Below are 144,179 nucleotides of genomic sequence, written 5' to 3' on the forward strand. Positions count from 1 at the left end.
AAGGTTAACCTAAACAATTCAGGTGAAATCAAATAGCTAGAAAGTAAAAAGAAAGGTTAACCTAAACAATTCAGGTGAAATCAAATAGCTAGAAAGTAAAAAGAAAGGTTAACCTAAACAATTCAGGTGAAATCAAATAGCTAGAAATTAAAAAGAAAGGTTAACCTAAACAATTCAGGTGAAATCAAATAGCTAGAAATTAAAAAGTAAGGCTAACCTAAACCTCTTAATCACCTCTTATTAACCTCTTAGCAACCTCTTAAACAGTTATGTGTCATATAAATATCGTATTATTCGAATATTCATTATGTAAATGTCTTATCATTTGAACCTAGTAGATTTCGTTCATGACCAAAATGTGATGAAATATGTTTTAAAAATTACACTGGAAAATACATATTTTGTTGCATTTACACAAATACTTGATTAAGCCTAGCTCTGATGCGGATATTTCAAATCTGAAATTAGTTCTGCAACTAAAACATCAGAATTTTTTAAATTACGTTTTTAGTCAAATTTTTGTCGAATAGTACAAGTTTAAAAATGTTATGTATAACAGGGGTTCACATAAATGTTGTGACAAACTTACAGAGGAGGCATTGGTACATCATTGGAATTAAAATGGCATAGGAACCCATGTCCTGAAATGTCATCATATGCAGCCAGGGCTCTTTCCCAATTATGACCTGTTTAAAAGCACACGAAGAAACAGTTAGTTCCAAGTTAAGTATAGTTCTAAGTAAATCTATACATATATTTCTCTTACACGGCGACAAAAAAAGCCTCATTACAACTCCTCGAATGGCAACGAAAGAAAATTGACCAATGATTGCTGCTAAAAATGTCACATGCCAAATCTAGCTGAGGTGGCTCAACATATAGCGCTTTTAAGAACGGAAACTGAAATAACCAGACAACATCATCTGCGGCAATCTCATACTATTAAGCTAGGCAGAAGTGAGTAGTCTTTGTTGATAGACCTCTATTTTAGTATTTCGTCGAAAGCGCTTTTTTTCACAAATTTATATATTACGAATTTATTTGACGATTTTTGATTTATATCACGAATTTATTTGTTTTATTATTGTTATTAGTTATTCATTGAAAAATGAGTCTCAGTCGTGCTGCTACGCTTTAAGATTTTATACGCTTTAAGATACTATAGCACATTTCTAATAGGTTTAACGAATTACATGTCATTTATGTCACTAGTATCGTATATTCTGATATTATTTAAAGCTTAGGTCTCATGACGATTGCTGTAGTTTTCACTGCATGTACCATCGGCATTTTTAACGAAAAACACGTCACAATTTGATATCCAGAATTAGAATTTTCCAAATTAGATGTCATTTGGAAACTCAGAAAAGAAAAAAATGAGAAATGTATATTTAAAAGAAACAAAGCGACTTCTATTCTTCTTGGAACTACAGCCCGGAGCAAGCCACTACGGTGTCCTAGAGTTTTTTTCTTCGAAGTCATCGGATGCATGACTTGTAATAGCAATACTTGATCACTAACAGCAAAGTAATTTTAAAACAAAAAATTCGAGAAATAAAATAATTCTTAAAAAAAGAAGTAAAATTATGTTAGATTATACTGAACCTAAGAAACTAACAGTCTGAATTGTCCAGTTTAATGATTAAATAAACATTGAATTAATAAATAAATGGTAATAAATATTGAACAAATAATCCGAAGCAACTAAAGAGGAAATATATACTCGGTTAAAAACCTCTTTGGCTTTAAAAAAATAGAAAGATGGCATAGAAGTGTCCAACGCTCAAAAAAAAAAAAAGAAACCTATTCTCCAGAATATCCAGACGTGAATGAGAAAAGCAGTGATTTGAATCATGAAATATATTGCCTTCTAAAAATGGAAAAATAAAGGTAAAAAACAAAACTAGAAAAAACCACGGTTGCCGAGAGTGAAACGAAAAATAAATAAAAATGATAAATTAAAACTAGTAAAACAGCTGCTACCAAGAGAGGCAAGTTAGGGCAGAATGCATTTTGATGCGCTATTAACAGGTGACGACGATTACACGCTCTTGACAAGGGAAGAAGCATTCATGTGAATGAAACAAGATTTCAGGCAACCAAGATAAGCTGATGTGACAGGGGTGGAAATAATTTTGGCACTCTCGAAATTGAATTTATGCTCAAGATTCCAACGATGAGCATAATAGATATCGCATTCTTGATAACGAATATATCTATCGTGTTCCTTAAGTTCAAATTTTAAAGCACGTTTGGTTTGTCCAATGTAGCCAAGGCCTCCCAAACAAGATATGTGATAAATGCCCTAGCTATTTTCGATGCTGATAGGATCTTAAAGAGACTATTATTTATTTTTTTGACGCTCCTGAAAATGTCTTTAGAACCAAAATGGGAGAAGATATTCGTAATTTTGCATCAAACGGGAGAGAAAAACGGGATATTGCTGTTTCTAATGGCACTTGCCAACCAGCAAGCCTGCTTGGTGAAATCAAGCGTATTTAGGGCAAGAGATGCATTTCTTGTTTTTCAGTGGCTCCATCTATGGCTAAGAATACGAATTCAACCACACATACGTCACAGCTTGTTTATAGGGCGAACCCATTCATTCACCCAGAGATCGTAATTTTGACTTGAACCAGAGAACGACCAATCTCCAATCCAGTACCCCCCAGAGGCATGATTTGTTTTGGGAACATGGAGGACTTTCCATACCACTATTAAATTTTTTTTCAAATCACGAACAATGATTAGAATGAAATTTCTAAGCCTAACTCACGAAGAAAGTATTCACAAAAGGAAACTGCGAAAAATTCTGATATATATTCTCTGGTAAAAATTTTTTTTTATAAAACACAAACTGGTTTATTACTGAATATATAATTTTAATTGCATTCAAATATTTTTATTAAGTTTTATTGTTTTTTAATTCTAATTCCATGTAAATAATAAACCTGTCACAGCGAGTGATAAATGAAATTTCTTTGGGTAGTTCTTAACTGCACAAGCATAACCATTTTTATTTCATAAATAATTAATATAAAGTAATACCGATTTACAATGTTAAATTTTGGTAACTTCATTTTTAACACTGATTTCAACAACTAAACAATGATTTAATTGTTGTTATACATTTCAGTCGCCTTGCAATTTGTAATAGAAAATTTACTTTTAAAATAAGTTTTTAGAATTATAAATGAACAATCTATTCACAGATTTTCTTTGTTTATCGGAAGGAATAACATTGGTTCGAGTCAAAGAGTAAAATCTTATCTAAACAATACTATTATACATCTTCTTAGCAATACATTATACTCTTAGTATAATGGAATGCTAAGAAAATAATAGTATATTTTATAGTATATCATATTATGCGAAAGTTAAAGCAGAGTAAACAAATATTTGTTACATGATTTTGCTTCAACATTTTTCTTTAATGTGCCGAATTTGTATCAGTGAGAATTTAAAGGTAGGTAGGTATTTTATTTACGTAACACTAGAGCTGCACAATGGGCTATTGGCGACGGTCTGGGAAACATCCCTGAGGATGATCCGAAGATATGCCATCGCAATTTTGATCCTCTGCAGAGGGGATAGATCCCCTGCTTTGGCAGCCAAACGGCCTGCGAGAAGTCGAGCACTTTATGGTAGAACAGTTTAACGAGGACCGATAGCGTGCACCCTCGGTCCCTACGCAGGCTGTTCAAAAAGGTCACCCACTCGCAACCAGTGATGCTTAACTTCGGTGTTCTACTGGAAACCATGTCTTCACGATCAGTCCAGTGCGGGACGAGAATTTAAAGAAGATAAAACTTATTTTTAATCATAAAGTGAAAAATCTTTTAATTAAATATTCTTCCGAGATACTATCTGTATTTATCATAAGAAATTAATATTAGTAAATACCCATAGTGTTGCTGTTGTTGTTCATTTACATCGCACTGGAGCTGCACAATGGGCTATTGGCGACGGTCTGGGAAACATCCCTGAGGATGATCCGAAGACATGCCATCACAATTTTGATCCTCTGCAGAGGGGATGGCACCCCCGCTTCGGTAGCCCGACGACCTGTACGCGAAGTCGAGCACTTTACGGTAGCACAGTTTAACGAGGACCAATACCGCACACCCTCGGTTCCCACGCAGACTGGTCCAAGTGGTCACCCATCCGCACACTGATCGCAGTCAGTGATGCTTGACTTCGGTGATCTGATGGGAACCGTGTCTTAACAACCACTGCGGGATATACCCATAGTGTGAAATTGTATTTAAATGATTTATAAAAGTATTCAAAGAATTACAACGAATTGAAAATACAGTGATGAAAAATCTATTATGTGACGTCATAAAACGTGCAGCGAAATCGATGGGTACAACACAACCTAATCCTTTCTTGGAAATAACACAACCTTATGTATCTTCTCACCTTGCTTTGATATTGAGTCAAAACTCTTTCTTGAAATGAATGACAAACTATAAAATTTCAAGGGATAATGCGAATGTTATTTATTGGTACTTATTTTGAAAATTTGCACTAACTACTTTTTTTGGACGTCAATATTTTTTACTAGAATCATTCATGCACTTTGGAGTTGAGTTGTAAATTTTTCTAAATAGAACAATCGCTTTCCCAAATATTAAGTAAAAATGTGCGTGGTATAATTTAGAAATTAATTGCCCAGAGAGAGTCGTATAAAGGCGTCGATTAAATAACAAATCACGAAATTCAACACATCATAATGTTCTCGTTAATATTCTCAATAATCCAGTCATAAATATTATCTGTTGTATAAATTAGATAGTACTTAAGCCTAATCTCCGTTGTACGAATGGACATTTTTTTTACGACAATATGTTCGTGTAGCTATAAAATTCGAAATGAGTAATTGAATACGACTTTTCGAAGGTGTAGATTAGTTCGATATTCGACTTGTTTAATCAGACTAGGATTTAACAGTTCCAATTAGGCTAGCATTAAATATGCTTAGATCTTTAATCTTTTTAGTTTTTGTATTGAACTGCAAGAAAATGCAGGCTATAGTACTCGCTCTTATTTTCGGGGTTTTGTTTTCTGAAACTAAAGGTAAGCATAAACAGTTGTATTTTGTAATTATTTGCAGATGGCATATGCTTTAAAGGATAAGATTATTTACCAACTTTCAAATTATTTCTTTTCTTATTATTTTCATTGCATAACTTTTTGAACGACATAAAATAATGTGACTGGTTAACACGAGGCAAAACCTTATGACCATGTGAGAGCAATCCCGAAGATTAAGTCACCGATTTCTTAGAAAACCAAAGATTCTTCTTACTTTCACTTAGAGTAACTTAATTTAAAAAAAGTCGAATATTTTATTTTTTTGCATACTCTACACTTTCACCTGTCAACACTTTTCCAGTCAACGAACTGCGTTCCGTGACTGGACGTTTAGGGTAGAGAGACTTCTTGATCGCGAAATGCAAATTCTCAGTCTCCCAAATTCGCCAAATTTGATTATTGACGAACCCATCTAAATAAAAGTGGGCTTCGTCGTTAAACTAAACAATATCCACATCAAATTTCTGTTCGTCAATTCTATCGACAATACTTTTAGCGAAACGCAACCTCTGTTTCATGGCGATGGGGCTTAATGGCTGATGTGCTTGAATTTTGTATGGGAAGAGATGCGTGTCTTATTACAAGAATTTGTCGCAGGGTCTTCCGGTTGATTCCCACCTGTTGAGCAGGTCGTTTGAGCAATTTTCTTGGTCTGGGGCTTGTCCTCTCAATGTTTTCAGGCACTTTAACACTTTTTTGCGGATCGAAATTACAACACTGTCATCGCAAACACTTCCAGTTCTCTCAAACTAGCGAATCAAATTCTTGATTGTTAGGACACTTGGACCGGTTGTCTTCAGCTTGCAATCGGACGCAAACTTCTTTTGAGCCGCAATAGGCTGATATTGATGGCATAGTAGGCCTTCACAAGCGATATACTTCTAGCACGCTGCACGTGACATTTTCACTTGCAAATGGCTGACAACAAAAAGTTGTACTTACTAATTCCCATCCTGCGCTGTGGCCAGCCACGAAATTTGAACTTCATCACGCAAACCATTCAGAAATTATGACGGTTTTATTTCATATAGTTATTATTATTGTCATTTATTTCATTATAGTTCTTTATTTCAATAACTGTCCCCCTGTTTGTAAGTTAGTATTACTTCTTATAGGGACTACATAAATGTTTCTTCGATAAAGTATCAAAATATCAAATCAAAAATGTTTGCTCTGTTTATGGTAGAATTTATCATAGCACAGAATTAAAGGATATAATTAGATGTGAATAAAAATATGACACAGATACTTAATTAGAAATTGTAGAGTGTCTACTTTTCAAATGCACAGCCTAACCGTTTCCTTTTAGTTATGCTAGAGAGCTCTTATTTAAGTACACTGAAAAGAAACTTTGAAAAAAGTACTGCAATGATGTTATGGGATCGTTGTTAATTATTATTCGTTCATGGTACCCCATAAACTGTAGATTCTATTCACTTCAATTATCAATTAAATTGTCACTTGTTTTAACATGGAAGTACTTTTTACCACAATTGATGAATGATTTGAAAAAGCAATTAAAGAAATAGGATGGTATTTTTATAATAACAGCAATATGCTGCAACAATGTTGTTATGCATTCTGAAAACAACATGATCCTGTTATTCAGCAGGAATGGGTTGTTCTTACAGACGGCAGAGCCATCTGTTGATGAAGTTTACAACTAATTTTTAAATTTGGCGAGAAACATCCTTTACATCCTTTGCTCCTGGATGGTTTCTCAGCTCGATTTTCTTTCATCTTTGTTTAATTGATTTTTCGAAACATCGACCATATTTTGGATTTAGTTTTAGTTTATTCACTAAAAAGATATTTCGCATAATTTTTTAATATTGGGCAGTGTTATTATAATGTACGTTATAAATTGCGTTTCAAGAATATATTTTCTATTATTTTTTTAGGCCAAGATTTTTCTGGAAATTTCAGACAAAGTAATGGAGGTTTTGGTGGTGGTTATAATGATAATTTTGGTGGATCTGGCACCATGGGCGGAACATCTGGCTCGATTGGATACGGAGGAAACATGAAAGGAGGTTAGACTCTTTTTATGCAGTTTTAGAATATTTTAAAGAAGAATAATGGGGATGAATACAAAAAAAAACTATTTTTAAATATATATTATTTTATTTTAAAATATAGAACGTTATGCTTAAATATATAGCGTTTTATTGTGCTCATTTTTGATTTCACCACACTGCCAATGTTACAGGCCGCCAAAATTTGTGCGTCGTTGGGTTTGTGGTGGGGAGGAAGGACGATGAGTATGTGTCCAATTCAATATTTCAGACAAACAGGAAAAATTTTCATCATTTAAATTCATCAAAGATAAAAACAAAAAGAAAATTAATCTTTTTCCAGATGTTTAGTAGATTTAGGATTTTTTTTTCTTTTCTTATTACTATGAGTGAAATTTAGAGAACTGAAAGAAGGGGGCAAAAAAAAATCTGACAGTTATTTCACCATCGAATGGAAATTGACTAACTTCTTTTGAATTATAAAATATTTTATAACATATCTCTTAGTTTGCGTATTGTATTTTTTTATGCTCTTTTACAATGTCAAGTCGTTAGTTTGATCTGAACAAAAAAATTTGAACTTTCTAATGTGGCAGTTCCCAACGTCTATTGTCCTATCACCCCTTTTACATGTTGACTCTCAATTATTCAATTAACACCTCATATACCAACTATATATACACTCAATAGCCAAAACATTATGACCACCTCTACATTTTGCAATGAACTCTCCCGGATGACGTGGAAGGCACGAGATCAGGTGGAAGTGGTATTTAACTGTTGCTGGAGAGTTTTAAGACTCATTATTTCACTTAATTATGTGTGTGATGGGAAAGGCTGCGGATCTAGGCGACTTTGATCGAGGGCAGATTGTAATGGCTCGAAGGCTCGGAACAAGTATTTCCGAAACTGCACGACTCGTGGGTTGTTCGCGATCTACAGTTGTTAGTACTTATGCAAAGCGGACGAATGACGGTGAAACCAGCAGTAGACGACATGTTGGACGTCCACACGCTATCAAAAAAAAAGGTCGTCGGAGATTGTCTCGCTTGGTGAAGCAAAACCGGAGCCAGGCAGTGGCTCAGCTGACAGCCCAATACAATGCAGGGTCAAGTAGAATAGTATCAGAGCACACTGTTCAGCGGACACTGTTTGATATAGGGCTACGCAGCAAACGTCCCACTCGTGTGCCTTTGCTGACCAAGCGTCATCACCAACTACTCCTGCGCTGAGCCCGGGAACATCGTAACTGGTCCATGGATCAGTGGGAGAGAGTTGCCTGGTCAGATGAATCACGGTTTGTCACTCATCATGCCGATGGCCGTGTCAAGATATGCCGTCTTCCAGGCGAACAGTTGCTCCCTAAATGTACAATAGGTCATACACAGACCGGTGGTGGCGGTATTATGCTTTGGGGAACGTTCTCTTGGGTGTCTCTGGGCCATCCTTATGCAGTAAGAATATTGAAAAAATGATGTTTTTTCCCAGCTTTGTGTGATAAAACACAATTTTTTGGGAAGATAATTTCTTGGTTTGTTTTCCAAGAACTTTAGTGGCCAAAGAAGCAGATCAACTTCCAAAATGAATTGGTGACAAGCAAAAATATGTGGGCTTAAACTTCGTACAATTTTTGATTATTACCCTGTAATATTTATTCTGTTTTTATAACAGAGATACAATAATTGTCTAGTATTGCTCTTTAATTTTATTAAAACATTTGTCATACAATGTTTTAAATATATCACAACAAATTTCAGATAAACTTTATTACTTGGAAGAAAAAAAAGCATATTTATTATATTCTTGATTTTGCAGGTCGCAAATTTGGAGGCGCGGGGGGAATGTCCCGTGCTGGAAGAATAAGTGCTTCGTGCTTCAAAATTAATTCGTCACATTCATATTACAATTTTGTTTGAACTATAAAAACAGTCCATGATAGTATTTTAAAATTGCAATATTTGATGTTTAAATAATTGTTTTCTTACCTTTTTTTAAGGTCCTGCGTTTGGTGGAAATGGACAAGTGTCTGGTAGTTCTGGAAGTAAGTAAACAAAAGCGATTAGAGTGTTATTACAAAGTTATTCATTTTTATTTTAGATTTCTAGAAAAAAAATTACAAATTGTCTAACAGTATTCAATACTTCTGACTGGTTTTTATAGGTTCTATTTTTGGAGGGATGGGTAGAATGTCTAATGCTGGTGGAAGTAAGAACGTGATATTTCATAATTAATTTGTTGTTATTATAATTATTATATATGTTAATTAATAAGCTCACCGGTCAAAGTACTAGTCTAGAAAAATCCGTTGCTGCTGTTTTTAATGATACTTCGATAAGCCAAGCTCACCAGCTATTGACCTTTAGCGAAATAAGTCAGGGAGAGGCGCCTTTCGTTTGCCAAAACCACCGCAAGGGTGAAATAGCTCAGAATCCCACGGATTGATCTCAGCATCACTTATTCTTGAGGTCACTTCCTCTATTTAGTCATAGATATGAAGGGAAAAGATTTTTTTCCAGATCCCTGTATTCTTGCTACTGTGCTCAGCGACCGATCACTGGACATTCGATTCCACAGATTTTACGAGCACGTATATCACATGTTTTAGGTGGGTTAGGTGGTTTAGGTTTTAAGTTGAGGATCCTCCGGAGCGGAGTCCGATTCTCTAGCCCTGAACTACCACAGCCCAAAAAAATGTATGAAAAGCTCATTTAACACAGTTTATTACTCCTCCTTTGGACTTAATAACGTCTGAATTTGGTTAAGAAATAAGTTCATAGGGGTACATCACACCCATTTAAAGCCACTTGCACAGTATTTAATTGAGAAAAAACCTCGAAGTTTTGGGGATGCTGATTTCAACGCTTTACCCACTGTTCAAACATGTCACACGATGTTCATAAAGCAGAAGAATAGGGATCTGTTGCCATAATGAGAAATAGGAATATCAATAGCAGACTCATCATGAAGATGCCTGGAAAAACAATACCCGATCATTCAGAATGTCAAAATAGATAGGCTGGTTCACGTTGAAGGTTACCTCAGTGAGCGGAAAGAACTTATAATAAGAAAAAATAACCCCAAACATCACAAACTCTTCACCATAAAATTATGCTTTTCGTGATTATCTAATGACACTATTTTTGTTTGGTGAGCTTATATTTAATTAAGTCACAAACACATCTAATAATAGTATTTAAGGCTTAGAGCATTTTATGTTTTATTTTGTTTAAGGTTCTTCATTGGGAGGAGTAGGTGGAATGTTTGGAAGTAAGTATCCTAAAGTTTTTCGGATTGTAACATCCGATTACCATGTTGCCACTGCGCTAAATTAAAAATTGTCATTATTAAATATTTTTTCACATTTTTTTAGATCCTGGCTTTAGAGGGATGAGTGGAATATCTAATGATGGTGGGAGTAAGTATTAGATTAATATTTCATATTGTTACGATAATGTTTTTTTAATCGAAAAAAAATCTGTAATATAAATTTAAGCTAACACTAACACTGAAGCTAATTAACATTTGAAGTTTAAGTTAATTTTTTTTTAATCCATATATATATATGTAAAACACCTACACGAAAAAAGAGGTACTACTTATTTGTTTTAAAATGCAAACTGCAACATTTCTTATTGTTAACCAACACTTTAGTTTTAAAAAGCACCATACTAAGACTTCAGATTCAAATTTTTATGTTATTACCATCTTGCGGTATTGAATTATCGTTTCTCCTTAAAATGAATCCCAATAATGAGATACTTGTACAACTACTTTTTTCCTATTAACCAAAATGGAACCATCCTTTTTTTAAAGGGCACTAAGCACAAATGGGTTAAGACAAAGTTATACCAAGGAAAAAAGTTTTTAAACGCAAATTACTTTTCACTTCCATGAGTAATTTAAAATTTGAAGTAGAGAAAAAGTGAGTTCAGGCAAGCCTAGAGTAAGCCCTTAAGTTCCAGTAGCTGAAAAAAAAATTCAAAATATCGAAATACACACAAATCATTGTTAGAAAACTTCCCCATTGCGCAATAATTCGTTTTGATTTTGATATTATGAAAATAAATTTGGCGGAACGCCTTTTGGAAGTTAAGTTAATATCATTTCCTTACATTCTGTTTTCTATCGCTGTTCATCTATACTCCAGTCAGCGACTTTACACTTACATTTTTAAACTATATTTTATAGGTTCTGCGCTAAGAGGTTTTGGCGGAATGTCTGGTGGAAGTAAGTTTCTATGTTTTCCTTATATTCTATGTCTGTTTATCAATGTTCTAACGAGCAACTTTTCTGTTTTCCAATTTCATTTTATAGGTTCTGGATTAGGGAGTTTTGGTGGAATGTCCGGTGGAAGTAAGTTTTTATGTTTTCCTTATATTCTTTTTTCTATGTCTGTTTATCAACGTTCTAACGAGCAACTTTTCACTTCTATTTTCCAATTTCATTTTATAGGTTCAGCATTAGGAATTTTTGGCGGAATGTCTGGCGGAAGTAAGATTCTATGTTTTCCTTATATTCTACGTCTGTTTATCAATGTTCTAACGAGCAACTTTTCTGTTTTCCAATTTCATTTTATAGGTCCTGCATTAGGGAGTTTTGGTGGAATGTCCGGTGGAAGTGGAAGTAAGTTTTTATGTTTTCCTTATATTCTTTTTTCTATGTTTATCAACGTTCTAACGAGCAACTTTTCACTTTTATTTTCCAATTTCATTTTATAGGTTCAGCAATAGGAAGTTTTGGCGGAATGTCTGGTGGAAGTAAGATTCTATGTTTTCCTTATATTCTACGTCTGTTTATCAATGTTCTAACGAGCAACTTTTCTGTTTTCCAATTTCATTTTATAGGTCCTGCATTAGGGAGTTTTGGTGGAATGTCCGGTGGAAGCGGAAGTAAGTTTTTATGTTTTCCTTATATTCTTTTTTCTATGTCTGTTTATCAATGTTCTAACGAGCAACTTTTCACTTCTATTTTCCAATTTCATTTTATAGGTTCAGCATTAGGGAGTTTTGGCGGAATGCCTGGTGGAAGTAAGTTTCTATGTTTTCCTTATATTCTATGTCTGTTTATCAATGTTCTAAGGAGCAACTTTTCTATTTTCCAATTTCATTTTATAGGTTCTGCATTAGGGAGTTTTGGCGGAATGCCTGGTGGAAGTAAGTTTCTATGTTTTCCTTATATTCTATGTCTGTTTATCAATGTTCTAAGGAGCAACTTTTCTATTTTCCAATTTCATTTTATAGGTTCAGCATTAGGGAGTTTTGGCGGAATGCCTGGTGGAAGTAAGTTTCTATGTTTTCCTTATATTCTATGTCTGTTTATCAATGTTCTAAGGAGCAACTTTTCTATTTTCCAATTTCATTTTATAGGTTCTGCATTAGGGAGTTTTGGCGGAATGCCTGGTGGAAGTGGAAGTTAGTGTCTATGCTTTCCTTACATTCTTTTTTCTATGTTTGTTTATCAACATTCTAACGAGCAACTTTTCACTTCTATTTTCCAATTTCATTTTATAGGTTCTGCATTATGGAGTTTTGGTAAAATGCCTGGTGGAAGTGGAAGTTAGTGTCTATGCTTTCCTTATATCCTTTTTTTTTATGTCTGTTTATCAACGCTCTAACGAGCAACTTTTCACTTCTATTTTCCAATTTCATTTTATAGGTTCTGCATTAGGGAGTTTTGGCGGAATGTCTGGTGGAAGTGGAAGTAAGTTTATACATTTTCCTTATATTTTACTCTGAATCTCTGTTTATCTATATTTTGAAGAACAACTTTACATTAACATTTATCAACGTTATGTTATAGGTTCTGCATTAAGCAGTTTTGGTAGAATGCCTAGTGGAAGTGGTAGTAAGTTTATACAATTTCCTTATATTTTATTCTCTATCTCTATACATCTATATTTTAACGAAAAACTTTTTATATTTTCCAACTTCATTTTATAGATTCTGCGTTAGGAAGTTTTGGCGGAATGTCAGGTGGAAGCAGAAGTTTGTTTATACGTTTCCTCACATTATATTCTCTATCTCTGTATATCTATATTTTAACGAACAACTTTACACTAATCTTTACTCACTTTATTTTATAGATTCCGCATTAGGAAGTTTTGGTGGAATGTCTGGTGGAAGTGGAAGTAAGTTACTGCGACTTCATAATATTCTATTCTCAATAGATGTTTATCAATATTTTAGACCGCAATTTTACGCTTACATTTTCAACTTAATTTTATAGGTTCTGCATTAGGAAGTTTTGGTGGAATGCCTGGTGGAAGTGGAAGTAAGTTTTTATGTTTTCCTTACATTCTTTTTTCGATGTTTGTTTATCAACGTTCTAACGAGCAACTTCTCACTTCTATTTTCCAATTTCATTTTATAGGTTCTGCATTAGGGAGTTTTGGCGGAATGCCTGGTGGAAGTGGAAGTAAGTTTTTATGTTTTCCTTATATTCTTTTTTCTATGTCTATTTATCAACGTTCTAACAAGCAACTTTTCACTTTTATTTTCCAATTTCATTTTATAGGTTCTGCATTAGGGAGTTTTGGCGGAATGCCTGGTGGAAGTGGAAGTAAGTTTTTATGTTTTTCTTATATTCTTTTTTCTATGTCTGTTTATCAACGTTCTAACGAGCAACTTTTCACTTTTATTTACCAATTTCATTTTATAGGTCCTGCATTAAGGAGTTTTGGCGGAATGTCTGGTGGAAGCGGAAGTAAGTCATACGTTTTCGTTTTATTCTCTAACTATGTTTATCAATGTTCTAAGGGGAAACTTTTCATTCATATTTTCCGATTTCATTTCATAGGCTCGGCATTCGGCAGTTTTGGAGGAATGTCGGGTGGAAGCGGAAGCAAGTTATACGTTTTCTTTTTATTTTATTCTCTAACTCTCTTGATGAATGTTCTAACGAGAAACTTTTCACTTATATTTTATTTCATTTTATAGGTTCTGGATTAGGCAGTTTCGGCGGAAGTGGAAGTAAGTTTATACGTGTTCTTATATTATTCTATTCCCTATTTCTGTTTATCAATGTTCTAGTGAGCAATTTTTGTGCTTATATTTTCCAACTTCATTTCATAGGTTCTGCATTCGGAAGTTTTGGGGGAATGCCTGATGGTATTGGAAGTAAGTTTATGAGTTTTCCTTACATTCTATTCCTTATCCCTATTTATCTATGTTCTAACGTGCAATTTTAATAATATGACTTTTTTAAAATTTAATTTCTCGGAAATTATTCGATCGATTTCGCTCAAATTTTGTATTTTGCCATGTAAAATTGCATTCGTTAAAAGGATGTAAAAATTTTATATCTTGCAACTAAACCTTTGTTCGACTATTATAAAATTTAAAAAAATTAATATTTACTAAAAGTTATTTTTTTCTGCATGAAATTATCCTTGGATAGATGAATTTTTTTATTATCTGCAAAAGTTTTTCAATTCGCTTAAAAAATTCTCAAGATATGGCGAAATACGCAAAAAGTAAAATTAACATTCAGGGGTCCAAACTCACGAGCACTCTCTTGATATACTATTGGGACCATATTTCCCAGATTGTGCTATCCCCTATATCTAGAGGGTTAAAACTCTGAATCTGTCGGAAAAAAAGCCAGGTTTATTCAGAGAAAGCACGTTTTTGTGTCTAATTTCGCAGCTTAAAATATCTTTTGAACTATTTCATTAATATATTTGAAGTGTGCTCCTAAAACCTTTAAGTCTTAAAAGGTGAAGATTTGATCATTAGATCAGAAGTTATTCAGGATTGTCCGTTTTATATTTAATCTATCACGATTTGTAGGTCCTGCATCAGGAAGGTTTGGTGGAATATCTGGCGGAAGTAGAGGTAAGTTCTTAATATAATATATGCTTTAACTTTATTAAATTTAATTTTATATCTTTTCTTATTTATCATCAAGCAAAACTTTTTACTTATACTATACTTATTAACATTCACCAAATTGATTTTATAGATTCTGCATCAGGAGATGCTAGTAGAAGTAAGTTCGATAAATAAAATGCTTGTTTCGTTTTATTTAATTTTCCATATCCGTTTTTTAACAATCTAATTTTAAATTTTTTGTTGGTAAAATATTCGATTTACGTTTTTTAACTTGATTTTATGTGTTCTTCTTTAGGAGGTAATGGTGGAATGCCTAGTGGAAGTAAGTTTTTTTTTATGATTGGCCAGTTTTCGTTGTATTTATTTTATCTCCATTTATTAATGTCTTAAAGAGCAATTTAAAAACATTCTGTTGACAGTATCAGATTAAAGTTTCCCAACTTGATTTTTTAGATTCTGCATTTGAAGGTTTCGGTGGAATGTCGAGTGGAAGTAAGTTTCATAATTGAAAAGTTTGTCTTCGTTACATTTAATTTTTTAAATTTTATTTCTGTTTATCAATGTTTGAACGAATAGCTTTAAACTTTTTGCTGATAGGGTAAACTAACCAGTGAAGGAACAATTAAGCTTCGCTTGCCATTTAAAAAATTATATTAATTTCAAAATTCGTAATTTTAGTTAAATGACAGTGTCAACATATTTGTTACTAATTGCAAATTATGTAAAATAATTGTAGAGAACTTACATAATATTGTTTTAAAGTTTTGGAGGTTCAAATAACAAGTAGTAAGAAGACTAAGTGAAGGAACAGTTCTTACCAGTGAATGAACACCCAGTAAAGGAACACTTAATTTTGGTTATCTTTTAAAGTTCTTTATGAATTTATAAGCCATACAAATATTTAAAAACAAGCCTATTCTATATAACATATAAATGCTAGGAAAATTTTAATTTTTCTCTGTAATCAGGAATTAAAAATTAAAGTGTTAACATATTAGTTCATAATATGTTGACAAATAGAATAAAATAGAAGTTCATAATATGATATGGCTGTTTTTATATATTTAAAGCCGTTGCCGAGAGGTAGGATGAAAACAGGTCTTAGGCAGGGGTAAAGGACATCAATATTTATTTAACCATTATTGGTAAAAGAACGATCATCCAAGTTACACAGAACCGAAGTGCTTCTGAATAAAATTTAGGGAAAATCTTGCAAAATAGACCCCGATGATATGGTACATGTATGCCTCATGGAAAAAGAGAAACCTGAGTAATTACAAAAATTGTTCCATTAAATAGGTCGAGGGAATAATGTGGTCCTCACAATTTGTAAAGGTAAAACTATAATATATTAATTCATGCTTACTGGAAACCAAAAATAGATCAAAGGGCAGGATGTAAATAATAAAGTGTGAGAAAGCGTTTTATGACTATTTACATTTTATTTAATTCTTTTTATTTATTTATTTCAATAATATTCTACAGAATAACGTCAAAACTTTTTACACGGAATATAAATATTTAATTTTTATCATTGTTGCCCAAAACAATCTACTTAAATTTTTCAGTTCTTCATATTCTGTTGAATCTTTTTACTCAGAATATAAATATGAAATTTTTTCATCGATGTTATAGATCCAGTATCAGGAGGAACTAATGGAATGCCTGGTGTAAGTAAGTAGTGAAATTTTATGACTATTTCAGTTTTATTTAATTCATTAATTTGTTTATATCTTAATATTCTATATAATATGCGTTGAAACTTTTTTACTCAGAATATAAATATTTAATTATTTAAACGATGTTATAGATTCTGCATCAGGAGGAATTAATGGAATGTCTGATGGAAGTAAGTAATGAAATTTTATCCCTATTTTCGATTTGCTTAATTCATTTATTTGTTTATTTCTTGTATTCTATAGAATAATGTTTGAAATTTCTACGTAGAATACGTATTTTATATTTTACATGCTGTTACAGATCCTGCAACAGGAGGAATTAACGGAATGTCTGGTGGAAGTAATGATTATTCTTGTAATATTTTTTTATCTGATGTTCTGATAATATTTTATGGTACTATTTTTTCTTTTCCTTCTAGGTTCTACATTAGGAAATATTGGCGAAATGTCTGATTCAAATGGAAGTAAGGGCATAATATTTTTTTAATGTTCTCGTGAGACAATCTTAGTAGATATTATTTTTACTTGTCACCACACCGGAAAGAGTACTTAAACAAAAAGAATTCAGTTTCCAAGTATTTGAAAGCGTGGGTTTACGTAAAACTGTAATTGATCTTCCTCTCTAAGAGTTTTGAATTTAGAAAAGAAATTTGAAGTAAAGTGAAAAATTATAGATAAAATGAATTTTGGTACAGTTTAAAATCTAATAAATTATATTTCAGCATTTTTTTTTTAAATTCCTTTTTGTTACGTATGCAAAATGTTTGAATATTTGTTGCCATACTATTTTAAAATATATTTAAATGTAGTATTATTGCAACAAATATTTAAACACTTCAAACTAACTTCATTTATGTCTAAAGAAGGATATTCTATTCCTATCTTTTTTTTCTTGAGCCTGCAATTCAAAAGTCTTTCTGACAATTAAAAAAGTTTTTCGATAATATTTTTTTAAATATCAAATGTTTAGATTTTATACTTAACTTGGTGATGTGACTGGCTTCCATGGAAAATACAGTAAGATTTGTCACAATTTTATTTAAATGCATTTACCAATTTGTTTATTTTTTTAAAAAATTTCATAAAAAATATTTCTTTTCAAAGTAAAACCTTATTGCATCAGCTAGTTGTTGACCAAGTGGGTCATGGAAGTTAAGAACCCGCAATTTAAATTGGCGACCAACAACATCATAATGGTAATGTAAAAAATGAATATTTCATTCAAAATAAGCAAAATAATAAATAAATGAAAAATAAATAAATGAATATGGATAAAAAAGATAATAAATGGAAATCACAAAAAATAAATGTTTGCATACTTTAAGACTGGAAAAATATAGTTAAAAATATTAATTTATTGTTGTTAGTAAAAATATTGTAAATTTCTTAATTAATAAATATAATATGATAAAATTTTTGTGCAATAAATAATGTAATAACAATAATTAATTAATAAAATATTGTTAAGTTTTTCAAACATTTAGATTTTATCTTAAATGGATTTGGCAGAACAACTGAGGAACATGCAAGTAACTATACACCTTAATTATTTCCTTACAATTTTACTTTTTTGTTTATTTCCAAAGTGCAAAAGAAAAAGCCTTCAGCATAAACCTTCGTCAAAAAACATTGAGAAACGTTTTTATCCGTTTTAAACGTATTTATACGTTTAATTTCGGCCATTTATTTACAGTAATAAATATTTACAGCAACAGTAGTTACAATGAAAGAATATTTCAAATTTGATGTAAAATAGAATTCTTTTTTCTCTAAATTTATAACTTATTTAATACATTCTATTTATTGTGGATTAAATTATTGCTAAGAAACTTTCTAAATATTTCATTCAGCATTTTTTAAAGTTTTTTGTTGCAGAATTTTAAAAATCTTCATTTCAGATTCAGACTCAAAAGCAGGGTTAGAAGAATTAAACACAAAAGAAAAATCAGTAACAGAGGGAGAAAAATTAAAAGAAACCAGAAAAGAATCAGGAGAAGATTCAATAAATTTCGGAGATAAATCAGAAAACTTAAAGGAAGAACAAAAAGACACAGAGGGAGGTTCAAAAGATTCAGACGGAAAAATTAAAAATTCAGAAGGAGGTTTAAAAGATTCAAAAGGAGATTTAAAAGATTCAGAAGAAGGATTACAAGATTCAAAAGGAGATTTAAAAGATACAGAAGGAGGATTGAAAGATTCTGAAGGAGGATTAAAAGATTCAGAAGGAGGATTAAAAGATTCAAAAGGAGATTTGAAAGATTCAAAAGGAGATTTAAAAGATTCAAAAGGAGATTTAAAAGATTCAGAAGGAGGGTTGAAAGATTCTGAAGGAGAATTAAAAGATTCAGAAAGAGGTTTAAAAGATTCAGAAGGAGGTTCAAAAGATTCAGAAAAGGGATTAAAAGATTCTGAAGGAGGATTAAAAGATTCAGATGGAGGTTTAAAAGATTCAGATGGAGGTTTAAAAGATTCAGATGGAGGTTTGAAAAATTCAGAAGGTGGTTTAAAAGATTCAGAAGGAGGTTTAAAAGATTCTGAAGGGGGATTAAAGGATTCTGAAGGAGGATTAAAGGATTCAGAAGGAGGATTAAAAGATTCAGAAGGGGGATTAAAAGATTCAGTAGGAGATTTAAAAAAATCAGAAGGGGATTTAAAAGATTCAGAAAAAAGAGTAAAAGGGTCAGAAGGCACAGAAGATGGAATAGAAAACTCAAAAAGAGGATTAGAAGAGCCAGGTAAAGGATTAGGAGAGTCAATTAATCAATCTGGAATGGAACAAAAAGCTGGATTAGAAGAACAAAACAGCCCGAAAGGTATGTTTGCTAAGAATTTATTGTATTTTTGATAACATCAAATTTATATTCCTAATTTTAATGTTTAAGTACAATAAAATAGCAGGTTGCTAAAGTCTTTATATAGTATGCGTGTGGGAATCCATTTAATAATTCATTTAATGGATATCGTATTTCGATTGGTACATTGATCTTAATTAAACTATTAAAATTTTTAATCAGGCTGATTATCTTAGTAAGGTAGATTGCAAAGAGACAATTATATTCAAGCAATTATAATCAAGATAATTATATTCAAGACATTATGTTTCGTAAGAACTACTAATACAAATAATTGTTCAATAATAACCATCTCTGACTTATTGATGTTAATAGCACGATGGGAATTTTAGGAAAAAAAAGTGTTAGCTGTTGCTATTTATCAAAAATTTATCCCGTCATGATTTTGACTAGTAGAGAAAACGGCACAAATAATACTGGAATCAAGACAACTCAATCTTACATCACTAGGCCAAATACGCCATTTCTTTATTTATTTAAATTTTGTGTAAATTTAAACACGGAAAAGGATTAAACTATAAAATTAAAAATAGTTTAATCCACACTAATAGAAATACTTCAGCTTTACGAAGTTTAGTTTTAAATTAATCATATTCTTAAAAAAAAGATTATTTTTTTAATTTTAAAGGAATCTTAAATAAACCCTTTTAACATATTCTGCTTGAAAACCTTTCTTATTTTACTGTCCTGAGCTTTATTCTATTCTTACAGAATTGCTTTATATATATATATATATATATATATATATATATATATATATATATATATATATATATATATATATATATATATATATATATATATATATATATATATATATATATATATATATATATATATATATAATATATATATATATATATATTGAAAAGTACAAAATGATAAGAATTAGCGAATTAGCTTACATACAAAATTTGTCAGGACAATTTACGGTCTGCAACATAGTTATGATTCTTACAATTATATTGTAAAGTAGTTACAAACGAAATTATAATTTCATTTCAAAACCTGATACCAATGGCGATGATGTCCCATTTTACCAGAGAAAACATCACCTTTAGGTACAACACTATTTTTATTGTAAACATTTCTAAACATGCATTTATAAGTACTTAATTCCTGTAAGTACTCTTTATACTATTTGTCAACAGCCTAATTGTTTGTTTTAGGACCAGATATCCCAGATACCGGGGCAGAAGATTCCACTATGCCAACAAAAGGAATAAAATCTCTGGGTAATATACGTCAGTCGATGATAATTATACTTTTGTTCAAAGAATATTTCTTAATGCTATTTTTAACCACGCACTTCGCCCTCAATGTTTTTGCGCTTAGCGAATCTTTATTAACACCTTCTGCGCATAGTAAGTTTTGTAGAAATAAGGTATCAAAATTTTGCAAAAATGGTACGTTGTTTCACTTTTTAATTTTTTTAAATTTCTTTTATTGTAAAATTCTGAATACTTCCCACGATAAATTAGCACTACTATTTTTTAATGAGGTAAAACCTCATTCTAAATGGTTAGGATTTTTTAAAACTGTTTTCTATAGCACAAAGTCCACAACTTGAGTTAGCTGTGCTGTAAACACAAAAAAAATTTAAAACATAATAAAAAATTTTATTTACATAATGATGAATTTTTAAAAACTGTTTTTTTTTTTGTTTTGTTTGTTGAGTAGAACAAAAAATGTCAGAAAACATACTAAATATATTAATTCAGATATAAATTATTAAATCATTTTTATTAATTCAATCCTTATTATCAGTTCTACTGTTATTAATTCAATGATTATTTCTTTCATTATTATTTTTGAAATTATCATTAATCACGTTGCCATTATTTATAATGAAGCATTGAAACAAACATCGAACAAATTATTAGAAATTTTATTTTGAAGAGGATCGTTTTGTTTTTATTTGTTTTCATCACGCATTCGACCATGTTCAATAAATTGCCCGTATTAGAGCTTTCTGAGCAGAAAATGGTTCACTCCACTTTGATCGACATCGGCAAGCATACTTCTAAGATTCAATGGTAATTGGCTGCATTGCTGACCCTTCTAAGGTAATTTGCTGCATTGCTGAAGTAAAAAAAAAAATAGTTCCTGGTAGAACTATCCTGTACCTAAACACAATAGTTCCTCGCTTCATCATCGGTAGGACCGTTTCATTCACGTTAATTAGAGTGCCTGTATTGAAAAGAGTGATGACAATATCCAAGAGCGCATGCGCTGCCGTCATATTTTTGTCCAAGGGGGTTGCCAGATGATACACCGAAATTGGCGCCACTCGCTCATTTGGTGTTATTCTGAAGGTTCTGTTATTCTAAGAGTATATACTTAAGTATCAATAATATAAACTTCAAGATTGGAAAGCACATGATATTACAGATTTTTAAGAAACATTGTCTAGCATCTGAAATTGTTAAAAAAATTAACGTCAATGAAAAAAAAAAGACTTAGGAAAAGACTTCAGCTTTTAATAAATGCCTTAAATAAAATATAAAAATTAATAATGATTATGCCATTTATTTCAGAAATAATAATTAATAAAACAAATTATATAATTATTATTATTTATTACTTTTTCAGGAAAAAATTATCGCATATTCATCTGAAAAGGTATTCTTTATTTCAACAAATTGTAAACAAAAATTTTCATAATTAGTTGAAATTTAAAACAAACTAGCATTTTATACAGTTGGTAACGAAAAGTAAACAAATGCTACTTTGTAACGCGCATTGTAACATTGTAACTCGCCAACATGTCAAAGTAATAACGCCACACTCTGCACTTCTGAAGTTTTGATAAAAAGATGCTCAAATCTTAAAATTTATAAGTAATTTAGATAGAAATTATGTGTATTAAAAGTAAATACATTTATTCTTATCTAACCATTAGTTATTTCACCACCTTGTTCTCCTTACAATGAAATAATCATAACTTTATATGCACGCAAGTAAGTGATAATAAGGATAAATTCGAATAACTATCAACTATCCAAATTTTCAGCCATAATTTTGACATTTACTGCAACTGTGAAGTTTCTTATTGAAAAAAAGTAAGTAATGAACTTATTACACGCATTTATTAATACAGAAAAAATTTTTGAGTCAGATAATTTTCACTCCATGTAATTCCAATGGCGAATTTTCTACTCTCGCCTCCGGCGGTAAAGTTTTTCTTTCCACCAATCAGGAATCGTTTCTCCCTTGTCCACACTCTTTTACTCTAGGCACTCTAACGTTAATCACTTCCACTGGTAGGGTCGGGATAAACTGGTTGGTAGGACGTTAGGCCCAAGTTCAAGAAGAGTTAGTTCGGTCCCCGCCAGCCGAAGATGTATAAAAAGATGACTGGTGCACGCTAAATCAGTCGGAGTCACAAAGTCTAAGTTCCCATAACAAATCAATAATTCTGGGGGTACTGGATCGGAGATTGGTCGTGCTTTGGTTCAGATTATAATTACGATCTAGGGATGGATGGATGATGCATGAATGTGTCTTCTCTGTAAAACGGGGTGTGACGTAAGTGTGTGGCAGAAGTCAACTTCTTGACTATGGATAGTGTCACTGAAAAACAAGAAGCGCATTCCTCTTGCCTTAAAACATGCTTCTCAGCATTGACAAGTGGCATAAGACAACAACAACTTCCTTTGGCATTGTGATGGTAGAACAAGCATTAACAGCCCTCATAGCCCTTATATGACACATAACCAAAATTTGGTACAAAGCTACCACTTTAAGCTCAAAATTATTTGTTATGAGATAGAAATAAACAAAAAGACGTAAAGGTTTCTGTTTCTAGATATTCATTATGCTGGTGATCTGAATAATACTCTAAATTAGTTCCTCAGATCAGATTTGACTAATTTGGCAATTTTTGGAGCAAAACGGAAATAAGTCACAGAAACAAGAACTACGGCTCCTAATACGGCTCCAAAGACTAGCAGAAATTTCTCAAGATATTAACTTTATTTAAGCTATCGCTAGATTCCACTTAACTTGAAAAAATGTGTAAAATATAATGTCATCCCATTGTATGTTATCAATTCAACCGTATTAGAATGTTAAATATAAGTTAGTTGTAGAAAAATCTGTATTAGAACGATATTCATTATTCTTATTAGAATAGTGAATATTAGCTCTATAAAAAACCTTATTAACACTATTATGTACAGTGCTAAAAATAGAGGAATATATGATAGGTTCTCAATGAACTCGTATTGCTATGCACAATCAATGGCTGGAAGGTTAAATTTGAAATAAGCTGGTTAATTATGAACAAGAATGGATAATTTTTATGAATAAGAATTATTCACAAAGTTGTTATAATTAAGAGCCTTAAAAATAATTGGACAGTTAAATGGAAAAACATGTTAAATCACATTTTGATAAATTTAAAGAAATCAGTGTTAGGACGCATAGAAATAACTGGAAACTAAGTATCCCCCCCCCCTAAAAAGCAAATTTTTAAGAAGTTGGTAATATGTGTATAATAAATTATTGTTCTTCAATCTAGGAATTTAGTGCTTTCATAAATCATGTTTTTAAGCTAAACTCTCCAGTTAAACTTTAGTTTCTTAGTAAACCTATAAACTTCGGTGTACCTTTTTTTATCCATCCTCTGTATATCTCTTTTCAGGAAAGTGTAGGAAATCAGAGAATATTGGCAACAAAGAGGATGAAGGAAACAGCAATCTCAAAGAAGAAGCTGATGATGGAAACGCTCAAGAGAATTCCGATAAAAGCGATTCTGAACAGCAAGGATTAATAGAACAAGAGCCAAATACTTCGCAGCCACAAGTAAATATGGAAGATTTGCAAAAATGGCTAAGGAGTTTCGGAGCAAATATGAATCAAGAAAATTTTTCGTCGGGACAACCTACGAACATGGAGAATGATAAATTAAAAGGTACTGAAACTACGCCTACGCCACCTACAGATCTAGTACCAAACAATAGGCAAATGGGGAATTTCGGTAACGTGCAATCTACCGGACAAAATAATAGGCAATCAGGAGATTTCAGAAATCAGATGGGCCAGTTTACAAGCAACGTACAAAATAATAGGCAATTAGGAGGTTTCGGAAATCAGATGGGACAGTTTACGAAAATGGCACAAAATAATGGGCAATATAGAAATTTTGCAAATATGGGACAGGTAGGAGTTTTCGGAAATCAGATGAGCAACTTAGCAGGACAAAATAATGGACGATTTGGAAGTTTTGGCAACAATATGAGACAGGCTACAGGCATGGGGCAAAATGATAGACGATTGGAAAGTTTTGGAAACCAGATGGGACAACTTGATGGTTATGGAAGAATGATTCCTCAGGCTGGAGGGCCAATCAGCAACATAAATCAAAGCAACAAAAATTTTGATGCAACGAGTTTTTCAAATACTCAAACAAAAACAACATTGAACGAAAGAGCAGGAGACTCATTGCAAGCGGAAAGCAGCGTGACTGAAAGCAGTATAGCTGAAATAATGAGTAAAGTCAAATCAAGTGGAAAAGACGATGAATGGTTCAACATTTTCGTGAAAGGGTTGGTTAAAGCCGCAAGTGCTGCAGACGCTGCAAAGACTGGAGCTGACAAAAAGAACGAAGATATACCAACAACCACATCTAATCCAACTACAACTTTAAGTCCTTTTGAAGCCTTGATAAGGAAAGCAGATCTTAATGACAGCGATATGGGTGATTCATAAATATTTTATAATGATCGTCAAAAATTCGCCAGTTTCTTTTGTATCCAATTAAATACACTCTGCCACAAAATTTTTAACGAATAAAAATTGCAAAACAATATTTGCTTTTTTTTCAAACATTATTTAAAAACTCATTTATTTGTTGGGTTATTTTCACCATTTACTGATTCATCTTTGTGAATTCTACTAAAAGTATTCATTAAAAGTTGGGGATAATTTGGTTACCAGCCTATATAAAATTCTCACTTTGAGTTTTTAAATTAAATTCCTAAGAATTCTAACAATACATTGTTTTAATAAATATTCCGACTGTCAGACCTACATGCTTTACAAATCTTGAAATTTTATACACGAAAATATATGGTTGATTCATAAATATTTATATGGATGATTCTTAAATATTTTATAACGATGGTCAAAGATTTACCAGCTTTTCTATAATCAATTAAATGGACTCTACCACAAAATTTTTAACAAATAAAATTTCAAAACTATATTTGCCTTTTTTTTACATTATTTAAAAACTTATTTATTTGATGGATTATTTTCACCATGGACGATGTTGAAACCCAATCGTGATTCTGATTGGTTTAGATTTTAGCGTTATTTATAAATGTTCAAAGGTATATGTAATTTCAGAGGTCCGTTAGTTCTACATTGGATACTAGCTGTTTGCTTCTGGTCCTAAATATGACTACAATAAATAAGATAAATCTTAAGTTTCTGTACGATTTGAATAACAATGGAAAAAAAGCAGTGATTGACTGGTGTATGAATGAAGGTTTAATTAGTAATAGATATAAATGTCCTGTTTGCCGGAGTTGTTTTTTTTTCCCTCTTTTCTTTCTGTGCTTACTCCATTAATTTTTGTTTCGATTCAAAATGCAATTTATTGGGTTTATTAATTTTGCTTATATTGGGTTCATTGCAATTTTATAAAGTTTTGGCCGATGTTTTGTTGAAATTTTCCAATGTTTTATTGAAATATCATTATGTTTTGGCCGCTATTCTTGTTACCACAGTGTTCCGCGCAAACAGAAATGGTGCCACATAAGTCGCAAATTTCGCCAAAGGGCACCCTCAAGCAAGTATATTTTTACCCCATTTTATTATAAAACTTTAGAACAACAATCTTTTTACGTTGCCACTCAAAAATATTAATATACACTTTTAACTAATGACATCATAAATAATCGTTTGCATAAAGTTTAGTTCATAATAATCATATATAATCGTTGCATAAATAATCGTTTCGTATTTTTATAGCTTTGCATAACTATATGTGTGCAACAATAAATAAAATGAAGGAAAAAATTAGACCCATAAATTAAAATTTAAGAGAAAGAAAAAGATCCATTAACCAAAAGCGGGCACTTGCAACTCGAGAAGAAGACAATTTCTGATTCACAGACACGTGACCTACGACCTCAGCCAAAGAACTTATACGCTTCGCGTACAAGTTCTTATACAATCTTTGCCTCAGCACTGGCTTATCATTTCTAAGCAAGATGGCTTGTTAAAGTCGAGCTAAGTTTTCCCACTTAAGTTAGAATGTTAGTTAACGTGAAGTTAATTGAATACAAAGCCGTATCGCACATCGAATCTGTCAAAATATTATTCTTTCTCATTTATATCTTTTAACTTAACTTGATTTATTATTTGTTTATGTATTTTTTTGTAACCTTGATATTCATTTTGTTTTGTGCACCTGGAAAGTGGAAACTTCGATGCATAATTAGTTTATTTATATTCTACATGGCTTCGCGCTTGTCTTTGTGTTAAGTAAGAAATGTACAGTGAAATAATTTAAATATTTGAGAAAAAATATAAAATGAGTCACTTACGGGAATTGGTACTGGAAGTTGGCTTACTATAAATAGAATGGAAAGAACAGTTGCTAACGTAAGCAAATGCGATATTTTGATAACCAATCGGGATCGAGATACACATACTACGTCACTTGCAGGTATCCCATTGGAAAGAGCCCCTTAATTAGACATAGTATAGGAGCCTTACCATTGGTGATATCATCGTAGGTATATCATTGCATTTGTCGATTTAGAAGCAATGAAGTTCGACAGACACGTGTGCTGTCGTTTACAGATATCCACTTTAAATAAATCACATGGTTAGTCAAAATCATTTCACTCTATCGAGTTGTAAGTACCCAATAATCAAATTAAAGATATGCGGTTCAAAAGTAAGGAAACTCCCACTACATATTAAAAATTACGATTAATTTACGATCTAGTTTAACCTTTCAATAAATTAAACCTTAATAAATGGAAAACAAACGTTACGATGTTTCGAATACCTGCAACTGATTTCCATTTTGATTTCTGTAAGTAACTTCATAATTATAAGTCTTATTTTATGAAATCATTCTTTAGGACACAAACTGTAATAGTTTGATTTTTCTTTAACTTAAGGGTGGGGTAAAAAAAGACTAGTATGCTGTAGAGGAAATTTAAAATCAAACATGATTAAGAACATCAAAATAACATTAGTTTCCGCTATACAATTTTAAGCCTCCAGGTACTCGATATTTGTAGCATTTGAAATGGTTGGATGAGCTGATCGCCAGAGGGGGCAAGTATAAAATAATTTATATTTCAGAAATGACTGAAACTGTGCCCTCAGGCTAATCTTTCCTTATATTTTGCTAAAAAACAATGTACTTCTGTTTCGAGGGACATTAAAAATTGTCAAGCTATTGGAGGAGCGAATTGTTCTTGTATGAGTTTATGTGGCGAAGAATTAAATAAAAACTATTATTTCTATGGTCCCTCGATACGTATTAGTATCATAAAAAGTATATTGCAATTAAATTCACCAAAAGAATACTACTATACGATATTACTGCAGGACCTTTTAAATTACACACAATAAACTATGTTTAGCTAAACGTATTCGTGTTAAAAAATGTTTTCTAGTTCACATTTTGTTATTATTGCATAGTATTAAGTTGGTAAAAAAATTGAACATAACTGTGTTGAAAGAGTGCTTTTCCGTTTAGTTGAGTATTAGAAAGAAATCGTTACTAACTAAATGTAGTTAACAACTAAATATGGATAATACCTTTAATATAATGTGTTAACTATTTTGAGCGAAATATCTTAGTACGAATTAAATGCAATAAAAATCAAATTGCTGCAAGGAGAAATAAAGAACCGGTTGCTGCAGTGCTGACTGCATCGATTTTTCAGCAATTTTTCTAAACGGATGATTTAAGTGGAAAAATATATACTAGAAAAATTTATACTATAATGTGTAGTTCCGTTAACCGGGCGCAAAGAAACTCAGCAAATTTTTAGTTTTGTTTTTATTTTATTTTATTTAGTTATTATTTTGGGTAGACTATATTTGAGGGTGCCCCTTGATTCTCGCCAAGTTGTGATGGCGGTTGATCGCCAAGCCGGGCGATATTGAAACCCAGTCGTGTTCCCTGATGGGTCGACCTGAACTGCGCAAAATTTTCTACCCCCTTCAATCAGTGATATCAATTATCGAACTCTCCTCCTCACCAAAATTCGTCACGGGAGGGGAAAGAAAGTAGGAAGTACATTTCAAAAAGACTAGTTTAAAAGGGTAGCTACAAAATTGGCTGTTTTTCGCCAAAAGATATTCTTTCTCAATATTCTCTCGTTCCTTTCTTTTTTTCAAAAATTTTTCCGATTGTTACGCAAAGATTTTTTTTCCAAGCACATATAATAAATAAATAAATATTATATATAAAACGCTGAGCTATAAGCGATAAGCAGAGAGCTCGCCGCACTTAACTATACTCAATAAATTGTATTATATTGAGAAATGTTAAATAAATATGTTTAAATGGGCAGAATTGGACGGATTTATATTAAAATCCTCTTTTATGTGGGAATAGCTGATAAGTTTTGGTTTCATTCGTTTAATTGGAAGACATATTAAAAATGTCAACCTCTAAATATTATTTTTCAATTTTGAGGATTTCCCCAAAGTGGGAATCAAATACTGTTTCCACCTATTTACTCTAAAGTAAGTTTACGGTGAAAGTATTTTTAACAGTTTTTCATTGTAAAGCATATATTTTAGAATGTATAAAAATGTGTAATTTTTAATGGTTAAATACTGAGAGTGAAATAATTAAAATGGTATCTTTGCCACATACGATATTACCATTTTATTTAAATTGAAAAAATATTAAAAATAAGAAAAAACTTTTATTAATTTTTATTTATTTTATTTGTATATTATTTATTATAATACAGACATGTAAAAACAAAAATATTTATACGAGAATAATAATACTAGTAAAATGTAAAAACAAACATATTGGCATATTTGCATTCCTGCGTATTCTGACAAAGTTGTTTTTTTTTTATATAACTATTCTTACTTTTTGGGGGGGAAAAAACGAATAAATAATGTTTTAAAAAATATAAAAAATTACAAGATACAGAATGGTATTAAACAATTGTGAAAACTTTATCTTCTTCAAAAAATTAAAATAATTAATATTTACTTAAAAAATATCGATTTTGTTTTCATCAATAAAACCTTAGTTTCTTACTTTAATGTATTTTAACTATTTTTGTTTAAATTTCTTTTCAACTTTAATTTATTTTAACTATTTTTGTTCAAATTTTTCTTTAAATTGTCTTTGTTTTATATGACACTACATTTCAAAAGTCAAAATATCCCATTTTTCCATTTTTAAACTCGGCAATTTTTTCGTTAATAAATAGTTATTTTTTTGTTATTTTTCGAAGTTCACTAGCCTCGGCAGTGTTTATTCTAATGCAGGTATTACTTTGTATTAAATTAAGGTGTTTGACAAAAAGAAAGATGTTAGGGTTTGTTGCTCCAAAAATAAACTAAACCTGCTGTGAAAACTCTCACAAGAATTAGTGGTTCGCCACAGATCAGAAGAGTCAGCTGCCCACATGGAAGGAGGATACGGCGTGTTATCATCTAAGTCGAAGTCGATGTAGTTCTTTGCTAAGTAATTGTGTATGGGGTCCCTCATTTGTTGGTTCAAAAAAACAAAAAAAAAGTGTAAAAATTTAAAAAAAAAAAAAAAACACCAAAAGGAACTACCAGGAAATATTACCTTGTTAATAATTATATGGATTTAACTGCTGGTAGAATTCAGGATGATGCATCAAAATTTTATTTAATTAAACATTGAAAGAAATGTTAGTATTTGAAAGATATTAGATTTATTTTTTAAAAATTTAATAAAAGCATAAGGATTAATTTAAAGTTTACGGATGGGAACTGTCCTCACTTCATGCTATTTGACAGACTCACTCTTCAGCAGCTCTAAAATTTTTCTAAATATCTATAAGTACACTTATTGTATAGGGATTTCTTCTCCTTCTATATCTCTACAGCCCTTTGCGAACCCTAGCTTGTTTCACAATTCTGCTCCACGCAGCCCTCTGTTTTGATTTCTCTTTCCACCTACAGATCTAATATTGTACAAATAATATTTTTTCGACAAATTATATTTTAAAATATAAGTACTTTCTAACTTTTGCAATTTTTTTTATTTCGAAAATGTTAGATCACATCGAATCAGTCTTTAAATTTACATAGCTAATGTTATGCTTTTTACGAGAACTTTACTAACCAGTTCCTTTCCAGTGCCTTTTTAGTGCATTTCTCCTTCCTCTCTTGTGACTCTTTTATGTTAGTTTTGTGATTCATTTGTGTTAATCAGTATTCAAATTTGACAAGACTGTGCAACAAACAAAACTACTTCGATTAATCTATTTTCACTGTCACACGTTACTTTTATAAAACACAGGTGCATAGCACCTGTGTTTTATAAAAGTGAGTTAAAAAGGTAGCAACTGTTTTCAAAATTAGCAGCGTATCGAATCAAGAAAACTTGAAAGTTTTTTTAGTGACTTTACAAAAGTTTCATTTTGAGATAGCAAAAATCCATGCAAAGAATAAAAGATGTGAAGAGAAATGTAGGAAATATTTGATTAAGTTAAGTAAATAGCTTCTCACTGTTTTAGCGGTTACATGATTTAAAAAAAAAAGTACCTAGAAAATTTAAGGTTTATAATCTGTATTTTTGCTCCATTTTGCTACTTTATTTTGTAGAAAATTGAAAACAAAGGAGAGAGAGAAACTTTTCTCCCTCTTATTATTTTTTTCTTTATGTGCATTTGTGAATTTTGGCCACAAAACATATTATTGCCTCACACTAAACTCATGGACACGAACTTTTCAATAGTCAGAGTACAAATTTACTTTGAGAATAATGACTAAATATTTAAATATGCTATTTCCTTAAAGTTATTATTATTAATATTATTTATTTATTTATTATTGTTTTAATTTTTTTTGAAACTTGTATAATATTTTTAAATTGTATATTGTAATTCATATTAAAATCTAATTTGTGACTACGTAAAAAGTTAACAAAAACGTTTGTTTCATTCCAATACAGTTTCTACCATTTCAAAACTAAATGGTAGAAAACATATAATTTATATTTGGATATAAAATATACATTTTGCGCATTCATTCAATTCTTGAATTAGTTCTAAAGAATTAAAGTTTAGCTTTCCGAAAAGCGAATTTAGTAATATTTTGTAATCACAAAATCAATTCTTGTATATTATTTAAAGTTAGAAGTAATTTCTATGTGAGCTCATGATTTCAAAGTGAATCGTCAGTTGAATTCATCAAAATTTTAAAGCAAACATCACGTCATTACTTCGTACAGTTTTGTATTTTAGTATTAAAAGCCTTTTTTTATTTTTGTGCTTTTTCTCAAAATTTTGCTTATTTTACTTAATCTTTTTTTTTCTAAAAGAACTTGTAATAATTTTCTTTTTTTTTTCTTTAACATATCTTTAAGTTAAACGATGTTTACTTAAAAAAAAAAACAGGACTATTACATTTCATGATTTATCTATTCTTCCTTTCATTTTACACTTAAGCTTATCTGTTGTATTTTAAATTAAATTCAACTAAAATTCACAGTTAAAATTTTTACACTTTTTTGTTACATTTTGGTAGGTACTTATTGAGATATTTTCTTCTTTAAAAATGGTTACAGTCAGAATTGCTGAAGACTATTAATACATTCATGATTCATCATATTCATTATTTAAATAAATAATAATAACATTCTGGGAATAATAAAAAGTGAAATTAAGTGAAATATTTTTTTATTTAATCTCGCTTTAAATTAATATTTATTTTTTAAAACTTGTTTCCTTTAAATTTAATACAGTATGACTTACACAAAAATATTTTGCATAATTTATTGGTTAAAAATATTGAGAGTGATTTTTATGAAAGTAAAGGCTTTATTTTGGCGTACTTACGCCCGTAAGTAAACTGAACTTCGCCAGTAAGTAAGGTTACAACAAGTATTCAAAATCCCCCCTGCGCTCCACTTCCCTGAAGTATTGTCCAGGTGTGGAGGAGGTCAAAGGTCATTATTCATATCACACTTTCCCCCTTTAGCGCAGTTTATGCTCGTTCATTCTGATTGGTTTAGATTTCAGCGTTATTTTTAAATGTTCAACGGTATATGTAATTTCAGAGGTCTGTTAGGACTACGTTCTACTTTGGGTACCGGCTGGTTAGTTTACTTTTGAATCTGGTCAATAAGATCGAAGGTATGTGGGCAGTCATAAAAAGGGATTTAAGAAAAAAATGTCACCGCTAGTCCGGTATTACAGACGCCATTTTCGATTCGTATTTCGTCGAATTTATGTGGCGATGGAGGTACACAGATTATATTCATGATAAATTTAGACAGTATCTAACTGTTATTAGATAATTCTGTGCACCTAAATCTGAGAATATTCAAGCTTAATGAAGAAGCGAGTTTTTTTTTCTTCCTTTTCTTTTTGCGCCTACTCCATTAATTTTTGCTTCGATTCAGAATAATTTTTATTGGATTTATTAATTTTACTTATATTGGGTTCATTGCAAGCTTTATCCGATGTTTTATTGAAATATCATTATGTTTTGGCCACCATTCCTGTTACCACGGTGTTCCTCGCAAACAGGAATAGCGCCAAACATAAGTCGCCAATTTCGCCAACGGGCACCCTCAAGTATATTTTTCCCATTATTTTATTTATTTTAGAACACAAAACAACATGGCCATAATCAAAATAAATAAATAAATAAAATAGTTGAATAGCTGATGTAAAAGTACCACAAATGTAAAATACATCAGTTTAAAACTCTGATTTTTAACTTCAAATTTGATCAAAAGTTCTGTGTTTTTTTTGCTGATTTCATTTCGTGTTTAGACACTGAGAAAAGTTCTTGTTCATAAAACCGAAAATATAGTAAATTTATTAATCAATTTTCGTTTTTTTCCCTTTATTCTTCCTGTTTTTTTGCTTCAGCCATAAATAGCACAGAGTATATCATATCGCAATTATCTAATTCACACGATCCATCATATCGTCATTACTCGGTACTTACGTATTAACACCACCGCAGCTACAGATTTGGCGGTTTTTAAGTGCCGCCAATCTACACCAAAAAGTTTTGCGACAAATCATATAAAATAAAACTCTTTATTTAAAATCAAAACACTTTCAAAATTCAAAACACTTTATTTAAAATCAAAGTAGTCAATCGGATTTCGGTGGAAAATGGGTCGATAACATAGATTCAAAACAGTTTTTTTTTAGTCCCACTTGCTGATCACACTGTCTTAAATTACATTTCCAAAACGTACCTTTACCAAAGTAACGTTTCATGTCATGGGAATTGGTGCATTTTCGTTTTTTTGGTAAAATATTTCGCTCCTGAAAAAATAAAATTGCTTCTTGCTCTGTTTTCGGCATATCCCAAAGAAGCATTTTTGTAGCACTAAAAAATGGCGCCAAAAATCAGCAAACAACAAGGCAACAAAGAATCCAAAAGATAACTGTGTGCGAACAACAGGATTGCTCTTTATTGGTGCATTAGCGCAACTTCTGCTGCGTTAGTACGTATGTACCCATTATTCTATTCACATGATTCCTCATATAGTCATTATCTTATCCATATCCGCCATTTTCCATCGTGGAATGTAACTTTATAACGTTAACCACACCTATCAAACGTAAAAATAGGCAAGATCGAAATAAAAACGTAAGATCCACCGTTACTTAAGTACTTACGTACAGGATGATATAAGGCCGGGATAGCCTAGTTGGAAAGGGTGTTGGGCCCATGTCCAATAGGTCATGAGTTCGATCTCCCCCCAGACTCTCCGAGCAGTAAATGGTGACATGTGCAAGTTAAATCTTTTTGGTCACAAAGTCCTTCATGTTCTCATAACAAATCAAACCTCTGGGGTATACTGAATTGGAAATTGGTCGTTCTCTGATTAGGTCAAAATTACGATCGATGGATGAATGAATGGGTCCGCCCTAAGCACGGGTCAAAATTTTGGCCATAGATGGTGCCACTGAAAAACATGCAGGAGCGCACCCCCTTTGACTTTATGGCATATGGTAACAACAGCAGGATGATATGCAAAACTGCGAAATCTCTCGATTCCCAAAAAAGGTATCTGTTTTGATTTAAGCGCTTAAATTCGAACTTGCGAATTCGATTGGGTACTTGCAAGCTATGTCACGTGTTAGTCAGCCAATAAGGATTAAGTTACAGGTACTAAGGCGGTACGTCTAATTCAGAAAACTTTGGTTTAGCTTGAGTGTGCGTTCCATGTAGGTAACATATTGGGTGGTAATAAAAGAGACAAATTATTTAAAACCAAAATCATGTTGAGTACAATTTTAAGGTACTTTATTATTTCGGAGGGGAAAATCTCTAAACTGTTATTGATACCGGTGATACTTTATTAATTGTTGTAATGAGTATTATTGTCATTGTAGGTACCTAATATGCCAATATTGGTAGCTGATAGAAATATTACGTTATTAGATATTTTAAACTCCCGAAAATTATAAGTACCACTTTTAATACTAATATATTTTTAAAAATGAATTCATAGTCAAATAAAATGCTTACCCTAAATTATTCATCAAGTTTCAAAGTATTGTTTAGTAAACGACATACAAAAATGGGCAATATGTATGAAAATTCAAACAATAATCAATTTTATGGTAGGGAGAGAAACGGACATTTTTTACAAATTTAACAACAAAAAAAATTTTTTTTTTATTAAATATAATTTTTAACTAGTGATGTATTTTTAAACAATAATTTAAACGTTTTACTGCATTCTGATTTACACCAGGACTTAAAAATTTTTTTAGTTTTTTTTTCATTATGATTTTTTAAAAAGAGGATTTTGTCCACACTAACGCCATTACACGGAGCTAGTGTGATATCAATTGCAATTGTTAACATTTTCAGGGTAATCTGAATTCACTGAAGAAATCATGGATTATTCGTGTTTACTTAGTATCCATTCACTTGACCATATTGAGTCCCAAGCAAGGAGATACAAAGAGATAAAAGATTCTAGAGATATCAGCCCTGCTGGCAAAATTGAATTCGAGAGAGCGAAAAGTATTTTGTCTGTTGTCAGTCCAAAAACAAATTTATCGCTGTGAGTATCTAACCTTTTTGTTTGTTTGTTGCTTTAACTATTGGATAGAAAAATGATCATTACAATAATATTGACAATGGGGCCGTGACAACGGTATTGAGATTACTTGAAGAACTTAATAGGGAGAGGAAATGTTGAAACGTTCAGTTTTCCAAGATAAAACACAAATACTAAAAAATATTCTTAAAAAATACTAACACATTTTACAAAATATTAACAGGCTGGGATAGCCTGGTCGGTAGGGCACTGGCTCCATGTCCGAGAGTTCGTGGGTTCGAATCCCGCCGGCCGAAGACTTCCCGTGTAGTAAAGTGACTGATGCACGTTAAATCTGTCGAGTCGCAAAAGTCCTCCATGTTCCCATAACAAATCAATACCTCTGGGGGTACTGGATTGGAGATCGATCGTTCTCTGATTAAGGTCAAAATTATGATCTGTGGATGAATGAATGGATTCGCCTTATAAACAGGCGTGACGTATGATGTGGCGAAGTCGAATTCTTGGCCATAGATGGCGCCACTGAAAAACAAGAATCGCACACTCCGCCTTAAATTTGCTCAGTTTCACCAAGCAGGCTTTGCCCGTGTGGCAAGTGGCATTAGAACCAACCAACCAACAAAATATTAACACATTATTTACACCGGAAAAATATTTTCTTTTAATTCGTTAGGTCTAAAGCCGACTTTTACGAAAATCTTTAAAATGTCACTTAAAGTTTTTCTAAAATGCTTTCCATTATTAGAGTTAATCAAAAAAAATTTTTTTAAACAAATTTTAAATTCTATGTTAGTCTGGAGAGAGGGGATATGAACTTTCGAGCGTCACATTAGAGACATTTCACAAAGCACTGCGGTTTCCGTCAGCTCTAACGCTATTTGAGCTTCACAGCGCATGCGCGAAAATTTCCCTATCAATCGCCGGACTAACCAATCAAAATATCGCTAAGAGGATAGAAAATAGGTTTAGTGTTACGGGAAACGCAAGACAAACGAACACTTAGCAAAAGTTATTATTGAAGTAGCTCAGGGACGTAGACGGATCAAGAAAAATGTGGGCCCTACCAAGCATTTTGAAGTTAAATCTGATAAGAATAATCTACTAACGGGAAATTAAAACACTTATCGACCTACAAGCTTTGCTATAGCGTTTTTTTCGATCTAATACTTTCTAAAGAAATTCAGTATTTGGATACTGAGTGACCAGGACCAAGTGACCAGGGACCGATCAAGACAAATTCAGGCCCAAGGCCCACCAAATTTTCCGGGCCCCTTACAAGATATTTTGAAATTAAATTACTGAAGAGTAGTCCTAACAATGAAAAAGAAGCTATTGAACTGCATGATTCAAGAAAAACATCTTAAGAAATTTTGAAAGTAGATAATTGAAGATTATTTTTCTAAGATAAAGTTTACGAATCCGTAAATTAGAGCAAAATATAAAACAACAAAACAATGTTATATCAAGATAAAAATAGTTTGGTGGCCAAAAACAATTGAAATCAGTGATTTTTGCTAAAAATCACTGGAGTTTTTAAATTCCAGTGATTATTCAATTTTTCTTTCTTTCTGAACTTACAGGTATGATCATTTGGGTGACATTTTGCGAAGAGTACTTCGGTTTGGAATCGAAGACGGTGTTGATAATTTGGAAGATATTAGTCGTTCCATCAAAGATGAAAAACGATCACCTGAGACTGAGATCATCGAAGGAATTTTACTCGATGAAAATCTCCAGAAAATGATCGAAGAAAAGAAACTGTTTTATAAAGTAAATTTAAGAACAGTTTTCTATTTTTCTTTTGAGAATATTACTCTTACAGCTATTGTCTGCCAATGATAAAATGTATAGGTAAATTCGATATTCATAGGGGTTTCCAACGCCTTTTCGCTGCGTCACCCAGCTCCTTCCGGATCGCTTCGCTCGTTCGTTAGTACCTAGCGTATTTTAATCTATATTTGTATGCATGCTAGTACTCTTTTTAAAATGGAATTCTAAAAATGTGGACCTACCTGTACTGTGAAATCTTTAATTTACAAACATTTCATTCCAATTGTGTACGCTAAGTTCATATATATTACAATCATACTTGGAAATTGAATTTGGAAAAAATAATTCCTAGAATTTTCCTACTACATTAGTATAAATTTTAGAATTTATAGACAGATAGTTTTACATCCTTTATTCTAAAACTTACTAGTAATGGGTATAAAAACCGAAGAAAAATGTTGTAAAATGGAGAAAAAAAAGCATGGTTACAAAGTAGATAAAAATGGGAATAGTAAAACAGAATTTTTAAAAAAATGAAAAGTAAGTTTGAATCAAAGCGCAATGTATTTCTGACTGATCTCCATTCATAAAACGCATCTCTCAACTACGTAAATTCTTAAGCTTTTTTAAAACTATAATTTATCTCCAAATTATAATATTACCTGCAAAAAATAATAAGCATAATGAAAACAGAAATGAAGAACAGTTTTTTTTTAATTTCATTTATATGACCTGCTCGCTTTTGACTTTTGATTTCTGCCCAACTTATAGCTCAGTTTGTATCAAATTTTTGTTGTCAACATAAAAATGAAAACTTCATTTGTTTTGCGACACTGTACGAACTCGTGTTTTATACAATAAAAGTGTTTCAAACAAATTTAAAAATGTTAATTTGGTGATGTAGTTCACCTATTTTACTACGCTCAAATCGAACATTGAGTTCAAGTTAATTAGAAGGCAATGGCCTTAAAAAAAGAAAATCCCATTTCACATCTGTTAGTAATTCATAGACATAAAATAGACAGACAAACAACGTTTTAAAATGGTTGTAATAATTACTGAGTGCATATTTAGGTACTGGGTTCACAGTAAGCACTAACTTCAATGTCTCGGCGTAGTGCGTCCTCTGCTCAAAAGCAGAACTTACATTTTCAAAAATCTAGTTGAAAGCGCATACGCAGAAGACGTTGGTGCTATCACAATCCCATTTTGGGCGTCGGTTGCATGTGTAAATTTTTATCAAGTGCAATAAAGTCATTTCAATTTATAAAGAACAGCGACAGCATAAATACTAATCTTAATTTAATTCTTAATCAGCTTTCTCCAATTGATGAAAGGAAACCCGCCATTAAGCCTTCAACGATAGTGGATGAAGAGGACATGGATGCATACGAAGAAGAAGACGAATCAGAAGAAAAAGACACGGAAGACGAGGACTTGCCAGACTTGGCTGCATCTCTGCCAGATCTCCACCACAAAATCGGCCGTTTCAGACTCGGCGGCATAGGGCTCAGTGATGAAGAAGTTCATGACCTGAACGTGGCACTCCGAAACTTGGCACAAACTTACAAACTGGAAAAAGTTGAGTTCTGGGGTAAAATGTTTGCCAATCAAGGCAATTACTATATCGCAGAATGTCCTTACCAGAGTAATGTGCCTCGAGAATCTTTCGGTTACGAAGAGAAGAAAGAAGAGCTTGATGATGAAAATTTGAAAGAAGACTCAGTAAGTTTGAGATTCTTTTTCCGGTTCGAATCCGGGCAACGGCTGTTTGGTTCGAATTCCACACCCGGGTCGCACCGACAACAGTGCTGACGTAAAATATCCTCAGTGGTAGACGGATCATGGGTTAGAGTCCCCTTGCCGTCAGGATCACCGTGGGAGGTTTTCCTCACCATGTAACACAAATACGGGTTAGTTCTATCATAAAGTCCTACACGAAGGCGAATTTCTCCTATTACTTCACCCAGGAGTTCCCGTGTCTTCTGGATTGGGTTCAAAATTACAAGGTTACGGTGTTGAACATTGGTAATCGTAAAGTGAAAATTCGGTCGGCTGTTCAACGACGGTTATGAAATATAAAATATTCAGTCTGGTCAATTTGATTCTTTTTTAATGTAGTTAATTTCAAATAACATTGAGGAACAATTTTCTTTCTGTTGCATGAGATTTTTTAAAGAATCTTGGATATTTTCACATCGCTGATTTCAAATATGTTTTCAGTTCCTTTATCCAAGCATTTTAAATTTTAGAAATGACATTTTTTGTCTATTTTATGTCTAAATGTACAAGTTTAGAAACGTTATAAATAACAGGGGATTGCATAAGTGTTGCGACACAATTCTACATCAGGGCTAAAATATTGCATAGTAGCCCAAGCCCGGAAAAGTCGTTTACCTCGCCACGGGCGCTTTCCCTATTATGACCTTTTATACAGGTCATAATAGGAAACTACCCCTAATCAAAACAAAGACATTTCCAAATATGAGTTCCCATGCAATTATAATCCTGATGATGCGCTCTAACTTCCTTGGAACTTTGTCGTACAATTTACTTTAACCTCTGTTATACGTTTGTCGACAAAAAATAGACTAAAAATGTCATTAAAAAATCTGTAGTTTCAGGAGAAAAAACTAATTTCAGGTTTGAAATTCCCACACCAAATTTAGGCGGCATTATTTGTGACAAAGAATTTGTTCCCCTGTGTAATCAACGTATTAAAGTTTTTAGTTTCTGTATTAGATAGATGAAGAGAATTCAGAAAGTGATGATGCAACTGAAGAGGAAAATGTAACTGACGAAGAAGGTAAAAATATTTTCAAAATTATAAAGGTATATTAATTGTAAATAGATACAACATTTTGTCCACGCATTATATAATATCCTTCTCCACGTTTCCTCATATTTTGTGACATAATACATATGTGACATTTTGTACATACCTGCCAACTCTTCCGGATTTTCCGGAAGATTTTATTTTCATATTTAAAGTGGTAGCAATACTCGGGTTATTCCAATTAACTTTTTGAATTATAATGATAATTATAAATGAGTTTGACCACCACTACATATAAATAATTACAATATATATATGAATGCATAATAATACTTGCGCAAGCGAATTTCAACGGGATCAAAATATAAATATATTTTTGAGTCAGATTGTTTTTCGTTTATTGTTTTACAACCACTCTGAAAATCCATTCTCGGACAGAGTGAAAGTTGGCAGGTATGCATAATATACTGGATCCGCGCTAAGCATCCCTCGAGGCGATAAAATTGTAAATTGGCGAAAAGAATTGTGTTTTAGGGAAATCGTTGGCAAATGATTTTTTTCTACAGAAAAGAAAAATATATATTCCCCTCGAATCTGAAAACAAGAAATCAAAAAGAATTGTGTTTTAGTGAAAGCGTTGACAAATAATTTTTTCTACAGAAAAGAAAAATATATATTCCCCTCGAATCTGAAAAAAAGAAATCAAAAAGATTAAAAGGAATTTTTCTGAACAAATCCGGTATTTTTTATTTGATTGTGGTAATTTCCGTCGCCTAAACAGTTAGCATGATACAAACTACCGTAAAATACAGAAAAAGAAAGTCCCTTGACCGATCACGTGATTTCGCGTGAAAAAATTCTTTTCTACCATTTCTAACAATAAAACAGAGTAAGTGGTAGCCAAGATACATATTATACGTACCAAGATACATAATAAATTCTTTCCTACCGTTTCTGCCACTAAAACAGATTAAGTGGCAGCCAAGATACATATTATACATACCAAGATACATAATAAATTCTCTCCAACCGTTTCTGCCACTAAAACAGATTAAGTGGCAGCCAAGATACATATTATACATACCAAGATACATAATAAATTCTGTCCAACCGTTTCTGTCAATAGAACAGATTAAGTGGTAGCCAAGATACATAATAAATTCTTTCCTACCGTTTCTGTCAATAAAACAGACTAACAAGGGAAACTAGGGAAGTGTGACTCGCCAATTTTGAAATAAACTAGTGGGATGTATGCCTTATGAGGAATAATTTTAGGGGGCAAAATTCGCTTCGGCCCATAGAAGGTCCTGTGAGAGATAAAAAATAATTCAATATATAGAAAAATCGGTATTTTATTACTTCAATGCAGACTATTAGTTATTGTAATTGTCTCATACTCCAATTAATTTTGTGGTACTTTCACGTACTATATAATGCATATTTATTGTCAAAATTGATTTAAAAAATTTTAAATATCTGTAGTTTTTCAGAAAAACCTGTTAGGTTAATTTAAAAAAAAAAAATTGACATCAAATTTTTTTAATTTTTTTCTCTAAAAAACTTTCCAAATTCATTGGAGTATGTAATTGCAAATCAATTAATAATTAATTAATAGTTAATTAATTTTCTGATTAATTTATTAATTAGCAAATTAATTAATTATCCAATTAATTACAAATTAATTGGATTATGAGACAATTACAATAACTAATAGTCTGCACTGAAGTAATTAAATACCGATTTTTCTATATATTGAATTATTTTTTATCTCTCACAGGACCTTCTATGGGCCAAAACGAATGTTAATTAATTTATTAATTAGCAAATTAATTAATTATCCAATTAATTACAAATTAATTAGATTATGAGACAATTACAATAACTAATAGTCTGCACTGAAGTAATTAAATACCGATTTTTCTATATATTGAATTATTTTTTATCTCTCACAGGACCTTCTATGGGCCAAAACGAATGTTAATTAATTTATTAATTAGCAAATTAATTAATTATCCAATTAATTACAAATTAATTAGATTATGAGACAATTACAATAACTAATAGTCTGCATTGAAGTAATAAAATACCGATTTTTCTATATATTGAATTATTTTTTATCGCTCACAGGACCTTCTATGGGCCAAAACGAATGTTAATTAATTTATTAATTAGCAAATTAATTAATTATCCAATTAATTACAAATTAATTAGATTATGAGACAATTACAATAACTAACAGTCTGCATTGAAGTAATAAAATACCGATTTTTCTATATATTGAATTATTTTTTATCTCTCACAGGACCTTCTATGGGCCAAAAAGAATGTTAATTAATTTATTAATTAGCAAATTAATTAATTATCCAATTAATTACAAATTAATTGGAGTATGAGACAATTACAATAACTAATAGTCTGCATTGAAGTAATAAAATACCGATTTTTCTATATATTGAATTATTTTTTATTTCTCACAGGACCTTCTATTGGCCGAAACGAATGTTACCCCCTAAAATTATTTCTCATAAGGCATACATCCCACCAGTTTATTTCAAATTTGGCGAGTCACACTTCCTTAGTTTCCCTTGTAAGTGGTAGCCAAGATACATATTATCATCCACATGTTGCGTTAGATTTATTCTTATATTACTGGTCGAAAGAACTTGTCAAAAATCAACCTCAACTTATTTCTTTTCCTTAAAGACGATAAAACATCTTCCTTTTTTTTAATCCTCTCTCCCATTCATTGCTCCTCCCCAACTGCAAAATGACGACTCTTGATTAGAATTTGCATTTTATGAAATAATTCAATTTATAGTCAATTTATATTTTGGTTAGAAAATTTTCATGGGAAAAAATCAATCATAAAAATTAAGATTTGCCTTTGGCTAAGATTTATGAAATTTGGCTAATACTCTTGATATTTGGTTAATAATTTGAGTTCAATTGCTAAGAATTGATTAATCGTTTTCAAACTTGTACATTTTGGGAAAAAATAGACTAAAAATGTAATTAAAAAAAAAAAAAAAAAAACCCTACAATTTTTGGGGCAAAATTAATTTCAGATTTGAAATCCCCATATCCGTCTGAAGCAATATCTAGTATTTGTATTAATGCAACAAAAAAATGTTCTTCCCCAATGCAATCTAGCCAAGGATTTTAGCTGCAATTTCCGAAAATTTTGATCAAATCTTTCGTAGCTCTACATACATTATCTGCAAATTCTAAATACTGTACTGACTTTTGGAAAATAGTTTTCCGTGTTAGTATGCCTGAATCTCGCGTCTCTTTTTCTAAGGCAACATTAAATAGATGGCAAAATAATGCATCTCCCAGTTTAAATCCTTTCTCTCTGTAAAAATGCTTTCATCAATCTTACTACGATAGTTTCTCTGATATTCCCAGCTATTGCTTTGTTTTAGCTTGGCAAGGCAGGCATGACTCATAACCTTACTGGAATAGTTTAGTGAGTATTAGAAAATTACAAGCCAGCTCACATTCTGTTGTTTTTTCTAGAATTTGTCTTATGCCGATTTGATCAATATCTGATCTATAACTTTTATTTCGGTTTTTTCATCGACAAACTTTTTTTCAAATTCTTCTTATTAAATTTTAAATACATTAAAATTTCATTTGCTATTTAAATTTTAGTTACTTCAAAAACTCGTCTAATATTTTTAGCCAAAAAAATTATTTAGCGATAGTACGAAATTCTTAATATGAAATTAGTATTTTAAGATCATAATTTTAATAACATAGATAGATCAAACACACTTGTACAGAAAATTTAGTTTGCAAATGTATATGAATATTTACTGTTTAATTATTGTAAAACGATAACTAAATATATTTAGTTGTTTAGTTTAAAATGTTGTATAATAAGGCAATTTCATGCAATTGCTAAATATAACAAAAGGAAAAAAAATCTTAATTTTATTGTTTTAATTTGCACTTTAAGCATACATTCGAGTAATTTTGGAAAAAATTCATGAATTAGTTTTATAACTAGTTTTTTCAGGGATATTTTTCGAAGGATATCCGAAAATTCGAAAGATACTTCAATGGTTTACATTTGTAATGTCTTTTTTTTTTTTTTTTTAACAATTCTGAATTTTGTCAAATTGATGCGCTTCAACGAATGGATAGTTATGTTCTTAGACGTTAAATAAATTTTTTCTCACATTTTTATCAAATTAATACTTGCTCGCTTTCAAACTTGAGAAATAAGTAATTAAGAACATAAAAATCAATATTTCAACTAAAAGTTTACTTGTTATTCCATTTAAAAAGAAACTGAGACAGAAGAAGAAAAAAAGATACCGCCCATACCAAAACCAAATTTGAAAAAGCAAGCTATTGTACCACCCGAAGAAGATGGAACTGGAATCAATGAATATTTATACTTTGTAACTATCAATAGTAAGTAACGGTACTCTTGATAGTAAGTTACCGATAATAAGTTTATCTCTAAACTTAATTGTAATGAGATGATTTTTCAACTGCAATAACTCCACGTCACTTATAAACTACAGAGAATCTGTGTAATCTTAAGTGACGTCACCTTTTTAAACCATAAAGTGTTGCAAAATATCGCAAGCTTTAAAAATAATCTATTGTAATTTTGGCAGCATTTGGTAATTTACTAATGGGTCATTAAAGCCAAAATCATTGGCCATATGGTCAAAAGATCCTGAACTTCGACAAAGAAGGTCCTTAGTTTCGAAGAATCAAAAGCTTAATGGAAGTAGGACTTAGGGTCTGATTAACGGGAGAGCATTCGGGCAGATGGTCCCCAAATTACATAAGAAAGAGAAGTATTATTATTCCTACATAATTTACGAATATCTTTCTTCCTATATAATTTTCAACATTCTCAGCAACAACTTTTACTCTATCAATTAAATTTTAGTATTTTTTCATAGTTCAGCTAAATTAAATTTCGAATTTCTGAAGTTATTAGGTTGTTTACAATCAGCTGTTGTTTATAAGAGTATCTTTCATATTATGATTAGAAATCATGCATGTTAACTGAAACTTGTCGACTGTTTTAGAAGGCCCCCAAGTGGTTTTGTGTCCAGGACCTGATAAGACCATTTTGTTAAGGAAAAATTATGTGGAAGACAATACGGGTTTAGTTACGGGATTTCAAAGTCTAGCATTACTGCTTTGGAATAAATAAATGATGTAGGGTAAACTAACCAGTGAAGGAACACTTAAGCTTCACTTGCCTTTTAAAAAGTCATATTAATTTCAAAATTCGTTATTTTAGTTAAATGATAGTGTCAACATATTTGTTACTAATTGCAAATTATGTTAAAAAATTGAAGAGAACTTACACAATATTGTTTTAAAGTTTTGGAGGTTCAAATAACAAGTAGTAAGAAGATCAAGTGAAGGAACAACTCTTACCAGTGAATGAACACCCAGTAAAGGAACACTTAATTTTGGTTATTTTTTAATGCTCTTTATGAATTTATAAGCCATACAAATATTTAAAAACAAGCCTATTCTTGAAATTATAACATATAAATACTTAGAAATTTTTTTTTGTAATCATGAATTGAAAATTAAAGTGTCAACATATTAACATATACTGTTCATTCACTGGGAAATCTATGCCTAGTAAAGGAACATGCCTGTTCCCTCACTGGTTAGAAGTTGTTTTTCGAATTTTTAGGATACTTTTGATGCGGAACATCACTAAAGGTACAAGAAAATTAAAGTTTATCTTTTATTTTCATTAACTTAGAAAAAAAAACCAGTAAAGGAACACTTGTTCCTTCACTGGTTTTTCATCGTTTGGTGATCCAGTGAATAAACACCCCTTATCTCAGTACTTTATTACGTTATGATGCTTAAAAAAATTAAGCGTAACTTCAATAACTATATTTTGAATTCTCTTTTTCACAGTGAGAAAAATAAAACCATTACATGCAATTAATTCCACTTCAAACATACAAATACCAACACTCCCCTTATAATTTTATCAAAGAAACAAGGTGTTGCAGAGATAATAACAAATTTAAAAATTTTTCCAGAGAAGTCTATTTGACCAGGTAATCCAAAACATTGCTAGATGACTTCCTATTGATTGACAGTAAGCTATTGTTACCAATCAATCTAAAGAAAAACTTCAAATTCTTAATCAATATATATAAAATGTTCCTTCACTGGTTGGTTTACCCTACATTAATGATAGAAATCTCTGCTATTTAAATATTGTGTCATAGTTATCTTGTAAATTGTGCTAGGAGTATAAATTCTTTTTATTCAGTAACACTGTATTATAGTACATTGTTCGTTGCAAATAAAAAACTTTAAAAAATGTTTTGAAATTTCTGCAGCATTACCATGTTTTGCATTGATAATAACTAATCGCTTACGAATCTTTGCCAATTCCATGAACAGGTCATAAAAGCATAACGGTTAGTAAGCATCATAATAACGTAGTATCATACTGGTCAGCAAGCATCATAATGACGTAACAAGCATAGATTTCGTAACTCCTATGCAATTTTCATAAGTTAAAACTCGATTGTGACCGACATTTTCAGTAAACGATGTACTACAATTTTAGCGAGAAACGAACTTATCGCGAGGGACCAAGATTTCGCCTGTTTGTTGTAACTAAAATCTCTTCTCTTTGAAAAGCTAATAATAGCATTCCCTATTATAATATAAAGTGCCCACTGAATCTTTCAGTTCAGCTTACGCATTGTTAAAATGGTGGTGAGAAAGATACTGTCTGGCAAGCAAGAGATGAATGCTACTATTGATGTTGAAAAGTTCACTCATTTCGCGAAAGTAGTTAGTTTGGTTTGTATTTGGCTAGCTAAAACCAATTGCCAAGCGAAAATTAACAAACCAAAGCAGTATTTTCACCTAAAAATGAATAGAATCAGTTCGTTACTATTGCGATTGTCATAAACAAGCTTAGTATCCGAGGTCTATCTCAGGCTGGTCAGAGGGTACTTAAATTTTTGCCACCAGTGCCATCTAGGGGTAAAACTTTTATATATTTGAACACAGTGTATATTTTTTCAAAGTTCATTGCTTTTCTAATAGCAGTGCAGGGAATGGAGCGTTTTCTTCATTTAATCGTGTTTCAAATATTTGTGTCGAAGTGCGTCAGTCATTTAGTAGACACATTGAAAGTTTATATAAAAGTTTATATATTATAGTAGATAATCATTTGAATAAATGATATTTTGTGAGCGCATTGCACTATGATGTTTCCAAAAAACATTAATCAATATTTAATTGCTGACTAAATTAATTGTAAGTTCTATCAATGTTCAAATAAAACTTTACTTTTCAGTAGTAGGAAAATGGCGCTGTCTTCCTTCATTGCGTCCTCAACATATAACAGCAGCAAAACGAATGAAACGATTTTTCAGTGGGAATCTAGAAAACGAAGTAAATTTGATAATCACGATTTTTATTTTTGTACTTAGTGTTAATTTTCTAAAAATTAATAGGGTATTTTGTTTTTTCACGCTCATCTGTTAATTTTTTTCTTACTTGCTTATTTATTTATCTTATAATTTCAGCACAAAACTTAAGGTATTGCGTGCTCGAAGTAAAGATTTTTAAAAGATGCTACGAACTATGTCTGTCTTAAAGTTAGAAGATATAATTCAACGGAATAATAAAAATATTTACCTAAAGCTGGACCTTAACAGTTTAAAAATTATGACATAAAGTTTGACAGAACAATTATAAAATCTTTCTTATGTTGTTTAACTTCTTTTAATAAATGTTTTCATGAGAATTCATTTTCCTATTAGGAATTTTTATAAACTTAAATAACATTTAATTTCAGAATTACGATTTTATTCAAACATTTCAGAACATAAAAGTATAGTTTTTTGGACAATCAAAAAGAACATTTCTTTACGTAGTTTTTACAAATATTTCAATTTTTTAAAAAGTTCCAAATAATTATTAAAAACTATTAAAAAAAAATTTATGAGTACGAATACACCGTCATGACGTGTTTTTACTTAAAAATATTACTTCTAAATCTGTAGTTCTTTTAATTTTAGTTCAAACTGATAAAATATATTTTTCTTCCTTCGTAGATGGGAGGAGGAATTTGTTTCCCTGGAAAAGAGGCACATTACTTGAGAGCACAGATCGCCAGAATTTCAGCTTCAACAAATATTGCGCCAGCAGACTTTTACACCATCCAAGGTATCTAGTTAAACATGGAGATTTTTTTCATACATATAGCATCACGCACGTTCACATATGCCAGTTTTGCGCAAGGTAGATAGTACAGGGCACTAATCTGATTCCTTACAAAGCTTGTGCATAGTATACGAAAGGGTCACAAAGTCATTCAAGTTTTCATAACAAATCAATACCTAGGGGGCTTCTGATCCAGGAGTTCCCTTGTCTTCTGGATCGGGTTCAAAATTGCAAAGACTACGGAATTGGACAATGGTAGTCGTAAACTCAAATTTGGGTCGACTGCAGGGATGAGAGTAGTTGGAAAGTAAAAAAGAGGAAATTTAAGAATGAATATATATATATATATATGTATACACAAAAATTTGACAAAAAAGTGCAATTTTTAAGCATGTAAACCATGTGATTATAAATCCCGATGATTAATTTTAAAACTTGCATGAATATATTAATAAGAATCACATGCATGATTTTAAATTAAGAGAAAATGAATCCCGAAATGAGGCTATTAGATCACGTGAATGTGAAACCCTACATCGAATTTAAAAAAAGCGAAAATACAAATCATGATGCATAATTTTTAGATCACGTAAATATGGATCACGAAGCGTAATTTTTAAATAGCGCGAATACGAATTCCACCAATTTTTAAAGCATGCATAAATAGGAAAATCGATGTTTGATATTACAACCGCAAAAACGAATCACGACATTGGATTTTAAGCTCGCGTGAATACGAATCGCTACATAGGGTTTTAAAAGCGCGTAATTACAAATCGCGATATTGGATTTTTAAATCTCGTAAATAAGAATCGCAATGTACGACATTTAAATCGCCTGAATAAGAATCGCAACGTTCAACTTTTAAATCTAAATACGAAAATCAATTTTTGAGGGAGGAATGGGGACTTCAATACTTTCGCTTCGCGGAAAATTTAATTCCTCATAAAATATTTTAACTTGTGCAAAAAAATTTTTTCAGCGGAAATTAGCGGGAAAAATCTGAAAAAAAAGCGGAAATCCGCGAAAGAATCACATTCCTGGTCGACGGTTATAAAATTGAAAAGAATGTATCCTACGTGGTGACCCGGGTTCGAATCCCAGCAACAGCTGGTCGAAACGAATTCCGTACCCGGCTCGCACCGACCACATAGCATAAAATATCCTCAGTGGTAGACCGATCTTGGTTTAGAGTCCCCTTGCCGTGAGGCTAACCATGGGAGGTTTTCCTCTCCACCTAACGTAAACACGGGTTAGTTCAATAAAAAATCTTCAACGAAGGCATATTTCTCCCAATACTTCAACCAGGAGTTCCCTTATCTTCCGGAATGGGTTCAAAATTACAAGGCTACGGAGTTGAACGTTAGTAGTGGTAAACTCAAAACTTAGATCGGCTGTTCAACGACGGTAATAAAACAAAATACTTGTAAAATGTATGTTACGTGCATTTGAAAAAAAATTAAGTTCTCCCTTTTCCTTCTCTTTTTATAGAAGAAGACGAAGATGATGATGATGAAGAAGAAGAAGACAAGGTTAAGAAACTAGAAAAAAACGAAGAGTATGAAGCAAAATCAGTGAAAGATTCATACTCCGATGGTTTGGAAGACTGGGTTCATTGCAGACACGCCATTTTGAATCAAGTAAAAAAAATAAGCAGAAATGAAGATAAATTTATTAACTTATTTAGTCATAAACTTACAAAAAAATATCAAATTTTTTTTAAAACAAGAGTGATTTCAGCGAAACATGAATGCTTTTCAATAAAATTGATACTGAGCGATTCTTAATTCGACCAATTCATTTTGAAATTTTTATTTAATACTTTTTTTTTAAATATTTTATAGCTGTTTTGATGTCTAAATCGAATGCATATTCTCACCATTTATGGTAATCTTACTCTTAGTTGACTGCAATGGCTCAGTCGTTGAATTCAGGTAATTAGTATTGCACGCAATGCTGAGCACATTGCTAACCAGTCATGATACTTTTTGGTACAGTACACACTAAATCATGTGTTAGAAATATCTTTCAAAATAAAACTACGTATTAACAAGCTAGTAATTTAACTCAATTTATTTCAGGGTCGATGCATACCAATGAAAGTGGAAGAAGAAGATGAAAATGAAGATGAGGAAGATGACGAAGGTGATGATGAAGATGCTGACACCGAAAGCAAAGAAGATGTAGATCCTGAAATATTTGAAGCTAAGAAAGAAAGCGAAGTTCCTTTACTCCGCAGCCTGTCTGAAGACAAAGGTAAATTGAAATTCGCTAATTACACAACAATTTAAAAAGACAAAAGTATTAAATTCTTCTTTTTCTTCAGCACGACAGCCCCTTACAGGCCTTGGCTGCCTCAACCACGCGTAGCCTCCAACGCCTCCTATCCATGGCGACTTTTTTCCAGTTGTGAATCTTTATTACTTTGAGATCTTTAGTAGTGTCACCCAGCCATCTAGTTGGAGGTCTTCCTCTGGCCCGAGATCCAGAAGGATTTTTAAAGGTGGCAATTCGTACTGCATTGTTTTCTGGACCTCTCCAGATATGGCCAAGCCATCTTAATCTATTGCTTTGGATGCCCAGCACTATCTGTGGCTGTCCATAGAGTCCATATAATTCAAAATTGTATCTGATTCGCCAACAGCCTCTTTCCTGTACTGGGCCAAAAATATTTCTAAGGATTTTCCTTTCAAAAACACCAAGAGTACGCTGAGTGTCTGTGTTTAGTGTCCATGTTTCACTTGCAATTAAATTATTCATATTTTTATTATTTACAGCTATCGGCCAACTTTTACCATGGACACTGAAGTTGACATCAAAACTGATTCCGGAAACTGCCATCTTGATTGTTCACTCTAATTTGTGGCCAGGGGCATACACATACTACGATGGAAAGTAAGACCGTCTCTCAGTTTATTATTTCGTTATACATTTTATCTTATAATAGTCGTTGAACAGCTGACACAAATTTGAGATTACGACTACCAATATTCAACTCCGTAATCTAGTAATTTTGAATTTAATCCAGAGGACAAGGGAACTCTCTGAATGAGCATTGGGAGAAATTTACTCCAAGGAGGAATTTTTGATAGAATTAACCCGCATTTGTGTTACACGGAGAGAAAAAACCACGAAAACCTCCCACGATTAGTTAGACGGAAAGGAGACTCTCACCCACGATTTAAGGTTTTTTACGTCAGCACTGTAATGAATGCGAGCCAGGTGCGAATTTCGTATCGACCAGCCATCTCTGGGATTCGAACCCACTTCGCTTTGTTGAGAGGCGAGCGCTCTATCCCATCATTCAACACGGCTCTGAGCTATATATTTGCACCTCTTAAGAGGAACACCAGTTTTTTTTTCCTGTACATACTTTGCTATTATTTACATTTAAACACATCGCCCTATAAATTGAAACTCACATCGAAGATTTTCGCAAGATTTAGCAAAATTAAAATTCTTCTTTCTTAAACAACAATTTTCATTTTCAAAGACCGATAACTTCTTTAATTTCAAATAAAGAGAGCCCTGTTCCCTGCCACCTTCACTCCCCAATCTCTATGAGAGCTACGCATTTCTTTTTCTAACTATACTATAAAATTATTGAATTTTATGTATTGTGACACAGATTTAGTAGCAGATTGTATGGGGGGAAAATTAAAAATAATTTTGATCGGCTCCAATTGCAACTTCATTAACAATTTTATTTCTTAAATTTCTCTTTATTTTTTAAACTCCTGTTTAATTTTTAGTAAGTATAAAAACTCACAGAGCATTTTTTGCCCAAAAGATTTTTAAGCAACAGTGCAAAAATCTAATTCTTAAAAATACTTAACAATTTTACCTCGTTTTTGACTGGTCAGTTTAAAACAAAGCTTATAATGATAAAAACTATAACTTATTTATTGTTTATTAACTGTATACTGGTTAATGAGCTTGGACATCGATTTAAATTTTTTTTTACTTGAAAAAAAAAAACTAATAAAATTAAACAGTGAATATGTTATGCAAGATATAAAGCTTCCTTGTATTCTTAACATACAGTTGAGTTTCTTTTTATGATTGGAAATTAAAATGCGTGTTTCATATGGCTTTATTAGGAATTCAATCCAGAAAATTTGACAGCTCATTGCATCACAAAGGAGCAGAAAAATAACAAAGAAACAATTCAACAATTTAGGTAAAGTGAACAAAAAAGAACAATAAACATTTGAATCAATAAACATTTCAACAATAAAAAAGGAACATGAAAAAGGAAAGGTTATTGACAATTCATGAGAGTTCTTGCTTCCCAATACAATTTATTGACATTCCCACTTTTCTGGGAGTTCCTATCTAGTCCCTTACACAATAAGAGGTGATCAGAGTTTAATACACCTGTGTCACAAATTGGGCATGCTTTGCTGGAAAGAATTTTAAAGTTATATAAATGTTCTGATAAGCAATCGTGGCCTGTTTTAAGCCGAAAATGGGTTACTGCTTCCTTACGTGGTTGGTAACAGAGAAATTTCCAACTGTCATGAATATTTTCCCATATTTTGCCTTTTGATTTTATAGTTAAATCATAAGTATTTATTTCGTTGAGTTTTTTCATAACATATTTTTTAAGAGTATCAGGTGTGACGGTTGTTATTTCTTGGGGCATAGTTGTTCCGTTTTTTGCCAGATAATCTGCGTTCTCATTGCCTTCGATACCAATATGTGAAGGGATCCACTGTATGACTATAGTTTTATTCATTTCCTTGAGGAGGTTTATATCGAGCTGAATTTCGTTAAACAGCTTAGTTTTAAAACATTGGTTTTCTGTGATTGCTTGAATTGCAGAAATGGAGTCTACCAATAGAACCACCCTTAAGAACTCATTAGTTAATTAAGTTAATATTCTATTTTTTGAACACATATTGCAGATCATTTGATAGAATATATATTGGCTTTGGCTACAAGTATTCAACTTATCATTATGCCCCCATTATGTCACTGAAACTTCAAAAAGAATTTCCAGAACCTCTAATTGAACCTGAAGATATTGAAGAAGAAATTGTGGTTAAGGATTCCAAAGAAGAAACTCGAGAGGTAGATCAAAAACTTGATGATGAAACAGATTCTGAAGATGATGCTGAAACTTCTGATGGTAGTAATAAAAAATTTTCAGTTTTTAAAACTTTTATTATTTGAATCTTGATCTAAAATAAGTAAAATGGAAAGAAAAAAAAAGACATTCAACAAAATTTATTAATTTTTTTTTTTTAAATTTATTTTGGCAAATTATGTATGGTGCAAAATTAGGAAATCTTGCTACTGGCCAGTTGTAACATTTCTAACAGTGACCAATTTTTTAAAATTAAAAATTTTAAACGGTTGAAATTAATAACGTAAGACATTTTTGTAATTAAAAAATGGGAATGAAAATTGATTGGTCACACTTTACATAAACCAGAAAAATTTGAAATAAAAACAGGTTTTTGATTGGAATCCACAGGGCAATAGAAAAAGAGGGAGACCTAAAAACACTTGGCGCAGGACGATTGTAAACGAATTGAAGACAATAGGAAAGACATGGAGGCGTCTTGTGAACGATTGTAACAATAAGTAAAGGGACGATTGTAACAGCTGAAAATAAATAATCTTATGTTTACAAACCATTACTAAACTCTTTAAGAACCACCAATAGTTTCCTATATCATTTATATTATGTTGCATGTGCATTATTTTATTTGTCACCTGTCACAGCATAAAGTAAAATTTTTAACCCTTTAAAGTTAAAAGTTTAATCCTTTAGGTCTCTGCTCATTATTATTTTTACTCCTAAAATATCACTACTATTTTGATCAATAAAAAAATATATCACAACTATGATAATATGCATAATTAACTATGCTTTAGTTGAATTTATGAACTGTTACAATTGACCGCGTAAGTGGGGACAATTGTAACAAGTGCACGACAGTCAAAAATTGTTAATAACTAGTTAGTATAATAACATTTAAAATAAGGTTTTTTTTTCTCGTAGAGGATAGTCTACTTTACTTCTCTGTCAATTAATACTAATAATATATTGGATTTTTTGTTAGTTAAAAATAGTTAAGTAAAAAATGTTACAATTGACCCCACTCTCCCCCATAACTCCATGCTTATTAAAAAAAATAATAAAATGCACATGGGGTGGTTTTCTGATTTAAAAAAAGTGCAATTGGCAGCTTTTCAATTGTTATTTGTTATATTTAGTACTTCTGTGGTTGGCGATGATGATTAATTTTACCTTAAAATATTATGGTTAGCTTTCAGAAAATGCTAATTTTGTCATAAAAAAGAATATTTAATCTCACAGCAACAAAACAGCAAATTCCAATAGATTAAGTTATTATTTCAAAAAAAACTTAACTTTTGAAAAAAAAAAAAAATCTACTAGTGTAAAAAAAAAGCAGTTTAGTCATTGTTTGAATTACTCCCACCCCAAACAAAAACCTTGTTCTGAAAATAAACGGCTATCTCACTAACAGATATTAAATACCATGAGTTACGAACTGTTTGAAAGAGTATCATAAAATTTTGCAGTAAATATGGACTCATGTTGAAATTACTGAATTTGTCACTCTTAAATTATTTTTCTAATTTTAGTAGCTGGGGACTAATTTTTTTATTAGTACACAATAATTTTCCTGGTATATAGTGCTAACAATTCAAAATAATAACAACAGAATTAGGGTTTTGCACTTTTGCAGATTAAACCTTAAAGGTCTTACATGTGCAACATTAAAGTTTTACCGTAATAAACTATCGGTTAATTAATCATTTGGTACAGTTTTATAACATGGGGTTTGATTTTTTAGAAAAACAAGAGGAGTTATTGATCAGGAAACACTGAAGATTTAATCATTTGTTCATCCCATCATTTATTAAAAAACAAAAACTGCCATTTGAAAATCTAGATAAACCTACTTACATAGAGGGGGAATCTAATTCTAAGTTATATAAAAAAATTTAATCTACTTTCTCAAAAAAATTATTAACTATTTTATTTTTTCTAGAAGCGAAAGATACAGATGAAACTGATGAAGACGAAGAAAGTGACTAAAAAAAGGCAAAATGCTAGTCAAAACATGCAAGTGTGGCAACAAAAAGAAGGGGAAAAAAAAAGAATTTTTTAGAAAAAGTTTATATTTAAATACATCTAACAAATAAAATAACGATTAAGTTGGATTTTCCTTCTGATAGGATCAAAGATTTTATAAATAGGGAATGTTAATTTTTCTTTTATATCATTCTTTACAAAATTATTGTTCATGCTTAATAAACTTTTTTTCATGTTAAAATGTGTGAGCATTTTAATTTAAGTAAGCTCAATTCAATTTGGATATTTCAAATTTAAAATGAATATGAAGGAGCAAAAATAAATCTTACTGATATTTCTTCCAAATCAAACCATAAAGATGTAACCAAATATTTTAATGTTTCTTGACACTAAAAGCAAAAATATTTTGTGAGAAAAAAAAATCCATATATAATAATTTTACAATAATATGATTTTAGCAAATTTTTATTTGGATCTAAAATTATAAATCATTATTTAAAAAATATATTTCAATATAAAATACAGTAGGGAACTGACTATCCGGAACGATCGGGACCATCGCTATTCCGGATAACTGATTTTTCCGGTTTTCTGAATCGCTACAAAAAGCCGTTTTTTTATTGTTAAACCTAACTAAAAAAAATAAATATTTGGCAATAATCTTAAAAAGAAAAAACGATGAAGTAATACACTAATAATTATTTCCAATATGATGGTAAGGTAAACATCTTTAAAAAAAGAAAGAAAAATCCTAAAATCTTATAATGAAAAAAAAATTAATTTTTTTAAAAGGTGGAAAAATTTATCGAATTTCGTTCCGGTTTTCTGATTTCCGGATAACGGGTTCTGTACTGTATAATGATTTAATCAAGATGTATGTTTTAACTTGATGCATTTTTCAGCAAACATTACACTTTCACCAATTGTAGCACTTTCCGGTTGTGAAGAAAATATAGTAACTGGTTTTTTAGAATCAGTACTCATGTATCCTAAAATCATAGTTTTAGTATTATGAGCCCACGAGAGTTCACAGAAGTCTTCTTGTGAAAAACATTTCAAAATCAAAACTCCAGCTAATTTTAAATCTACATTCTTCAGGCAGGAGTTATTTATAAATTTATTCTTAAAAAAATCAGGAACGGCACTAACACTGTATGGGTCATTATACAAAGTGTGGTGGCACTCTCGAGCAAACATAGTTTTGATCAAGTACTCCCCAATTCCCGTCACACAGATTGCTATACTTGGCTTTTCATCTTCAATAGATTGTTCAGCCCAACAACCAGATCCAAATACGGCAGCTTGTCCTATTCTTCCAGAATATTTCAACAGCAATCCTCCACTAGATACGGCACTCGCTACATTTCCAAAACAATCCACACAGACAGCTCCAACTGTATCAAACAAATCATTATCATCAATACCATTTTCCAACATGGGATTGCTATTTTCCTGAACAGTACTCAAAGTGTTTTGCACCAAAGATAAATTCTTTGAAAAAGCAGTTTCTGATGCTTTTGTAGAGAGGAACTGATTATCAAAAAATTTGAAACCTTTTTCTAAGGCCCAATCTGTGGCACCACTACCAACGAGTGTGCAAGGTGGAATCCTTCCCCCGGGTAGTAAACCACACGCTTGTTCTTCTAGAATTTTTTGTGCAACTTTAACCGGGTTCTTGATGTTCTTCAATGCACCCACTGAACCAAAATTAAGATTTTTACCATCCATGATACCTGCATCACATTCAACCACTCCATTAAATGTGAGATTTGATCCAATCCCAGCATTTGTTAATGGGCAATTTTCAAGCACACATACCGCTTCGGCTACAGCTTCTACTGCATTCATTCCTGTTTTCAGTTTCTCGATCGCTGCAATGCAAGCTTTTTTGCATGCATCTTTATAGGCAGTCCTTAAACTACTGCCATGATAACCAGCACCAACATGAACTGCAATCACTCCAGACATATTAACGAATAACTAGAATTTAAAAAAAAATCCTTTTTAGAGAAAGAATCTGTAATATGAATAGTTTTCAAAAATTGAGCAGTAGAGCTGCTCTTAAGTGTCAAGACTGTATGTAAAGCTTTGCAAGCTCTCCCTCACACTGGTTATATATTATCTTAATTTATATAACTGAATCTAACAAAATACTTTGATTGTTAATATGCTGCAGCAATATTAAAACATGCACTATTCTTTTTTTAAATTAAATTCATTGAGGCTTTACATAAATAGCACTTAAATCTACTGAGAAAAAGTAATTCACTGATTATTGGGAGGTTCTATAGTTATTTATTAATTTTGTTTCAGGGACTTATTTAATGTCTTTATCAGTGCCTTATAAGAAATCCAAACTAGATGTGACTATACAAGACATAAATCACTGAAGTTGACTCCAAAGCAATAATATTTAATAAATTAAAGTAGTGGCATACATTGTAATGAAATCAGACAAAGTAATTTCCTGTGTTAAACATTTTAAATTAATAAAGATGCATAGCTTTAAGCACAACTTTTAATTTTGCTAATAAACAAGTAAAGCAATAAAAACTCAAGTATAATAAAGTCTTGAAAAAAAACTGTCTAAGAAAAACTTATTAAAAAAAAATTGTAAATTGGTAGTATATTTCTTTGGATAGGTAGGTAGAGTCACATTAGAGCTGCCAAATGATATATACTTCTTTGGCGAAAAAGTTTCTGGTTATTTGTAGGTGAATAAAACATGGTTTGGTCACATCAGAAAGAATGATTCACTCTCTTTATAATTTCTTCAGTTTTTTCCAGTTAAATTTGTAGTAATATTAATAACTACTACAAATATTAACACTTTTATTGTTTGACTTTTAATAGAAATCATCAACTTACATCAAATATATATATTTTTAATAAATTCAATTTTAAGGGCAACTAATTTTCATGCAACTTCGCACACTATACTAATTTCAAAATTTTTATAATTCTTTCAGAATCATTATTTAAAAGTAACATTCTGAATCTTAAAATTATATTTCATTGTAAAAGATGAACATAAAGACATTTCAGTTCAAAATAAATATAAAATCAGTTTTGAATTATTGCCGTTCGTGATAATTCATATTAACATTTTAAAAATAAACTTCATCAACTTTAAAATTGAAAACTATTAGGGCTTGCGTTTCTGGCGTCCTATTTTTGTTAAAATAAGGTATATATTAAATTTCAGGTTTCATTAACCATTTTAAGTGAACGAACTGAAGCATTTATTAGAAAATACACAATAAAAATGTCTTTACTTTTGAAGAATAATCAAACTGTATTAAAATATTCAATTACTGTCAATCTAATTTTAAAAAAAAAAAACTATTAAGGCTTTATTCATAAATAATTTTCCTGAGCTTCAAAGTAATGGCAACATGTATGATGAAAATAAATAATTTTGTGCGAAAGAACGGTCTTGCAACATAAATCGTAATTTTATGGATTATAGTTGATATCAATCGTAAAAATAAAATTGTTGATTTTCATACACTGTTAAACAATTACTTGATTTATATATTTTTTTATTGCTGAGTGATTTTTATAGCAAGTTATGTCTTCCAGTGAAGCACCATCAGCCACCGCGCAGGTAATTTCAAAAAATGGTTCTCCTATAATAGACATTGATAATATGAAAGTTCCTGAGCTCAAAAAAAGACTGAAATCAATGGGTTTGCCTACTTCCGGGAATAAAGCAGAATTGATTGAAAGGTTGCAAGAGGCATATTTAAGTGAAAAAGATGGAAGTCTAGATGGAACGTTAGATGATGAAAGTTTGGAAGAAGCTCTGTTAAATGATGACCCGGAGCAAAGTGCTATTCCAGAAACAGTTATTGGTACCGAAGAATTTTCTTTCTCATCTCCTGAAAAAGATTTACAAAAGGTTGCAGAAAGCAACGTATCTAAACCTTTGAAGAAGAGAGTTGTAGCTCAAACACCTTCGCCAACAGTTGAGTCTCCTAAACCTTCAAAAATAGTCTTAAAAAGAGACAATTACCCAACAATTGAACCTCCTGAACCACAACCAACTTCAAAAAAAGACCATCCTTTGATTGAAGCACCGAAATCTGAGGGTGTTGCTAAAGCTACTAAAATTTTAACTGCTTCGGAGCGACTGCAATTGAGAGCCAAAAGGTTTAACATTGACAGCAAAACTAGTTCTGATACAAGTGCTGTGAAAGTTACTGGACCAGGTGAAAAGGTTGGATCAGTTACTGCTCCAGCTGTTGCATCTGCTAAAGGTGGTAATTTAGATGTTTTAAGAAAACGAGCTGAGAGGTTTGGTGAAAATGTCTCTACTGTAATGAAACAGCTTGAAAATCAAGAAAAGCTTTTAAAACGAAAGATGAAATTTACGGGTGGTGCAGTTCAAACTGTAAGCTCCACTGATAAGTCTCTTGGCGGTGAGCAAGATAAGAAGAAGCAGCGTTTGGAGCGGTTTGGACTTGTCAAGTAGTGAATTGTCATTAATACACTAAAAAACTTTTTCATAATATTGGCTAAAACATAATATATTTCACTCATCATAATGTATCGTTTATAATTAAATTCTTTAAGGAATAATTATTAGCCTTTGCCTTTTTTTTAAGATAAAAGTAAAATTACCTAACCATAATAATAATAGCATTGTGTTGTAAGCAATAAGAAACTTTGACAAATTCTTTGCTTATTGAAGATGCGCAAAATAAAGAATTTTCAGGTCATTTGTAAAATTATTACCTCTAAGAGTTGAATAATTGCTACTGTAATAGTGCCACCATTAAATATTTTTTTTAAATATTGCTTTGCCTGTATTTTTTTTTTTCTTCAAAACTTTTGAGTGCCTTATTTGATTTGAGTGTTAATATCATTCTAAAGCTTCACAAATGAGTATTTGTATCTTTATTGAATATCTACTGCACTAGTAACATAACAATTTCTTTAAATCCTATATATCTATTTTTAGTTTGTTTTCTAGTTTAAAAAAATGGTTAGCATTCATGGTAAATTCTATTTTTAAATCAGATCTACACATAAAAGTAATGTTTTTCCTTTTGATATCATAAGTTAATTTTTTGTTATAACAAGTATGAAGAGTAATAATTTATCAACTAATTTGTTTAAAAAAATTCATAAATAATAACACAAAAGGTTGTTTTTTTATTCTGAATTATTTCAAAATTTGCTTACTTATATTATTTTTTCTTTCAGGACATTCATTTTCTAAGAATTAATTCAATATTTATAATAGTTATACCCCCTGTAGTAGAATTTGCTGACTTAATTTATTGTACTATCTTCATAAAATCAAAAATTTATTTAAATTAATAATGAAAAAATTATGCTTAATATAACATACATGCAGTAAAATTTTCTGAGATTTGGTATTATAAAATTATCAATAAAAGTTAAATTTAAATTTTATATAATCATATTGTTGCTTTTTCTAAAAGTAGAGGAAACAAATACTTGTACTAAACATAATAAAAAAACGGTTGATTGTATTCCGGGTGTAGCCTGGAATTGCTGATTTTTTCGTATCATTCTTCCAAATCTAAAAACTGGAAGCAGAGCGTTTGATTTTTTCTGAGAATATTGCAGAATTGGGCGTATCTCAAGATCATTGGTTTGACGACGTCCACGAATCAAAAACTTATCCGATAAAATTCTAAAACTTATGCTGAATCCCATTAACGAAATGTTTGCATATATGTGATTCTTTCGCCAATTCGATTCTTTTGGTTTTGCTGATTCACGCCATTTTGAATCGCTGGAATCTGCCAATATTGCAATTTTAATATCAAACGTCGATATTTGTATTTACCTGGTTGAAAAGTTAAATGTTGCGGTTCTTATTTGCATAATTTAAAAACCTCATGCCTACTAAGTCTCCTGTTTTTTAACAAAGACTCCTGTATTTTAAGACTATCTCCTGTTTACCCATATATTCTCAAATTTCTCCGTATTTGTTGAAGAAATTTTTTTAAACATATTTTGGCAATAAAATATTTGCTAATGGCAAAAGTACATCTCTTATTCCTGAACAAAAGGTGCTATTGCCAGTACTGCAGTATGTTGAGTGAATTTAAGTATTTATAAATAGTGGTTTAGAAATTTTTTCTTTTGATTAAAGATTTATATGCATATTTTTTACTTTGCTAAATTTAAGTGCTTGTATTATTTCAAATTCTGAATTTTTTTTTTTACTTACTTGATACGTATCAAAACTTTACTCTTAGCCCAAAAAGTGTCACTAGTAAAATCTCCGTTATTTTATTTCTCCAATGTTGGCAGGTATGAATTCCTACATTTCCACATGATTTAAAAATCCAATATCGCTATTCATATTCACACGACTTTAAATCCTATATCACAATTCATAATCACGGGAGTTTAAAATTAAATGTTGCTTTTGTATTCACATGTTTTTAAAATCCATATTATGATTAGTAATCACGCCTTTCTAATTTCAAATAATGATTCGTAATAATGTCATGTTGTAAATTATGCTTCGTGATTCGTATTTACGTGATATAAAAATTCACTATAGCAATTTGTATTTTTGAGATTTTTATAACCAATATAAATATACCATATTCACGTTATACTATAAAATTTAATATTGCGATTCAGATACATACAATTTTAAAATCCAATACCACGATTCTTGTGAGAAGTAAGTTTTTTGACAAATTATTTTCTAAGAATGTATCATTAGCTAGTAATTTCATCATAAATGCTAATTCAAACAATTATGTTAAATATGAAACATGTTATAATTTTATATTGATTGTTTGCACATTAAATTTTCAATTTGTGTCACAATTACCCCTGAAAAAATCAAAATGTATAAAACAAGGATGTACAAAGCCAAAAGTGCTTCTCAAAGCCTCTTATGTAAGATCCTAAACTGTCTGAAATATGAAAGAAAATGTGACGATTCCAGTTTCATTATGAAAGATCTATTTATGAAATGTATTTTGAGTTTCCAGCAAAATGTAATCATTTTTGTAAATAAGCTAAAAAAGAGGGGGGGGGAGAGAGATTACGCTAGTAAATAAGATAAATCAAAAATTAATTTCAAAATTCTAGCAACAGTCCTCACATTAATCTGATCCTGTATTAGCAAAAAATTTTATTTTCTGAATAATAGTGAACGTTTTTAATCGTAACTTTTAAGATGAATGTAAATTTAAGTATCTTTTTTGTTGTATGCCTATATAAATGTATCATAATTTGCTCTTGTAATTTAATAGGATCATTTAAATTTATTAGCATTAATTATTTTTATTAATTGCACAGGAGTAAAAGATTAATTACAGACTTCTTATTACCATTACTTTGGCCTCTGACTGTATTTTGTAGTTTTTGTGCCCCACTACCTAAAAGTGGTGTGATGTAAAAGCTTTTTATAAAAAAGAGGAAATTGTGGATAATATTGAAATTTAATCCTTTCGTCACGAAGTAAAAAATTTTTGGAATTTAATTTATGACAAATTTGCACTTATTTAAAATTAATTTCTTCTAATGAAATTTGTTACTATATTATCACTAGCACTTAAAAAACAGTAACAGTGATGAATAAAACTGTAACCAGAATGTTAAGTGGATTGAATATGGGCTTTGAATGTCAATAATGCTGAATTTGAAGTGGGAAAAACCCAAACCAGGTTTTTTTTTTTTTTTTTTTGGTTTATTTAAAACAAAAGATAAAATAATATAAGCACCAAATTAAAAGTAATCAACCAAATTAACATTTTACAGACATCTTTTTTAAGGATTGGTTTATATTTTGAATAAAGAATTCAAAAATATTCAATTGTTCCATAAGTAGGCAAATGGGATAAAATAGAGCAAAAGACTTTAACTATGCTTCTTTATTACTTTACAACTCCACTTAACATGTAAATAAGCATTTAATATCTAAATTTCATTTTAGTCGTGCCTGTGAAATAGAAGTAGAAGTTTCTCCTTTGATAGTCAGTATATAAAAATTTCATATTTCAGCATTTGAATTAATGTCATTATTTAGCAGATTTGTAGCATTTTAATATAAATTAATTGTTATGATTGAAAATTTCTTGTGTATTTTTTATTTATTGAATCAATACAAATTTTAATATGCAGGATCCAGATATGTATAATATAAATGACTCATAGTGTGACTACCATTTGCGGAACCTTTGTTACAATAATTGAAAATATTTTAGTATTAGTACTAAAAAAAGAAAGAAAAAATGGTCAAAATTCCCTTATCTAATGTGGAGGTTAATATAGCAAAGGTTGATATGAAAATATTTTTCTGTACTTTATGCAGCTGCACTCTTTCTGCGATAGCGTAATTTAAAATTATATTCACATGATTTAAAATCCACGATTCGTATTTACAAGGTTTAAGATCGCACATCGTGTTTCGTATTTTTACGATTTTATATCAGGTATTAAGTTTTATATTCAGACAATTTCAAAACCACTTATAATTCGTAACTTGAAAATTATTTATTGGAATTCGTATTAACACAATTTTGAAATCAAACATCGAGATTTGTATTCGTGCAAACTTAGAATCAACATCTAGATTTATATTAACGCCATCAAAGATTTATATTAACCCTTTAAAATCAAAGACCAAGATTCATATTCACACAATTTTAAAATTAAATTATTGAGATTTGTATTCGTTTGATTTAAAAATCACACATTGAGATTCATTTCCACACAATTTTAATAAATAAATAAAATGTTGCATTGATATTTTTATTAAATTGTGTTGATAATATTTAAATAACATAAATATAAACACCTATAATAGTAAAAGTATGTTTTAGTTCTAATGGTTTAAAAAAACGAAGAATAAACTACTTTATTGACATTTATTTTAACATAATATATCTTAAAATAGAATATTCTTATTGTAACATTAAGAAAAAGAAGCCTTTCAAATATTTCAAATGAATTTACAATATTTTTTGTTAAGCCGTTTTTATTTTTAAATATAAAAAGAGTAATTTGAAATTTTCTCCTCAAAATGTGAATTTTCATTATCAATAATGAAATTCATATTGTAATGAGGTTAAGAATTCGATCCTAAAAAGTTTTGTGGGTATTCACATTTACAATTCAATGGCTGTTTTTTTTTCTTTTCTTAGCCCAATAAAATGGCAAAATATTAAATAGTTTATTTTAACTCTGTTTCTTTTTTTTGCTTCTAGTTAGGCATTTATTGAAACAGAACTGTTTTTAGGACAAATGTAAGCATCTAAAATTATAGACTTCCAGTTTTGAAGCATATTGATAATTTAGGATGTTGTGTTGAAGATTTAATTTTAAAAAATTCTGACTCACAGTAAAAATATTAGTTTAAAAAATAGTTTTATAACTTTAGTAGATAAGATAATAGCCATTTCTTTCTATAAATGATTTTTAAGACTGGGTTGAATTCTATTTTATTTTAACACATATGAGAATCCTACAGGTCTTACAATTAAAAATTTTAAAAAGTAGTGAAAAAAATAAATATTTTAATGCAATTTGACTTCTTACTGTATATTAGGAATATACTTTTAAATGAAATATATGTATTAGAATTCTAAGTACTGAGATCTCTAAACGTTTAAGTGGTATACGATAAAAAGAAATTCCTAATAATAATGTAAATTTACTACCTCTATTATGAATTTGTAAGACTTATGTGAACCCTCTATATTAGATGGGAGTTCATTATAGTTGAACATTTCGTTAAAGTAATTCCATTGTAACTTCTTTATAAGCTTCATAAAATAAGAAAAAAAAACACAATTTTAAAAACTTATAACATAAATTAAGAACATGTTTTACAAACTATTAAAAAATTTCTTACATCTACACAATTTTTGGATACTTCGGGAAAGTTGACAATTTTTTTTTCTTTTTATTTAATAGCATATTTAAATTATACACGAATTGTGAGTAATTACTATACTAGTTATAAGCTAAGCTCATACTGTATTTTATTAAAAATATGTTCAATATGGAGTGATCTGTTCATATTACATCTGAACAGATCACTCCCTTTAGCATCCTTATCCCTTTCTGATTTCTTGCAAGGTAAAAAAATAAATAAGAGTTAGATAAAGAAAAGTTTTTAACCATGAGCAATTAAGATAAAATATATAATTTCTTAATTGTGTGCCAGAGATTTTCTTAAATTCTACATAATACGAAAAATTACAAAGTTTCATTTTCTCTGCAATTTTAAATCTCTCTTAATGCACCCCTATTTTTTAATTTTTATCAAGAGGTTTATTGTGTGATAAAAGCCTATTTTTTCAAATTAAATAACACAACTAAAAAAGTACTAGAAATAAATCAATTATTATAACACAAAGTCATAAGTAAAATTACTTTTATTTGATATAAACAAACATGCAATACGAAATATAGAGAGGTAGTAATATTTTCAAGATTATTAAATTTTTTTAAACATAATGGATTAGAAAAATCTGACTCAAAACATTTTCACATTTATTGAGTTATTAAAGCAATGACTAATCTAGAATAATACGATTCTAATCTATCATGCTAATATTACTGTAATACAAAATTCATAATACTAATGTTATATATCAATTTTCAGCAAATTGAATTTTAAAAAAATCAAGACATCACAGTTCAATATTTGAGTTGTAAATAAGTATTTTAATTTCTTCTAATATTTTTAATATGTTTCATAATCAAGTTGAATCTGAGTCGAATGTTTGTGAATTTTCCTTTTTAGATCTAGAAATCCCTTCACGCTTGGTAAATGGCCGAGGACGAATGGCAGATGGCGCTGTTCTCCCCCCTCGCTTCTAAAATTTCGACGCCGAGCGTGTAGTAGTCATTCTAGTAATTTTTTTGCAGCTCGAAAACTTTAGGCCTGGTGGCCTTAATCACCGATAGATCCATCACACCAATAAGTACCCCATTTCGATTCAAATTTTAAAACTCTTTTTTTTTTTTATTTGCTGAAAATTAATATATAACACTGAGATGCAGAAGTATGATGAATAAAATTTTGTTACAAAAATTGTCATATACAAAAATCATTTTAATAATTATCTGACATTGTTTTAAGAATGAAAACTATGATTTTTTTTTATAATTGAATAACTCCCTTAAGAATTTTTTTTTAAAAGTTAATTGATCAAATCAGCACCTAAATTTGAATTATTTACACAAATGAGCTTCACTGTGTAAATATCACAACATTTTATAATACAATTAATAAATAAAAAGCAATATATAAAAGCTAAATGCAAATGATAAATTTTTCTAAAAAGTCTAAATACAACTCTCCCATGTGCTGTAAAAATAAGGGTGGGGATTTAAAACAACTAAGTTCTATTTTAATAACACAAGAGAAAAAAAATGTCAAAAAAATATAGATGTGAGATTTATACCATGTTATCCAAAATTAATTAATTATAAAGAGTTTTTAATAAAGCACCCAGAGAAAAATAAATAATAAAAACAAAACAAAAAAAAATATTATTTACAATAATAATCAATTTAAAAAATATGTTTAAATTTTATTATTTTTAAAATATCTTTAGAGTAAAATTAACTCGTTCAGCCTTAATATACATAAATCACATGACTATTAAGAAACAAAAGAATATATATTGTTTCACTTAATAAAATGAGTGTTTTAAATTTGGCCCAGTTAAACAATGTTGCAAAAGTAACTTAGTAAGCTATGTTGTAAAAGTAAAGTAACTACTTAACTATTTTGAAAAATTACTTAAGGAAAATAATTTTTCTGAAGTAAAATAATTTTAAATTATAAATATTAATTACATAGAATTTACTATACAATTACAATTCTAAAGAAGATTTAAATAAGCAGCTTAAACTAAACTTAGTTTAAACTCAGTATTTTTGAATGAGGACATATAAAATAACTTTCATGGTAAGTAGTTAATTAGATAAGGCACAAAATTACAGTATTAGTTTTAAAATAGTTTTCTAATATGAAAAATATTAAATTAAAACGAAGTGGCAAGAATCAGTATTTGTTTCCAAAATATAGATATTGAAAAAAAAATACAAGATTAGTAATTGATAATAGTATTTACAAGCATGTACAATTTTTAAACAAGGTTATTATTATTGCACAAAATTTGATAAAGGATTAAAGTTTAAAAATAAAGCACCATTTAAAAATAATGCACAATAAGTGTAAATAAATTGTTGAAGATTTCATACAAACACCAAAAGGAGATCTGTGAATTTTTTTAACACTTTTTCCTTTGATATTGTGATTTGCATATAAAATTTTTGAAAGTAAAATGTTATTGTTAATTTAATTTCTCAAACTAATAGAACAGCAATATAGATAAGTATATTACATTTTCTAATTAATGTAATCGCATTATAAAAATATCAATGTCTATACAATGCGAGGTAAAATGTCTTTAAATGCTTAATCAATGCAATTGAGATTCATCTAATGCTAGATCACTTTTCTTCTTCTCTTGTTTCTAATATCATTTGAGTAACTTTTTGTTCCACTATAATGAGAATATTACTTTTTTGTTAACTGTAACTAATTAGGATCGTTAATTTAATTTTTCTAATATCAGTTTTATTTTCTAATAGTATCCTGTAATCTATTAAATTTACCAACTATAAACAAATGTTTAAAAAAGAGTAAGATATTATTACAAATGACAAGGTATATTAGAAATGAAAGAAACTAGGTTTAGGGAGAATAAAAGAAAATGTTATAAAGAAATAATAAAACTGGCAACTGAAAAGCAAAACTAAAACTTAGTTCCAAACAAACTCAAAATAAAAATTAATAATTACTTCATTAGGCAAGAATTTAGGCATTAAATATATAAAATCTTTTAAAGAAATGAAACATTATTAAGGTAAACTGAATATACATTATTAAATAAATGTGTTATGTAAATTAGTTAATAAGGTCTTAATAAAGCTTCTGCTGCGGCCTATAATTTTTTTTTTTTTTTTTTTTAGTTTCACCTTAAAATTTTAATTTGATATTTGATGTATGTATTTAAAAAAAAATAACATTTTTATTTATTCTTAAGTTTCCTGGTAACATCAACAGCACACAAAAATCCTCAAATAAAAAGCCTTAACACAAAATTTGTAAATAATGATAAAACTACTATTAACCTTTTCACAAATAATGCAGGGCTCATTTTTTAATTACAATCTTGTATTAAACTTTGTTACCTTATTGCTTAAAAAAAGGGCAAAGTCATTTTAGCAATTTCTTTCCAAGTTTTGTAAAATTTGCAGTTTTTATATTTTATTATGGATTTCTTCTTTAATTATTTTTCATAAATTATTTCATTGATTTGCAGCAAAATTTAAATAAAGGCATGATAATAAAGTTAAATAAAATATTTAAAAATTAAATGACCCCTTACAATTTGGTTATTATTTTTTACCATCAAGAATCAATAAAATTATCAAGTTAGAAATATTCCTAACAATCTTTTAAATTAAATATTTTCTTATAAAATATTTATATATTTGAATTTCATGAATTTTTTCCGTTTGAGTATTATTATGAATTAAATATTTGAATCGGTTATTTAAGAAAGGGTCCCACTTTTTAAATTTCTTTTAGAATTCAATGATAAGAATTTATTTATTTTAGAGACGAACAAAATATGGCAAATATTTTTTGTACTTATCTATTCATAAGTACAAACGTAGGAACATTATTTTATGGTAATTTGTGCTTTGTTTCGTCATTTGAGTAATTTGCAATTTTATTGAAAGATTGCAATTAATTAATTTAACTCAAAATTCAGACTAATGTTCTTTATGAAACAAATAACTTAAAAGTCTAATTAAAAGTTAAAAAGACTAAAAGGCAAAATTAATGGCCACAGAGCAACCAAATATAACAAATGACAATTAAAAAATAGTCTGCTAAATACCACATGATCACCCCTTTTTTTCGTTGAAAATGCACTCTATGTGCATAGTTTTATTTTCTTTAATAAAAAAAAGTCTTTCTAAAAATTACTTTATTTCATAAAATTTTGACTCGTCATAAACACTCAAATGAAATTAAATTATTACATAAATAACAAATATAAAAAAGTCGCTTACATATTAATATTTCAAAACTAAACATGATTTGTGAACACTAACACTAAATAAAGTGCTTAATTTTAATGGGGTTTAGTTGTCTTTTCTGCAAGAATTGATTTCTCTGTCTAAAAATATAGCAAAATCATCACTAAAGTTAATTTTGTAAAAATGTTCTAAAAAATTTGATATACTCTCTTTATTAAATAACCGATTCATTTATATTTTAATGACTTTTAAGCGAAATTTAAATGCCAGATGAGAAGGTTAAATAAAATGAGATACACAATTAACAAATGTTAAGAATCTAAAACTCTTGAAAAACAATAACAAATTAAACAATGATAAATGAAATTATTTGATATAAATCTATGTCTTTTCACAACGTACTGTAATTCATTCTTTTCGACATCCAGAGATCAATGCAAAATCACTCATTACAATATTATAAAACATCACAACTTAATATTCGAGGAATAAATCATTTGATACCACAAATGAACATGAAATATTCAGATGTTTTATACAAGGTATAAACTGATGGTCAATGAATAAGACATTTTACAAATAAAAACAAGATTTAATATAAATCTAACAAATATATCACAGACTTAACTGCGTTAATTGATTTTACAGCAAGAAAATTTCATTCATAATCAAAATTGGAAATGTATTTTATTTTCATCAGATCTTTGACCATTGGCACAGAATCACTAGTGGGGATAAGAATACATTTTTTTTACAAACAAAAAGCAAATTAAAATTTGAATAAAAGACATCATTAATTTTTCAGGTCTCGATAAATTTAGAAGGATTAAGTTCTACACTTGCATGCTTCTTTAATAGCAATTCATGTTCTTCACGTTGCTTCACAAATTCTTCTTCTAAAGTCTGAGAAAAACAATTAAAATAGTTAACGAGCGATAAATAATATTATTCTTTTATAAAACTGATAGGTGAAAGAAATATTTAAAAAATTTTTAGTGCTAGAGAATTGTAAAATTTAACCAAATTAATTCTTTTTTCTTAAGTCTGAGGGAAAAAAACAATTAAAATAGTGAAATAGCAATAAATAATTCTAATTTTATTATAAAATCCATAAGTCAAAAGAAATATTTTAAAAACTTTCAGAGCTAGAGAATTGTAAAATTTAGCCAAATTAACTTAGAGTGAAGTACCCTTGAAACGGTTGCTAAACCTCTGAACCAGGTATACGGATCATTTTCAAACAACTATATGTAGATGCTAAATTATTTAATTAAAATTGTTATTTAATTATTGTCATTCATTTATAATTATTTAAATTAAATGTAGAGACATAGATATTAGAATTAATTTATATTGATTAAAAAAATTGTATTGTATGTTATTAATACTTATTACTTTTGATTTATATTTTTTTAATTTTAACAACTCAGATTGTCAATATAAATTATTTAATTCTTGAATTTAAATTATCTGCCCCTTGTTATTACAATTAACTATTTCTTGAAGCACACAAAAGGCTTTTAGGACTGTATTATAAATACTTCAATATATTAAGTTAGTAGTTTTCAATAAAATTAGATTTTCAGATTAAAAAAATAAAATTTTTAATTATTAATGATTAATTTTTATTATCATTATTTATTTATTTTTACAAAATATTAAAGTTTAAAAACTTTCTTTTCATCACATTATATTATGTTTTGCAAAAAATTACCTGTTTTCTGACTTTTAATCCTTGCTTCCACTTCTGTAACTCTTCTGAGTGTTTCTCGTCAAGCTGTTTCAGCTTTAATGTTTCATGCTCCATCAACATTTTTCTTTTTTCATTCTACAGACAAAAATAAATTAATTTATAAATAAATAAATATTAGCAATTAAATTTTATGGCAATTCATATTTTATGATTATATTTCCTTTTTATTTATATTTATTTTTTATATGATAACTAATACTGTCTAATATTACAGAGTCATGCAATCATTTCTAAAATTAAATCTTCCTTGAAAAACTATCTCTCATTCCAAAACAGGCTTAAAATTTATCAACTGGATATAATTTCAGAAAATATAAATAGATGGATGACAAAACATTTGTAAGAGAAAAAATATAAGTGACTTACAGGAGAAACTGTGACATTTTATAAATTTACAGGAAATTTTAAAATAATATTTTGTATAATGTCTTTCTTTTTCAAGTGTGTGTGCCCTAAATTACAAATAAAAAGACATTTTAAAATTTTATGCTTCCACAATAGAATACATAAATAGAATACATAATAGTTTCACAAATAATGATAAAACAAATAATTACCCACATAGAAGATAATAAATAGAATAGACAATTAATAGTTTTGTTAGATAGTTTTTTTGTTTTTTTTTAAAAAGCTTAGTTAGTCAGAGACAGGGTGCGTAGCCAAATCTTTGAATCAAAAATAAGCACTTTTTAAAAACTTTTCAAGCACTTTACAAAAATTTTCAAGCACTCAAAAAATTTATATTCAATCAATGATATTACTGAAAAACAAAAACTTTTTATAAACAGTTTTGGCGTTAAAAAAACCCAAAAAGAAACGGGCGTAAATCGAAACAATCAGTACTTTCCCACATCACCGAGTGAATTCAACTTAACCCTGAACTCAGAACAAAAGTACCCTTACCCCCTACGTCAAAAAAAAAGTGTTAGAAGTAAAATAAAATAAACAAGAACAAAATTAAAATAAATTAAAAAAAAAAACATTTCATAAGGATCTGATATTCTCTATCCGAATTGGAGCACTCGGGTTTCGGTTTAAAGTGAGCTCGCATGCACAAGTCATAACGTGGGTACGACATGAAGTCTGCATGAATGATTACGTAGCAAACTCCCCATTTTTCGTGAAATGCATGGGATCCACCAGATATCACTGAAGGGAGAAAAAAAATTTCGGAAAAAAGCACTTTTTAAAAACGCCAGCTGCAAAAAGCACCTTTAAAAGCTTTTAAAAACGAAATCCACAAAAAAGCACCTTTAAGTGCTTTTTACAAATGCTACGCACACTGAGAGAACTTGACTGGACACCACAAGGTAAACAAAAAAGGGGCAAACCTAAAATGACTTGGCTTAGAACTATTACGAATGAATTTAAGGCCATAATCAAAACATTTCTTTTCTTCAATAAAGTGCTTGTCCACCAACAGGGTGAGATAGAAAGTCATGACAAAGGCCTTATTCTTCCAATGAAGTGAAGAGGTAGAACAGAGTTAGTTATAGTTTTGTTTTATAAATAGTTTTCATATTATATACGAAAATAAAATAATCTATACAACATTTGTATTTGTAGATAACAGTAAAAAAAAAGCTTTTTAACTAGGTATATGTTATTATATACATCTGTGTAAGGATATTTGTAATTATTGTAAAGAATAAAACATTTCAAGCATATTTAGAAGAAGGAAATATTAATTTCCATGTTCTTTTTTTTTTTTTAAAAAAAAGAAAAGAATCATGTGTTTTAAATGAAAAAAAAACTAACTTGTAATTGTTCTAATTCTTTAAGTGTTGTTTCAGCAGAAAGTCGTAACTCTTCCAACTGTCGTTTCTGCTTTTGTTCAAAACGAGCTTGTTCTGCCTTGTACCGTTTCTTTTCTCCATCCTGAAACTAAAAATACAAAATAGCTTTAAATACTAAAAAAAAAAATGATTTTGATAAAAGTTAGTAATAATAGTTAATATTAAAATAACAATATCTAAATTGAAGCAAAAAGTCATTAAAAATAAAAAATATATATTTAAAGATGAAAAAACAAATTAGCGTCAAAACAAAATTCAGATACATTGCTATAGTTTAATTATGCAGCTACAACAGCTGCAAAAAAGTCCTTTTAACAAATGTCAACTACAAAATAAAAATTATAAAATTTTAAAATGAAAAAAAGACCACGTAAAATTTTTTGTATCAAATAATAAATGTTGTTTAAAACAAACAAAACCTTGCTATACCAGAAAAGATAGTTAAAACATATCAAATATTAAGCTTTCATAAGTAAAAATAGAGTAAAATTGCTCTTTACTTTTACTCTCAATTTAACGAAGAAAAAAATTTTTTAAGAAAAAGTTCATTAAACACCCTAATTCATTGAACAATATAATTGGCAATTTTATAATCAGTGAAAGAGCATGTTTTTCAAATGTTAAACCAACTGTATTCAAAATGAATAAGCAATAACATCATTTAATTTTATTTTTATAAGTTAGTTTGCATCACATTCATATTATTAAACATTATAAAGAAATTTTCTGTTATATCAAAAATGTATAATATTTAATGTTATATATATATATACAGTGGTGGCCAAAAGTGTGGACACTTTTTGAAAGTTTCATGTTTTTCAACTTTGTGTGCTTGTAGAATATATTAATTTTCACTTAAATACAAACGTTTATATATCAAATTGAAGGTAATTTCATGTAGAATTTAATAATAAATACAGTATTACAATATCTGTATTACAGAAAAGGTTATGCAACAAATAGTCAGATCTATCTTAGATTTGCATGTTTTTAAAGTGATACTTACACAATCAATACTTAGTAGGATAACCCTTATTTTTTAAGACAGCTTCACAGCGTCTTTTCATCCAGTGAACGAGTGTTCGGAGTTCATCTTTCGTAATCACATGGTGCCAAGAATCAATTATAGCTTCTATAAGTTGTCTTTTATTGGATGGACGTTTTTTTTTCGTACAAGAATTTTCAAACGTCGCCACAAATTTTCAATTTGATTGAGATCAGGGCTGTTTCCTGGCCATGGTAATATATCTATGCCTTTATTTTGAAACCATGCTTTGCATACTTTTGCTATGTGGCATGGAGGTGAACCCTGCTGAAAAATAAATTGTGCATTGTTGGAGAAGAGATTCCTGATTGAAGGTATCAATTTTGGTTTCAGGGCAATTTCGATGTATTTTTTGGCATTCAGGATGCCATCAATCACTTGAATTCGGCCCACACCATCTGCAGACATACATGCCCAAATCATGACATTTGTTGGATTTTTTGTAGTTGCTTCAATGCAATCAGGATGAACCGCTTCACCTACTCTATGTCTCACGTATTTTCTACCATCACTTCCAAAGAGCGATATCTTGCTCTCATCACTCCAGATTACTTGCTTCTATTGATTTTCTGACCATTTAATGTGTTCTTTTGCCGACTTAACTAGTTTTTCGCTTTGGTAATAAGGTAAATAAGGTTTTTTTCCTTGGAATTCTAGCTTGTAGTCCAAATCCAGATAACCTTCCTCTTATTGTTCTTGAACTTATTGCAATACCAGCTGCATTCATTTCACATCTAATGGCATCTGATGACATTTTTCTATCTTGAAGGCATAGCCATTTAATTTTTCTATCGGTAGTAGCACTTGTGAAATTTTTTCGGCCTGATTTGGCATCCTGAATGCCAAAAAATGCATCGAAACTGCCCTGAAACCAAAATTGATACCTTCCATCAGGGATCTCTTCCCCAACAACCCACCATTTATTTTTCAGCAGGATTCAGCTCCATGCCATACAGCAAAAGTATGCAAAGCATGCTTTCCAAATAAAGGCATAGATATATTACCATGGCCAGGAAACAGCCCTGATCTCAATCCAATTGAAAATTTATGGCGATGTTTGAAAATTCTTGTACGAAAGAAACGTCCATCCAATAAAAGACAACTAAGTGAAGCTATAATTGATTCTTGGCACCATGTGATTACAAAAGATGAACTCCAAACACTCGTTCACTCGATGATGAGACGCTGGGAAGCTGTCTTAAAAAATAAGGGTTATCCTACTAAGTATTGATTGTGTAAGTATCACTTTAAAAAAATGCAAATCTACGATAGATCTTACTATTAGTTGCATAACTTTTTTTGTAATACAGATATTGTAATACTGTATTTATTATTAAATTCTACATTAAATTACCTTCAATTTGATATATAAACGTTTATATTTAAGTTAAAATTAATATATTCTACAAGCACGCAAAGTTGAAAAATATGAAACTTTCAAAAAGTGTCCACACTTTTGGCCACCACTGTATATACATATATTTTATATGCAAATATAAATTAAAATACAAATCTGTTAATTTTGTAAATATTATATAAATTGCATTTAGTATACTATCATAATTCATACACTTAATTAAATTTAAATTATACTCTTTCCATTTTAAAAACAATGCATAATAATTTAATAACGAAAAACGATTTATAAATTCAATAACTTTAAAATTAATGCATACTTTTTTGATTTTTTCTTTCTCCTCTTCTGAAGATTCAGTAAAATTTACCACACTTATTCTCAAACTTTCTCTAAACATCAGTTCTCTAGTCTTCATTTCAGCTCGGATACGCTTTGGAAGTTGTCTCCTCTCAATGGCTTGCCATTTCAGCAATTCTTCTTCTTTACAAGAATTCATTCTCTTCACTTGTTCCAATTCCTAATGAAAGTTAGATTTATCTGATTATGCAACTGCAAATAATTATTAAACTGAATAATTCCAAGAAACTGAAGTTGATAGATACACTTATCAGAGGAAAAACTTCATTAGGTTAAAGAACTAAGGCGGAAAAAGTTGACATGTTTCAAGTACTTGAAACAGATATCCATTATCGTGACCCCCCAAGGAGTGAATGAACACTCACTTTTACATGTTGTTGGGTCTTCATGGTGGGTGTCTGCTTTAAGTGCTAGAACATATCAACCTTTACCCCCTTAATTTGTGAAGTTAATTAAGTTGTTTCATTGATAAATGTACATAGATACCTGCATTAATTAAAATTATTCATAAGATTGTACAAAATGAGAGAAATTTTAAGCGAAGTATTGCAGATTACAGGAAATATTCCACATGGATATTTAATAATTTGTAAAGCTAAATAAAATAGAAAAACCACAATATACAAAAAACAGCCTAAATTAGCAGAAACATTTTCTTTTTGTGACTAGCATTAAATAGACTTGACTATAATGTTTTTTCATCATAATTATCAGGTTCTTTAACTTCTTATATTGTCTAGTAATAGGTGCTAAATTCATTATTAAATAGTAGTATAGGAAGAATCTGTAAGTAATTACATTTTATTCTGATTGATGACAGTTTTGTTTTTTAATTAAGTTTAAGAGTATAGTAAATAATGTTAGAGGTGGAATTAGGATGATAATAGAAACATAAGACCAAACAGTCACTATCATGTTTTGTATTAAGTATTTATTTTTTATCAGATGTATAATGTTGTTCAGCCATTGTGTAATGCTTAATATTTAACCCAAATCCTTCTTTCCCACTTCATCAAATATAGAACAACAGTGTAACTTACTCTTTAATAATTCTTCTCTCTAAAAATAAAAATTTGTATAATAAAACATTAATATTTTTAAATATAAAATAGAAAGTGCTGAATGCATAACTATAAATGACACTCACTTTATTATTCGATAGTATTACATATTCATATTTTCAAGCAAGCAATAGCTAAGGGGGAAAAAATTATAGGGATTTTTTTAAGGAAATAAGGAGTTTTATAAAATATAATAACCAGGAAAATTTATAAGTATATTAAAAATTCGAGACAAACAGGCAAAATTCTCAGCTATGAACACAGATTAGAATGGAAGAAGTTTGACAGTCTGTTCTAATTACTAAAAATTCAAGCTTTATTAACAGTTTTAGATTCCCATTTCCAAAACCAATTTTTTAATATAAACTATATATAGTCTATGTCTTACTTATTATATACCTATAAACATAAATTCAAATAAATGAAAAAGCGGTAATAAAAACATTAAGCATAATATTAAGAGCTTTTATACTTGTTGTGATCCTTCAGACAAAAATAAAATAATTTAAATTTTAGACTTTAAATAAAGCATTGAAGTATAACAAAAAAGTTATAAAGATTACTAAGAGAGTTTGATTATAAATTATTAAATAGACAAAATTAAAAATAAATTTTTTTTAAAATTTTATCATGTTTTCTAAATACTAAAATATGATCAAATATATTTCATAAAATTTAATAATGTGTACAAAAATGACTAAAATGTAAATGAAAAAAAAATAGACAGTGAAACATAACAACTTTCATGCTGGAAGTTGCACAGAAATTAAAAGTTTAAGAAAATCTGTATTATATATTGGTTACCTTTATATTATATATTGAAAGATATTGGTTACCTTTTCATGTCTGACTAACATTTGATGACGTTGAAGGAAAAATATATCTTTTAATTGACGTTTTGACAGCTGATGCTTTTCTTGTAAATGCCGTTCTTCCGTTTCCCAAATTGCAGCTTCTCGAGCTATATGCAGAAAGTTATCAAATATTAATATTTAATTGTCAAGAATAGGAACAGACATCATGAATATTTAACGAAATTAAAGGAACTATATTTTTCGTAATAAATTTAAAACATTATAATTTTGAGGTATTTATAAATGTTAAACTTCATCAACTGATTTAGTAACACAAAAATCTTTTTTAAACTTACAGGAAAGGTATGTATAATAATAGTTTACGTCAAAACAAACTGATGAAATTCTCCTCCTTCCAATGATGCAACAATGAATAATTTGCAATTTAATGCAATTAATTAAGTTTAGAATATATTAAAGTAATAAAATATAAACTTATTCATAAGCAAAAATTATAACTTTTAAAAATTGCTGCTCACACAATTTTGCTAAATTATTTTCATATTTATTTTTTTAGAGTTTGCACAGCTACGCAAGAAACTATAGATTTAGTCTTCATTATAGTGTTAAAAAAATTAATACAATCATTACATTAAAAAATTTATGCAAGTTTTAAAAGTTAAGGGCAAGTTCTGTGGTTTGAAGAAAACATATAAGTTTTGCAGAACAACTTATTTCATTGACAATATATATAGAACTCCATATTTCTGTGAGCACATTAATTTGATATAAAAAAGCCTAAATATCTTCGGGAAGTTAATCCTTGTTTAAGATCCAAAATGGGATAAGAAGAGAAGAAATTATCATGGTTTAAAGCCATATAACCCTCAAGTTAAAGTGAGATAAATTTCATGACAAACTATTAATGAAATATAAATATAAATTATGTTTAATTAAAATTTCCATGATGGCAAGTTTGTCAACAAATTTGAATTTGAATTAAGTTCCCTTGTTATTTAAGTATATTTTAAAATTACAAGACTAGTGTGGTAAGCAGTAACATTTTCAACAAAAGAAACAAGGAATGGGTAATAAAGCACGAAAAAATCTAATTGGCAACCATTTTTGAGGAAGTGCACAATATTAGTTATCAATAACTAGCAATCAATAGATTGGGTGATTAACTTTCCACAAATGAATCAATAATATTATAAAAAACCGCAATCAACAGTAATAGCTTTATTCACTTTAATGAAATACTTAGCCAATATTTCAAATCTTTGTGTAATGAAAAAAAAAAAACTTTTTCGCCCTTATTCAACCAAGTGGTGATCAGTTCAGGTTCTTCAGAATACCTACAAAGATTACCTGACAAAAATAATAAAAAATTTAAAATTAATTAACTGACTAACTAACTGTTCCCTGAAGACCAATTTGAATTTTTAAAGTTTCTAAATCTAAATCCTTAGAAAAATTAAGTACTTTACTGAAGATAGGAAACTTGCATAGAAAAAGAATAAAAATTTAAACATCTGCAAAAAGAAATAAGGATGAATGAGGAATAAATTTTATTTGAAATTTGTTTTGAACTCCTTTTTTTCTTCTTTGTGATGCAAAATTAATATCAGATCTCAGGGTAATATAAAACCAGTACTAACTTCTAAGCAATTGTTGCTTTTGCTCCAGAAACTGACGCTCCAACAGTGCAATTTTCGCTGAATAGCTATCTGTTAGTCTTTTCATTGAAAGTTCATGATTAATACTAAGTTTCTTTAAAAAGGATTCCTCCTGCATATACAAGAAATTAAAAATTGTTTTAACAATACAATAAACAAAACCAACATGTTTAATAATACAGTTCACAAAAGTTTTTACATTAGCAAACACAAAATAAATATTTTTAATTTCTAATATTTCTTAATAAAAATCATTAGTTTTAAATGCAATAAAATGTATAGTAGAAAATGATTATTACAATTTTCAAAAAAAATCATTAGATTATTTCTTTGGTGAGGTCATGACAAGGTTGTGCATAAATATCTACTGGGCTTTCATTCACTGTAGCTTGCCCAGGTGCTTAATGCTTAGTGTTGTAATTATGGAGATAGCTGGTACCACAGTACACTGAAGAAGAGACGCTACTACTTTAAAGTTAGCCGAGTATTCCCAGTACATTTAAGCGAGTAAGTTAAACCTTTTAAAATTCTCTAACATGCTCTTAGAATGCTCACTTTAAAATTCATTAACATGCTCACTTTCCAGATTTCTTCCTTTTTACCAATTTTGTTAGTTTTAAAAAATCAAAAACTTTAAATTAAAAAATATGTGAAATTTCCATAATCAACTTTAAGAATAAAATGGGGGAAAATTGCAAAAGAGCAAGTAAGAGAAGATAACATGTCTTGACATCCTGAGATATTCGGCGTCCATAGAGTCACACTGTTGATATATATATAATTTTGAGAAATAAAAAGATATCCTCTAGTGGTTAAAGTTGTGGTTTGAATGTTCGCCTTAAGATAGCTGCTTCTTTGATTTACGAGATTGACTCAGTTCACCTGGATGCAAAGAAGATTAATGTAGTTTGAGGAGAACAATAAGATGCGAAAGAAATCTATGAGCTAAACAAGAAATGAATGACCCAACACGGTAATAAGTCGATGTATACACACGCAGTAATTTCATCTATATTTTCTAACATTTTTGTCTTGAAAAAGTGCTAAAATGTCAAATATACTTCTTGTATAAAGATTAAATTTTCATTTACAAAGCTTGATACTGAATAATACATAATTGCAAACTAAATTGCTTTAAAAAAAAATAATAAAAAAAACAGAGTTTGAGCAGAATAAAATTTAAACAGATAGGATGTTTGAGGTAACTTATAAAGAGATAATGAAGGGAAATAGTACAATGGGTCCCCAGATTACTTAATAGTGCAAATATCATTAGCTAAAAAAATTTGATTGCAACAAGCAAAAAGACTACATTTGTACATAGTCGCTTAAGAACACATTAATTACGACATATTGTACACTATTTCACCTAATAATGACTTGAACTAAAAAACAATGAGCTAATGATAACGAAAATTATTCACAAACATGTAGTTTTGATTTGAGTGGTAATCACGATGCAATTTTTATGTTTTTGTTAAGAAATGAACAATTGTTTCAAAACTTATCCAAAAGTCAACATGCTAATGTAAAAAATTAGCTAATGAAATAGATATTCAAAAACGAATTTTATAAATAAGATATATAAAATGTATTATTTCATAAAAAGAAGTAACGTAAAAATGAATATAAATCTACACATATATCAATAAGATAAAAAATAGCACACAACATACAATAATGGAATAATATAAAACACAATAATGAAAAACGTTTAAACCACTTTTTTTTTAAAAAAGCTTATTTAAAAATTGTAAAGAGCTTATCTAACTATGGTTTAATAGCAAATCAATCAAACCTTATCAAGATGTTCTATATCTAGTTTATCCTTCCTCTCTTTGTAAGCATCTTTCCGTTTCTCCTTAGGCAATAAATCAATTTCATGTTTCAACAGCTTCAGTTCATGCTTTAAACTTTCTCTAAATGTTCTTAGTTCCCTTTCCTTCAAAGGCAAATTATTAATTAAAATACAAAATTGACAAATGGTAATTTTAAAATTATCTAAACATTTTTCGACAGTACTTATGTTAAAAAATTAACCCATAGAAAATAAAGCATAGATAGATGAATAAATTATAAACATGCAATAATTAAAATAACAAATATTAAATCAATAACTAATCAATAAAAGATTTAGGGAATTTTATGATGAAGCCAAAATGTTGAAATTAATGCAAATATTGATATAAATGTTTAGACGTATTCATAAAAAAAAGCTCTTTAACTATTTGACGTCGAATTTATATTAAACATATTTTTCATGCTTCTTTCATTATTTCGTATTGATTTAGATCAGAATATGTGAAAAATATTCCATTTAGCCTTTTAATAATTTATGGTTAGGAAATACAGCATGAAACATTGGTATCTTTTTTTGAGTTAAAGATACAATCGTACAATCCTCCAAACATGGCTCACTCCCAAACGATAATTTTTTAAACTTGCACACATCAGAACTTATTTAGATCTAAGAGAAACATTTATTCATCATAGAAATATCTTTAATTAACAAAATCAATTATGAATAAATTTTTAAATATGAATGAAAAAAAAAATTTTAACTGCTTTTTTAGAACTTTGTATTTTAGTACAAACATAATTCTGATAATCTAACTCTTTTTAAGTAACTATTACACTGTTTGTTAAAATTAAAAAATACCAAAATATATTTTTGCTTGTAATTAGATCATCAGAAAAATATATATATAAGAGACACCAGTGTCCCATCTGCGTCAGAGGGTTAAAGGTTTTTGATATTAAGAATTACAAATCAAAAATATACTACCTCTTTAAACACACCACAACAGAAAGCTATTCCTTAAAATCTAGGAAAGCATGTCATAAAAATATATGCTAACATTAGCAAAGGCAATAAATACATTTTATATATTAGCAAGGTAATAACAAAACAGCACAATTTGGTCTTAGATAAATAAAAAGCATAAATTAGACACAAATATTTTAAATAATGCAAACTTATACAGCATAAAATAAAAGATAGGAAAGTACAAAACTGAAACATTTCATATAATCTTAAAATTTTTAACACTATTACTCATGCACATTATTAATTTAAAGATAAAACACCTTAAGATTATTTTATATCATTTTATAAAAATATTATTTAATTATTATTCTTTGTTTTTTTACATTATCAAATGCAAGAAAAATTTAATTTTTAGTTTAAAAAAAAATAGAAAATAAACTATTTTGTAGTAGGCAAAATAAACATTTGCTAATATTTTCAAATCTTCTATTTGTATACTTAAAAATTATCTTCATGTATTCCCCAAAGCCTGATTTAATTTTGACTCAACATTTATTAGAAGGAAATCATATATGAAAAAAGGAATTTTATTGGGGAATTAATGAATAATTATAAATAATGGGAAAAGCGGAAAATGGGAGATGCAGCATAGCTCCTCGCTGCAAGAAAATGGCCGATGCCCCTAGACGTAAGGGAAAATATTTAATAGTAAATTAATGATTATTTCTCATACTGCAATTCCTCATCTTATAAGAAATTCAACATTTTATAAGAGATTTTGTTAATTCAGTTTAACTATTACTTTATTGGCTAAAAAATTATGTTATTAATATCGATAAAATTTCCTTCAATCCACACAATTTGAAAAAAATATATACATATGAAATTGTTCCAAATCACTAACATATTTTTAATTGATCATAAGAATTCTATTTATACTTTACTAGTTAAAATTAAAAAAATTATTATTATTATTAACGACTGAAATATGAATTCTATTTTTACAGTTAAAATTAAAAGCATAAACTGGAAAGACAATTTCCTCTAATAAAAAATTTATATCATTGAACCCACATTAACTGGATCAGTACAAAAAATTGTTAAAGATCTTTATTTTTATTATGTAATTGAGAAAGGGTGTAATCTTATTTATAGTTATTAAATCTTTTAAGAATGATAATGAAACATACCTGTTCAATTTTAACTCTTTTAGAAGCTGTTTTTAAATCCAAATCCTGTTGCTGTTCAAATCTTTCTAGTTGTTGTTTTTGTTGCCTTGTCAAAGCTTCAAGATCTGCTTCATAGTTGCGAATTAAAGCCTTTAAAAGATGCAATATAAATCATTAAGGGTACGCAGTCAGATCTGGATTAACTAAATATATGAAGAAATAATAAGCAAGAAATCTATTTTGGGATAGAAAAATATGAAATTGAAAACAATTTTAGTTAAAAACAAATAAATAATTTAAGCATCATTAATGAATACAACATTACATTTAAATACAATATAGTTGCGGTGCAAATATATTCATATTTGCACTGCAACTACTCTATTCAAATATAATTAGAATGTTATCTTCATTATTTTTACATTGAGAAATTCAGATTTTTTATGTTAACAGCAAGAAACCTTAACTACACACGTGTATAAGAATGAGAAAAGAACAAAAAGTCTGAAAATATGCATCTTAATGTGACACAAAACAGACAGGAAAAAAATATACAAAAAATATGAACAAAACAGTAAAAGTACAGAAAAAATTACAAATAAAATTTTTATTAATTATTATTATATATTAATTACTAATATTATATATTAATTACTAATATTATATATTAATTACTAATATTATATATTAATTATTAACATTATATATTAATTACTAATACTATATATTAATTATTAACATTAATATATTTATTATATATTAATAATAAAAAAAAAGGAGAAGCATGTGTATTAAAAAAAATTAAACTAAATGCATCTAAAAACAATTATGAAAATTTTTTTAACAAATTATATCTCAGTTTAAATTCTGCTACAGGAGATGAAAAATATTAATTTTAATGATATATTAAAGCAATTTACAATGCCTTTTTTAAATTTTTAACAAGAGGATTGATATGTCACATTAACCATAAATCAATTGTGTAAAAATAGATAGCATTAGGGGAAAAAACTTGAATTTTCTTGAAATGGCAGTAGCAGTAGTTTATTTACATCGCACTAGAGCTGCACAATTGATTAATGGTGACGGTCTAGGAACCATTCCTGAGGATGATCTGAAAACATGCCATCAAAATGCAGAGGGGATAACACCCCCGCTTAGGCAGCTAGGTGATCAGAGTAAAAAGTCAAGCACTTTATGGGAGAACAGTTCAATATGTACACTATCTTAAAATGGATTATCAGTAAAATAAAGTACTGATTTAAGAATATTGAGTTAGTATTCTAATACTCACAAAAACGTAAGAATACTTATATAACAAAAGAATTCTTTTTTTCATAGTTAATTATTTTAAAAAAAACTGAAAATATTGTCTGTAAAAACTAATTAGATTGACAATAAAACTTACAGACATTTCTTGATCAAATCTTTTTTCAGCACTTTCTCGAGCACCCTGAGCTTTTAAACTCAGATCTTGAAATTGCTTAGTTTCATGTTTTTGTAGCATTTTTAATTCCCTTAATTGGAGTTTTCTGGAAAAAATTAATGAGAAAAATTTCATTATAGATATGAAATACTTTCTATTGCTTAATACCAGAAAATATTTTTATGACCAAAAGATTAAAAAAAAAAATTAGCAAAGTAAAATTGGTTCAGTTATAAAATTTTAGCATGTTTACTGTTACCTCAATATGTGATCCTCTTTGGGCTGTTTATCTTCATCACCATATATTACTTTGCTGGTAGTAGTAGTTACTACTACTCCATCAATTACAAATTTTCTGGTCTTTTTTAATGTCTTCTTCTTAACCTTGTCGGATGCGTGATTTATATTACAAGGTTTTTTATCTGCCGTGACTGAATTCCTCTCCTAAAAGAGTTTTAAATAAGAAAAAAAGGTTACACACCCATAAATTATATTTTTTATAAAAAATTCACTATTTATCTATGAATAATTTATTAAAAAGAATTGCACACTGACAAATTATATTCAAAAAAAAAATTGCATTATTTATGTATTGAATAATTCATTTTATAATATTATTTCTTAGACTTCATTTTATTTATTTACAGTAGAAACCCGATTACACTACACTCAAAGGAAGGATTAGGGATAGATTGAAAAATCAAAACTGTCAAATCGTGAGACTTTTCAAGTCAAGGCTTTTAGTGTATGAATATTAAACTATAAGTGAAATTACTAATAAAAATATTTAGTTAATGCTGAACAATTTTTATCAATAAGTTGTTCATGAAACCTATCACCCTTATTATAAATAAATCAAAGTGAAATTACTTATAATAAAAAGGAGGAATTATAATAAATTTTGAAACAATAATATTTGCTTGTGTTTTAATTTTTCTATCATAAATAATGATACAACATCATTAAAAAAATCAGTACTATATTTTTGTTTTCTTATATAGTTTTGTTTAGATATGAAGATCAAAGGGATAAAATGGCTAATTCTCATAAAAATGAATTTCTGCGCTTACAGGAACAGTTTTTCCCCAGCAAAACTCATTTTCATTATGTAATTACTTCTGAAGAAACACATTTGTAAAAACTTAGTAAACCTAAAATGTAGCAAAAGGCAATCCAATGGTTCTTTTATGAGAAAAATGGACATAAACCGTTCTTTCCCTTGATCTTCTTATAGTGTTTAAAAGCCCGATTTTGCACAAGTTGTAACAAAAGTAATTGGGAAAAAACTTTTTCTTATTCTTCAAAGTACTCAATATATTTAGTTTTGTTACAAATTTAGCTAATACTGAACAATTTTAACATCAATAAGTTGTTCATAAAACTTATCGCCCTTATCAAAGTTAAATACAAGAAGACTTCTTATAGTTCTGGAATTTCGGATGTTATTGAAACAAATTCTGGCACATCCTCAGTTTTTCGCCATCTTAATTGCTTGGTTTTGGCTGTCTCAAGCTATTTTTAAAAGACTTTTATTTTTTCTTAAATTATTCTAGGCTCAAGACAAAATAAGAACTAAGCTCTTATCAGGTACATCATTACAGTATTAATTTATTCTCGTATAACAACAGTTGAGAAATATAATTTTTGCAATATAATCTTCTAATTTCTAAGTATGGATTTATTCTCGTATAATAACAGTTGAGAAAAATAATTTTTGCGATATTATCTTCTAATGCATTGAATCTCTCCTAAATACATAGCTATTTAGGAGATAATCTTCTAAGTATTGATTTATTCTCGTATAATAACAGTTGAGAAATAGAATTTTTGCGATATAATCTTCTAACACATTGAATTTCTCCTAAATACATGGGTCATAATAAAGATCAAACACACAGAAAAGACGTATAGGTTATTATTGTATAATCAAGGCTCTACTATATTCATTACTGTTTTAGTAACTTGATATTAATCTATTTTTTTATATCAAACATAAAGAAGTATAAATATGTCAATCCTTATGTCATAATTGATGCCCGGTGGCTGAGTATTAGCGCTTCGCACTCCTGTGCCACAGGTCCTGGGTTCGATCCATGGGCCGGGCAGGGTTGACTCGGCCTTTCATCCCTTCAGTGGGTCAATAAATGAGTACCAAGCATGCTTGGGAACTAAACACTGGGGGTTTCGCGTTTGGCTGACCACCTGACCCGAACATCTGCTCCTGCACCCCAGAGTCAAGAAAACTGAGATGGGCACAGTAGGCCTTGAATCTCTGCGGGCTGTAGCGCCACTGAGTTCAGTTTATATCACAATTAGATATAAATTTAAAAAATATATGCATGATTATAGGAATAACAAATATCTCAAATTTATTTATTTTTCCTTTCTTTATTTAGCAATAATAATGTAAATTTTCTAATTCATTATTTCATATATATATACATAATCTAAGATTTTAAAGTTTTTTTCCAATAAGAATTTATACGCAAAACAATATATTCAAAATTTTATACTTACGCTTCTTTATTTTTTTTTCCCTGAACAACAGAAATTTTATACACTCTATTTTACATTTTATGATTATTACTATGACAAAACACAAAAGAAAAACATCTAAATTAATAATACTATAATACTCCTGTATAATCAAAATATGTTTTTGAAAACATTAGGTTGAATTTAATTAAGTTCACATAGGCTTTTACACAAAAGAACAACTACTCCAGTAAAATCAAAGTATTTCAAGAATATTATTGATGACTCAAAAATACTAAATATTGACACACTTAGTTTATCAAATAAACTTGTGAAAATAACTACTTATTCAGTTTAGCAAAAATACTACAATAACTGAAAATTACTTTTTGTAGATTTAAACAAACATTGCTTTCAACTTATTAGTAATTGGCTGAGAAATCTCGGGAATAATTTATTCCTCTGTAGTCATTTATCCCTCTTTAATTATTAACGTAAAATGAGAGCTACTAAAGTAAAATTTTAGCACTTACAGCTAATTTTGTTAGAGGAAAACAAGTAGCGAAAATATTTTCAAGAAAATTAAACAAAAATTTAACACAAAGCTATGATTAAATTAACATAATCAGCATAAAAGCCATGTTATTTGATTTAGACGTTAAATTTATTGAAAATTGCAGCTATTTAAAGAAAATTTTAGAGTTTAAAGCAAATCCTAGAGCACTAAAAAATAAAAGCAACAAATATTGACAAGAAAAATTTGTCTCATAAATTAAGCTTTACTTTTGCAATTTTTTTTTTATTAATATTTTTATTAATTTTTTTAAAAATAATTATGTCAATTTGGTGTTAAATTTACTACATCCAGCATAAATATCTTAAATCAGGAAGAAAGATCTTTAGAATTTCTGACGATCAATCTAAACAGAACTTAATCACTAGAATATTTTCGATGAGAATGCTATGTTTTCTACAAATTTCAGCATATCCTTAATAAAAAATTATCTCTGTTAGAGACGAAGTAATTAATATTGTATTTTGAATTAACATTGTATTCAAAGCAATTAATATTTTGATATCATATTTGCAAAATTGATACAAAATATTATATAATCTAAAGATAAATACTACTTGAAATTTCACCTTTCTTCTCCAAACAATTTGGGGCTGATTATTATCATCCCCAGGCAATTCCTTATTGGCATCAGACATCTTTCGCTGAGGAACTGTTTTCGGAACTGAGTATGGTAGAGTCTCACTAATCGATGACAAAACCTCCTTTTTAAGGTTCACTTTCTCAGAACCTGAAATCTTTTCACCAGATAAATCGGAAGCGATCATATCACCTTTCCTAGAAAAGGTTTTGGTCTCAGGTTCCATAAGGCTCTTTATATCTTTCAAAGATTCAGGTTTCACATCCAAAATATTATTGCAGTTAATAAAATCGGATTCAATAGGCGAAGAGTTTTCAATTTGTTTTGATGTACAGTCAGATGATAAAGAGTCAGATTTTAAGCTATCTGAAGGCGAGCTAGGAACATTTTTATCTTCTAAAATAAAGCTTGTCTCCTCAGCAACTTCCAGATTTAATGAAAGTTGGGTGGTGTTTCTCTTCACATTTGCCACAGTTTCACAAATAGCATTTGTTGAATGTGATGGTGGACTCTCTTGAGGCTCAATAGTAATTTTCTCATTGCGTAGTTCAGTGTTTTCCTCTTTTGTAGATAAGTTTGTGTCAAAGGAGAGGATATTGTTATCATTAGAAACACAAACAGCTCTATCAAGGGTATCTTCATCTTCATGTGATCTAAAGAGGAATTAATACATTTAAAAAATTGTTTAATAATAATTTCAATAATTATTAATAATAATTGCATATTAAGATGTTTACATTTAAAATTATAAAATAAAAGAACAGGGTGATTTTATAAATAAAGCAATCCTATTAAGATCAACATAGAGCTCATTCTGGTTAAAGGGTGTTGATGAAACTTGGTGTACACGTTACATTAAACCCAAGAAAAATACAATAAAAAATGACACACATTTTGACGATAGATGGCGCTTTTCAAGTACAAGAAAGGGCATCAAAGCAGTTTAAAAAGCTTAACAGTTACTGTTTTAAGAGTGTTCAGTATCATGTTATCATAGAAGAAAGAAAGAACTAAAATAGATGTTTGTTAAATTCAAAGAGATTGATGAGTTACAAGTGTGATGCAAAGAGGAGAATCAAAGTGGTTTATAATATAACTGAATAGAAAGCAAACATAACATGTCACATTGCTGCAATTGATTATGACAGCTTTTTAGCCAAGATTGAACCCACTGTTTTGAACACTTGTTTGATGAAAAGGGAATGCACATAGAACAAATTAAAAACTTTTGCATCAGCAAATTTGCTGCGAAGGTGAAAACTCAAACTAATTTTTTATAGCAAATTTCTTTTTCACAAGGTCCATAAAACTTATATGCCAGCCAAATATCTTAGACATTTATCAACAGAAAAAAACTTTATGTTGCTCTAAACGAGTAAATTTAATTATAACTACTATGGATTTACCATAAAAATATTTTTTTCTTTTTCTATGAATAGCCTAGATACAAAACCAGGTGCAAAAAAATAACTGTATTTTTTAAAAAAGCTGTGTTACATATGTGCTGTATCAAATTTTTTAAAAGATTCTAAATGAGCAAACAATAACACTTGGCTAAAGTTAAGAAATTCTTTTTCATAAAGAAATGAAAATTGCTATTTTGAATTTTTCAAGATCTGGTCTTCAAGTTATCCCAATTTTTAATCCAAGTTACTTGAATTAATTTTGTAAATTATATGCTTTTTTTAAAAATAAAATGAATTAAAAAAGGAAACTCAAACTAGTTAAACTGTTAACTGTATAGTTCTATTGTATAGCTTTTCAGTTCTTTTCATAAGCTTGCTTATTATTCCACTTTTTTTTGCAGTAAAAGTTTATCTGTGCGCTTAAAAATTTTATATTTTATTAATTTACCACATTTCCTTCAGGTAGCAGTCAGCAGGTCTGAACAACTAATTTATTTTTAAGACTTATGCAGACATTTGAATATAAATATACCAATACTAAACTATGTTTTAAAGCAAGAAGATAAATTTATTATGAATATTACTATGGATACAATAGAGGTACAATGTTCAGCTTAACAATTTTTACTTTTAAGGTTGGTTGTAATGTAATAAATTGAAAACTTACAAAAATTTATAAATACAGAAATAAAATTTCTCTAATTTATAAGAATACATTACATAACTTTACACAAAAGAGGATATTGATATAATTTTTATGCATAAATCAAACTAAGAAAGGAAAATAAAAGTTTTAAAAAAAGATGATTTTATTTTTTAAGTAGTAATAATTTGCTAGCTTTTTTATGTGAAAAATGCTTCTTTTAGAGCAGGTAAATTTGAAGGGAAATTTTTTATTTTTATTTTTGCGAGATTTGGAATGCAACCTAGAGGAATTGGGAGTAGATTTTGAGCAGAAATGCTTGCTTTAATCAAGTTGGAGTACCTCAAATGCATTAGAGTAGCAGGGAGCATTTATTGAAGCAATTTTCACAGCAAAATTTAAAAAGAAAACAAGGTTTAAAAAAATTTTAACTACATAACTAGTAAATTTTTCAAAAATACATACTCATTTCTATTAGGTGATTCCTCTATCACAGGTTCTTCACAAGCCATTTCATAATTAGGCGGGCAGCTATTGATGTCAGGATCTTCCATATCATTTTGTAGATTACTAAAAGAATTAGTAGTTGCAGATTCTTCCACTATCATTGTATTAGTATCCAATCCAAGCTGTTCTAAGGAATTATTTTCTTCAATCTTATCCTTATCAACTAACATTTGTGGAACAATTAATGACTTATTTTCATCTTTTGAAAAAGGTTTATATTTTTCATCCGTTAAATCATGCAAAGAACCAGTATGAAATGAATGTTCTTCATCATTTTTTTCATAGATACTGTCCACAGAGCACCATTTGTTCAGAGATTTTCTGTAGGATGAATTAAAATCATGTCCAGGTTTAATTGAAATTAATAAACCATCTGGAGTTTTGGATGTATCACAATTCACACTTGTTCCCCCAGTTTTAGATTCTGATGCTAGATCTAAGCATACATCTGAATTCTTTCTAGCCATATCAAAACTGTCATCAGACATTGTACGTCTATTAGACAATTTGTCCTGAATAGATAAATCTGATTCACTTTTTGAGTCAGAAGATAACTTCCTTAGTTCCTTTATATCTATCTCTTCAATATAAGGGGTAACATTCTCATTTGAAGATTCAGTCAATTTTAACATACATTTATCAGATTCATTCACACTGAAAGTTAAATTATCATCAACCTTAGTCAAATTATCATCAGAAAAAGTCAAATTATCATCAGCAGTAGCCAAATCATCAGCAGTAGTCAAATTATCATCAGCAGTCACAAAATTTTCATCAACAGTAGCCAAATTATCATCAGCAGTAGTCAAATTATTATCAGCAGTGGCTAAATTATCATCAGCAGTGGCTAAATTATCATCAGCAGTGGCTAAATTATCATCAGCAGTAGCCAAATTATCATCTGAGGTAGATAAATTTTCATCAGCGACAGAAGTATTTAATACAACCGTTTCTGACACACTTTGAAACTTTTCTAAAATAAAAATATGTATATATTTTTAGTAAACAAATATTTTTATTTAAAAATATTTTAACAAATGCTGAGAAATATTAGTAAACAGTAACTCGCTATTACATATATATCTCATAGATAATCTGAATAATCTCAAAACGGTCCAGTTAACATCAGCTTTTTTAAAGACAATTAACTATTAAGGGAATGCTTAGACTAAATTTTATCAAATTTTTATTCCTAGAAACTGAGAAGAGTTTAATAACCCTGATGTTGCCAGATTTTTACCTAGGGTTATTTAATAATTACCTTGTTTGCTAAGATACTTTTTCAAAAGACAATTCAAAATTTTTATGCAAATGAGTTTTGATTAAATGAAAAATAACATTCCTTACTTGCAGGGTAAAAATTCAATTTCACTCTTCAGAAATCTAAAGTTTAAAAAATTAATGTTGTGAAAAATAAGGAAGGATCTTGCTCGAGAAATCAAAAAATTTTCTTGTTTTAAAAATTGGCTTAGCAATGCTGGACTCAAATTCATGAAAGAAATGAAAAAGTAAATTTTGAATTGATTTTTATTTTACAGCTCAATGCTAAAAAATAAATCTGTAATGTTTAAAAATATTTCGAACTGAAACAAAAAGAAAGAAAGATTAAATTGAATTATTGCAATCACATTTCATAAGAGATATTAAAATATATTGCTACTCTTTTATGTCCACTGAAAAGCCAAATAAAACCACTTAAAATTTTAATATTTTTAGGAATTGTAAAAAAAAAAAATCACAAACAAAAATTATTGATCTTTTTTTCCACAAACTGATTGCTACTTAAAATACAGACATTCTTCTAACACCCCTAAAATTTCTTGACTGAAGCAAAGCAATGAAGATAAGAAATCACGCACCATCTTTTGTGTAACAACTCACACAAATATCACAATTATCTATGCCATACTGCATCAAGAAATAAAAAATCAATTGAAAAGAAAATAAAGGTGATACCATACAACCAAAATGAGATTGTTGTTTTACAGTCGTCTTCGTTGAACTTTTATTGTTTTCCAACTATCAAAATATAATTACAGCCACAGCACAAAAATGCAATTATTTATAGTTATAAAGAAACCAAGACACCATAACTTTTTTTCATAATGAAAAACAAAATTTTAAAAAATATAAGGACTGAAACATAGCATTACAGTTTTTTAACGTTAAATTTATTTACAGAAATAATAATATTTAATGCATTTTAAAACTGAAAAAATTTAACTTTTTTACTAATAAAATTAATTTTATTTAATTTACTTTAAAGCATAGTAAATTCATAAAGATAGTTAATGGTAGCTAAAGAGCTGACTGATGCTAAATTGCTTCGAAAACTAACAGCTTCAGGTGAACATACCTTTAAAAACTGATGTATCTTCTAAATTATCAGCTACATTCTCTTTAGCAATCAAGCTATCTTCTGGCTGTGGGAGTTTGGGTTCTGCTTCAATGGGTTTTACATTGTCGTTCTCTATAGAAAAATATAAAAAGTAGTAGGAGACACTTAAAAAGAATAGAGAACAGAAACTTTTATAATTAAGAAAATTTATTTATTTATTTTAATAAGAATATGGGATCTGAAATGAATAATCCCAAGAAAATTGAAGCAAAAGATATATATCACAATTAAAAGTTCATTAGCTTTATAATTTAAATGGAAAAAAGATAGAGAAATTTATAGCACTCAAACAAGATATGATTCTCAAAATGGCAAAGATAAATACAGAAAATGTTTGAAATAAGAAAATATGCAGTTGTCAACAAAAAATTGTAAGGGAAACTAAAGGAGGGAAGGAAAAAAAACTTTAATAGCGGAGGAAACTTTGTTGGCCAAATTAGGGCAGATTGCATTTACATATAGGTGCAGGGCAAAAGGGGACATTTAATAGGGAATTGGCATTCATGTAAATAAAAAAAGGTTTACTATCATCAAGATGACTTAAGTCAGGAATGGAAAGAATTTTGGTTTTTTTTATCTAAGTTAAGTTTATGCCGAAGTTTCCAACAGAATAATGAACAGTTAGATACATCTGTCATGTTCCTTTCATTGAAATTTTAGAATGCATCTGGTTTTTCCAATGTGATTATCAACACTAATGTGATCTTTAAAGACCATATTAATTTCTACGCTGTTTATTTACACATTTATTTAATTATTTATTTGATTATTGAAAATTGTGCTTTCTCTAATCAAAACTTGTTCTAGTCTTCTCATTCATGTCACATTGTCTTAAGAATATTTGAACACCATATCAACCTGTTTCTATTTCAATAATGTCAATGGAGATTTAATTTTTAAATTAAATTTCCAAAGTACAAAAAGTAGGATATTTTTACATCATGTGCCCTTAGTTATACAAGATGACCAAAGAGTATAGAAATGGTCAAGTATCAGGAGAAAAATGTATTGGATCTCTAATCTAAAAACATATGTAGGAGATATTTTCAATAAATGCCTTCACTGAATCCAAACATAGCGTTCAAAATACTCTTTGGAAGCGAGACAGGATTGATTTGGATGAATACAAGAAGAAGTACTTTAGTTTGACCTACAGTTTTTAGCATTTTGGTTCACAGATGCTGATAAAATCCCAAAATGGAGTAAATTGCTTAATAACAGAGAAATATTGAGAAATATATAAAAATTTGAAGAAAAAATATAAAAATAGATACGTTTGATATTTCAAAAAAGCTATCTAATAGTATTAAACATAACCCCCTTCCCAAACTAAGTCATAATCCCCAAAAGTTGCCTAAGTGGTTCAGTTTTCAATCATTAAAAATATTTCCCATGGGTATCTTTTAATTATTGATTGGAAGCATATTTCTCCAAATGAGTGATATATAAGTCTTTAATACCTTGTTTGCTATCATTTGGAGCAAGAAAGCAGTTACTCTCTTCAGTTAAAGTAATTTCTTGAGGCACTTCAATGTCTTCTGGAAATATAAAAAACAAAAAAAGTGTTTTTGTTTCATTTGAGATAATCAAAAAAGCATATCTCACAAATTTCAGGCGTAAATTCAAGTAATGTTAAAATTAGGAAACATCAAATTTTAGTAAAATTGAGGATTTCAAGTAAAAACAATTGAAACACACATATATAGCTTAAATACACACAATAGCTGTCAAATTACAATATTATGTCAGTATCTGCTAAATCTCGTTTTTAAATCAATGACTTCTACCAGTAACTTTTTATGACATACAATGGTTAATGCATTATTTCAAAATAATATCGAAAGACGGTCTAAAACAGTGTAACTTTTTTCGTAAAAAAAAAATATTGTTTTAACTGAGCAGTACTTTGCATATTTACTTAATAATTCAACTAAAACAAAGGCTGTAAAAAAAACTAAACAACAAAACTTTTAAACTATCACTAGCACCAACCATTAATACTTCAAACCATATTCACATAGATTTTTTCTTAAATCTATACGATTAATCATACATATCTTCCTATTTACAGGGTTTAAAATGCTCAAAGCCAGCTTTGGAGCAATTTCAAAGCACCAAATTTCTTATTTTGGAGCATGCAAGTCCTGCTTTACATGAACAGCTAATAATACAATTTGAAAAATGTGTAAAGTTGTAGCGAGTTGTAAGCGCCACAAATAAAAATCAAAAGCCACTTTAATTTAAAATGGATTTGCAGAGAATAAACACGAATCTGAAGAATTCAGTTTTGCCATATATATAACAGCAAAAATCCTCGTTCCTTATCAATTTTTGACGAAAGGCCTGGGAAAGGAGAGGTCAATCCGGTTTTTTTCATTATTATAACAGAAAACTTTGATAGTTTTTTCGCTTTCGTTTATGCTTGGAGCCAATTCTGTGCAATGATTTTCTGTAATAAAAATATCCTTGGATTTTTCAGTGCAAATTATATTAAATATACCCTTTCTGCATGGTAATGAAGTTGTTGGAAATACAATTGAGTTCTAAGCTTTTTCAGCCGAATTCCAGGCTCACAGGAATCAAGACATTAGAAAGATGTCATATCCTAATGTGTATCTATAAGATTGATGTATATGATCGATGTGTGTTGCCTCGGCTGTCGTGGTATTCTTATATTTCCTCACATGTATAAGCATTATACAACTAAACTCATAACAGCATCTACTTTCTATCCATATAATTATAATGTCATGTGCAGACGATATTGTTTTAGTTTTGTCTGTTTGGTTATGGTTAATGATTGTTGTAAATTCACAATTGTAATCACTGATACATAAAAACATAAAAAATATCAGCTTCGAATTTAAAATACAAAAAAATCATGGCAAGTCATCACGAACAGCAATCATAGTAGGTCTCAGTTCAAAATAGCAAATCACATCATCACAAAACAAATCAGATAAGGTCATTAAATTAGACAATCACATCAATATAAAATATTGCAAATTTTGAAAATCCCTTGCTATTTAAATGCATAATAATAAACTAACTAGCAAAAAAATATTTTTTAGAAACGCCATTGCCAAAAATTTTACATTTTATATTTCCCGAGCATTAAGTTTGTTAAAAATTTTATTGTTTAAAAATTGAACAGCACTGTTATTTTAAATGCAGTACACTAGTTAAGTTCACACACAGCTAATTTTTATTAAAAAGTACGTGTAACAGCTTTTGTGTATATAAATAATCTTCATATAATCCAAACTGAATAGCATACCAGGAGCACCTGTAATATCATCTTCCAAAATAGTCTTCTCATTATCTTCAAATGCTAATGACTCTTCACTTCCAGCTGACTCTATTGCTGCATCTTTTTGCTCCACAATGATTTTCTCTGCAATATAAGAATAAATGTGTTCATAACTTTTCAATTAATCTTTAATTCTAGATTCAAAGTTAAATATTTAGTGAAGAATGGAATTAAAAAAAGCAGTAAGTACTATTTTTTTCAAACATTATTTATTTCCCAGAAAAAATTTTTAAATTATTTATGAGCAATAAAGATATTCTGAAGGTTCTCTAACAGTTAAATTTTTCGTAAGTAGCATAATTGTTCAGTGAATCAAAAAGAGAAAAAAGAAAGATATTATAATGAATAACTTTTGTTTTAATGATTGGATTTTTATATCCAAGAGCCAATGTAAATAGTTCAAAGATATAACCTTAAATATGCTAATTAAGTGATGTCTACTATTAATTAAGATACAAAAATATGCTTTTTCTGAACGAATATACCTTTTATTTAACATATTTTGATTCATGATTGTTAAAAAAAATGGGGATGGGCTAGCATCAATCTGAAAATTCGAAGATAATTTCATGCACAAAATTACTTTTTATCAATTATTTATTATTATTTTATAATAATAAATTTTATTTAATAAATTTTATTCAAAAATTTTATTTAATGATAGTTAGAAAAAAATTAAATTCTAAGAAAGACACATTTTTTATATAATTTTCAACTAACTCATTTTTAAACAAAAAATTTGCATGATTTTCCAAGAACGATTTAACAAAGTCATACTTACTAACTTAGTATTTGTTATTTAAAATTAGATAAGTTAAAATGAACCAAAAATTTGCATATTTTACTACTGAAACTATTAAAAGCTGTTGAAACATAGAGAAATACTCTCCATCAAGAAAAAAAAAAGTCATGAGGCCCAAACTTTAGACCATTATTCTGCTAAAATATTAAGACTATATACTCTAAACAGCAGTTATCCCCATATTTTGGTGATCAAAATTCCCAAATTCTACAAAAAAAAGCATGTTTATTTAGAAATAGTGCATTTTTGGAACTAGCTTTGCAACTTAATCAATAGTTACCACTCATTTATTAACATATTTGTGGTAAATCCTTAAAGCTATTAAGATTGACATTTAGTGAGTAAAAAAATTCGGTCATAAAAGCAAGAATTCTTCTAAGTGATCTCTCTTTTCTTTTTTTTTGCTTACTATACATTAAACTTTTGATAGATTTTTCTCTGTTCTTAAAATTTACTGCTTTTAGGTTTTTTATAAACTCATTTTCACTTTTAAAACATTTATTTCAATTTTTAAGATATAGTTCAGAGTATTATGTTTAAAATAACTTAAAATTAAAGAAATATTTTCTCAATCCTTATGGTAAAATTAAAGAAACCCTCACTTTTTTTCCGAAGAAACTGAATAATAGACAATACAAAAAAACTGAATAATAGAAACTGAAAGAAAGACAATATCTTCTTGAGTGTTTTAGAGCTCTAAATGGTTATGGAAGTTTCAAGTCAAAGAATGGCATAGATCGGTTAGAAATAGTTAAAATTACAATAAATTATAGTCAACTGACTAAGATTTGTAAATTACCTAAATTATCATATTTCTAAAAAAGTTCGGTTAGAAATAGTTAAAATTACAATAAATTATAGTCAACTGATTAAGATTTGTAAATTACCTAAATTATCATATTTCTATAAAAGTATCAAATTGAAATTTATTTATAGAGTAATAGTTATTTTTCTAAATTATTTTGATATTTAAACCATTAGTATGAGGTTTCTGAAGAAATAATTCACACTGTACAAACAATAAATTATATCAGTTAAGCAGTAAGTTTAATATTAGTAAGAATTAAGTTTATTATTAGTAAGAATTAAGTAAGAATATTAGAAATGTAGTAAAACTTTTCATGCTTTCTGAAGACAAAAAAACGTTTTAAGAAAACTGCCCAAGTCAAGTCAGAAAATAACAAAAATGTGCATAGATTTGAAAATTAAAATTTAGCCACAAAAAGAAAAAAAAAATGATTGCATTTATTTAGAATAAAAAAAAAAGAATACACTGCTTTCTTTATATTCAACGCATGCTTTTATTAATTATTTCATTTTTATTAATTCACAATAAAAAATTGCTCATTTAGTAATATATTTTGTACATAGCTGATATTATTTATGTATAGTATAAGAATAAAATGAAAAGAAAATAACATTTGATATGCAGTGCCACAAGATTTCACTATAATTGTACATCAAAAAATAACTACTTTACATAGTTAATTTAAGTTAACTAATTAAGCTACTTTACAATTTCGAAACTTAAATCAAATATAGTTCAAGGTTTACCTGAAATTTCACTTTTCATTTCTGCAGTAGATATATCTGTATTCCCACTGTAATTTGAAATGGTATCTAATCCTATCTCACTTTCCATACTAATTTGAGAGGTTCTACATAATGCTGATACAACAGATGATTCCTAACAAAATAGTTTGAATAAGTTATTTTTTTAATTAAAGTAAGTTCAATATATATAGATAGATAGATAGATGTATGTATGCATGTTATGTATGCATACATATGCATGCTATATCATCAAAACAAACTAACACAAAGGTAACCAATTCATGGCAGACTTGCCACAACTGAATTCTGACAGTAGTACATAAAAACTTATCAAAATATTTAAAAAAAATTATAAAATGTGAAAAATAACAATGCCAGAAAACTAAACGAAATCAATTGTCCTAGGCAACCATACAATACTAAACACAATAAGGCACTTGCTCAAACAGCAAGCAATCTAAATTATATTAATTTCGAAAATATGCAAGCATTTTTCCAAATTTACATGATTTGACTTTCAGGTATTGATATTATATCAACTTATATTTCTGGATAAATATTTTTGAAAATAAGCATAAGTAATTCAAAATATTGTTCAAGAAAAACTGATATGCACCATAAACATCTAATTATGTTAGCATGCCAATCCCAATATAGATGACTATGATAATAAAAATTTACAAGTTCAAAAGCCATAATTAAAGTTTTTCATTTTTATTGTATGCAAAACCTGCCTGATTGAACCTTTAAAAATGCTTTTTTAACAATAAAACTAGAGTTTTTTTTTCTTTTTGTTGTATTTTTACGTTAGTTTTTATATTTGTCACTATCCAAACTTAAATAGAAATAATTTGCCATTTGCATAAAAATCCTATAATAAATTTTTAAATAACATTTTTTATTCTTTCAAAAGTTGAAAAAAAGGTAACACACAATTTTTTTTTTTTTTAAAGGGGCATTCTATTTACAGAGGTTTGCCTCCCATACACTAACTTTTTTAAGTAAAAGTAACTTTTATAAGTTAATATGCAAAAAATTTTCAGCAGTTTCTTTTGAAATTCAACAAGATAAATTTTCTAAAAACCAGGGATAAATGTAAAAAAAAAATAATATGAGCATAATTATAAAACAATGGCTTAATAATAAAAAGGAAAGAAAACAGAATACAAACAGATTCATCATCCGGATCTTCCATTAATTCTTCAAAAACCTCTGCTTTATATTCAATAATAAGTTCCAAAAGTGGTCTCCTTTCTGTTGCATTAGATATAAATGGGTGCTATAAATAACAAAAACATAAATTAAACACATTAAATTCTTAAAATAAGTAAATAACCACTTTAGTAATAATCATTTTTTTTAAATATGTAAGAAATAAAAGGCCAACCTTACCCTAAGTAATTCAGCAGCAGTCAATCGAGATAAAGGATCTTTGACTAAACATTTTCTCAAAAATTCCTTAAATTCTGATGACCTTCAAAAGCATTTATTCAGATAAGAAATAAATATAGAGAATGAAAAATAACATACATAGATAAATAAGGTGTTATTTTTTTCTCTTTTTTCTTTAATTAAAGGTTAATAGGTTAAAGAAAATTAATTAATAAAATAATTAATTAATAGTTAAGATTAATTAATTAATAGGTTAAAGAAAAACAGAAAAGTATAGTTTGCAGTATTCAGCTTAAAAAATAAGTAAATTCCATCGCATCAAGCTCAGAAAGTAGTCACAAAGTTCATAAAAATATGCTACTAACTGGGGGAAAAACACTACTTTCTGCTGCATGTGAGATACATCTAACAGAAATATATGTCAATTCTGTCCGTTGACTGCAACAAAGTAGTTAATTATTTCAGAAAAATTAGTTCCCTAATTTCTTTTTTATAAGCAATGTCCCCTCTTCAGGGGTGATTGTGAGCCCAAGTCAAAATTCCGGAAAATTTCTTGAGTTTTTTTAAAAAAAAAAATGTTTAAATTCAAAAATCAGAAAAAAAATTAAACAAGGTTTTTTTTCTTCCTTTTTCTCAATATTTCTTAGTTTACTTAAAATATATTTAAAATTTCACACATACCTATACCATTTACACATACCTATGATGGCCTGGAGAAGTAATTAAAATTTACAAATATGTCTTTCTTTCTTGAGTTTATGATTATAACAACTATTTACTGATAAAAAATGAATATTAATCATGAATATAAGCTTATAAAGTATTTCTCTGGCTCTCCCTTACAAACAAATAAAATAAACTGTGTTTTTAAGTTCCACCTTCGAAAATTTGATTTCCGGAAACTTCTGAGATCAATGATTCTTTGAAACGTCTGGACCTTCGATCTCCGGAAACTTCCGAATCACTGTTAGCGAAAATTCCGGAAATTCAGATTTTTTCCGGAGCACAATCAGCCCTGCCTCTTAGCAATCTTTGTAACAAAGTTAGAGTTAGTTAAAGAAGAGAATAATTAATATTTTCTTACGGAGAATGCATCAAACGGCACATTTTTATTACCTTCTATTTTTATTTAGTTAGTTTTAAAACTGTTAATCAATTTTAAGACACCTGAATGAAAGATCTTAGAGGACAAAAAGTTAATTTGTCTAGCGAATAACTTCTGGATATTTCTATACATTCCAGAGATGCCAACTGCTCCAGACACGACAAAATAATTAAAAAAATGGTAACTAACTACAAACTAAATTTTGCCAATAATTGGTTAAATTAGATTACTTTTAAAAAGGTTTAACATAACTAAATTACATTAAGTAGCAAATTATGTAAGCCTTCGAATTATTTAGAAATAGCGGTGGATAAAATCCTAATAAATCAAATTTAATTAAACCAAGAATCATACAATAAAATACTACCACTCTAAAACATTTATTCGCTATCCGGAGCAAGTTGGCATCTCTAACATTCCATAGCTGATTTCCTAAAATTCGCTGAACTAACACAACATATACTTTACACTAAGGTTTTTTTGGGAGAAAACTTACCACTTTGAGGGTTGATCTAAGGTAGGAGGTTCAGATTTATGTATTTTTAACAACACACGCATAGGGCTGAGTTCGTGATTTGGAGGTTCCATTTGAGCAAATTCTATTAAAGTGACACCCAAGCTCCATATGTCAGCTTTAGAATCATATAAGTTATCCCTAAAAGTTTCACACATAACCACTTCTGGTGCCATCCTAAGTGGGAAAAAGAAAAACAATTTATAAATTTTCCTAAGTGGGAAAGAAAAAAACAATTTATACATTTTAAACACACAGGAATTTCTGCAGACCAAAAAATTTAAATTATAGCTAGATTATCCATAGTATAAAGATTTTTCTAATTTAAAGTGCAACTTAAATAATACTAATCACATTTTACTTATCTTTTACCAAATAGTGCTGTAAGTTTAATAAATCAACAAACGTATTCGTAATTTTTAATAGAAAAATATTGTGTTTTGAACTTATACAAAAACATTAAAAATCTCAAAAAAAATTTTACATTTTTTTTTTTAGTTAAACAGTTTAGACATACAAGAACATTATAACATAAGCATTAGCTTCTTTAGCAACCAACATTGTATATCTTGTGATCTTGATATTTTAATGTTATTAACTGTAAGGCATAGCATTTTGATAATACGAAATTTTAATAACAATTAATATTAAAAAAAACTTTAAGTACATCTATACTGGACTCTTAATTTGAACTCATTATATTTAGCCAACGCTCAAGAATTGCGAACAGTTTAAGGCAGTGTTTCCCAAACTTATGACTTTCGTGTACCCTTTCTTAATTTTTCGTAACGCTGTTTACCCCCTAATAAAGAAATGAATGCATTTTTTCTATAAATAAATTGCACAAAAGTTAAAAATCACTACTGGATGTTGACACTACTAATTATTAACTCTGCAAAAAATAGCTAATAGAAAAATACGTAATCGTAAATTTTCATGATTTTAAATAAAAATTTTTGAAATTTTCGTTTGTTGCAAGATATTTTGCATGAGAATGCGTACCCCCGCTAAACTTTTTCCGTACCCCTGGGGGTACACGTACCACACTTTGGGAAACACTGGTTTAAGGGGTCAGGAAATCAAACCTTTGGAGGGAAAGGAACTGTAAATTAAACTCCTTTTTCAAAGCAAGCATGAGCAATCCTAAATTAACATGAAAATTAAAATTAATGAAATCTTATCCTCAAAATCTGATTTAAATAAATAAAAAATTCTAAATTTTCAATGTTTTAAAAAAAATTAAGACAAAGAATTGAAAAAAATACCTTTTATTTAAATATTAAATCAAACTATGGAAAAAAGATAATTTTGGTATAAGTTTAAAATGGACAATAACAAAATAATTACCAATGTAAATATACATCTATTTAATACTTCACAAATCTATTTTCAAAATCTAAGATCATAAAGGCATTATCAGTGTTAACGTTTAAATAATGTAGTATTGCCACCATATTTTTATCCTACATATACTGACTTAAAAAACACAAACAAAACAAAGTAACACGTTCCTATTTCAAGCAATTTGAGAAAACAAATTAAACAGCACTATAAAACCAAGTTTTAAAGGCTTTTTCAATTATTATATAAAGGCAAAAAAGTTTTGAATATTCATAAAGAAAAGAAATGTTCATTTGCATAAAAAAAACTTTAGCAAGACAAAAATGAAACATTTGTAAAGCTTCGTTGTTAACTACTATAAATGCAGTTTCACTTTATACTGCCACAATGATTATTTTGCTTAATATACACTTTAAGATAACATTGGAAAATAATGTTTTTAAAGTAAAATGTGTTTTGTTCTATGTTCTAGAATAGAACGATTTAAATACCAGTAAGGAGTTCCAATAAAAGAGTCCCGCTTCTGCATAGTGTCCTTATTTTTTGCAGATACACCAAAATCAGCTAAAAAAAATGAATAAATATTTACAATGTAAAAATAACTTAATAAGTTGAAATGTAAACTTAAAATGTACTTTCAATTGTTAAAAAAATTCCATACTTAAGAGATATTACTTTTTTAAAAGTATTTAAAAGTATAGTAAATTGTTTTGAAAGTATTTCAAAAATTATTGACAAGTTTTACAATAAATTGCTTTGATAGTATTTTGAATGCTAAAGTACTTCTAATTTACTTAATGCATCTAAAAATCAAATTAAATGTGTTTAAAACACAAATTATAGACATTCAAATGTTTAAGACATTGAAATTATAGATATTCAAATGTTCATCTGGAGAATAGACGGTTCAGGAAAAGGAGCATCCAGATATGGGACTTTGCACTGTATTTACATCACCAAAATTAACATAATTTCTTTGTGACCCACCATATTGAAAATTAGTTCAGCATATTTTGAAAAAAAATATTTAATTTTTCAGCATAATTTGAAGAAAAAAAAATTTAGTTTTTCAGCATATTTTAAAATTTATTTTTTGGTAAATTAAGCATGCTTTGAAGAAAACATAAAAATAGTGGGTGTGAAAAATACACATAAATATTTATAATAGAGCGAGTTTGAAAAAGATGCAAGTCACTAGACTGGTTAATTCCACTTTACTCATTAATAAAAAAAATTTAGCTCTTTTATTATACACTCTATAACAAAAAAATCGACGCACCAAGAACGCACTAAGACGAGCAAAATCAACGCTCGATCAGGCTGGAATGATGCCGACTGGGGACGTATAGTCTTTAGCGACAAATCCCGCTTCCAACTGTGTCCTGACGATCATCAAAGACGTGTTTGGAGACGCACAGGGCAGAGGGGGGATCCTGCCTTCACTATTGCACGCCACACCGGCCCTCAACAAGACATTATGGTCTGGGGTGCCATTTCCTTTGACAGCCGGACCCCTTTGGTCGTCATTAGAGGTACACTTACTGCAAAGTGATACGACGACGACATCCTAAGACCTGTTTTGCTACCGTTCCTTTTGCAGCGCCCTGGGCTGGTTTTTCAGCAGGACAATGCCAGACCACATACGGCACATGATGCTATGAACTGTCTGCAAGCTTGTCAAACTCTTCCTTAGCCTGCCAGATCACCAGATCTCTCTCCCATCGAGCATGTCTGGGACATGATGGTAAGGCGATTGCATCTGGCATGGAATGTTGATGACCTCGTTCAACAATTGGATCGAATTTGGCAGGAAATACCGCAAGAAACCATACGGAGCTTTATCGGTCTATGCCACGCCGTGTGGCAGCTTGCACCCAGGCTAGAGGCGGGTCAACACCTTATTGAACTTGTTACTGTAACTCTGCAATAAATTATTCAATTGTTTTGAAATTTTAATCATTTACTATTCTGTGCATTGTCTTCCTATCCACCAATTTTCGTTTCAATCGGACAACTCCTTCTTGGTGCATCGATTTTTTTTGTTATAGAGTGTATATATTGAATTAACCCTTTCATCTGCAAACAAAAATACTTGCACTCACTAAAATTTAATAACGCAAAAGTATATACTATAGACATGAAAACAACAAAAAATAAAGGCTAACTCAATGATAAAAATGCATATTCTGATAGACATTTAAAAAAAAAAAAATACCTAATTTAACGCCAGCGTCTAATGTAAGCAACACATTTCCAGCTTTAAGGTCTCTGTGAATGACTTTCTTGCTATGAAGGAAATCAAGACCCTTACACATTTCATGACATAAATATCTTATTTGAGGCTCAGTCAATGGTTTTTCTAAATCTAGCATAATGCTATCCACTGCTCCAGCCTCACATAATTCAATCAGCATCTATAAATACAAAAAACTCATTAGTACAAAAATTGCTGCATCTGTTCATCAAATATTAAAAATATACAGTGCATAAAATCATTTTAATCTTTATTGAAATTGTAAATTCTAGTGCATAGAATGAAAGTTGTTTTAGAATGCACGAGCAGCAACAGGTTTGGCAAGTTTTTTATGGTGCAAAACACAGATTAAACTCTCATGGAAAATATCTACAGTCAAAATTCTTAGGTTCCATTTTTGCAATCTCATAAATATCCTAAATTTATATTTTATATAAAAGTAATTATTACTGTTAACCTACTCAGTTTAATGCAATTGAGATTTTTTGCAATAAAACTGCATATATTTTCCTTTTCAAAACAAATTTTTCATGCCTGAACTCAACCTCAGTTTTTGATTGTTTAAATCAGTTTATGACGATTTTCCCATAAAAAAAATACATTTGCAATGAAAAAGGCCAACCCTGTAAAAATGTAAAACTGTAAAGGTAATAAAAAATTTAAATTAAAAAAAAAATACAAAATTGTTTTTAAACATTAAGCTTTATTTTCCAAGCAGCTAGAATTTTCTTTTTCCATGTCATACAGAGTGTATGATGAAAAAATTTTAAGTAAAGTAAATAAATAAAAATTTATTGAATAAATAATATTCTAAATAAAAAGAAAAGCGCCATAGATATCAGAAAACTAGTCGATGTTACTTCATTACGATTACTTCCAAGCAGCAACAAACAAAGAATTCATTCACCTCTTTGAATTTGAAAAACCTTTCGAAACAGAATATCTACAATATATTTCTCCATTCAGCTTTTTGAAGCAACTAATAAAAAAAATTATGCTCGTTTTTGCAATATCTGCACTACATTTTGTTTTTTCTTAAATGAACCTTTGTTTCTGATGAGTCTTGCAATATCAAAGCTAAATGAACAGTTAAATTTTAGAAAAAAAATCTGCTTTGTACAACTGCAAATGTACCCCTTTCAAGAAGAATTCCATTTTTCAATCATCCATGCTACACTAGAAAAAATTTAGATAATCCATTGTTATTTTAACTATTAAAACCTTAGTCTAATTACTTAATTTAACAATAAATTATAAATATTTTAATTTACATGAGTGAAAAAAATAATGAAATTTTTATTTTAGTAATTGTAATTCCACTGCAAAAGTTGAGAAATCAAGTTTTGGCCATAAAATTTAATTTTCAACTATGTTTATTTGCAGACATAAATATATTTGTAACAAGGCTAGAGTAAAAAATAATTAACACATCAAAATCACATACCCATAATTTACTGTCAAAAAAGAAAGCTTCTTCTAAGCCAACAATATTTGGATGTCGGCATTCTGTCAAAATATCAATCTCCACAGTAAAATCATCCAGATCATCTTCTCCTTTTAACTCACAAATTTTAGCAGCAGCAAAATTTCCATTTTCTTTATTAATAGCCTGAAAATGCAATAATCTCAAATTAGCAATTGAAATAACTTCAATTAGAGTTATAGCTGGAAAAAAAATTAGACCTGCAACAAGTATTTTAAAACTAGACCGACAGAAATATTATTTTAGTAATGATAATTCCATTATAAAGAGACATGATAAATTAAAAGATGGAACTCTTAAAACCAATTGTGGTGACCCAGTTTAAATTCTGGCAATGACTTGTAAAAATCTGTTGATTGCTGACATCAAATGTGCAGATCTAATGATATTAGTAGGTAAATTATTACCTTCCTTAACACCTCTTCGGTAACCACAGGATTTGTCACCAGGTGGCAGAATCATAAAGTAGAACTTGTATATCACTTAAGTTTGAATTATTGAATGTTCCTTATTTTAAGTTCACAGTTTGAAACAAAATTTATGGCTATGTTGAATTATTTTTTATAAAGCAAAGACAGGTATATTTTTTTATAACATGAAAAATATAATTTAATTTGCATTTACACCAGTTTAAATTTTTACAATGCAGATTAACATTACTATTAGGGATATTTTTCTACTCTAATGATATATATATATATATATATATATATATATATATATATATATATATATATATATATATATATATATATATATATATATATATATATATATATATAAGTTCAAAATGAAGAATTCATTGCTTTTCTTAACTTTCTTCGTGTTTTCTTGTATTTATTTATGTATTATATATATATATATATATATATATATATATATATATATATATATATATATATATATATAATAACAGGGCTACATCCCTGTTATCATTGGTGTATTCATCTTAAGAAATGCAATCAAAGCCATCATATGACATAAAAAGCTTTATTTAACGTTATGCTGGTGGTTATAACAGTTCACATCCACACTCCTCAAAGGAGGGGGTGTGGACAAGACTCCGGATGGTTCTGGCAGATGTTTATCGGAACACGTTATTCAGCAAGAGATCTTTTGCCCCGCATTAAATAGTACAGAGATTGGTGTAATTAGGTTCCAGTTGCACATGCCTTTGTAACTCTACGCATTAAGGAAAATCATAAATAATGCTTCCTAATATGGAAGTGAAAGAGGGACAAGATTCTAAAAATAACTCCTCCTTTGAAATATAAATCTAATTATTATTCAATGTTATGTTTTCAGCCTTGAATTCCCAAAATAGAATATCTCTACGCTTACTCTTTAGCAAAGACATTTTATGAAACCGAAAGAGTTTTAATTCTTTTATTAATACAAAAGTATTATTTTTAGTATTATTTTTGTATTATATATATATATATTAAGGATATTTTTCTTGCTTCTATTTTGACTTTTTCTCGAAGTTGAAATTTCATTTTTACTTGATGTTAAAGGCATTTATTCCATTAATAGATAAAATATTGTTAATTAATAATGTAATTTCTGCTTAATATTTATTTCAAAACCAGACATTTTTGTCTGAACTGCACCTAACCTATTTCAATCTAGTGCTTTAAATTGCTTCAGGATAATTATTTTTTTTAAATTGTGTTATCTTGCACAGTATAAAACTGTTCATAATTTATTAAAAATAATTAATATATTTTGTTTAAACAATTGTAGCTCCACATTGTTCTTAACACAATCATGCCAATGTAGCAATTAAATAACATTATATTATTTTTATATTATTAGAGTTTTTGAAAAATATTAGTTTCAATACAAGCCATCTTTAATTAATTTTAGCGAGTTTTTTTTTTTTTTTCATTGTGTACCCCCTAATTGCCCTTTCATTGTGTACCCCCTAAGTGGTTTATAAGAAAAAATTTTTAAAAACTGAAAAACTTTTTTTTGGTCTGCCTAAAATCTAATAATTCTGGTACAAATATGCATGTCACGTATATTTTAATTGTTAATACTTATTTACTTTTTCTTATTACATGATATTTTAGTACCATTTATTGCTTATGATTAGTTTTATAAGTTGCTTGTTTAAGGTTTCTTTGAGTATTCTTCATACAAATAGCACTCATCATTAAAAATATAGAGTCTTTATCAATGCCCATCAAGTTCATTATTTTTTATTAAATAACCTTTGGTCTCCAATAAATGAGCAATTTGCAATCATCCTCATAGACAGAGTAATATCACAAATACATAGTTTTTTTTTTTTTTGCTTTTGTAAAAAGTGATATGCTAGCTAATCAACTCATATACTGTACCTTCATGTAACAACTGCACTACTGTGTGTACACACACTAGATCCCCAGTGGTCGATGGATCAAGGATGAGAATTCCATAACCATCAGGTTAATCACAGAAGTTTTTAGTGGTATTTCTTTCCATGTATTACAAGAATGAGTAACTTTAACTTATAAAGACAACAGCAAGAGCAAGTTCGATCCAAAGATTGATCTAGAACAGAGGTCAGAAAGTGGTCTATATAGACCCCCAGGGGTCTATTTAACATAAGCGGGGGTCGATATGAGCCAGGGGGTTGAATGGGGGTCGATCCGAACCTGAAGGATCGATTGGTCGAAGGATTATCAGTATTTTTCAGATATGTGACAATTAGAAATAAAAGAAGAAGACTTGGAAATATATACAGGTAATCTTCAAAAATTGAGCGACGATTTTAAACTGCGTTTTGTTGATTTGGAAAACATTGACATCCCTGATTGGATTATTGTGCCATTTTCTGCTCAAATTGAAAACGTGGACATCAACCTGCAAGATGAGCTTGCTGAATTATTATGGGGATTTGAAGCAAAGACGCTTTTTAAAAATTTAACAATAAGCAAATTTTGAACAAATATAAATATAATGCAAAAATATGTAAAACTTAACGAAATAGCTTAGCCATTTATGATAGCATTTCCAAGTTCCTATATGGTTGAAGCCCGTTTCAGTCACGTAAATTCAATCTTAACTAAGAACAGAAATAAATTAAACGTAGAGTTTCGAGGGTATTTAAGATTAAAATTGACCAATTTTGAACTCAATATAACGGACCTTGCAAAAAAAAACAAAAAAAACACCAGGCACTCCCATGTCATTGATTAAGAAGCAATAAATCCATAGTTACTTTACTTATTATTTCTACTTACTTATAATTACTTATTATTTCATAAATATTAAAGTATTTATATTTCAACATTAATATATTTTTCATAAAACTATTGTTACACTATGTACTATTACTTTAATAAATGTTCAAAATCATAAAATAAATGTACAAACACAGTATCTAATAGAGTTTTATTTTAATTAACAGAAAATTACTTTTATGGGGGTCGATGGAGATTTCGAAAAATTATGTAGGGGTCGATGATCAAATAAGTTTGGCAACCCCTGATCTAGAAGTTCTCTTGCTTTCTAAGTTAAGTTTAAAATTACAAGACCATGGAGTTTATTGATTCAACTACAAATCTCATATACGGCAACTGTACAGTTTAATTCTTAAGTTAAATATCTAAATTGTAAGAAACTTATACTGGTATGATAGAAAAATATATATATATTTTCAGATAGTAAAGATTTTTTCAAATGACAATAAATTAATGAATCAATTAAATCTATATAATCTAAGATCAAATTTGAAGAAAGTTGAGATGAGTAAAAACTATTTATTGCAGGGATGCACAATCCTTTTTAGGCAATAGACCACAAAAACTACAAAGTACAGTATTATAGGCCAACAATAACATAATGCTGTATGCTGTGATTATAAAAAATGTGATGAATATTTAGATTTTATTTGAAAATAAAATAAATGAGTTAGAAATGTATAATTAATCTTTTTGTTTCGTGAAAATATTTATAGTAAATAATTTTAATCAAATATATTTATTAGATTGTAAAGCAAATTATCATAAATTTATAGGTATATAACAAAAGAGTAACGAAATTTTCATTTTAAAGCTAACTTTCACTATTATTCAGAAAACAAAATATGTTACTAATATAGTATCAGATTAATATGATGACTTTAACTATAATTTTGAATCTAAAATTTTCTTTGTTTATCTCATCAAAATTTTCTTTTATTTATTTGTGTTTAGTTGATTAATTGGAGATATTTCCATATCGCGATCTGCCCCGCCAACTACGATCGCCATGGCACCAAATTGATTTTAAACAGGAAATATTTTTTTAAAAATAATGTCGAGGTTTTCCTTCAATCCAACAAGTTATATCCTTCAAGTTGGTCCCCTTCTGTGATGTTTCTGTTTGGTTTCTCGCAGGCTGCTGCCAGGAAGTTGCCAAGACTTGGAGATTATTCTGCTACAGATCACGATACGGAAATCTCTCCGATTAATTTATTTTTACTATGTTATTCACTCAGTTGAAGAATCATAAATAAACATATGTAATTACAAAAAACATTTTATAAATATAACTATTAATAATTAGACACGATTATGAAAATTGGTGATTATAGATTTGAAAGCCACATACGAAAATCTTATAATTTAACATTATAGAATGAATAATAAATCAAGATCAAACGTACCTTGTATACTTTACCAAAGGCTCCATCTCCTAATTCTCCTACTAATTCCCAGAAATCATCTGGATTTTCACTGAATCGAATATTGTTATACACTTTTTTTCGTTTGCCTTCTAAACCAGAAATATTCCCTATATTAAAAATTTTCTTAAAATTACTAAAAAAAGACATTGTTATTAATATCTTTCACGCTACAAAAAGTTTGGTGTGGTCTAATTTTAATACATAAATGAAGTTTAGCAAGTGCATTGTCACTTAAAATAAAAATATTATAATATATAATGTTTTTTAAGACAGTAAAAAAACAAAAACATAAACTGAAAAGTCTAATTCACATAATGAAACAATTTGTTGACATTCGTCAAAAGTTTATTGTCAAAATATCTTTGCCGTTTTTATTTTAGTTATTTTCCGCTGTCACTTCCGGCACACCATCTACTTTTTGACCCCTGTTTCTCTGCAATCTCACCTCACTTTCCTGCAATTTCCATATCCGTAAACTTGAATTTTTATTCTTCTAGGGAACAGAAATGGAGAGTTTGGAACGTAAACAGTAATGAAGTTTCGGATTTGTTATGAACTCCAATTTGCTCTGCTCTTAAAGTTTATTGATTAAGGCGTCTCTTGTTAGCTTGAATTTGTTTCATCTGAACTTTATTATTAAAATTCACAATGCCTATGTATGAAACTCTTGCTGTTGCTGAAAAACATTCTGTCATTCTAGACATTGGAACCGCTTACACTAAGTATAAATTTCTTAAATTTATTATTCAAAATGCAATTATTCAGAACACTTTTGTATAAATCGATGTATATTTTAATATTAAAATATTTTTGCGCATCCTTGCTGATGACCATCTTTACTGAAATTGAATAAATAGGCTTTGTTATACGAACCTACGTGAACATAATGTAAGCGGAATCAAAGATGAATACTTTCAAAATAAATTCCCATTTACTGCTAGGAAATTTCCCACTCTCTTCAGGAAATATTCAGAATACGGGTAACAGACCATACACCAAATAAATAAAAAATTAATGTATAAAGTTGCATGAAAAATAATGTATGTAATATGCAAAAAATCATTCTGTTTTTTGGTGAAGAGTCTGCATTGAACTTTTTTTTTACTCATTGTTGTTTAATTTTATATCCCTATATATTGTAAAATTTTTGCATACACTATCCGAATTTCTGTTAAGAACTCTGATATATCAGCATGATTTCCTGACCTACTCTAAAATAATCCCCAATTTTTGATGACATCTAGACAGTAGCTCTCTAAAACTGAGAAAAAAATCATTACAACAAGGGACAAGCTTAAAGAGTATAACTTATAACCACATCATGGGCAAACTTTCTCTTTTTTTTTAAGCAAGTGTAAAAACTGTGAGACGATTGAAGTTGGCGCGATAAAGTACGAATATGGAAATTATTCCCATATTTGAGTTGTACATTTATTTTGATTAAAAGTATTTTTTATGTTTTTGAGATGGCCATAATCTTGTAGAATTATAAAAAATAAAAAAAAACTCTTGTTTATGTCTTATATCTAGAAAAACTATGAATATTGGTAATTTATGCTCCTTTGAAATGCATGAAATTAAGATTCATACTTTCCATTTTCCCGTTTTTAATTATTTAACTTGTTACATGGGATCAGAAAGCAGTTTTTTGTATGTTTTGGAAAACATTAACTTTTTGGTGTTTTTATGCTTCGGAGATATGTTGACCATTTCAAAAAATTAAATCTTTTCAGCAGTTATGCATTGATAAAGCCTACCAATGGTCCGTAAACCAAATAAACTTTAAGGTTAAGTTTTTGTAAGCATGTCCATTCTTCCTAATTAAATATATAGGCTACGTATACTATTCTTTTTCCCAAGCACTATAGCCTTGCATTGGAGCTTTCTCTATTTGTTTCCTGTAAGTAGGGAGGTTCAAGGAAAAATTAGGCCATCTCTCTACTACCGTGGTTCTGAAATCTTTCTTGTAGTAGTAAACCGATCTTTTATATGGTAGCTCCTTTCTTGTTATATACAATTTTGTAAATATTATTTTTTGGTGGGATATCAGATATTGTCTTATATTATAAAATTTTTATTTTTTTAGGATTGGATTTGCTAGAGAAACTGGACCAAGGTATATAATTCCTTCTGAAGTGAAACATCCACAGAATCGCAATGTAAGCTACGTTAGAGGAACCTTAATAATAATGCCATAAAATGTATTATAATAATTTACTTTATATGTTTTGTCTATATCTCAGTGGAAGAACTTAGAATAGTGAAGATCATTTCTTGAAATGTTTAGTGAATATATTAGGAAATATTTATGAACAAAAATTAAAATTTTAAATTTTGTGTTGAGTTTTTCAAACATGGGCATTTTTAGAAATTTTTTTATATATTTTTAAATTTTTTTTTCTAAGTTTTATTTTAGAAGAAAAAATGGTACTTTTCCATTTCACTGGCAATAAACTTGCTAATGCAAAGTCATCAAACCCTAGTAAATTTAACTGTGTTTTATTTAATTATTATTTTTTAGGTCGCAAAATAAAAATGTCAGAAATAGTTGACTTCTTTCTTTGCTTAAAAGTTATTTAGAATGGCTTCTTAAAACCTGGTTGGGCAACATATCATAGTATTACAATTCAATATCGCCCAGCACTAATGTAGATTCATATTTTTATTTTTTTTCAGGTTGTTAAAGTTTGGGAGTATGAGTCAGATAAGGAATTGTTCATTATTTTAAAAGAATTTCTACACACTCTATATTTTCGGTAATTAGTTGTTTCTGTTTTAATTCCATTGCTTATTTTTAATTACACCCATAGTATTTTCTTTTAATATTTTTCATAAATATTTTTTCAGCTATTTATGTGTGAATCCAAAAGATAGGCGTGTTGTTATTGTTGAATCTGTTCTATGCCCTACTATTTTTAGAAACACTCTTGCAGAGGTTCTGTTCATTCACTTTGAGGTAATTATTTTATTTCTCATTTGTTTATTACACATGATAGACAAATAATTATAGTTTGTTATTATATAACTTATGGATCTTTTGTTATATTTTTCAATTCATTAGACAAAAAAAATCTCCAGTCAAAACCTATTTTATTTAATAACCATCTTTGAACACCGACCCAATTTCAATTTATGACTACAGAAGTTCAACTCCCTAGCCTTGTAATTTCGAACTCAATCCAGAGAAAAAGAGAATTCCTGTATCAAGTATTTGAACAAATTAACCTTCATGGAGGAATTTTTGATGCAACTAATCTGCATATGGCATATGCCTTACATGGAGAAGAAAACCACAATAATTTCTACTGTTAGCCTGATGGCAAGGGGATTTTAACTCATGATAATCATTTTTCCACTGAGGACATTTTACGTCAACACAGCTGTCAGTGCGAATCAGGTGCAGAATTTGTATGAACCAGCTATTGCTGGCATTCGAACCTGAGTCACCACATTACGAGGCAAGCATTTTTTTGCTTAGCCACCACTAGCTTAACGGAAAATTTCATGTGGGGTAACCTGGGTTAATTCATGATCACTCTGTTTCTGGGGTAAATAATGATCACCTAAGTTTTATTTTTAAAAAAAAATTTTTTTTTAAATTTGAGACATGGACAAGAATGCTTGTACACTTTACTAAAGTATAATTACATTTACTTAATAATAGTTTTTTGTTTAATCTAATAAAATAAGTATCTTTTAAACTGCTTTCTGTATTTTCCATTTCAAAGATGGATTTCAAAATATGCACATTTCTGCAAAGATCCCCCTCCTTCTCTTAATAATAAATATTTTGAGTTACTTTCTTTTTCTTTGATATGAAAATATTGTAAGCTTTTGTTTAATTGTTTCACATTTACTGTAAACATTATAATTGATTATAGGAAACTATATCTAATGTTGCCCTTACAGATGGGGTAATTATTGATCAATGGGGTAATTCCTGGTCTATGTCATTTCTTTTTATAAATAATACTAAAAATAGCTAATAAATAGCTGATTGTCTTTTCTTAAATACCAGTTCATATTTATTAAGTGGAACAACTATTAAATATATTTTAACTGTAATCACAAAATTTGTTTTTAACTGTGTACAAGTCAAATATGTTTTGATTTGCACCATTTCTGGTTTGTCTAACCTTGCTGTTATCTTAATTTTATGTGTGTACATTGTTAGAATAATTTTTAAGTTTAAAAATTAGCCTAATATAAATATGGTGAGTAATTATGAGCCTAAAAAGGATGCTAAGCTTCTAGAAAGGAAAATTAGTGAAATTTTTTAATGATTGAAAATGAGAATTTCAATGTGAGAGCTGCTTCCAGAGCTGTTGACATACCTTACTTAACTTTACACTCTCACTTAATGAAGTTACAAAATCCAGCAGAAGAAACCCATGTGGGAACTCTTTCTTATGTTCCAACAGAGCATGAGAATGAGTTATCTGCTTGCCTAAAATGTATAACATGATGCAAAGATTTTTGGAAAATTTAAAGTGTTAATCTTTATTCTTGCTTTTTAAATGAATCGTTTTATTAGCTGGTTAAACATATCTTTTTGGTTTATTTGTTTGATCTTGATGTCTTATTTGTTAATTACCACTGTATAATTATTTTTAAACAGCCCCTTTATGATTAAAACTGGTGATCAATAATTAGCCCAGAAGTGATCAGGAATTATCCCAGAAAGGATCAAGAGAAGGGGTAATTCCTGATCACTAAGAATTTAAAATCTTTTAAATTCTAAATAGATTTTCAAACAAAAGAAAGTGGCATAGGACTCATTTCATATAGCCTCAAACTTCCCGTAAATATTAAAATTCTATCTGGAATAGTTTTTCACAAAATAGATGTTTGCATTTTTTGATCAGGAATTACCCCAAGTCACCCTATTTTAGGAAATATCATGAAGTTTTTGTGCAAATTTTGCCAAGAAACTAGACACTTAAAAGGAAATAAAATGAATGCAATTTTTAATTTTAAGTAAATGTTTTAATGACTTAACTGATAATTATCATTTAAATATAAATTGTCTTAATCACATAATTATTGATATTTGTTTATCATGCATATTTATTATTATATTTATAGTTATTATTTTGATTTTCAATATGTTCATTTATTATGCTTTCTTATTCATTATGATGCATTGTGTTTACATATTCATTTTAATCTTTCTGGTTTAATGTATATTTGAGTATAAGATAAGACTTCGCTACTTTTCTACTTGGCACAATACTTTTGGCTTTTAAATCAAGGTATGAAATTTCTGTTCTTAAGGTACTAGCTAGACTAAAAATTTTGCTTGCCACTGATCAGGTTTTAAAATGTTAACAGGTGTAATGACCACAATAATAAAATAATAAAGAAACTAAAAAATTGAAACATATTTACTAGCAGAAAAAATAATATTAACTTCAAATAAGGTTGCAATTGTTGCAGTGTAATCCACATACCATTAGAGGTCATTAAAATAAATTTAAAAAATTTCATAAACGTTTCCATACTTTTAACACTTTATGTCTGTATACTGCTACATTTTGGGGTTAAAATATCATTTGTCATTTTCAACCCTAGAATCAAGCTCTATTAAGAAAGAGGTTTATAAGTTTTGCTGTAGTTGCTTTCCGATGTATAGCATGTAAACGAGACTTTCTATATTTTATGTCTTATATATTATTTGTCAATTGCAACCCTAGGGTCAAACACTCTTACAGGAATGGCTTATATGGTTTGCTGTCGTTGCTTTCTGGTGTATAGCATGTAAACTGAAACTCTCAACTCTATGGTAATTTGATTAGAAATGCAACATTTTACAAGACAAAACTTATTCATAAATCCTAAATATTAGGTGGCCAATGGCAAGCCGAAATTCAGCACCCTGCTTAACGATTTAATGAATGTAATTTTGTGCTCTGTATTCAGTGATATTTCAAGTTATTTAATAAAAAGATTTTAATATTTTTTAATCAGGAAACAATGCCTCACTGTGAAATTGATATTAATCAAAGAACTCAATAGAGAGTGTTGTGTTAAATTGCTTTTCTCTTGTATGTTTTATGTGACCAAGTTTTATTAGATTATCATTATTGTGATGCTATTAAATCAAGTAATGTGCTGCATAGTTTATTGAGTAATTCCACTATTTACAAAGGTCATATTTTCTGTCTTTAAAAGCCTATAACTCAGTTATTAAAACTAATAAAAATTCTAATAATCTTTGTTAAAATAACTCTTTGGGCCATTTACACATATTTCAATTTTTAATAAAAATTTAAAAAATCTTTACTAATTAGAAAAATGGGTACTATGGATGAAACTAATTATGTTATTTCTATATGTATAAATGTCTAACTCAATATTTTACTAAATTACTAGAACTTCTTGATTTTTTTATTGAGTTGTACGAATTGTGTGAGCTTTTATTGAGTTAAGGACTGATCTGCAAATATGACATTCATAAATAATATCGAAGTCACTAATTGAGTACTGTTGTATTCCGAGACATCCTGAATTTAAAGCTGTATTTACCTCCATAGCTTTTTGGGGGGAGCTTATTTAAGAACATGCTTATTATTCTTACCTCAGTTTTTTATGTCTTTAACTGTTTTGTCCAAAGAAGAAATTCTTAAAATAATAATTATTTTTTATGTGATTTGACTTAAACTGGTTAAATTTTTAATATTGCAGATTCCATCTCTTGTATATGTTCCATCCCATTTGATGGCACTATTTACTCTGGGAATTTCTTCAGCTTTAGTGATGGACGTTGGCTATAGTGAAACATCTGTACTTCCTGTATCTTTTGCTAAATTATTTGGTTTTCATTTTCTTTTGACTGTGTATCTAAACTGTACGGGATTTTCCTAATGTTTCTGTAAATCTAACTTATATACTTAGCTCACAGCTATTTTGAATTTATTGTGTATTGAGAGTGAAGAATATCTTTCTCATCTACAAAATGCAACTGGTGAATAATTTACATACAAAAAATTAACATAATTTTAGGTAGCTATAAACTGAAAAAGGTTGCTATAAATAATTTGTTAATGCCAATTAGGGGCAATAGTTATCTATAAACTTAAAATAGTTAGCTATAAATTTTAATGGCTAACTATAAAATAATAATCAAAAATATTTAGCCACTGAAGAATTTTAATTAATGTTGATGGGTTCTATACGAAACTTATAACTTAAGCTTTGTTTAGAATATATCCACCATCATTAAAATTGTACTTTAGTGTTCAAATATTCTTTTTAATTTTATTTTTTCAATTTATTGTTTATAGTGTCAAAAAAGATGTTCATTGTTTTTTCTGCTCTTGTGTTTTGCATCTATTTTTTTAATATCAACATTTTATCAATTGGTATTTTTTCATTAGTGAAATTATACTAAATCAAAATTAAAAAACTTGTTTACTATAATATTTTATGGTTGCAAAATTTTGTACCAGGATAGATATAATTAGTAGTTAACTTAATCTTTTACTTAATGTTATACTTTTCCCTGTAGTATTATTTAAAATTAACTAGTGTTAGTTTTTGTTAATTTGCATTCAAATGTATGCCTTAACATAAAAACGATTTATGCTGGAGTTCCTATACTGAACACTTGTGAAAGTCTTCTTGTTGGAGGGAAATTAATTCACAAGTAAAATTTTTTCATAATTTTTTCCTCTGAAACCTTTAATTTCTCTCTCATTCAAAAGTTTCATGGTTATTTGATGCTATATCTTGTTTGCAGTGTTCAAGAATTTTTATTTTCCCACCATAAAAGCTCTGTTTTTGCAAGGAATATTTTTGCACTTAATGTTATTAGAAATTTCCAATAATAGTGTATTAATAATTCATTTGATTGCTTGTTCTTCTTTTTAATTGTAAAAAAATCTATTTTATTCAGAATTCATTAAGAATTATTATAATTAAAACTTTTTTAATTTAAAATTGCCTTGATAAGTACAAAAATGAATATTTTCAGCAACATAACTTTAACAAATATAAAAACATCAAAAAATAAATTATGTTTATAAGTTGCATACAGAATAAAAAGAAATATTTACTTAATGGTTGTAGTTTCAACAATTCATTTTATGGCATTAAACAATGTTAATATGTTTATATAATTAAAATTACAATATTTTATATATTAATAATACATCTACAATAATATATTAATAATACATCTTTAAATGTTAAGTGGCAATGATGTTAAAATTTTCTCAATTTGTGGATTTTGAAGAAAATACAACGTATTGTGTTTATTTATTATTATTATTATGTTTATTTTTATTATTATTAAAATCTGTCTAATGATCCATATTTCCGTTCTATTATAAATTATTCATCGTTGTAGGTATTTTTTAAAGTTAATTTGGGCTCCGTATTATTAGTCTTGTTATTTTATATTTTCTTTAATGTAAAATATGAAATTTTCATATAATTGCGAAACAGCTAAATGTATTGGTATATTTGTAAATTATTTTAAAAAAATTGCCTTCAAATATAAAATTTATTTAAATTGATATGTGTAGAATTTGAACAAAATGTTCTAAGAAATTCATAGTTTTTGATTTATAATAACTATATTTAGGAGAATTAAAGAAGAATTGGAGAAAAAAGGTCTTGTAAAATGTGAAAACTCTGAAGAAACAAGACTAACTGGTATGTTTTATACAAAAGTTTTTATTTTTGATTTAAAACTTTATTTATTAATTTAATTACTTTTCTTCAAATACTTTTCAGATCCACTAGAGGAATCAGTTGTTGAAGATATCAAAGGTAAATTATCAAACTAATTTTGCGGCAATCATCCCACAAATGACAATTTTTTTGCTCTAATTTAATTATGATATAAAAAATTGAATTCATTGTTGTCATTGAAAAGTTCAACTGAGTAAAATTTACTTGCTAGCGAGAATAATCTTTGTTGACTGACTACTGACTTTCTCTAATTTTATAGCGAAACTAAACAGTAAACATGCATTTTGTTTAACTAAAATGAAATGTTAATGTTCAAAATGGCTCTAACAGATTCAGAAACATTTTTTCCCTTTTAAGTGTTTACTCATTCTGCATTATGGGAATTTCCAAAATTATATATTTTTTTGATATTTTCTTTTTAAAAAATTTTATTTGTGAACTGGTGGAATTCTAAAGCTGATTAATATTGTAATTATTGAGATGTTTCTTTATGGTTTATCAAGTCTTCAATAAAAGACTTTCTAAAAACTGTAAAAAGCTCTTCACTTTAAAATGTAAATAATTTAATCATTATCAATCACTCAATATATTCATCAATAAATCAATTTTAATGAAAGTTTTTATCATTTTAAAGCAAAGTAATTTTTCTATACTGAACATGATTATTTCTTTAATAAACAAAGTTTACAAATATGCCAGTAAGGAATAAAATCAACAAATCTGCCATGAAAAATGTGTGCTATAAGAACAGAATGGCCACTGAACATTGAAAAATTTGAAAGTTTTTATCAATTTGAGAAAATTTGGGAAATATGAGGGAATTTAATTAAAGCACTAAACGTTATGAAAAATAAATTTGTTTTAGGAACCTAAAACTAATAACTATTTCCTAAACAATCGGTTATGTAGTACCTTTTTTGAGTCAAAATTATTTAGTTTCAATTTTATTTGCAAGTATAAGTGTTTTGTAATATATTTTTAGATTTTAATCATAAGAATGAGGCTAAACTGAAAAATTAATAATAAAAATAATGCCACTTGCTATAGAAATCAGGAAAACTCGATGAAATTAGTTTGGAAAAATCAGGGAATTTTTCCCCCCTGAGAACAGGTCACCCTGTCGAAGCCACTTAAATTTTTATTATATTCACTTGCATAAAAACTTCATTTTGTAAACGCTTTATTCTTTAACTAGGAGCTAAATCCCCTAACCGTTGCTGCTCACCAACCACTTACGATTGCTTTGCAATAATTGCTTCTTGATATATATAAAACAATTTTTCTACGAAAATCAAAATTATTCTCTTAAAATAAGTGTACTACAAAAAATTCTGTTAGTTTTTATTTGTGCCCCCACTTCCCATCTCTAAACATTTCCCCAATGATTTAATTAAGTTGATGAACATAAATAGTTTTTCTTAGCAATAATTTTTTTAAATGACTTTTCAAATTAAAGGTATATTGTTATTACAACTTAGGTGAGTGCACAATCGCAAATTAATATTTTAGTTTACCAAATAGACTGATATATTGAATTTGTGGGAGCATCATATTTTGCATGAAATTTATGGAATCTCTTAATCATTTTGTAATTCTATACTATATTAATGCAATTTTCACCAAAAAATATTAGTTGCAAAAGGTTTAATAAATTTAGATACCAAGTTTATCTTATAATTTAACGTATTAAATTAATATCAGGGAATTGCATTATAATAAAGAAACAGCTCTTTTAGTTTTAAATACTAAAAGAAAATACAAATATTTTTAATTCTAAATAGAAAAAACTTCTTTGAAAAAAACGCGCTAAAAAGCAACAGAAATTTCAGAAAAAAGTAACAATAAAGTAAACGAAGGAAATAAAAATAAAAATATGACCACTGAAGCCGACTTTTAGTTTTAAATTCTTAATTTAAAAAACAATCATAATCTCAAAAATATAATAATAGATGATTAGGATAAGAAAAATAACTATTGCAAGTTAGAGATACAAAATCCTTATTGAAAACTGATGCCTTTATGACTTTTATTAATTTTATCGCGACAAACACCAAAAAAAATGTGTGGAAATTGATGTGATTTTCTAACTAATAAAAATATATCAACAACAATGGAAAACTGTGTTAGACCATTCCATTCTTATGTTATATAGTATATATAATATATTGTTATATAATATATAATATGTTATATAATTTATATCTCGTATTTGAAAAGGTTCATAAAAGTAACAATAATTTCTGATTTAATAATGTTCCTATTTCTGATTGACTGATTAATGCATTTGAGGTGTAAGAATTTCATATCAATGATTTTATTGGATCTTTCAATACCATCATTTAATTATGTATATAAATATTCTTTAATATATTGTTTCTATTTTTAAAAAAAATTTAATTGGTGAAACACTTTATTTTTTAGTGAGAACTTGCTTTGTAACTCCCCGCTCTAGAGGTTTAATTCTACAAGCTCATGAAAATAGAAACCGAACGAAAGGTGGCACTGCTTCTCCTGATCCTGGGGTAATATTTTGTTTTGTGTTCATTACAGAAACTTATTATTTTCACTGCTCTGCAATGACTATATTTCATCAAATAGGCACATTTAAAAGCATAAAATGTTTTTGTTTGTTTTTTCCACTTCAGATTGACACATCGTACATTTCCAAATATAAACCAAGAATTTTTAGAAAAATTTATCAAGTTAAAGTTAGAGGTTCAACTTATAATCAAATCTACTAACTTTGAAGAATAACAGGAGGAAATACTTATTTCGCCATATATAACAGGAGAAATACTTTCAAAAACAACTTCTCCGAAAGAAATACTTCCTTTGTTGAGCATTAGCGATATTCAGTAAATATCACGAAACAAACATAAAAATACGTAAAATAATAGTTAAAAACAAAATGCCTAAATATAAAAATTGAAAAGGAAACACATAAAAAGAACAATTTGAAAGGAATACTATAACTTTTTAATCTTCTAATTGTGAATTTTGAAAGTCCATACAACTTTTATCCACCGTTCAACTGGTACTAGCTCTACCATTGCTCCAAGCCAGCGCATACATTTTTTTTTCCAAACATAGCAGGTCTTGTTTTTTTACATTGACTTATAATACAAGTTTTGAATTTTGGGTTAATTTTCAAATTAAAAACGTACTCTTCGGCTTATACAGGGATGAACTTACATTCAGAAATATTGGGTAATTCTTTTCTTTGCCACAAATTAAAATATTTGCTTCAGATTTTGTGTAAATACTGTAAATAATGTGATTTTTTGTGGTAACATTTGAGGAGTTATTGCAGCTGAGACCTAAGATTGATGAAAATTTAGCCTATTTCTTTATTTATTATATTTTTATGTTTTATTTTATTTGGCTTTTTTTTAATTTATCTTCTGCTGAACTCAAACCAAAAAACAAAAAAAATAATAACCAACCAACCAAACAAATTTTTTTTTTGTTGCAACCAAAAAAAAAAAAAAAATTTCCCTTATAAAAGTTTTAAACTTATTAAGTTACAAGTCTTTACGAGAGTATTCTTTTATTTTATGTTAGGCTTTCTAAGATAAGCTTTGAAATGTAAAAAAAGTAAATGGGATTATCCTTCTGAAAAACTATATGATTTGATAACTTACTACTTACTTTTTCAAATCATTGTAAAATAATTTTAATTAATTCAGTCAAACAGGGTGAATTTTTGAATTGAGTTGCAATTACCTACTATAAAGATACTATGGCATTCACTTATGCAATGTCTACACAAAAATATGTGAGCCTAAAGTTGAGAGAAATTTGTTTTTATCCTAATTTATGTCTCAATTAAAACACTATATTGAAGTACAGTAGAACCCTGAATTATCTGACGCCTGCATCACTTCGGCTAACTGACACCCTTTTTTATGCTCAATAAAAAGATACAAAAAATCATTGCTGTTACTTCTGTTGTAATCAAATTTCTATTTGGACGATTGATTCAAAATATGGCTACTAATAGAGAATGATTTAACAGAAATCAAAAGTGCATAAATTTTTGATGATATAATATGGTGATTTGTAATCGAAAAATAAAGCACAAATATTTTTTCTCTAAAACTTCATCATAGCTACTACTTATTTTGAGTAATTTTACCCATAGTTCAGTGTTTATAGATTGAAACACTGATTTAAAAGTGTCGATTATCTGGAGATTTCTATTTTCCGACATACCTCTGGTTCCGAGAGTATCAGTTAATTGGGATTCTACTGTACTTAGCTTCTTTGTGTGAAGTTTGGTATAATTTAATTTGATAGATTTAATAACTTTTGTCCTTAATTTGTTTTAATATTGTACTGGGGTTCAAAATTTTCTTAACACCCTGGATTTATATAAGCTTGTGAATTTTTATTAAAATATTGAAGCTGTCAAACTATCAAAGACATATTTTATATTTATGTTTTTATATTTTAGTTGGAAGTGCTTAATCCTCCACCTGATGTTAAATATCCTCTAAGTAGTGATAAAATGATGACCGTACCTGGAACTTTAAGGTTAGCTTTAATTTGTGAGAATTTCTTTGCCTATATTTATTATTTTGATGTTTGGTCGCAAATTAAGTGTTTTATCAAATTAAAAACTTTTTAAAATATTATAAATTCATAATTGTAAGAGTTACGCGATTTTCATTAATTGCATCCCACTTACTCGTAAACCTTCTTAACATAAAGGCTATCCTCACTCAAATTATAATTTCAATTTGAAAATATTAAGGCAAAGATATCTATCGACTAAAATATATAATTCTGAATAAAGCTGACTGATTTTATACATTGATGAAATTCGAGTCTTTCTCAATGTGGTTATACATTTAGTCAGCGATAAATCTTCCTTCATCAGTTATTTGTGATACATTTTCCTGGAAGAATAGGGCTCAATTCTCATAATGAGAACCATAATGTATTTTCTGTTTATTTCATTTAATGCTTTTCATAATAAGTAAAAATCAATTAATATCTTTTTTATTTATCAACATTGGCATGTGAGCAGAAATCAATCAATTTTTAGATAACTTCAGCCTAGATTTTAAAAAAAAATTTGCAGTGCTCTAATTTTATAAAATTCTCATTTTTGATTCTCACCTCTACAACGTTTTAAATTAAAAAACTAAGAACAAAAGAAAAACCCTTTAAACAAACATTTGGTAATAATTTATTATAATTTATAGTCAATGCATGGAGTAATTTAAATTAAGTAAATTTTAAAACTTGTACTTAATCCATGTATTTTGTCTTAATAATTGTTATTTTCAGAGAATGGGCTGCTGAACTCTTATTTGAACCAGATGATGATGATAAATCAATAGCTACATTGATTTTGGATTGTCTATTAAGAGTAATTATTTTCTTTATTTATTTAAATTATTTTATCTATTTAAAATCAGTAAAATTTTCTTTTTACTATTTATAAAAAATTACATGAAGAATAAATTGTATTAGTAATAAATTAATTTGTATTTAATTATGAAATATTTGTGTTTGTATGTGATTTTGTCTTCAAGTAAAACTACCTAAAATAAAATATGAGATATTAACTTTCAGTTTTTAATTAAGAAACAAAATTTAACAAAAGTATATTTGATCATATTTGAAAAAAAAATCTCTTCTTGCAGTTTTGTTTGTATGTTAAAAATTTTTTAAAGAAAATGGGGTCTTTTTCTTTCTTTTTTTGTAGTCAAACTAATAGACTTATTGTTGTTAATGTTTCAGTTTTAAAAACTAATTTATATTTGAGAAAATTGGCTTCAAAAGAAGCTTATAAATTTCTTAGTCTCTCATTTTTTATATAACAGAACAAAATTTTTTATTTCTTTGATCGAACTTTTTTTGGGTGATATTGATTATTCAAATTGACAGTTTAGTGTGCATTCTTTACAGTCATCAATTATAATAGAATTTTATGTTATATTAACGAATATTCAAATATTTTTAGCATAAAACATAATTTGTTTTTATAACCTAGTCTGCAAATAATTATTTTTTGTGATATTCATTTATTTTTTGTTGAAAATACCCTTTTCTTACCCATGAAAATGCACATCAAAATGGTAAAAATATTCAAAACTGCTCTTTTTTGAGGAATTAATATATTCTCCTTTAATCATATGTTGTAACTTCATGGATTACCTTAAATTTAAATTTTTAAAATTAAAAGGTTATTCTCAATTTTAGAATTTCATTCAACAGTTTTTAGATCGGTTTTAAAAAATTTATGTTTGTCATTTTTAATGTACATTAACTGACATTCAAAAAAAGTATTGCAAAAAAGTTCTCAAACAGTATTGCAACCTAAAATTTTAATTTAGATAATTGATTTTTATTTAGTATAGATCTCCAAAGGGGACTAATAAATCTTCGAAAATAGAAAGTCACCCTTCATTTTAATAACGCATGCATTATGAATTTGTAAGGGTGGAGTAAAAAGGGGAAAAAATTGAAACTTTTTAAAAAGTAATTTGTGCTAAGATTTTTTTCTTATTTAAAATTGTTCATTGCTTTCAAATTCATTAAGTGCAAATTAAAATAAATAATTAAAAAAAAGTATTAAACTAAAATACTTTTATAGAATGTAACGTTTCCTGAATTTCCAAATCTTGTAATTTATTATGTGTTAAAATTTTCTTTCCAAGGAAAATTTTTATCGAAAAATAAATTTTTATAATAAATTTACTTATGATTGAAATTATTATTATTATTTATTTTTTTTAAATCTCTACACTGACAGGGTTGCCACTCCACAGGGAAAACCTGGAAAATACAGGGAATTTAAAAATCACCTAAAATAACAGGGAAAATGCAGGGAATTTTGTTTCTTATTTTTGACTTTTAAAAAATGGTGACCACTCAAAGCGTAATCTATGGAATATTTAAGGATGATATTTCAGCTATACTAAACTATTTAATTTACTACAGCATTGTTTAAGTATGTTCAGCTGTTTTTCCAGCAATTAAAACTAGTAAATATAGTTTGCCCAATATAGCTCACACAAGAGCACAGTAATTGTTGTTTCCTCTTAATATATTGTATATAATATGTACAGGGAAAACGCAGGGAATTTTATTTCCAGATTTGAATGGCAACCCTGACTGACTGCTCATAATTCAGATTATATTTATTAAAGAATTATATTTTAGTTTTATAATTTTCTTCTCCTTAGTGCCCTATAGATACTCGTAAAGAACTAGCGAATAATGTGATAATAATGGGTGGAACATCCATGCTCCCTGGCTTCAAACATTCCTTGCTGACAGAAGTCAAAATGCTATTTGATGATCCTAAATATTCATCTCGATTACCTCTCAAAGAAATCAAGCTTCACACTCCTCCAGCAAAGGAAAATTATGTTGCATGGCTTGGAGGTAAATACTCTACTTTATATAAAAAATAATTTTGTTTTTTTAAGTGATTTTGTCTATTTTACACATAAATCAGCCTCTTATAACTTTTTACAATGAGGGAAATGTTTTCATACCTGCCAAGTCTCTTGTTTTTTAAAAAAGACTCCTGTATTTTATGACTGTCTCCTGCTTACCTGTATATTCTCAAATTTCTCTGTATTTGTTGAAGAAATTTTTTTTTTTAAATTTTGGTGATAAAATATCCACTGATGGCAAAAATATTTATCTTATTCCTCAACAGATAGTGCTACTGCCAGTACTGCAGTATGTTGAGTTTTAATAGTTAAAGTAACTATAAATAATGGTTTAAAAAAATCTTTTTTAGATTAAGATTTATATACATATTTTTTACTTCGCTAAATGTAAGGGCTTATATTATTTCCAATTTTGAATTTCTCTTTTTGACTTACATGATTATGCGTGATGTATGAAAACTTTACTCGTAGCCTAAAAAAGATGTCGCTAGTATAATCTCTATTATTTTATTTCACCAATGTTGGCAGCTATGCTGTTTTCGAAACTATGTTGTGGAATTCTTTTTTTAAAACAAGATCATTTCCTTATTATGATCTTTCTTCAGATCTGTCATAAAGTAATCCTCAATTAATGAAATATTTCAGTCGTTGGGCATGTATCAGAAACAATTTTGAATTGACTTAAGTATAAGTAAAGCATTAATGCCATGAAAAAACTCCCCTTGCCACAAAGTCTAAGACCACCTACTGCTTTGAAATGGCTTATTTCAAAGAAAGGACTTCTCCATCCCCTGATTATTTTTCTCGCGCCGACAAGAGCCCAAACCTGTCTAAAAAATTTATGCAGCACCCCTACTTGAACCTTGTAATCATAGTCACCGCATTTGTTCCAGACGAGTGGCAAGGGGAGTTCTTACCGTAGACAGACTATATTATTGAAAGCTTGTTACTTGTGTATAATAATAATGAGTGTCCCAAAATTCAAGCAAGATTTGAATATTTTGCCATTTGTACTATAATAACAGTGAGAAAGCATACTTGAAAAAGATTAAACATACAGTTTTTATAGTACAGTCAATTCGCTATAACTCGAAGTACGATAACTTGAATATTACTATAACTCGATTTTTTATGAGGTCCCGACCCTTTTATCTTCAATTTCATGTTAATTATTCTTGATTACTCGAATTTTACTCCCTTTAACTCGATTTTTTTTTGATCTTTTAAAGCAAGAAAAAAACCTAGGTGTTGATATTTTGCCCCTTCCTTTGCAACACACACACAAATGTCTTTCGCACTCTTCATGGAGAAGCTAAAGCTGTCCCTCTTGAAGTATATGAACAGTGGTTAAATAAAACGTTACCAAATTTACTTCAAGCATACGGTGAAAATGATGTTTTCAATATTGATGAAATGGATTTATTTTTTAAATGTCTTCCAAATAAGACTATGATGTTTAAGGATGAAAACTGCTCAGGGGGTAAAATGTGCAAGGAGCGTTTGACTGTCCTAGTTGGAGGAAATGCGTCTGAGACAGAGAAATTGCCCTTACTTGTTATCGGAAAATACCGAAATCCCCGATGTTTCAAGAATGTATAAACCGTATCCTTTGGATTACAAGTCTAACAAAAAGTTTTGGATGACATCAGTTTTATTTGAAGACTATGTAAGGAAACTGGATCAGAAATTCTTCGCTAAGAAAAGAAAAGTGATACTCTTTATGGATAAATGCACAGCGCATAGTGATCTACCTAATTCGAAAGCCGTAAACTTGCAGTTCCTCCCGCCAAACACAACAGCAAAGTTGCAGCCGATGGACCAGGGTATCTTAAAGTGCTTCAAACAGTCTTATCGTAAATGGCTTATCAGAAAAATGATCTTAAATATTGTAAGCATTTAGAAGATTTGTAATTAATAAGCATTAATTAAATAATCCGACAATATTTTGAAAGTCCAAAACCGAAACTAACGGTAAGTCGAACTTCCGATATGTCGAAGTTTTTCGTCAGTCCTATCATATTCGAGTTATCGCGAATTCACTGTATATTATTTTTTTTTCATACAGTAAAAATAGTTTTATTTATTATAGTGAGTCCTAATGAATTAATTAATTTCTTTATTTTTTAGCTTCTGCATTTGGTGCAACTGAAGCAGTACCATCAAGATCTATAACAAAAGATCAGTATCGTCAAAATAAATATATACCAGATTGGTGTGATAAAAAATGGGCTGAAGATTCTGAAAAATCACTTGTTTAAAAAAAGTCATGTTTGAGATGAAGAAATTTCTCGTGTCCCGAGTGCTGACTCTCTATATTACTTAAATTGTTTGATAGCCTATAATTTTGTTCTTAATGCTTGTAATTTATTTATCTAATAAACACTTTTTTATATATTCTATAGATACTATCTACTTTTTTTCCTGATTTCTTATATTTTATTTCTTTTTTGATGTCTACAAATTTTCATATAAGTTCAAATACTGTTGAAATCTGCATAGTCTAAGACCTTTGAAAATTTCAAATCCTTTAATTGGTTTACATTTTCACTTTTTTTCATTGATGACTTAATATCTAGAAATGTGGGCTAATATATTTAAAAGAGCGAATAAAATGTAAATGTAATCGATAACAATTTATGTTTAATATTTAAGCTTTGCAATGTTTTCATATGCTTACTTATTAAACTGTCAATATTTTCATAGTTTTCTTAGAACCTGTCGCAAAATGTAAAAAATGTGATGGATTGAATTATTTACTAAAGTGTGAACTTTTAAAAACTTACGAAACCTTACTACTAAACCTAATACATACTTACAAAAACTTTTTTTAATTAAAAATGTTTAAAATGAATTGCATTGTGTGTGTTTCAATAACAAAATTAAATTTTAATCATTAGAATTGTTTTGTGGGAACTGTTATTTTTAATTCTAAAATCAGCACAGATTTTAGAGAACTTATTGCATTATTTTTTAGTTTCTGTAGAAATAAAAACTTAATTTTTCATTTTATTTTTATAAAACATATGTCATCAACTTTTTTGAAATTTCGCAGATTTCTAACTTTATTTGCAAAAATATTAACTCTAAGGATATATTAACAATTTTTAATTTGTTAAAATAATTAAGCATATACATTTTATTCTACAAATGTGTACATCTATGAATTAATTTTTTTACTCTTCACAATTGTTCTCCATAGGCATACCCTTCAACATTTGAGGTTTTTACAAAATATTTTTTCCAGTGGTAGTGAACTTAAGCAAAAAATTTCAAAGCAAATAAAAATTTTAAAAAAATTTATAAAATTTAAAAGCATAAGGATTTGACTGTTTGACCTTATCTGTTCAAACTATTAACATGGAGTGGTTGACAAAATTCTTCCAATGTTAATTTATAAAAATATTAATATATTACCTTTGCTATAATTTTCTAAAACTGCGGAAAGTCCTTAATAGTATGCCTATAGATCACAATAAAAGTTTTTGAATTTATTACATTCTAAATTCATTTCAAATTATTCATTTTATGACACCATTACAGTTATAATAGAAAAATAAAAATACTCAGACCCTATAACAATAAAACTACAATTTGATAAACAAAATAATAGAATATTTCATAATAAATTAAACATATAGTTACACAATTATTAAATATTTATCAAAAATGCATAAGACATTTGATTTCAAAACCTAAGATCACATTTTTCAATTTTTTAGAATTTCTCATATTCTTTAACTTTCCTCAAACCATTCTGATCAAAAATGGTTCCTTCTCAATTTCTTTTTTAAATTCTTCATTGTTTTTCAGGCATAGCTTTCTTTATTAATAAAAAATATATATCAAAGTACAGGATTAATACTGAAAAAATATTTTAATTTGCTTTTGTAAAATATTAAAATCAAATTTCGACTCAATCCCTAAAAAAGGCATGTACCATAGTTTATTTTCTTTATTTTTTCTTTTTATCAAATATTTGATGGAGTACTTGTTAAGCAGAAACTAATATACACAAATTTTTAAAAAAATAAACAACAATTGGAAAAATCAAAGAAAAAATTAAAAAGAATGTAAAAATTTGCTGCATTCTACTTAGGAAGTTATAATTTAATATCACCAAGTTTTAAAAATAATTTTAGATTTCTTCAAGGGATGGCACTGAAAATTGAAAAAAAAAAAGCTATATACATATTTCTATTATAGCCACCATTTGTAAAAACAACTTGGAGAAATCTAAGGGCAAATCTAACTCATGCCTGTTCAAATGTTTCAGTTTTAATAATCAGACACACAACAAAAAAAGTTGTTCTTAATTTCTTAGGTCATCTGTGCCTTTTTTAAACAGGATGCGTAGCGTTTGTAAAAAGTACTTAAAAGTGCTTTTTTGGGGATTTCGTTTTTAAAAGCTTTTAACGGTGCTTTTTTCAGCTGGCGTTTTTAAAAAGTGCTTTTTTTTCGCGAATAAATTTTTTTTCCTTCAGTGATATCTGGTAGATCCCATGCATTTTACGAAAAATGGGGTGTTTGCTACGTAATTATTCCCTCGGACTTCGTGTCGTACCCACGTTATGACTTGCGCATGCGCGCACACTTGCAACCGAAACCCGAGTGCTCCAATTCGGATAGAGAATATCAGATCCTTATGAAATCTTTTTCTTTTTAATTTTATTCTTGTTTATTTTATTTTACTTCTAACACTTTTTTGACGTAGGGGGTAAGGGTACTTTTGTTCTGAGTTCATGATCAAGTTGAATTCACTCGGAACGTACTGATTGTTTCGATTTACGTCCGTTTCTTTTTGGGTTTTTTTTAACGCTAAAACTGTTTATAAAAAGTTTTTGTTTTTCAATAATATCATTGATTGAATATGAATTTTTTGAGTGCTTGAAAATTTTTCTAAAGTGCTTGAAAAGTTTTTAAAAAGTGCTTATTTTTGATTTAAAGATTTGGCTACGCACCCTGTTAAAACTAATTTTGAAATTTCTTAAGTAACACGCCCTCGTTTCCAAAGTTAAGCCTAGCAAATTTATGTTTGTAACGACTTCCATTTTTCTTGAATTTTTGTATCAAATTTTCGGTAAATTTTGGGACCCCAATAAATTGTTTCGTTTAGGTAAAAACTAGTTTAAAGGAAACAAAAACTCTAAAAAACTTTCCCCTCTAGCTTAATTCTTATTGTCTTATAAAATATTTGAAACAAAACGTGTATGCAGTGAGGGGGGAAAAAACGGACCACCTTGAATTACTTTTAATTTAATGATCGGATTTCTAAGTTCTAGCACTATATCTTAACGGTTCGAGTGGGCGACTTCAAATATGCTAATTAATTAGTGCAGAGAATATTTTAAGTTACGAAAGAAGACGAAAACGTACTTTCTCTAAATAAACCATCCTCTTTTCGATATATTCGGATTTCTGACCCCCAAAATATAGGGGGTAATCCCAATTTGGGGTGTATGGACTCAATAGTTGATGTCCTTAATGTAAAATTTTACTTTTTGCTTACATTGCCATACAACCATGTACCATATTTCCTGACTGCGGCTACCTCCTATATTTTCGGGGTCAGAAATTCGAATCCATCGAAAAAAAGATATGTTTATATAGAGAAGGTACGTTTTTGGACCTGATTTCGTATTTTAAAATATCGTTTGCATTAATTGATTAGCATATTGGAGGTCACCCTCTCGAACCGTTAGCATTGATTCCTAGAACATGTAAATCCAATCATTAAATCAAAAGTTATTTGGGGTAGTTCGTTTTTTTTTTCTTCCTTTTTTTGCGCACTCTCCTCTGATTTGTCCTTCCTTTTTTTTTAATGCATTGTTGACAATTCAAACACATTCCATGTTTTTTAATGCATTATTCAGTATAATGCAACTCGAGTTTCTTTTTTTGGTTCATATTCCTTTTTGAACTATGCACAGAGTGAATCTACAAATATCTTCTCAATTTCCTTTCTTGATCGAGAATATTTTGTCCCAAATTTCAGCTCAACCTTCATCCTAACAGTTTGAATATAAGTGGCACTCGTTTGAAATCTAAATGAATCGATACATGCTTCTTAATAGGTGTGTAGCATGGTGTTGTACAGTTTTGCTGTTGATCACCTAAAACATAAGCACATTTTTATAATAAAAAATAGAATAATTTTATATTGTAATAATACACTGTAATTATGTAATAAAACAGATAATGACAAAAGAAGAAAATTAATAGTGTGTAGTAGTTTTGATACTACACTGTCAGCTAATAAGTATTTGAACATCCATGATAGAAAAGAAAAACAAAATTTATATTAAATAGTTGGTCAAACTTCCACCAGAGACAGCATTAACCTCAACCCACTAATGCATACATTTCGCGTATTTTTGTATGACAGCTAGTGGTATTTTCTTTTGCTAGTCCTTACATGATAGCTGGATGTATTTTCTTCCTTGAGTCTTTATATTATGGCGGTTGGTATCATGGATCATCCTCAGGGATGTTTCCCAGACCGTCGCCAATAGCCCATTGTGCAGCTCTAGTGCGACGTAAATTAACAACAACATCTACAACAAATACTATTTTCCTAACTTTGGGGGAGTCTTTTTTTTTTTCCTTTAAATTTAAAGTGATTTTTCCAAAAAGTTTTTGAGACTAAGTTCGTCGAATCAACACATTTCTAAATAAAAATCGCATTTTCTATCATTATTTATAGGTCGGATTTTATAAAGTTAAACAAAGCAGTTTTAGTTTTCCTCCTTTCACAATGATATCTATTCTCAGACTAAAGAAACAATGATATTGAAGTGAAAATACCTAAGTAAAGAAAAGTGATTTGGCAAAATGTATGTCATTTAACCCTTTAGCCACAGTAGTTTTGCCTTCAACTTAATTAAAAGCATTTAAATTAAATACATTTCATTGGACATCTTGATTCAGTTTAACTATTATTCGATTCTGTTATCTAACTAACTCATTTTCATAAATTACAATTTTTTTACTTTTTTTTATATGCGTCGTTGAACAGCCGACCCAATTTTTGGGTTTACAACTACAAATGTTCAACCCCCTAGCCTTGTAATTTTTGAACCAATCCAGAAGACAAGGAAACTCCTGGATCAGTACCCCCAGACGTTTTGATTTGTTGCAAAGAACATGGAGTACTTTGCGACTCGACAGATTTAACAGGCATCAGTCACCATTTACTACACGGGAAGTCTTCGGCCTGCCCGGGATTGAACTCACGAACTCTTGGAGATGGGCCAGCGCCCTACCAACTAAGCTATCCCGCCCTTTCTTCTTTCTTTTACTGTCTAAATTGCAGAAGCATGCTTTTTTTAAAAATACTTTACTTTCCTCATATATTTCATACACAAGTTCTCATAAATAGCATGATATTTTTGACATTTCTTCTTCTCATAGGCACGACAGCCCAGGATGGGCCTTGGCCTTCTCAACAAGCCTATGCCAAGACATTCTTCCCTTAGCCAAGGTTCTCCAGTTAATTATCTTTAAAATTTGTAGGTCCTTTTCAAGGCAGTCTAAAAATCTTAGGTTTGGTCGTCCTCTTTTTCTTGCACCTGTTGGCCTGGCACAGAAAACTTTTTTGGTTGTCCTGCTATCCTCCATTCTTATAATGTGGCCTGCCCATTTAATCCTTTGAATTTTGATAAATTACTAGTGAATTACTTGAATTTTGACATTTACTAACATTTATATGTTTGATACATCATTTTCATTTATACAGTTAAAAAAATCTTATCGTACTATTGAATTTAAATAGTTTCATGGAAATCACCGCTTTACAAGGGAAATCCTTTTTGTTATTTACATATTAAAGATTATTTTGTTATTGCAGTTCATTTACGTCCCACTAGAGCAGCACAATGGGCTATTGGCGACTGTCAGGGAAACATCCCTGAGGATGACCCGAAGATATGCCATCACAATTTTGATCCTCTGTAGAGGGGATGGCACCCCCGCTTCGGTAGCCCGACGACCTGCACGCGAAGTTGAACACTTTACGGTAGAGCAGTTTAACGAGGATCAATATCGCACACTCTCGGTCCTTACGCAGACTAATCCAAGTGGTGACCCACCCGCACACTGACAGCAGCCAGTGCTGCTTGACTTTGGTGATCTGCTAAGAACCGTGTCTTAGCGATCAGTCCACTGTGGGACTTACATATTGTGATTCTGTAAATATGTAATACAAATATATAACTCACCTGTTGGCATCATTGTAGGGTCCCCCATATTTTGATTCATGTTCATATTCATATTTTGGTATCCCATATTCTGATTCATGTTCATGTTCATATTTTGATTCATCATATTCATGTTCTGGTTCATCATATACTTGTTGCTTGGATACATTCCTATACAAAGCATAACAATTAAGTACAAAATTCAGAATTTGTTTTGACTTAAGTTTATCTTCAATAATAAACAATTATTCCATAAATAGGAATTAAGAATGTAGAGAGCTTCAAAATTCCAGACTTGATACATTACATATTTACTAAAGTTCTTTTTGTCTTTCTCCTGAATCAAACCCAAAGCACAGAGCTGCCATAGTTTAAAATAGAATAAGAATTAGCTACAAATGCTTGTATTCGTGAAAAACTAAGCAAACAAGGTGTTCCAAATTAACCACTCTTAATGTAAATATATATTAAAAATAAAGTGAAAAAATGCACATACGATATGCACATACGAATGCACTCAAATATATAAATTAATTGAGGCAAAAACATTAATGACTCACTATTGAAGAAAGAGGGATTGCAAACAGTAAAATATGTTCGGGAAGGGGGGATAGCAGAGAGTTGAAAAAGTAAACTCCTCTATGAAAGAAAAAAGAGAAGAAGAAAGAAGTCAACTCCTCTCCGTTGAAAAGTGTCAAATTTCATTCAGCAATTGAACTGATTTTGATGTTTTTATGTCGCCTTCCTTCGTAGTGACTCGATGGTGTGTTTCTAGTATTAAACAATTGTTTGCAAAGCCTAGAGCTTATTTTTTAAAAAAAAATTATTAAGGGCGGTCCTTATAGAACATCCCGAGAAGTGAAGTAGAAATTATAATTATTTACATTTATTTGAAACATGTAAGTTGAATAACTGCCCAATTTTCTATTTATATTCATATTTTATTTAAATGTATTATTAAACAATAATGCAAAAAAACTAACCTTGCATCATCATCATCATCATTTGCATCATGTCCATCATGTTTCCTGCGAAAATTTTGAAAAATTGTCAGTTAACTATAATGTAGACGTTCTTTTTTATATCATAATTTAAATAATGTCAAAAAAAGCTCTTCATTATTTTTATATATGTTAAAAGTTTGTTTATAATATTTTTTATCAATATTAAATTAAAAAAAATATAAATATAACATTGAGACGTGTTTCTTCTCTTGGAAAAAAAAACAACTCACAATACAAGTTGCCTTTTACGATACATAATGTGCGACTATAGATACTATATATACATTATATAGTATATATATACATGCTATACATACTATGAATGCATACTATATATACATACTATACAACGAAGAGCCATTACATTATGACCACCCTCCATCTACAACGATGGGCTCGCCCAGGTTTTCATGGTTTCTCGCCCAGGGACAATGTTTTCATGGGGCACATTAGGACCCATAATCCTCATAGAATCCCTAACGTCTGTAAGCTACTTGAACATGGTTTCAGACCAGGTTCACTATTCATGGCAACAGTTTTTCCTGCGGGGGATGGTGTTTACCAACAAGATAATGCTCCATGTCATAAGGGTCGAATCGTCGGGGAACATTCCAGTGACTTTCAAGTCATGTCTTGTCCCCCAAATTCACCTGACCTTAATCCAATAGAGCATTTGTGGTCCTACTTGGAAAACCAAATTCGTGCTGCCACGCTACCCCTTCGCAATATGAGGGAATTGCACGACCAGTTGGTGAGCGCTTGGTACCAGATACCTCAGACTACCTATCAGCACCTTGTGGAATCAATGCCCACGACGGGTGCTAGCAGTTTTGAGGGCTAAACGTGGTCCTACATGTTATTAGCAGGGTGGTCATAATGTAATGGCTCTTCAGTGTATATACACACTATGTATACTTACGGAAATTACCGAAACTCGCAAAGTAACGAACGTGGAAACAATACTAAAACACAGTTTAATATAAAAATGACGCTTTTGGAAAAAGTGTGATTTATCACTATACTGTCCCAAGCTGTTTATTTATATAGATTTAGGTAGTTGTAATCACTATTTTTATAGTTTGTACATATATAATACAAACTTAAAATAACTTACCTCCATTTCCGTTGCCACCATTTCCATAGCCGCCATTACCATTACCTCCATTACCATTTCCTCCATTACCTCCACTTCCATCACCTCCATTGCCATTACCACCACTTCCATCACCTCCATTGCCATTTCCACCATTACCATTTCCACCATTACCATTTCCACCATTACCATTTCCACCATTACCATTTCCACCATTGCCTCCATTTCCATATCCACCATTACCGCCGTTACCGTATCCCCCATTTCCATTAGGGAATGCTAAAGTAATGTGTAAATTACCACCTGAAGAAACAAAATAAAAATTTTAATGAAATACCAGTTACGTCTAAACAACCATTTAAAAATATTAAATCCATTTTAAAATCAAGAACAATTTAGAAGCAAAATCTAGTTACCGTGAGGGTTCGTATAGTGATGTGGTCCTTGATGAACAACATTATTATATCCTCCTCCACCTGAAATATTTAAGTACGTATTGTTAAATGGCTTTGATATAATAAAAACTGATTCAGTTTTGCTTGTTTAATAAATTCATTTATTTTGCATATCCAAACTAGTTTTGTAGAGATCCAAAATATTTTGTATTCATTTTTAAACTTATCTCAAATTTATATCCTAAATATTTTATTATAATTAAAATTTCATTTACTAGACATAAAAATTACTATTTTAATATTAAATTAAATGCATGATTAAGAACATAAAAATGTATATTATGTTAAGTTTTTTTTTTTTCATTCGTGCCGTAATCTAAAGCTTCAAATCAATCAACTTTATAAATCAGTGGCTACCAACTGGCGGCCCGCCGGTCACATCCAGCCCGGCCTGCTTAGCTTTTTTGTGGCCCGCGAACTAAAATGTATTAGTTGTCATTTTTTGCGAACAATTTTCGTAAAAAATCTATATGGTTTTGTAAAAATCTATATCTTTAAAGTACTTTTCTTTGTTGAAAAAACTTTATTTCTTCGTTTCTGTGAAATTTAACATAAAAACTGCAAAAAATTTATCTCTCAGATAAAAATATACTTCTTATTATAATTTGTAATTCAATACTTTTGTTTTGTACAACTTGATAAACATTTGACAGTAATATTTAATGTTCCTTCAAACATAAAAGAGTCATATATAAAATTTTGATAAAGTTGCGGCCTGCCATTTGACTGCTGTTTATAATTGCGGCCCCCGGCCTCATGTAAGTTGGAAATCCCTGTTCTAAATGAATCAAAAATGGACAACTAATGTCAGTAGTTTTTGTTAATTTTTATTTCAATACATTTGTACTTACCTTGCTGTTGGTTAATCAAACCCGGAAGAAACTGCATTAGACTTCCTAAATAATATAAATTGTTATATAAAAATAAATAATTAATATAAAAAATATAAAAGCCATGTTGAATATAAAACAAAAAAATTCAAATAATGATACAATATTTGTAATTTGTTATTAGCCCTTTTATTACAGTATTTTTTTCATAATTAAAAAAAAATCATCTACGGTGTTAAATATTAAAAAAAAGGTTTTTATAGTAGAATTAGTTGACAACTAATAGATAAAAATTATAAGAATATTTGACACAGCTAGTCTATCAAATTTTTCCGCAAAACTTATGCATAAAGGCTAAAATGCAAATTTTAAATATTAATGTACAATAATAATAATAATAATAATATACATTATATATAAAGATTTTTATATTGTTCCATAAAGCACCCAAAATAACTAACTACGATTAAAAATTGATATCAAAAAATCAAATAGGTAATAGCATGAATTTAAATTTTGTTGATATTTTAACAGTTAAAAATAGGTTTAAAACATGTCACTTCCATGAAGTTTAATTGTTGAATTATTTAGGAACACTAAAATTGTTGTTGAGTATTAGTGAGTAGGTGGCATTTATTGACAAGCGTATTAATGATTGAATGGTATTATGGATGAGTGAGTTGACAAATTAATGAATCAGAATTATTAACTAATGTTAATAAAAGGAAGAAAAAAATTATTGATTTATAATTATTAATTGATTCATGTTAACGACAGTCGACGAGTGCAATTTTTATTTCACTTCATTTATATTTTATTTTCTGTTTAATTTAATTTAATTTATTCATTATTTTATTTAATTAATTTTTATTTTATAAATAAAAATTTATATATAATATAAAATCATACTTTATTTCATTAAAAAAATTTATGTGGTTTACCCAATTAAAAAGGCTATTTAAATTTTTACCTGCACAAACAGTCTTGGATGGAAAAGTACATGTCATGGACAAGACATCGAACTTTTGACCAGGAGGACACCACTTTTGGATAGGCACACCTTGGATGCACTTGTAATAGCATTTGCAATTTTGAACGTTAGGATAGATACCAGTATGCGTCGGACAATACCGACAGCTCCCTTCCTGTACCGCTACCATGGACGATACAATAAGCCAAAGAAGCTTTATGGATGGATCCTTGATGAAAGAAGGGGACGATGAAGTTGTAATGGAGTTGACTGGATCTTCCACTTCAGCTCCTGAAAAAAATAATATAGAACCTTTAAAAACAGTTAGAATATTATATGATTTATTATTTTTATTATATGATTTATTATTTTTATTATATGATTTATTATTTTTATTATATGATTTATTATTTTTATTATATGATTATTTATTATTTTTATTATATGATTATTTATTATTTTTATTATATGTTTATTTATTATTTTTATTATATGATTATTTATTATTTTTATTATATGATTATTTATTATTTTTATTATTTTTTATTATTTTTATTATATGTTTGTTTATTATTTTTATTATTTTTTATTATTTTATTATTTTTATTATTTTTTATTATTTTATTTACCAAAGGTCAAAAATGTAATTGTTAACATTTTTACTTCATTTCAATATAAATATCTCAAGTGACAAAAAAGAAAATTATTTAAGATTGACCTAAGCAGTTTCTGAGTAATAAGATTTCAAATTTTCATCTGTCGGTGAATCTTTGTCCGCTTCCGTTATGACGATTTGGGTTTTATTATTTAAAATTAGAAAATTTAAAAAATATTTACAATTTTGCATAGTTTTTAAACTTAAATAATTAAATTTTAATAATACAAGCGTTTAAACTCAAACTAGTTAAGAGATATTAAAGACTTCAACAAAAATTAATTTTCTTTTAATCTTGCAAAGATAAATAGTGTTGCTATGATAATCATAATTTAATAGTTTGAATGAATTATTTGCAAGTCATAGTTTGTTATATTCCAAATAATCTTCATCCTTTCTTTTTCTTAACCAAAATGATAAACTAATTTTCAGAATTCTCTACACTGTTGTAGAAGACACTATCAAAATCTTCCTTATATTCGGCAGATATGTCGAAAAAATAAATGTTGTTGCTATGGTAACCGCAATTAAATAGTTTAAATGAATTACTTGAATCGTCCTTGATTTTCTTGACAAAAATGATCAACTAACTTACCAGAATTCTCTACACTGTCGTAATAAACTCCAGGATCCCCAATATATTCAGCAGAAGTGCTATACGAAGAAGCTGCAATAGGGGATGAGACACTCATGACTTCGAATAGAACTCTTCTTCTGAACAAACAAATTCACTTTTCCTTTTTTGCAACCTAATTTATTCCATAGATTTTAGAAACTTTCTCCTTTTTACAATAAAAAATAAGAGGTAGAAGAGTATCATCAGTGACCCGTAGAATATTGCTGCTCATTGAAGTGGAATGAAATATTGTAATATATCGTTTGTAAACCGTTTTGAACAACGAGGAAGATTTTTCAATTCGATGTTATTAATGTAATTACCAGAAGTGTCAATTTCGAGAAGTGAGATACTTTTTTTCTTCGCTTTTCAGTAAACTTTAACCGAACTTAAAGCATTTAATTTTTTTTCTTCTAGTGTTTCCATTTATTGCAATCAATAAAATGTGGTGTTTATAATTTTATTTCCTTATCGATTTTGCTAAACGTATCTGTGTAATCAATTACTGCAAGTAAGTAAAAAAATTCCTTTTTTACTTGCTTTTCTGTTACTTTATTGTGTTTTTAAAGCATTTTTGTTTTTATTTATTCTTTTATTGACAATCTTGTTCCACTTTTATTTATTAGAACAAAGAAACACCAGCAACTGAATCTGTTGAAATAATTGGTTATACGTTAAGCATTACTTTAGAGTAATTTTGTAGTTTTATATTATAACCGTCGTTAAACAGCACCGAATTTTTGGGTTTACGACTACTAATGTTCAACTACGTAGCCTTGAAATTTTGAACCCAATCCAGAAGACAAGGGAACTCCGGAATCAAGTATTGAAAAAAAATTGCCCTCGTGGAGGACTTTTTGATGGAACTAACCAGCATTTGCGATACGTGGAGGGGAAGACCACGAGAACCTCCCACGGTTATCCTCTAATCCGTGATCCGTCAGCCAGTGAGGATCGCTGGGATTCGAACTCGGTTCACCTCAATGGAAGGCGAGCTCTATCCCCTGAGCCATCGCGGCTCTATATTTTTACAGAAATAAAAACTTAGCTGCGAATTTATTATTTAGGTGCATTTTTGAACATTTCTAAAATGGCTATAAAAATTTCAAGCATAAACGGTGCTATAGTGCTGCATGCTATCACACCAATTATTGGTGTCAAAATGTGACTTTTTCGAGAAATAGCAAATATAAATAATACGATACTCAAGTTATGGTGACTGAGAAAGTAGAACAGTACGTAATGGGGCATTTTGACGAGTTTTCTCTATTATCTCATAGCAGAGATAGAAATAATTTTTATATTTCTCTTCCCTACTATACAGAAATGATCCGAACTCATACTTACGGTGGTTTGTATGATTTGATGACTACAGATCATTAGTAAAATTCAATACATAAAGAATTTTGATGATATCGCAGGTATCTCTTGAAAATAGATAAAATTTAAAATAGTACTTTCATGGATAACAGCTGGACTTTTAAAAAAGTGTGGTTAATATATTGTTTGAATATTTAAATATAGTTTACAGTAGACAGTACAAATAAAGTACAAATAGTTACAGTACAAATACAGTAGAATATTTAAATACAGTTGTGCTGAATTACCATCAAAGTTTATATGAGTTAAAGTTATTATGAGTTTATGAACATAAAGTTTTGAAAGGTGACCAAGCTAGTTGTCAAAGGCGGCTTATACATATATTCCTTAAAAAAAAAATTTAAGAAATCGCTATCGTTTGCTGGACAAAAAATTCATACACGTAAAGTTTTTATTAGAAAATGGAATCGTAAACGAATAAAGAAAAGAAAAGTATGTAATCATTATTATAATTTATTATCTGAATGTTTGATTTTAATTAACATGGGCCAAAGACCAAAAGAAACATTTGTTTCAGAACGCCGTCTTAATTTGAAACTTCGTTTAAAAAATGATAGATTTTAAAACTTCAAGTAATGCTTTCATATGGAATTGGTTTTAAATGAGGCTCGCAGTGCTAGAAATGTTTACATATTTATAGATTATTTACTTGATGATATCAAACAATTCGGTATATATATATATATTGGAATGTAAATTGGAATGATATCAAACAACCCTTCAAGAAGAAGAAGATCTTCCATACCCACACATGTGACACATGTCAGCGCCAGCTTATCTTTATGAACAAAATGTTCTAAATTTGAGCTAAGATTCTCTACATAAGTTAAAATATTCATTAACGAAAAGTTAAATCAATACAGAACCGTATCACAAATCGAATTAGTTAAAATATAATTTTTTCTCGTCTGTTTCTTTTACTTTGCATAGATTTATTATTTGTTTATGTATTTTATTGTAACCGCGATATATTTTTGTTTTGTGTACCTTGCAACTTCGATGCATAATTTGTTTATTTATGTTCCACGTGGCTTCGTGCCTGTCTTTGTGTTAAGTCTCTGTGTAAATATATAGTGAAAGAGTTGA

General features: G+C 29.0%; 7 protein-coding genes across 57 annotated transcripts; 4 read left to right on the forward strand and 3 right to left on the reverse strand.

Moving 5' to 3' along the window:
- Nucleotides 1-4,924: 4,924 nt before the first annotated feature.
- LOC107455843 (uncharacterized) lies at nucleotides 4,925-25,282 on the forward strand. Of its 50 annotated transcripts, none has more exons than XM_087161641.1 (39): nucleotides 4,925-5,079; nucleotides 6,999-7,130; nucleotides 9,109-9,153; nucleotides 9,273-9,317; nucleotides 10,344-10,379; nucleotides 10,483-10,527; nucleotides 11,301-11,339; nucleotides 11,427-11,465; nucleotides 11,565-11,603; nucleotides 11,691-11,735; nucleotides 11,831-11,869; nucleotides 11,957-12,001; nucleotides 12,101-12,139; nucleotides 12,227-12,265; nucleotides 12,353-12,391; nucleotides 12,479-12,523; nucleotides 12,623-12,667; nucleotides 12,768-12,812; nucleotides 12,912-12,956; nucleotides 13,052-13,096; nucleotides 13,195-13,239; nucleotides 13,338-13,382; nucleotides 13,482-13,526; nucleotides 13,626-13,670; nucleotides 13,770-13,814; nucleotides 13,908-13,952; nucleotides 14,048-14,080; nucleotides 14,183-14,227; nucleotides 14,900-14,944; nucleotides 15,072-15,098; nucleotides 15,237-15,263; nucleotides 15,395-15,433; nucleotides 16,577-16,615; nucleotides 16,752-16,790; nucleotides 16,922-16,960; nucleotides 17,040-17,084; nucleotides 18,519-19,433; nucleotides 20,642-20,707; nucleotides 24,118-25,282. In XM_087161641.1, the coding sequence occupies exons 1-39, from the start codon at nucleotides 4,977-4,979 to the stop codon at nucleotides 25,182-25,184; spliced, it is 3,690 nt and encodes a 1,229-aa protein (XP_087017767.1). In that variant the 5' UTR covers nucleotides 4,925-4,976; the 3' UTR covers nucleotides 25,185-25,282. The 50 variants fall into 50 exon arrangements, with proteins under 50 accessions (XP_087017767.1, XP_087017770.1, XP_087017768.1 ...); XM_087161644.1 differs by having other exon boundaries at nucleotides 13,482-13,520; XM_087161642.1 differs by having other exon boundaries at nucleotides 13,338-13,376.
- A 2,143-nt stretch (nucleotides 25,283-27,425) lies between these two features.
- On the forward strand, nucleotides 27,426-55,760 carry Rsph4a (Radial spoke head protein 4a). The gene is made up of 13 exons (XM_087161693.1): nucleotides 27,426-27,525; nucleotides 35,523-35,718; nucleotides 37,296-37,485; nucleotides 38,803-39,210; nucleotides 40,228-40,291; nucleotides 44,552-44,680; nucleotides 47,580-47,677; nucleotides 48,343-48,454; nucleotides 49,943-50,091; nucleotides 50,533-50,707; nucleotides 51,229-51,346; nucleotides 53,359-53,582; nucleotides 55,480-55,760. Exons 2-13 carry the CDS (start codon nucleotides 35,549-35,551, stop codon nucleotides 55,524-55,526), a joined length of 1,884 nt encoding a protein of 627 aa, XP_087017819.1. The 5' UTR covers nucleotides 27,426-27,525; nucleotides 35,523-35,548; the 3' UTR covers nucleotides 55,527-55,760.
- Nucleotides 55,761-55,972: 212 nt separating this feature from the next.
- On the reverse strand, nucleotides 55,973-58,557 carry Tasp1 (Taspase 1). The gene is made up of 2 exons (XM_016068789.5): nucleotides 58,392-58,557; nucleotides 55,973-57,503 (listed from the first exon to the last, which is right to left on the reverse strand). Exon 2 carries the CDS (start codon nucleotides 57,489-57,491, stop codon nucleotides 56,391-56,393), a length of 1,101 nt encoding a protein of 366 aa, XP_015924275.1. The 5' UTR covers nucleotides 57,492-57,503; nucleotides 58,392-58,557; the 3' UTR covers nucleotides 55,973-56,390.
- Nucleotides 58,558-58,907: 350 nt separating this feature from the next.
- On the forward strand, nucleotides 58,908-60,322 carry LOC107452339 (SAP domain-containing ribonucleoprotein). The gene has a single exon (XM_016068784.5). The coding sequence runs from the start codon at nucleotides 59,095-59,097 to the stop codon at nucleotides 59,995-59,997; it is 903 nt and encodes a 300-aa protein (XP_015924270.2). The 5' UTR covers nucleotides 58,908-59,094; the 3' UTR covers nucleotides 59,998-60,322.
- A 9,833-nt stretch (nucleotides 60,323-70,155) lies between these two features.
- LOC107452327 (STE20-like serine/threonine-protein kinase) lies at nucleotides 70,156-112,218 on the reverse strand. 2 transcript variants are annotated; one of them, XM_087161694.1, is made up of 23 exons: nucleotides 111,772-112,218; nucleotides 107,100-107,264; nucleotides 105,617-105,815; nucleotides 103,893-103,965; nucleotides 102,043-102,237; nucleotides 100,442-100,523; nucleotides 100,221-100,328; nucleotides 99,050-99,182; nucleotides 96,661-96,777; nucleotides 94,844-94,921; nucleotides 93,342-93,455; nucleotides 90,944-91,958; nucleotides 88,419-89,082; nucleotides 85,060-85,244; nucleotides 84,783-84,906; nucleotides 83,396-83,524; nucleotides 81,237-81,380; nucleotides 79,421-79,550; nucleotides 77,805-77,929; nucleotides 75,870-76,067; nucleotides 73,111-73,236; nucleotides 71,314-71,427; nucleotides 70,156-70,502 (listed from the first exon to the last, which is right to left on the reverse strand). In XM_087161694.1, the coding sequence occupies exons 1-23, from the start codon at nucleotides 111,937-111,939 to the stop codon at nucleotides 70,401-70,403; spliced, it is 4,488 nt and encodes a 1,495-aa protein (XP_087017820.1). In that variant the 5' UTR covers nucleotides 111,940-112,218; the 3' UTR covers nucleotides 70,156-70,400. The 2 variants fall into 2 exon arrangements, with proteins under 2 accessions (XP_087017820.1, XP_087017821.1); XM_087161695.1 differs by lacking the exon at nucleotides 93,342-93,455 and having other exon boundaries at nucleotides 111,772-112,193.
- An 81-nt stretch (nucleotides 112,219-112,299) lies between these two features.
- Nucleotides 112,300-130,297, forward strand: Arp10 (Actin-related protein 10). Its single transcript, XM_071182753.2, has 13 exons — nucleotides 112,300-112,514; nucleotides 113,879-113,951; nucleotides 114,469-114,548; nucleotides 114,640-114,748; nucleotides 118,477-118,584; nucleotides 119,370-119,437; nucleotides 120,377-120,447; nucleotides 120,529-120,564; nucleotides 122,908-123,008; nucleotides 124,940-125,019; nucleotides 125,779-125,860; nucleotides 127,683-127,884; nucleotides 130,026-130,297. The coding sequence occupies exons 1-13, from the start codon at nucleotides 112,441-112,443 to the stop codon at nucleotides 130,154-130,156; spliced, it is 1,215 nt and encodes a 404-aa protein (XP_071038854.1). The 5' UTR covers nucleotides 112,300-112,440; the 3' UTR covers nucleotides 130,157-130,297.
- A 3,467-nt stretch (nucleotides 130,298-133,764) lies between these two features.
- Nucleotides 133,765-141,789, reverse strand: LOC139425770 (uncharacterized). The gene is made up of 8 exons (XM_071181714.2): nucleotides 141,693-141,789; nucleotides 140,443-140,733; nucleotides 139,494-139,538; nucleotides 138,604-138,663; nucleotides 138,209-138,490; nucleotides 137,074-137,118; nucleotides 136,112-136,261; nucleotides 133,765-134,008 (listed from the first exon to the last, which is right to left on the reverse strand). Exons 1-8 carry the CDS (start codon nucleotides 141,787-141,789, stop codon nucleotides 133,899-133,901), a joined length of 1,080 nt encoding a protein of 359 aa, XP_071037815.2. The 3' UTR covers nucleotides 133,765-133,898.
- Nucleotides 141,790-144,179: the final 2,390 nt, after the last annotated feature.

This window comes from Parasteatoda tepidariorum, chromosome 4, assembly GCF_982258835.1.
Source record: "Parasteatoda tepidariorum strain Cologne lab strain chromosome 4, Ptep-v5.0, whole genome shotgun sequence".
NCBI lineage: Eukaryota > Metazoa > Arthropoda > Arachnida > Araneae > Theridiidae > Parasteatoda > Parasteatoda tepidariorum.

Excerpts from the sequence above, each read along its gene's own strand:
- Tasp1 (XM_016068789.5), bottom strand. The coding sequence starts at position 57,491 with ATGTCTGGAGTGATTGCAGTTCATGTTGGTGCTGGTTATCATGGCAGT.
- LOC107452339 (XM_016068784.5), top strand. The coding sequence starts at position 59,095 with ATGTCTTCCAGTGAAGCACCATCAGCCACCGCGCAGGTAATTTCAAAA.
- LOC107452327 (XM_087161694.1), bottom strand. The coding sequence starts at position 111,939 with ATGTCTTTTTTTAGTAATTTTAAGAAAATTTTTAATATAGGGAATATT. Across the intron at positions 83,525-84,782 it reads GATTTGATCAAGAAATGTCT|GCTTTAATTCGCAACTATGA; the intron begins GTAAGTTTTATT and ends CATCTTTTAAAG. Across the intron at positions 70,503-71,313 it reads GATTAAAAGTCAGAAAACAG|ACTTTAGAAGAAGAATTTGT; the intron begins GTAATTTTTTGC and ends TGTTTTTCTCAG.
- LOC139425770 (XM_071181714.2), bottom strand. The coding sequence starts at position 141,789 with ATGAGTGTCTCATCCCCTATTGCAGCTTCTTCGTATAGCACTTCTGCT. Across the intron at positions 140,734-141,692 it reads CGACAGTGTAGAGAATTCTG|GAGCTGAAGTGGAAGATCCA; the intron begins GTAAGTTAGTTG and ends TATTTTTTTCAG. Across the intron at positions 139,539-140,442 it reads ATCCAAGACTGTTTGTGCAG|GAAGTCTAATGCAGTTTCTT; the intron begins GTAAAAATTTAA and ends TATATTATTTAG.
- Rsph4a (XM_087161693.1), top strand. The coding sequence starts at position 35,549 with ATGGATTATTCGTGTTTACTTAGTATCCATTCACTTGACCATATTGAG. Across the intron at positions 47,678-48,342 it reads GTGGGAATCTAGAAAACGAA|ATGGGAGGAGGAATTTGTTT; the intron begins GTAAATTTGATA and ends CTTCCTTCGTAG. Across the intron at positions 53,583-55,479 it reads TGATGCTGAAACTTCTGATG|AAGCGAAAGATACAGATGAA; the intron begins GTAGTAATAAAA and ends TATTTTTTCTAG.
- LOC107455843 (XM_087161641.1), top strand. The coding sequence starts at position 4,977 with ATGCTTAGATCTTTAATCTTTTTAGTTTTTGTATTGAACTGCAAGAAA. Across the intron at positions 12,392-12,478 it reads TGGCGGAATGCCTGGTGGAA|GTTCTGCATTAGGGAGTTTT; the intron begins GTAAGTTTCTAT and ends TTCATTTTATAG. Across the intron at positions 12,813-12,911 it reads AATGTCTGGTGGAAGTGGAA|GTTCTGCATTAAGCAGTTTT; the intron begins GTAAGTTTATAC and ends GTTATGTTATAG.
- Arp10 (XM_071182753.2), top strand. The coding sequence starts at position 112,441 with ATGCCTATGTATGAAACTCTTGCTGTTGCTGAAAAACATTCTGTCATT. Across the intron at positions 112,515-113,878 it reads ATTGGAACCGCTTACACTAA|GATTGGATTTGCTAGAGAAA; the intron begins GTATAAATTTCT and ends TTATTTTTTTAG. Across the intron at positions 114,749-118,476 it reads TTCTGTTCATTCACTTTGAG|ATTCCATCTCTTGTATATGT; the intron begins GTAATTATTTTA and ends TTAATATTGCAG.